This window comes from Cervus canadensis, chromosome 13, assembly GCF_019320065.1.
Source record: "Cervus canadensis isolate Bull #8, Minnesota chromosome 13, ASM1932006v1, whole genome shotgun sequence".
In the NCBI taxonomy this organism is placed as follows: domain Eukaryota; kingdom Metazoa; phylum Chordata; class Mammalia; order Artiodactyla; family Cervidae; genus Cervus; species Cervus canadensis.
Genome location: NC_057398.1, coordinates 51,501,158 through 51,645,336, shown reverse-complemented (window position 1 = coordinate 51,645,336; position 144,179 = coordinate 51,501,158). Strand labels below are relative to the sequence as shown.

General features: G+C 39.9%; 2 protein-coding genes and 2 pseudogenes across 4 annotated transcripts in view; 1 reads left to right on the top strand and 3 right to left on the bottom strand.

The window, feature by feature from the left end:
* DEGS1 (delta 4-desaturase, sphingolipid 1) overlaps positions 1 to 4,860 on the top strand; it is a 9,393-nt gene extending 4,533 nt beyond the window's left edge. The window contains exons 2-3 of the mRNA XM_043485701.1: positions 763 to 1,505; positions 4,364 to 4,860. Coding sequence (XP_043341636.1) covers positions 763 to 1,505; positions 4,364 to 4,510 — 890 coding nt within the window. The 3' untranslated portion in view covers positions 4,511 to 4,860. The remainder of the gene's footprint in view (positions 1 to 762; positions 1,506 to 4,363) is intronic.
* Positions 4,861 to 11,154: 6,294 nt separating this feature from the next.
* On the bottom strand, positions 11,155 to 11,880 carry LOC122452497 (annotated as a pseudogene).
* A 27,708-nt stretch (positions 11,881 to 39,588) lies between these two features.
* On the bottom strand, positions 39,589 to 131,692 carry NVL (nuclear VCP like). Of its 3 annotated transcripts, none has more exons than XM_043485286.1 (23): positions 131,540 to 131,692; positions 127,092 to 127,165; positions 124,511 to 124,563; positions 124,329 to 124,428; positions 120,911 to 120,965; positions 120,078 to 120,350; positions 117,054 to 117,186; positions 116,757 to 116,833; positions 116,096 to 116,230; positions 114,406 to 114,507; positions 111,958 to 112,075; positions 106,736 to 106,880; positions 102,238 to 102,502; positions 100,577 to 100,795; positions 97,896 to 98,000; positions 93,075 to 93,137; positions 89,916 to 90,035; positions 86,326 to 86,425; positions 70,796 to 70,902; positions 59,489 to 59,565; positions 56,511 to 56,599; positions 48,711 to 48,781; positions 39,589 to 39,903 (listed from the first exon to the last, which is right to left on the bottom strand). In XM_043485286.1, exons 1-23 carry the CDS (start codon positions 131,594 to 131,596, stop codon positions 39,859 to 39,861), a joined length of 2,583 nt encoding a protein of 860 aa, XP_043341221.1. In that variant the 5' UTR covers positions 131,597 to 131,692; the 3' UTR covers positions 39,589 to 39,858. The 3 variants fall into 3 exon arrangements, 2 of the variants coding, with proteins under 2 accessions (XP_043341221.1, XP_043341222.1); XM_043485287.1 differs by having other exon boundaries at positions 124,511 to 124,558; positions 131,540 to 131,605; XR_006272563.1 differs by lacking the exons at positions 39,589 to 39,903; positions 48,711 to 48,781; positions 56,511 to 56,599 and adding an exon at positions 84,805 to 84,958 and having other exon boundaries at positions 59,550 to 59,565.
* LOC122452009 lies at positions 76,891 to 78,425 on the bottom strand (annotated as a pseudogene).
* Positions 131,693 to 144,179: the final 12,487 nt, after the last annotated feature.

The window sequence follows — 144,179 nt, the reverse complement described above, 5'->3', positions numbered from 1 at the left end:
TGGCAAGTAGAAGTGACCTAGTCAGTATAAGGAAATCATAAAACCTAAGTCAGATACATCAGTTTATCAGACTATGATTGCCACTTTTGTAAATCTTACAAATTTAACATACAAAAATTTTTAAGAGTGAAAAGGGAACTAGATAACATTTATTCATGTTGTGACCATCTTTCTGTTAATGTAGGAGGGTCTAGATTTTGAGGTTCATTTTTTCCTACAAAAATTCTCAAATTTGTTGTGACATGATATTTAGTGACTTTACTGTTAGAATATACATCTTCCCGGGACTTCCCTGGCAGGATACGATAGTGGTTAAGATTTCACCTTCCACCCTGGAGGAGGGCATGGCAACCCACTCCAGTATCCTTGCCTGGGCCCTGGACAGAGGAGCCTGGCAGGCTACAGTCCAGAGTTGCAAAGAGTCAGAAACGACTTAGCACCCATGCATACTCTATTTAAAGAAAAAAAAAGACTTCCAATGCAGGGGGTGTTGGTTCCATCCCTAGTTAGAGAGCTAAGATGAAACAGAAGTGGTATTGTAACAAATTCAATAAAGACATTAAAAATGGTCCACATCAAAATATACCTATTATTAAAAAAGAATATACCCCTTCCCTGTAGTAGATGAATATTTGATAGTCTCAAAGAGAGCATATGATTTGGAAAAAATTAATTGATGTGTAAATTGATATTAGTTTACTTGCAGAACTGTTAATGCACTTTTCTCAGTCTGTGATTCTTTGTTTGTTTTTTTCCTTACAGCAAAGTATCCAGAGATAAAATCCTTAATGAAACCTGATTCCAACTTGATATGGATTGTAATTATGATGGTTCTCACTCAGTTTGTTGCATTTTACTTAGTAAAGGACTTAGACTGGAAATGGGTCCTGTTTTGGGCATATGCCTTTGGCAGCTGCATTAATCATTCAATGACTCTGGCTATTCATGAAGTTTCCCACAACAGTGCCTTTGGCCATTGCAAAGCTATGTGGAATCGTTGGTTTGGAATATTTGCCAATCTCCCTATTGGTGTCCCATATTCAATTTCCTTTAAGAGATATCACATGGATCATCATCGATACCTCGGAGGCGACGGCATTGATGTGGACATTCCAACCGACTTTGAAGGCTGGTTCTTCTGTACTACTTTCAGAAAGTTTATATGGGTCATCCTTCAGCCTCTCTTTTATGCTTTTCGACCTCTGTTCATCAACCCCAAACCAATCTCTTATCTGGAAATAATCAATACTGTGATTCAGATCACTTTTGACATCGTGATTTACTATGTTTTGGGAGTTAAATCTTTAGTCTACATGTTGGCAGCCTCCTTACTTGGCCTAGGTTTGCACCCGATTTCTGGACATTTTATTGCTGAACATTATATGTTCTTAAAGGGACATGAAACTTACTCATATTATGGGCCTCTGAATTTACTCACCTTCAATGTGGGTTACCATAATGAACACCACGACTTTCCCAACATTCCCGGAAAAAGCCTTCCCCTGGTGAGTAAAGGATTTTATACATGTTCTAATTTCTGATGGTTCTGTGATCACAATTAGTCTTGACTTGCTCATTTAAAATGAAATATAGTATATTTTGTCCATCTAGGCAGTTCATCAAAGAAAACAGCAAGAGTCTTAAAAGTCCTGAGTTGGGCAGCCTAATTTTACAGAGCTCATTGTCCTAGATCCCTAAGCCTTGTGGTGACACGTAAGGTTTAGAATGTTGGGGGGTCTGTAGAATCAACTGACATGTAAAGTAATTCAGAAATGGAAAATGAAATTCCCTCTGTCTAGGCAGCAAAAATTTACATAACCTTTATCATTGTTAAACTGAATACACTTAGCTAAAGTTTATGTTGGTTTATTGTGAAATACAGATACCCTGCATAATTGCTCTGCAAAATAAGTGAATGTCAGTTTCCAGGGGTGCAGACTTCCCACACGCAGGGACCATCCGTTTCCCGTCACAGTAGACTTTTATCTTACTGCTTGTGGAGTAAATGAAAGGCAGCATATTGACACTCATCCTGTCATCCTTCCCCAAAGGATAATCCTCTCCCAAACTTCAGTTATATTTCTGATGAATTCTCTTATTAGACTTTCCATCCTCAGAATAGATAGCTTTTACACTTCCATTACCAAAAAATGTTTCTGTAATTCTAAAAAGGGGAAGTTGTAGGAGATGTAGTTGTAGTTTTTCTTGATTTTTTATTTTTTTTAGCTGTGATATTAAGGAAACCATAACCAGATAATTTTATGCTAGCATATCTACTCACCCAAATTTTATAGATTTCCTCTTAAGTTTTTAACTGTTGACTGTTTACAAACTTGCATACAACATGACAACTAAACGTAACATTTGATTATTGATTGGATTACTAGTTGAGGAAAGAAAAATCTAGAAAGGACATTGAGTTAGTGGGGAAGTTTTGAACATGAACCACATAATAGATAATACTGTGTCAGTGTTAAGTTTCTTGGGTGTGGAATGGTATTATGGTTTTGTTGGGAAATGTCCTTGTTCTTGGGCTTCCCAGGTGGCTAAGTGGCAAAGAATCTGCCTTCTAGTGCAGGAGATGCAGGTTTGATCCCTGGGTTGGGAAGATCCCCTGGAGAAGGAAATGGCAACCCGTCCCAATATTCTTGCTGGGAAAATTCTGTGGACAGAGGAGCCTGGCAGGCACCAGTCCATGGGGTTGCAAAGACTCAGACACGACTGATCACATACCTTTTTCTTAAGAGATATGTGTTGAATATTTAGGGTGAAATATTCAGGGTAAGTTTGCACATAATATCTGCAACTTCTCTTTCAGCAAAGAGCAAAGTATGTGGTCTATATCATAGAGAGAGAGAGAAAAAGAAAGTAGCTGTGGCATAGTGTTAATTGGTGGACCTAAATGAAGAGCATATGGGTGTTGGTTTTATTGTTCTTTCAACTTTTCTGTCGGTTTTGTGTTTTTCAAAATAAAAGGGGAAATCACCACACAGCTGGCTGAAGACAGTTTGAACCTTGTGTGATGTGCCAGTGTGGCTATTTTGTGTCATTTTGGTTGGAGAGTGTGCCCACCTTTGCTCACCTCTTCCCTGCCTAGGAAAGTACATTTTTGTATTTTTAAGAGATTAGGGCTTCTCAGGTGGCTCAGTGGTAAAGAATCTGCCTGCAATGCAGGAGACACAGTTTCGATCCCTGGGTCAAGAAGATCCCCTGGAGAAGGAAATGTCAACCCACTCCAGTATTCTTGCCTGGGAAATCTCATGGACAGAGGAGCTTGGTGGGCTACAGTCCATGGGCTCGCAAAAAGAGTTGGACATGACATGGTTTAAGGAGAAAGCTGGTCACCTTTGAACAAAATAATTCACTTTTTCCAACATAAGCCACATATTTTGACTTGTAATTTTCTTGAGCAGTTCGTAAACTGAAAACTTATTTCAGCTCAAACATTACCTGCTCATGGTTCATCAGTGAGAATTTATTTCCCACTCCATTCCACGCATAGCTGAACTAACAGACATTCTCAAAGTTCTGTGGTCTTCCTTTCCTGCCTGTTCTGTGGTGTATACCAAGAAGTACCTTGTTCTGCAATAGTTGTGTTGCAGTAATTATGTTGCATGTAACAATCACATGGTTAGTTAATAGATATGCATAACAAGGTTTCTTTCAACCTCTCTATTGAAATGTAACTCATAGATACAATTCATACACTTAAAATGTACAATTTAGTGGTTTTTAGATTGTTCAGAGCCTTACAACCATCACTGCAATCACATTTTGTTGAAAACAGTGTTTTACTCCGCCCTAACTAGTCTCGCTTGCTGATCACACTGGCAGTAGTCATTTTTTAAAAAAAAGACATTCTCAACTTGAGGTGGCTGAATTGTACACTTGATAAGTGATTAATTTCTAACTGGCATGCCACAATAATTGATCAGTATTTGCAGGCAGGTTCCTTAATGGCAGTGTCAAGTGGTGCCTTTAAACCCTGCAATGCCAGTCATTCAGTATGACATTTAAAAAACATCAAGTTGATTGGATTGCAAGTATTTGTTGTTAAAAGATGGCAAGTGCCACATTTACAAGTAAGCTAGTAAACTACAAGTAAATTTACAAGTAAACTAATCCCTCAGAGCTTGTTGGAAAGAGTCAGTAATCCTAGAGGGTCAAGGATGGTTTATTCCCAAAATGTAAACTGCTTTCTGTTTAGAATTCCCAAAGCTGCTGCTGTTATTTATTTGAGAGGGAGGTAGGAGAAAGTCTCATGGCTTCTTTTTTGAGTGTGCGTGTCAGACATCCATCTGTTGTCTTTAATAGGACTCTGTTAACACCCATTATTCATCTTGCTGTATTTTTTCCCTTCTAGGTGAGGAAAATAGCTGCTGAGTACTATGACAGCCTCCCCCACTACAACTCCTGGATAAAAGTGCTGTATGATTTTGTGACGGATGACACAATAAGTCCCTATTCGAGAATGAAGAGGCATCGGAAAGGCAATGAGGTTCAGGAGTAAATGTCGTTAAGACCAAAGGAACTCCTCTCTGAAACTTGATCATAACTGAGAAAGTGGAATTTTTGCATTATTAAATTAAGACCAACTATGTTTAGAAGCTGCCCTCATACAAATTCAGAGTATGATCTTCATGGTGTCAAGAAGCTAATCTGGCTTTAAAGAGTCAGTCTGTCTGTGCAGTGTTCAGCTTTACTCATTATATTACCACTGTGGTGGATGTTTTCACTTAGGTCTGACACTTTGTAAGCATATCATAAAAAAAGCTTTTAAAAAGCTATTTCTAGTATGTTGTTTTCACTATAAGGATTTACTTTATTAAAATAGCTAATAAACTGAGCTATTAATCACAATAAATAGTGTTTATCACTTTTTTTTTTTAATCACTTTTTTTTTTTTTAATTGACTATCTTTACACTATAACTGGAGACTGGGGTGAGCTGACTGAGTCCAGCACAAGCTTACTCATAAGTAAGGATGTTATTGAATTCAATCATGTCCAACAACTCAACTTCCTTTTCTACGTGGACTCTCAGATTAGAAGTAGCTTTACTGATAGTTTTATGTCATTTCATTTCTGCCGAAACTGGTTGGGTCTGATGGTAAATGGCTGGTGTCAAGTAGCCAGTATTGGGGGTTGTTAGGCTGACATCTCTGGTGACCTGAAACATGTCACTCGGGTAAACTTATTGTAATACAGTGAACTATTTTAAAAGTAATCTTCAGTATCAAAGAAATCAAGTAGCCTACAATTTGTACACAACACCACCCCTCAGGTGTATTGAGGACGAGATACTATAAAATTCCTACTTGTGTAATTCTCAGCTGTATTACACTTTTGCCTACTGGTGCTGAAGAGCACAATATTCACCCTCAAAAGGATTGATTTTTCACAGACCTAATTTTGGGGGACAAAGTACACGTTTAGAGTCATAATAGAACCAACTTTGCAATTCAGATGGACACACCGAGTCCAGTAAAAGAATCTGGTAAAACCTGCCGATAGGTTTGATACTAAGTGGGCCCCATGTTCTCACTGAACCCTCCGCTCCCCTTGCCTGTAGAGCTCTGGCTGCAGCTGCCGCAGGTGGCCGCGCCAGGCTGGTGCTGAAAGCCCCTAGATCTCCTGCCGTGCCAGGCTGGTGCTGAAAGCCCCTAGATCTCCTGCCGCGCCAGGCTGGTGCTGAAAGCCCCTAGATCTCCTGCTGGGCCAGCCCTGTCGGTTCCATTTCCTGCTGGGTCTGTAGAGGGCGTGCCTCATTGTCCTTCCCCAAACCTCTTGGTTCTGCTTGCGCACCTCTTCTTGCTTGGTGGAGGTTTCAGCCTCCTAGCATCTCTGGGCCAGTCTGGCTCCCATCTGCCAACTATGGCCATTCCTTCTGTCACTGGCAGTCACTTTTCCAAAGAGAGATGGAGGAACCGGGGGTAGGGGGAGGGCATAGGAAGGCTGGGCTGCAGCCCCTTGAAGGCGCAAGGACAGGTCCTGAGACAAGGTTCTGTGGCTTCGCCCACATTCACCCTCCTGCCTAGATTCCCTTTCTGCCTTCCTGACCTGTGTAGCTTGTCCTTGAGGCTCACACCAGTATTTAGTAGCCTAACCCACCTTCCCATCAGGTCAGGTGCCACTTTTGGACTCTCCAACCAGCGCTTACCTCGTTTGCGCTTCAGGTCAGTTCAGTCACTCATTCGTGTCCAACTCTTTGTGACCCCAATGACTGCAGCACGCCGGGCCTCCCTGTCCGTCACCAACTCCTGGAGTTTACGCAAACTCATGTCCATTGAGTCAGTGATGCCATCCAGCCACCTTATCCTCTGTCATCCCCTTCTCTTGCCTTCAATCTTTCCCAGCATCAGGGTCTTTTCAAATGAGTCAGCTCTTCACATCAGGTGGCCGAAGTATTGGAGTTTCACCTTCAACATTAGTCCTTCCAAAGAACATTCAGGACTGATTTCCTTTAGGATGGAATGGTTGGATCTCCTTGCAGTCTAAGGGACTCTCAAGAGTCTTCTCCAACACCACAGTTCAAAAGCATCAATTCTTCAGTGCTCAGCTTTCTTTATAGTCCAACTCTCACATCCATACATGACTACTGGAAAAGCCATAGCCTTGACTAGATAGAACTTTGTTGGCAAAGTAATATCTCTGCTTTTTAATATGCTGTCTAGATTGGTCATAACTTTTCTTCCAGGGAGTAAGCGTCTTTTTATTTCATGGCTGCAGTCACCATCTGCAGTGATTTTGGAGCCCCCCAAAATAAAGTCAGCCACTGTTTCCACTGTTTCCCCATCTATTTGCCATGAAGTGATGGGACCGGGTGCCATGATCTTTGTTTTCTGAATGTTGTTCTTTAAGCCAACTTTTTCACTCTCCTCTTTCACTTTCATCAAGAGGCTCTTTAGTTCTTCTTCACTTTATGCCATAAGGGTGGTGTCATTTGCATATCTGAGGTTTTTTATATTTCTCCCTGCAATCTTAATTCCAGCTTGGGCTTCATCCAGTCCAGCATTTCGCATGATGTACTCTGCATATAAGTTAAATAGACAGGGTGACAATATACAGCCTTCATGTACTGCTTTCCCTTTTTGGAACCAGTCTGTTGTTCCATGTCCAGTTCTATCTATTGCTTCCTGACCTGCATATAGATTTCTCAAGAGTCAGGTCAGGTGCTCTGGTATTCCCATCTCTTGAAGAATTTTCCACAGTTTGTGTGATCCACACAGTCAAAGGCTTTGGCATAGTCAATAAAGCAGAAATAGATGTTTTTCTGGAACTCTCATGCTTTTTCGATGATCTAGCGGATGTTGGCAATTTGATCTCTGGTTCCTCTGCCTTTTCTAAAACCAGCTTGAACATCTGGAAATTCACGGTTCACATATTGTTGAAGCCTGGCTTGGAGAATTCTGAGCGTTACTTTGCTAGAGTGTGAGATGAGTGCAATTGTGCAGTACTTTGAGCATTCTTTGGCATTGCCTTTCTTAGGGATTGGAATGAAAACTGACTTTTTCTAGTCCTGTGGCCACTGCCGAGTTTTCCAAATTTGCTGGCATATTGGGTGCAGCACTTTCATAGCCTCATCTTTTAGGATTTGAAATAGCTCCACTGGAATTCCATCACCTCCACTAGCTTTGTTCCTAAGGCCCACTTGACTTCACATTCCAGGATGTCTGGCTCTAGGTGAGTGATCACACCATCGTGACTATCTGGGTCGTGAAGATCTTTTTTTGTACAGCTCTTCTGTGTATTCTTGCCACCTCTTAATATCTTTTGCTTCTGTTAGGTCCCTACCATATCTGTCCTTTATTGAGCCCATCTTTGCATGAAATGTTCCCTTGGTGTCTCTAATTCTCTTGAAAAGATCTCTAGTCTTTCCCATTCTATTGTTTTCCTCGATTTCTTTGCACTGATCACTGAGGAAGGCTTTCTTATCTCTCCTTGCTATTTGGAACTCTGCATTCAAATGGGTATGTCTTTCCTTTTCTCCTTTACTTTTTGCTTCTCTTCTTTTCACAGCTATGTGTAAGGCCTCCTCACACAGCTATTTTGCTTTTTTGCATTTCTTTTTCTTGGGGATGGTCTTGCTCCTTGTCTCCTGTACAGTGTCATGAACCTCTGTCCACAGTTCATCAGGCACTCTGTCTATCAGCTCTAATCCCTTGAATCTATTTCTCACTTCCACTGTATAATCGTTAGGGATTTGATTTAGGTCATAGCTGAATGGTCTAGTGGTTTTCCCTACTTTCTTCAATTTAAGTCTGAATTTGGCAATAAGAAGTTCATGATCTGAGCCATAGTCAGTTCCTGGTCTTGTTTTTGCTGACTGTATAGAGCTTCTCCATCTTTGGCTGCAAAAAATATAATCAATCTGATTTCAGGGTTGACCATCTGGTGATATCCATGTGTAGAGTCTTCCCTTGTGTTGTTGGAAGAGGGTGTTTGCTATGACAGACGGTAGGCACTGGATTGGCTGTGAGGAGACACCCCATGTCCAAGGCCAAAGGAGAAGCCCCAGCAAGATGGTAGGAGGGGTGAATTCATGTTTAGAATCAAACCCCATTCCCGCCAGAGATGCTCAGAGGGCTCAAACAAACCTTGTGCGCACCAGGACCCAGGGACCCCACAGGGACTGAGACAGAACTGTGTTTGAGCGTCTCCTGTGGAGGGACGGGTCGGCAGTGGTCTGCCACAGGGACACGGGCTCTGGGTGTGGGTGTGGCATAAGACCCCTTGGAGGAGGTCACCATTAACCCCACCATAGAGCTGCCAGAACTTACACAGGACTGGGAAATAGACTCTTGGAGGGCACAACAGAACCTTGTTCACCAGGACCCAGGAGAAAGGAATAGTGACCCCATAGGAGACTGTTGTGTACTTGCCTGTGGGTATCCTGGAGTCTCTGGCGAAGGCATGGGTTGGTGGTGGCCTGCTGCAGGGTTGGGGGCACGGACTGTAGCAGTACATGCATGGGATCTTTTGAGGGAGGTCACCATTCATTACCTCCACCATAGTTTGGCCCCAGGTAAATAGCAGGGCAGAGAAGGCAATGGCACCCCACTCCAGTACTCTCGCCTGGAAAATCCCATGGACGGAGGAGCCTGGTGGGCTGCAGTCCATGGGGTCGCCAAGAGTCGGACACGACTGAGCGACTTCACTTTCACTTTCATGCATTGGAGAAGGAAATGGCAACCCACTCCAGTGTTATGGCCTGGAGAATCCCAGGGACAGGGGAGCCTGGTGGGCTGCCGTCTATGGGGTCGCACAGAGTCAGAGAGGACTGAAGGGACTTAGCAGCAGCAGCAATAGCAGGGAGGGAAAACAGCTCCACCCATCAACAGAACATTGGATTAAAGATTTACTGAGCATGGCACACTCCATCAGAACAAGATCCAGTATCCCCTCAGTCAGTCTATCCATCAGGAAGCTTTCATAAGCCTCTTATCCTTCTCCATCAGAGGGCAGACAGACTGAAAACCACAATCACAAAAAACTAACCAATCTAATCACATGGATCACAGCCTTGTCTAACTCAGTGAAACTATAAACCATGCCGTGTAGGGCTCATAGTGGAGACAGACGGGTCATAGTGGAGAGTTCTGACAGAATGTGGTCCACTGGAAAAGGGAATGGCAAACCACTTCAGTATTCTTGCCCTTGAGAACCCCATGAACAGTAAATGAAAAGGCAAAAAGGATAGGACACTGAAAGATGAACTCCCCAGGTTGGTAGGTCCCAATATGCTATAGAACATCAGTGGAGAAATAACTCCAAAAAGAATGAAGAGACGAGCCAAAGCAAAACAACACCCAGTGTGGGATGTGACTGGTGATGGAAGCAAGGTCGATGCTATAAAGAGCAATATTGCATAGGAACCTGGAATGTTAGGTCCATGAATCAAGGCCAATTGGAAGTGATCAAACAGGAGATGGCAAGAATGGATGTCGACATTTTAGGAATCAGTGAACTAAAATGGACTGGAATGGGTGATGACCTTTATATCTACTACTGTGGGCAAGAATCCCTTAGAAGAAATGGAGCAGCCATCATAGTCAACAAAAGAGTCCAAAATCCAGTACTTGGATGCAGTCTCAAAACGACAGAATGATCTCTGTTCATTTCTAAGGCAAACCATTCAATATCACGGTAATCCAAGTCTATGCCCCAACCAGTAATGCTGAAGAAACTGAAGTTGAACAGTTCTATGAAGACCTACAAGGCCTTCTAGAACTAACACCCAAAAAGATGTCCTTTTCATCATAGGGAACTGGAATGCAAAAGTAGGAAGTCAAGAAACACCTGGAGTAACAGGCAAATTTGGCCTTGGAGTACAGAATGAAGCAGGGCAAAGGCTTAATAGAGTTCTGCCAAGACAACACACTGGTCATAGCAAACACCCCCTCCCAAGAGTTGTGCTTACCAAGCACTATTTAAATACACAGTTTGTTTTCCCCCTGAGGCTGCAACTTAAGGGTTGGGATGATCTTTTATTTCTGTGTTGCCCAAGCCTAGCAGGGTCAATGCTTGACTTGAAGTGCTTGATGAATGGAGACCAATAGAGGTTATTAAAACTTCAGAAGCTTTCATTGAAAACAGAAGCAAAGTAAAAGATGGAGGGCATTTGGATAACCTTTGAGAGTGGTATAGTGAACACAGTGGACATTTATTGAGAATTCTATTATTCACTAGCCCTGGACTAAGGTTTTTAATTAATTATCTTATTTCATTCTCAACATGGCTGTGACATAGGAAAGAAAAAAAGTTGAAGTGTTAGTCGTGTCCGACTCTTTGCAACCCCATGGACTATAGCCCACCAGGCTCCTCTGTTCATGAAATTCTCCAGGCAAGAATACTGGAGTGGGTTGGCATTCCCTTCTCCGGGAGATCTTCCCGACCAAGGGATTAAAACTGGTCTCCTACATTGCAGGCAGATTCTTTACCACCAGGAAAGCAGTTAGTTTTGTTAATATCTTCAGTTAATAGATGAGAAGACTGAGCCTCAGAGAGATTAAGTAACTGGCACAGGGTCACACTTAGAGACAGGATGTGAGATTGAGACAGTGACTGGAGAACCCAGACTCTACCGAGCTTCACGGGGCTTATCTAATGAGCCTAGTCCTGCAGCGGCAGCAGAAAGGAACACATGTTCCCATGTGTTATCCAATGCGTGTTCATTCCACTGCCTGGTGGACCCCCTTCCTGTGTGCCAGCAGTTTTGGCTATATTTCTGGGGGGGTTTTGACCTTTGACAATGAAAAATTCTTTTTTATTTTTCTAAGAGGTCAGCTTTTTATTGAACATTGCAAAATAGAAATATTACACCAGAGATTTAATCAAAAGACCAAACCTTATGTCATCTTCAGACCCCTCAGAGTCTTCTTTCTCTGCTCCCACCTTGCCCTCTGTAGGGGCAGAACCTCCTGTTGGGGCAGGGCCACCAGCTCCGTGTTGTAGATAAGAGTCTTGATGTTGACACTGGCCAGGGCCTTTGCAAACAAACCTGACCAGAAAGGCTTGACGTTCACACTGGCTGCTGTGATGAGGGCGCTGACCATACTCGACGTGAGCGGCACCTCATCCTTGCGCAGGGTGAGGGTCGGGTAGATGCAGGTGAGCTCAGAGACGGAGGCCATGGAGGCGCAAGTGCCAAGTGGACGACTGCCAGGTGCATTGAGCGCCAGAAACGAGGGCCTCACGCCAGAAACACTGCCTTAGCCTCCTTGGTGGGACTGAACATTTTCACAGAAGCTGAGCAAAGAAGCCATCTAAATTCTTATATGAAACACTGGTTTAAATCTTAAGTAAAAATGAACTTACTTATTCATTCTAGGGGCTTCCCTAGTGGCTCAGACTGTAAAGAATCCACCTGAAGTGCCGGAGACCTGGGTTTGATCCCTGGGTTGGAAAGATCCCCTGGAGGAGGGCATGGCAACCCACTCCAGTATTCTTGCCTGGAGAATCCCATAGACAGAGGAGCCTGGTGGGTCGCCAAGAGTCGGACACAACTGATTGACTAAGCACATTCATTCTACAGGTACTTGGCCAGGCACTACATTAGGCAGAGAGGACGCAAAGACAAAATATCCCAAGTTAAGGAGCTGATGCCCTACTGCTGGGATACGCAAATGAATCAGAATTCAGTAATAGAGCCATCTGCAGCAACAGGGATAGATCTAGAGACTATCATACTTAGGTAAGTCAGAGAAAGACCACCATCATATAATACCATTTGTATGTGAAAGCTAATAAAAAAATACAAATGAACTTTATTGCAAAAGAGAAACAAACTCACAGATCTCAAAATCAAACCTATGGTTACCAAAGGGGAAATGTAGGAGGAATAATAAATTAGATTGGGATTAATATATACACACTATTATGTATTTTAAAATAGGGGCTTCCTAGATGGAACAGTGGTAAAGAATCTGCCTGCCAAAGCAGGAGACACAGATTTGGGTTCAATCCCTGCGTCAGGAAGATTCCCTGGAGTAGGAAATGGCAACCCACTCCAGTATTCTCACTTGGAAAATTCTATGGACAGAGACGAGCCTGGTGGGCTACAGTCCATGGGCCCACAAAGAATCGGACATGACTGAGCACACACATGAACATATATACAATAGGTTACTAACAAGGACCTACTGTATAGCACAGGGAACTTTATTAAGTATTCTGTAATAATCTATATGGGAAAAGAATCTGAAAGACAATGATATATACATGATTGATTCACTTTGCTGTACACACCTGAAACTAACAAAATTGTAAATCAACTATACTCCAATAAAAGTTGAAAAAAAAAAGAATTCAGTAATAAGGAACTCAATGCCTTAACTAGGAGAGTCACGGGACTTCTGTGGTGGTGCTATGGCTAAGACTCTGTGCTCCCAATGCAGGGGGCATGAGTTCAATCCCTGGTTGGGGAACTAGATCCTGCACGCCACAACTAATGATCTCGAACACCACATGGAAGATGCGCTGCAATGAAGATGAGAGGTCCCCGTACCACAATGAAGACCGGGCACAGCCAAATACATAAATAAATAAAAATAAATATTAAAAAAAAATAGGACAGTCACGATGTGGCTGGAACTGAATGGTGGGCTCACCACAGTATCGTGGATCAGGTGTCTAAACTCTGCAGACCATCCCTGCAGGCTGTTGTTTTAATCCATATTGGTCTGGGGAGGCAGATACCACCCCATGAAAATTCCCATGAAGACAGACAGGTTCCAAGAGATTAGCCTGAGGCGAGCATTGTGAGCTGTCCAAGCCAGGGCTTTTGCTGCTTTTCCACTTGCCAGCTAACTTGGAAGATCTGTTTGGATAAGGGGAAAAAAAAGTGTGTTCTTAGGGAAACCTTCTAGAAGCCTTAGTCATTTGGAATGAAGCAAGGATAGTCTGATCCTTGTGCTGGGAAGGTCTTGAAAAAATTGTACCCGCAGAAACCCAAAAGCACAAAAACCCTGAGACCCTCTTTGTGTATCTGATTCTGAAACAGGATAAGGACAGGGGTAGCACCTGCAAGGGGAGGCTCAGAGTGGAGGAGAAGGAGCAGCTGAGGCCTAAAGACATCAGACAGAGATCCCCACTGGGCTGTGGGCGAGGTCTGCAGTGGGGATTAGCAGAAAGGGTGTGGTGACAACCCAGGGAGAGTAGGGAAAGGAGTAGGATTTGACAACAGAGGGACATGCAGGTACTTCTTGGTTGGAAAATGAAAGACATGTTACAGGAAGAAGAAGAATGCAGAGCGTCATCTGAAAATGAAGTTTTGTTTTTGTTAAATTTAATCCAGATTGGCAGATGACTCCTGAGGCCAATAACTGGACCCAGCAAGAAGGAAGCTTCCAGATGCGGACAAAGAATGTATCCCTGCCGCTCAGAAGGTGGCTGCTGTAACAGGCGTGTGTGAATTGGCACACACAGATCAAAAAGAGTAGGTAAGGATGTATTTGAGGGGGTTCTCTGTAACAGACCCCTTCTGTGATCCAGGGCACACACCTAGAATTTTCTTTGAAAAGCAGAACCTGAAGAAACCCAAGCAGCATTTGTAGAATTAAGAGCAGATCCCATGTTACTAGGCACACATACCTGTATTTGCAATCCTCAGCAAAGGCACAGAATAGCTGCATTGTGAAAAAGACCTGGAGGAATGGAGCTGCCCTCGATGTTGTGTTCTAAATCCTTGTAGGTCAGCAAGTTGCTAATCCAAGGAGGGCCATTAATATCCCTTCCCTGTGAGGTTGTTATCCAGGACTGCAGGAATAGACCCTCAGAACCAGAGTAACCCTTTATTAGTAAAAAAAAAAAAAAGGCAGTGGGGTGGGGTGGACATTCATTGGTTTGGTTGTGGTTTAAGTCTCAAATATCCCTCCCAATTAGTAGTTGAGATTTTTTTTTTTGGCACTTTGTGGGGGTTAGGTTGGGGTTCCAACCCCCCCCAAACAGCAGTCTGATCTAAGCCATAACCACACAGCTTTTTTTCATCACAATTTTGCAAGCAACTTTTATTTTTAAAATTTTTATTGGAGTATAGTTGACTTAATAAACACACATCAGGACAGTTGGTTTCCCCTCCAGGCTGGGCCTTAAATGTGTGAGAAAGGAGTTATTTTCTGTTGTTGCCTTGAGTGAAAGTACTTTCATGTCACCTTTCCATGTTTTTTTGGCTTAGTGTTGACAAAAAAAGTGCTGTGCCCATTTGTTTGGCACACCCCCCATCTGCTAAGTGCTCCCTGGCTGGTGTGGCTGCTTTCTCTTCACAGATGCATAAATAAGCCTGGTAGCTCACCCACAATGCCCCCACTTTGAAGACTTTTAGAGTTGAAAATAATTGCAGTTTCCAGTTCAAATTCTGCCATCCCTCAATTTCACGAAAGCAATCTTCTCATCTCCTGCTACCTTCTCAAAAACAGATAAGTAAAAGCAAGAGAATTCACCAAAAATCAAGTCTGAATGACAGCGTCATCAAATTTCTGAAGATTTCTTTCTTTCCTTTCTGAGGACCTGATTCCCTCTGGGGCCTGAGTCCGTGGGGCCATCAAACAAACTGGATCTTAAAGTAGTTTGACCACAGCTGTTTGTTTCCATCAGAAGGAGGGGCTTGACCAGGGGAAAAGGCAGATTCTGAAAATCTCCGTAGTCCTATGGGAACTGAGTTGGCATTTAGCTGACTGATCTAGAGTCCCTGATTCTCTTCCTCTGTATAGTCAAGAGATTTCTCCAAGTACATGTGGGATTCTGCCACCCCTGAGCTCACCGGCCAGGCTCCCTGGGAGGCAGTCGGAGCACCACCCCAGGTGCGCTCTGATGGTCTCACTCATCTGTTTGATGGCTTTGTTATTTCCTTTCTTAAAAGATCAGAGACAAGAGTAATCACGTATTAGGATAGTTCAGTTCAGTTGCTCAGTCGTGTCCGACTCTTTGTGACCCCATGAACTGCAGTACGCCAGGCTTCCCTGTCCATCACCAACTCCTGGAGCCTGCTCAAAATCATGTCCATTGAGTTGGTGATACCATCCAAACATCTCATCCTCTGTGGTCCCCTTCACCTCTTGCCTTTAATCTTTCCCAGCATCAGGGTCTTTTCCAATGAGTCTGTTCTTCACATCAGGTGGCCAAAGTATCAGAACTTCAGTTTCAGCATTAGTCCTTCCAATGAATATTCAGGACTGATTTCCTTTAGGGTGGACTGGTTGGATCTCCTTGCAGTCCAAGGGACTCTCAAGAGTCTTCTCCAACACCACAGTTCGAAAGCATCAATTCTTTAGCGCTCAGCTTTCCTTATGGTCCAACTCTCACATCCATACCTGACTACTGGAAAAATCATAGCTTTGACTAGACAGACTTTTGTCGGATTAGGATAGTCACTGTCTTATTTCCATTTAGCATCATTATCTCTTTTCAAATCACTTGATTACAGTCCCTAATCTTACTTGCATTTACAGGAGGAGGAAACTGAGAATTAAAGAAGTTAAGTAACTTGTTCAGGTTGGGTTGGCCAGCTTGATCTCCCACAATGCAGATGTTAATGAGCTTGCTCCACCCCAAGCCCTTGCCAGCACAGTTGGACACCTCCCTTCAGTTACTAACTTCTCTCTGAAGAATCTCTGTTCTGGTGAAGCAAAGGTATTGGGGTTTGGTGTCATCCAGTTTGGAATCCTGGAGTTTCTGAATGCTCCACCATAGAGGGCTAAAACCCACCCATGCCCCAATTCCCTCCCCACATTCCAGGGAGAAACAGCTAACAATATCACTAGCTGTCTCTGCTACCAACTCAGGCCCATGGTTGCCCTTCTAGGGGAAAAGTGACATTGCTCCACATGCATTTGGATCTGGCTGGCCTGTAAAAGTTTGCTGAGAAAACTAATTATGTAAGCAAGTGTGTAGGAAGAACTTTAATCCTCTTCACAGAATTATATAGTAAGAAGCCAAACTATTTCTAAGGATATAAGGGCCATAAGCATACATGCTCCCAGAGAATCCTAACTGGGGGGCTACAATACTGATGGGGCTCCTGCCACGTGCCAGGCACTGGAACAGTCTCTTTATGCACTATTAATCTTTATGTTGGTTGTTGCTGTTGTTCAGTTGCTCAGTTGTATCCAACTCTTTGTGATCCCATGGACTGCAGCACGCCAGGCTTCCCTGTCCTTCACCATCTTCCAGAGCTTGATCAAACTCATGTCCATTGAGTCGGTGATGCCATCCAACTATCTCATCTTCTGTTGTCCCCTTCTCCTCTTGCCCTCAATTTTTCCCGGCATCAGGGTCTTTTCCAGTGAGTCAGCTCTTCACATCAGGTGGTCAAAGTTTGGAGCTTCAGCTTCAGCCTCAGTCCTTCCAATGAATACTCAGGACTGATTTCCTTTAGGATGGACTGGTTTGATTTCGTTGCTGTTCAAAGGACTCCCAAGAGTCTTCTCCAATACCACAGTTCAAAAGCATCAATTCTATGGTGCTCAGTCTTCTTTATGGTCCAGCTATCACATCCACACATGACTACTGGAAAATCCATAGCTTTGACTAGATGAACCTTTGTTGGAAAAGTAATGTCTCTGCTTTTTAATATCCTGTCTAGGTTGGTCATAGCTTTTCTTCCAAGGAGTAGTGTCTTTTAATTTTATGGCTGCAGTCACCATCTGCAGTGATTCTGGAGCCCAAGAAAATAAAGTCTCTCACTGTTTCCATTGTTTCCCCATCTATTTGCCATGAAGTGATGGGATTGGATACCATGATCTTAGTTTTTGAATGCTGAGTTTTAAGCCTACTTTTTCACTCTCCCCTTTCACCTTCATCAAGAGGCTCTTTAATTCCACTTCACTTTGTGCCGTAAGGGTGGTGCTATCTGCATATCTGAGGTTACTGATGTTTTTCCTGGCAATCTTGATTCCAGTTTGTACTTCATTCAGCCCAGCATTTCACGTGATGTACTCTGCATAGAAATTAAACAAACAGAGTGACAATATACAGCCTTGACATACTCCTTTACCAATTTGGAACCAGTCTGTTGTTCCATGTCTGGTTCTAACTGTTGCTTCTTGACCTGCATACAGGTTTCTCAGGAGGCAGATAAGGTGATCTGGTATTCCTATCTCTTTAAGAATTTTCCACAGTTTGTTGTGATTCACACAGTCAAAGGCTTTGGCATAGTCAATAAAGCAGAAGTAGATGTTTGTCTGGAATTCTCTTGCTTTTTCTATGATCCAACAGATGTTGGCAATTTGATCTCTGGTTCCTCTGCTTTTCTAAATCCAGTTTGTACATCTGGAAGTTCTTGGTTCACATACTGTTGAAGCCTAGCTTGAAGGATTTTGAGCATTGCTTGCTAGCATGTGAAATGAGTGCAATTGTGCAGTAGTTTGAACATTCTTTGGCATTGCCTTTCTTTGGGACTGGAATGAATATTTTCCAGTTTTGTGGCCACTGCTGAGTTTTCCAAATTTGCTGGTATATTGAGTGCAGTACTTAAACAGCATCATCTTCTAGGATTTGAAATAGCTCAGCTGGAATTTCATCACCTCCACTAGCTTTAGTGATGTTTCCTAAGGCCCACTTGACTTTGCACACCAGGATGTCTGCCTCTCGGTGAGTGATCACACCATCGTGGTTATCTGGGTCATTAAGATCTCTTTTGTATAGTTCTTCTGTGTATTCTTGCCACTGCTTCTTAATATTTTCTGCTTTACGCTGGCATCAGTCTCATTTCTCAGTCAAGAAATGAGTGAATAGGAAAGAATAAGTAACTTGTCTAAAGCCACAGTCAGCCTGAATCCAGTGTCTAAATTGAAAGTCCATGACTTCTGGGACTTCCCTGGTGGTTCAGTGGTTAAGGCCCAGAAAGTGAGAATTTGATTCCTGATCAAGGAAGTTCTCACATGCCGATCAGTATGGCCAAAAAATGAGAATTAAAAATCAAAGTTCATGACTTTTGCATTTGGACTTTACAGTGAACATTACTGGTGAATTCAGAGCCCTGTCCTAATTAGTGTAACATGTGAAGTTTTTTTTTTTCAAGATAGTATCAATTTCGACACTCCCAGGAATTTAGGCAGCAGGCTCAGTGACAGAGTGGCATGAGGAAGGCTGGGAGTTGGGGAAGGCATAGCCTGTAAACTCCTCAAGCTATTTCCACATGTCCTAGGTCACAGGGTACTTAAGCAAAAGTCAGAACAGGAGCCTGTGGCCTGGAGTTCACACTTAACCACAGATTTTTAAGAGCTTTCTCAGCAGTTATGATTTTCTAAATAATCAGTCCTACAAAACCCAGTTTAGATGCTCCAGCAAAAGCAGGCAAAACCTGGGCCTGATTTGCCAACAAGAAAGGAAGGTGGACAGCTGGGGGCTGTGAGCTCCTCAAAATGGTGACTCCTTTTCCTGACAGGAGGACAACTATCAGCTACTTAATAAGCCTCGGCTTTAAACCCTAGTAGCCACGGCCCAGGACAGAGCACGGGCCTGTGAGGGGGAACCTGGAAAGGGATCTTGACTGGGTCACCAGTGTTCTGTGGTGTTTGAAGAAAAGTCACAGCAGTGAGGGAGAAAACAGGATCTTCAGCGCCTGTGTGCCTGAAGCCAGTTCACTAACTTCTCAGAGCTGGTTTCTTTATCTTTCGATCTACCTCTTGGGCTGCTGGGCTGGATTGTGGAGATCAAATATGTAAGTCACTGTCCCTAGGAATGATGACCACTGCCCCCGGGGACATCAAGGTGCTGGAACGGGTCACTCGGAAGAGTGTCAGAAACCAAAAGTGTTCTCAAAATTGTTCCAACCCAGAGCAATTGATGACCGCTGCCTAAACTATGGTCTCATGTTTGGACTTTTTCAGGAATTAAAAAAAAAACTATTTATTTTTATTTATTTGGCTGTGCTGGGTCTTAGTTGCAGCACATGGAATCTTTTAGTTGGGGCAGGTAGGATCTCGTTTTCTGACCAGGGATGGAACCTGGGCCTCCTGCATGGGGAGGGTGGAGTCTTAGCCACTCAATCTAGGGAAGTCCCTAGAATTTTTAGAAAAATATTTATTTTATTTGTTTACCTTTTGGTTGCACTGGGCCCTTGTTGCTATGGGCAGGCTTTCTCTAGTGGTGGCGAGCGGGGGCTCCTCACTAGCTGTGGTGTGCGGGCTTCTCACTGCCGTGGCTTCTCTTGTTGCGGAGCACAGGCTCTGGGGTGCGCTGGCTTCAGTACTCCCGGCACATGAGCTCAGTGGTCGTGGCTTCCAAGCTCCAGAGCACGGGCTCAGGAGTTGTGGCACACAGGCTTAGTTGCTCCATGGCATGTGGGATCTTCCCGGACCAGGGATTGAACTCGTGTCCCCCGGCACTGGCAGGTGGATTCCTATCCACTGTAGCATCAGGGAAGTCCTAGAATTTTTTTTTTTAATTGTGATAAAATACACATAAGAAAATTTACCCATATTAATCTTTTTTTTTTTGGTAGGTAAGAAGTGGATTTACTTAGAGAGACATGCACTCCACAGAGTGTGGGCCATCTCAGAAGGCGAGAGGCCACCAAATTAACCATCCTGAAAAATTATTAAGTACATTTCACATCACTGTGAGCCTCTTAATGAGGGTGAAAGAGGAGAGTGAAAAGGGTGGCTTAAAACTCAATATTAAAAAAACTAAGAGCATGGCATCCAGCCCCATTACTTCCTGGCAAATAGAAGGAGAAAAGGTGGAAGCTGTGACAGATTTCCTCTTCTTGGTCTCTAAAATCACTGCAGATGGTGACTGCAGCCATGAAATTAGAACGATTGCTTCTTGGAACAAAAGCTATGACAAACCTAAACAGGACTTTGCAGACAAAGGTCCGTGTAGTCAAGGCCATGGTCTTTTCAGTAGTCATGTACGGATGTGAAAGTTGGACCATAAAGAAGGCAGAGTGCCGAAAAACTGATGCTTTTGAACTGTGGTGTTGGAGACTCTTGAGAGTCCCTTGGACAGCAAGGAGATCAAATCAGTTAATCCTAAAGGAAATCAACCCTGAATATTCATTGGAAGGACTGATGCTGAAGCTGAAGCTCCAACATTTTGGCCACTTGATGCGAACAGCTAATTCATTGGATAAGACCCTGATGCTGGGAAAGATTGAAGGCACAAGGAGAAGAGGGTGACAGAGGATGAGATGGTTGGATGGCATCATGGATTCAATGGACATGAACTTGGGCAAACTCTTGAGACATGGTGAGGGACAGGGAGGCCTGGCAAGGTGCAGTCTATGAGGTCACAAAGAGTCAGAATGACTTGGAGACGGAACAAAAACAACATTTACATCACTGTACAACCAGTCTCCAGGACTGTTTCACCTTACAGAACCGAAAGTCTGTACCCACAGAACAAGTCTCCCTCCCCCAGCCGTTAGCATCTGTTGTTCTACTTTCTGCCTCTGTGAGTTTGACTTGAGTGGTTTTTTTTTTTCAGCAAAACCTTTCACTGTGCATGTCAATCCACATGACAAGCACTGCATGGCAAGCCTGTTTCACAGTAGAGTAACAAAGACAGGTATTCATTATAGGGGGAGCCACACCCGCCCCAGCCTCAGGTGGGGGCAGCTCTCCACACACTAACTCACTCCCCTTTTGCTGGAGAGACTCACCCCCAGGAAGGGGCATTCCAGCTCCAGGGCTGCGGTTGGGCAAGCACAGTTGTGTCTTCATCATTAGCCAGAACAGCACAGTTGAGGCTGTGTCCTGGTGATTCAGGTATCTCCACACTTAGTGTGGCTCATGGAGAGATGATCTGGTTTCTAATAACCTGATTTGAATAAATACTTGTGAATGGGCACATGAAATTGGGTTTTCAAAGCTCTGCTTCTGGTGAGTGTGTGCACTTGTGGACGTGCAGGTTGGATGGCGGGGGTAGGGAAGGAAGCAGGGCCTCTCCCCACAGGGCCCTCGCCCCACCACCCACACAACTCAAATACGTGCATACGCACACAGACACACACAGCCACATAGCAGGCTTCTTTCTGTTGCCCGGGAACCTGGGCCCATTCTCCTGGGGCCTCCATGGGCCGCCCCCCCATCTGAAACACCAGGCCACATTCCTGCACGGCCAATGTCCTTTCAACACCCAGGTCCCACCGCAGATGCCATCTCTCTTAAGAAGCCTCTCCTTACCAACTGCATGCTTTGTGTTTCACCAAAAACTGATCCAGAGACAAGAATCTGGTGCAAGCCACTTATCTGGAATGTGGTCCCAGGAGCACAATAAGGCAATGGAGAAATGAGTCAGAAAAGTCTCACCTTGGTGCTGTGGCTTCTGAGACTGGACGGATCACACCTGAGAACAGTCCCCTAGTGGTCATGGAGTGTCTGCCTTAGAGTAATCCACGAAGCCCTCAATGTTTTTCTGCATCTGCACTCACAATAAAAGATTTTTTTAAAAATCCCTCTGAGGGAGGAGGAGGCTGAGGGATACATTCACCAACCCCTTCCCTCTTTGCTTGATGGTTTCTCCTGGGGCCACTTCTAGGCTGCTGAGGGTGGGGACAGAGGAAGCCCTTGAGAAACCCAGGGAGGGCTTCTGCAAAAGAGGGACTGGGGCCTCCAGGGTGGGTGAAGAGGACAGGAGGGGCAGTGTTGGTCTGCCGCGTCTCCTCCACCCCAGGGATGGTGCACCCACCCCCGTCACACCATTCCTCACCTGCATCCCAGGGGGACAGCTGCTGCCACGCTGAAGAAGCTATGCCTCAGAGCCCCTCACTGGCACAAGGCCCTACAAGCCCTGGGAAGAGCCCTAGCCTTGTGTTGGGGTTGAATTTTGTCCCCCACAGAAGACATGCTGGAGGCTGCCTATTTCAGGATGGGATCTTATTAGATGTAGGGTCATTGGACGTGATTAGTTAAAATGAGGCGATGCTGGTGGGGGTGGGGTGGGTATGCACAATTAAAAAGGGAGTTTGGGCTTGCCTGTACACCCTACTATTTATAAAATAGATAGCCAACAAGGATCCACTGTGTAGTTCAGGGAAATCTGCTCAATATTCTTGTAATAACCTAAATGGGAAAAGAATTTGAAAAAGAATAGATACATGCATATATATAACAGAATCACTTTGCTGTACAGTTGAAACTAACACAACATTGTTAATTAACTATACTCCAATATAAAATTAGAAACAAAAAGGCAAAGTCATGCTCCTAATCCAACAAGACTTACAGGAAGATGTCAGCGTAGGAACACCACCATGGGAAGGTGGAGGATGGAGTGATGTGTCATCTACAAGTCAAGGATGAGCCAAGGAGGGCTGGAACAGACCTGCCCTCAGAGTCCTTGGAAGGAACCAACCCTACTTTGGATTTCTAGCCTCCAGAACTGGGAGAATTATTGTTGAAGCCTCCAGTTTGTGATACTTTGTTATGACAGCCCTGGAAAAATAATAGCTCATGTATTCTTTTTCTAAAAGATGGCCCTCAGATAAGCTTCAGGCTCCACAAAACCGGGATCTGGGGCTTCCCTGGTGGCCCAGTAGATAAGAATCTGCCTTGCAATACAAGGGACACCGGTTTGACCCCTGGTCCAGGAAGATCCCACATGCTGAGGAGCAACCAAGCCCGGGAGCCATAATGACTGAATCCAAGTGCCTTAACTCCTGAGGTCCAGACATCCTAGAACCCATGCTCTGCAACAAGAGAAGCCGCTGCATTGAGAAGCCCGTGGACCACAATGAAGAGTAGTCCCCCTCCCCACAACTGGACAAAGCCCTCGTTCAGCAATGGAGACCCACCACAGCCCATAAATAAATAAATCGTTTTTAAAAATCCAGAACAATCCACAAATGGGATCTGCCCCTGCCCATTCCCAACTTATTTCCTTCCAGGTACGTATTGCTAGCACAGGTGTCCCATCCAGACATGTGCCTGCTTCAGTCATGAACCATCACATGGGCTCTGGGAGAGAAAGGGCCGTATTTGTTTGCCACCACGTCCCCAACTCTCTAACAGAGCCTGTCAGGGCTCACTAAACCTACCTTGAATAGTAAGTATGTAAATTGACTGGTTAGACCTAGTCTCTCTTATTTTTAACTGGCTTTCAAGGACATTCGGGATCCATGGAGCTGTTACCGAACCAAATTCAGGTCCGCTCACCCAAAAAAGCTGATTTATGGACACCAGGCTGTGGTGAAGGAAAAGTGCAGTATTTATTGAAGGCGGCAAGCAAGGAGTCCAGGTGGTGAGCACTCAAAGGGACAGAGCTCCTCGAAGGCTTTCAGGGAAAGGTGTTTTTTTTTTTTTTTTTTTTTTTAAGGGAAAGGTTTTTTTAAAGAGGGAGAGGGAGGGGAGTTGTGGAGTGTGTGGTCAGTTTATGGACATTCTTCTGATTCTGGATGACTTTTTACAACTTTCTGTAATTTTTGACAGATTCCTTTAGCAACAGAAAGATGAATGAACAAAGCTATCCACAGGTGTATTAAATGGCTCTCCCATACCTAAGTTGGTCATTCTATCTAGGCTCCTCACAAGTAATCCTTTTTTGTGCCAACCCACACGCAGTACTTAACAGTACTTAAGTCCTCTCTCCTTTCCCGAGTCACCATTTTTTGCCCTGTGACTACACTCAGGGCATTATTTAAACCCTAGACCTTTGAACTTTCTATAATTGTGCTTTGTTTCCTTAAAGAAAGGGATTTTCTTTGTGGATAAGACTTGCCCAACTCTGCCTCTAGCTCTGGGCAATTTCCTTCATCTGCAAACTGAGGATAATAGACAAACGGAACTCCCAGGGCTACAGGGAGAAGTGAATGAGCTAAAACCTGGGAAGGCAGCCAGCTCACTGCCCCTCAGCCTCAAGGTAATGGCCCTTGAGACCACAGGAATCCAGGTATGACAGCTCTGCACACCTCCTTCCCTGCAGAGGTTAGGGGTCATTGATGCCACAGATGGAGCTCGAGAGAGCAGCAATGCAGTCATGCCCTACCCTGGAGAGTGAGGAGGACAGAGACAAGACCAGACCACCAACCTGGCCTGTTAGGAGGCTGGAAAGTATCTGAGGGGCCGCGCATCGAGCAGGAAGAGGCTGCCCAGGGGTCACTATGTTGTGTGTAGGTCTAATGAAGATGTAGGTAGAAAGTGAAGGCACAGTGGCCCAGTGGGGAGTAAATGCCTTTGACTGATGGAAGTTTAGGTTCCGAGGCCTCATGGGGAAGAATAAGGAGCTACTGATGAACGGCAGTAGTCCAGCACCCTTTCTCCCAAAGGCTACCTGCCTCTCTCTCACTTCCTGTTCCCACTCGTCTACATAAAACCACCACTGACACACAGACCCACAAACTGGGCTCTGCCCCTTCCCTCCTTTTTCTTAGCAGCACTTACCTCTCATTCTATTTGATGTGCGTGTGCATAAGCATACATGTACTTGGTACTCTACACATGAACATCACCAGATGATCAATACTGAAATCAGACTGATTATATTCTTTGCAGCCAAAGATGGAGAAGCTCTGTACAGTCAGCAAAATCAAGACCAGGAAATGACTGTGGCTCAGATCATGAACTCCTATTGTAAAATTCAGACTTAAATTGAAAAAGGAAGGAAAATCACTAGGCCATTCAGGTATGACCTAAATCAAATCCCTTATGATTATATAGTGAAAGTAACGAATAGATTCAAAGGATTAGATCTGATAGATAGAGTACCTGAAGAACTATGAACAGAAGTTCATAATACTATACAGAAGGTGGTGATCAAAACCATCCTCAAGGAAAAGAAATGCAAAAAGGCAAAATGGTTGCCTAAGGAGGCCATAAGCTACAAATAGCTGAGAAAAGAAAAGAAGTGAAAGGCAAAGGAGAAAAGGAAAGATATACCCATCTGAATGCAGAGTTCCAAAGAATAGCAAGGAGAGATAAGAAAGCCTTCCTAAGTGAACAAAGGAAAGAAATCGAGGAAAACAATAGAATGGGAAAGACTAGAGATCTCTTCAAGAAAATTAGATACAAAGGGAACATTTCATGCAAAGATGGGCATAATAAAGGACAAAAACAGTATGGACCTAACAGAAGCAGAAGATATTACGAAGAAGTGGCAAGAATACACAGAAGAACTAAATAAAAATGATGTTTATGACCCAGATAACTACGATGGTGGGATCACTCACCTAGAGCCGGACATCCTGGAGTGTGAAGTCAAGTGGGCTTAGGAAGCATCACTACGAGCAAAGCTAGTGGAGGTGATGGAATTCCAGTTGAGCTATTTCAAATCCTAAAAGATGATGCTGTGAAAGTGCTGCACTCGATATGCCAGCAAATTTGGAAAATTCAGCAGTGGTCACAGGATTGGAAAAGGTCAGTTTTCATTCCAATCTCAAAGAAAGGCAATGCCAAAGAATGTTCAAACTACCGCACAACTGCACTCATTTCACATGCTAGCAAAGTAATGCTCAAAATTCTTCAAGCCAGCCTTCAACAGTATGTGACCAAGAACTTCCAGATGTTCAAGCTGGATTTAGAAAAGGCAGAGGAACCAGAGATCAAATTGCCAGCATCCGTTGGTTGGATCATAGAAAAAGCAAGAGAATTCCAAAAAACATCTACTTCTCTTCACTGACTACGCTATAAAGCCTTTGACTGTGTGGGTGGATCACAACAAACTGTGGGAAATTCTTTTTTTTTTTCAAACTGTGGAAAATTCTTAAAGAGATGGAAATACCAGATCACTTAACCTGTCTCCTGAAAAACATATATCCAGGTCAAGAAGCAACAGTTAGAATTGAACAGAGAACAATGGACTGGTTCAAAATTGGGAAAGGAGTATGTCACGGCTGTATATTGTCACCCTGCTTATGTAACTTCTATGCAGAGTACATCATGCGAAATGCTGGGTTGGATGAAGCACAAGCCAGAATCAAGGTTGCTGGGAGAATACCAATAACCTCAGATATGCAGATGGCACCACCCTTATGGCACTAAGTGAAGAGGAGTTAAAGAGCCTCTTGATGAAGGTGAAAGGGGAGAGTGAAAAAGCTGGCTTAAAACTCAACATTCAAAAAACTAAGAGCATGGCATCCTGTCCCATCACTTCATGGCAAACAGATGGGGAAACAACAGAAACAGAGACAGATTTCATTTTTTTGGGGTCCAAAATCACTGTGGACGGTGACTGCAGCCATTAAATTAAAAGACGCTTGCTTCTTGGAAGATAAGCTATGACAGATAGCATATTAAAAAGCAGAGACATTATTTTACCAACAAAGGTCCACATAGTCAAAGCTATGGTTTTTCCAGTAGTCATCTATGGATGTGAGAGTTGGACTATAAAGAAGGCTGAGCACTGAAGAAGTGATGCTTTTGAACTGTGGTGTTGGAGAAGACTCTTGAGAGTCCCTTGGACTGCAAGGAGATCCAACCAGTCAATCCTAAAGGAAATCATTCCTGAATATTCATTGGAAGGACTGATGTTGAAGCTGAAACTCCAATACTTTGGCCACCTGATGTGAAGAGCTGGCTCATTGCAAAAGACCCTGATGCTGGGAAAGATTGAAGGCAAGAAGAGAAGGGGACAGCAGGGGATGAGATGGTTGGATGGCATCACTAACTCAATGAACATGAGTTTGAGCAAAATTCAGGAGATAGTGAAGGACAGGGAAGCTTGGGGTGCTGCAGTCCATGGGATCGCAAAGAGTTGGACACGACTGAGTGACTGAACAACATTTGGACTTATCAACTCTGCCTTTTTACCTCCCCACCACACCTCAGAGGAATGACTTGGGTTTTGCTCCAGGTTGAGCTGTACTGTCCCCAACTAGCACCAAACTGGCTCTCAGTCGTCAGTCAAGAAATATTTGTTGAACGAATTAATGAAATCTCTCCTCCCACTTACATGCCTGCCTTTCGGTTTCTGATTTCAAGTTACGAGTGGACTATGGACTGCAAACTACTATAGCTACTGTGCCCTGATGCCAGTGAAAATTCAATCATTAGACTCACCTTAAATGAACTTGAGTTTCATCTAGCAACAGGACCTGTTACGGGTTCCTAAATGCAAACAAATTTAGGATTCTTCAAGATTTGAGACCTCACGGAAATCCGAAAGTCTTCCCCCTTTTCCAGCTTTGTCACATGCCGAGGAGCGGGAAGGAGGGTTCCTAGTATGTGTCCCTCAGCCCCTTTGCTACTAATCACACGTGCTCCCTGCCCAGCACACCCTCTTGACCTCAAAAGCCTCTCCCGCTCTCTTGCACTGTATGAAAGGAATGTGTGAATTTCCACTGGGGCCAATTTTGTCACGTGTCAGTTCACCCCACAGCTAGCTGTGTGGATTTCGCTAAAGGTGAAGGGAAGAAACAGGAGGGGGAAACTGCGTCATCAAAGCCATCCCTGGGTTGGTAACTCTCCAGACTTCACCTTGAGAAGGAGGGCAGCGGGCACGTCTGGGTGGCACATGTTTGCTCACCAAGGCCGACTTGTTTGCTTGGTCAAGGTCAGCAGAAAGCCAAGGTTGGCAGAACCCACTTTAGCTTTCTCTTTTGTTTTCAACATGACTGAGGTTTGACCAGGTCATGTGTTGTTGTTTAGTCACTCAGTCGCGTCCGACTCTTTTGCAACTCTACGGACTATGGCCAGCCAGGCTCCTCTGTCCATGGGATTTTCCAAGCAATAATACTGGAGTGGGTTGCCATCTCCTTCTCCAGGGGATCTTCCTGACCCAGGGGAAGAACCTGTGTCTCCTGCATTGGTAGGCGAGTTCTTTACCACTGAACCACCAGGGAAGCATATAATATAGAAGCAATCAATAATATTATAATAATTTTGTATGGTGACAGATGCTGGCTAGACATTGTGGTGACTAATTCATAATGTATATAAATGTTAATGTACTCTATTCTATACCTGAAACTAATATTGTATGTCATCTATATTGCAAATAAAAAAAAAAAAATCACCTAGGGAGATCCAAGTTGCAGCTCCCCAAGCCCCATCCAGGGATTCTGATTCAATAGGACCGCAGTGAGGCCCAGGTTGAGTTTTTAAAAAAACATTTATTGAAGTAAAGTTGAGCAGAGACATTACTCTGTCAACAAAGGTCCGTCCAGTCCAGGTACAGTTTTTCCAGTGGTCATGTATGGATGTGAGAGTTGGACTATAAAGAAAGCTGAGCACAGAAGAATTGATGCTCTTTTTTTTTTTGAATTGATGCTTTTGAACTGTGGTGTTGGAGAAGACTCTGGAGAGTCCCTTGGACTGCAAGGAGATCCAATCAGTCCATCCTAAAGGAGATCAGTCCTGGGTGTTCACTGGAAGGACTGATGTTGAAGCTGTAACTCCAATACTTTGGTCACCTCATGCAAAGAGCTGACTCATTTGAAAAGACCCTGATGCTGGGAAAGATTAAGGGTAGGAGGAGAAAGCAAAGACAGAGGATGAGATGGTTGGATGGCATCACCGACTCAATGGACATGGCATCACCGACTCAATGGACATGGGTTTGGGTGGACTCTGGGAGTTGGTGATGGACCATGGACAAGGAGGCCTGGTGTGCTGCGGTTCATGGGGTCGGAAAGAGTCGGACACGACTGAGTGACTGAACTGAACTGATTTACAAAGTTGTGTTAATTTCTGTTGTATTACAAAGTGATTCAGTTATATATATTATTTTTCGTATTCTTTTCCATTATGGCTTGTTATAGGATACTGAATGTGGTTCCCTGTGCAATACAGTAGGACCTTGTTGTTTATCCACCCTATATATAATAGCTTGCATCTGCTAGTCCCAAACTTCCAATCCTTCCATCCCCTGCACCTTGGCAACCTATGTTCTCTATGTGTGTGAGCCTTTCTGTTTCGTAGATATGTCCATTTGTGTTGTATGTTAGATACCACATATAAGTGATAGCGCATAGTATTTGTCTTTCTCTTTCTGACTTGCTTCACTTAGTATGATAATTTCTAGGTCCATCTGTGTGACTGCAAGTGGCATTTCATCCTTTCTTATGGCTGAGTACTATTCCATTGTCTATATGTACCACATCTTCTTTGTCCATTCATCTGTCAGTGGACATTTAGGTTGCTTCCGTGTCTCAGCCATTGTATATAGGGTTGCTATGAACATTAGGGTGCATGTATCTTTTCAAATCACAGTTTTGTCTGGATATATGCCTAGGAGTGGGACTGCAAGATCATATGGCAACTCCATTGTTAGTTTCTTGAGGAACCTCCATCTGTCTGCCATAGTGGTTGTACCCAGTTATACTGCCAGCAAGAGTGAGAGGGGTCCCTTTTCTTCACATCCTCTCCAGCATTTATTATTTGTCGATTTTTTTCTGATGTAGACTATTTTTAAAGAGAATTGCATTGAATTTTTTTACCATATTGTTCCTGCTTTGTATTCTGTTTCTTTTTGGCCAAGATGCATGTGTGATCCTAACTCCCTGACCAGGGATTGAATCCTCCAATGGAAGGTGAAGTCTTAACCATTGGGCTGCCAGGGAACTCCCTGTAGGTTTTTTAATGATGGCCACTGTGTCTGGTGTGAAGTGTTACCTCATTGTAGTTTTGATTTGCATCTAATGATTAGCAATGAGCATCTCTTCATGTGCCTATTGGCCAGCTGTATGTCTTCTTTGGAGAAGTGTCTGTTTAGGTCTTCTGCCCATTTTTTGGTTGGATTGTTTGGGTTTTTGTTTTGTTTTGAATTGTATGAGCTGCTTGTATATTTTGGAAATTAAGTTCCTTATCCATGGCATCATTTGCAAATATTTTCTCCCACTCTGTAGGCTTTTGTTTTAATGGTTTTCTTTAATGCTGTTTCTTTGCAACAGCTTGTAAGTTTGATAGGTCCCATTTGTTTATTTTTGCTTTTATTTGTATTGACTTGGGAGACAGGCAGATAATGTCTTTTTTAAAAGCCACAGTTGACTTTTCTGTCATCCAGAATTGAGAAACACTGACAGAGGATTCAAAGGCCTCTTGTAGCATGACAATTCAACAGTCTTGAGAAAGAGGGTGTAAGTAAACCGGAAGTAATAATCTGCAAGATAAAACCCAAATAGTAATGCTGCTAGATGATCTGAGATCCCTGGAGATGTGGAGAAACAACCATTGTTCTCCAGAATTCAATGGAATTTGAAAAGCACAGTGCAAACAATGGTTTCTGATTATTCCTGAGGAGGGACTTGAGCACTGTTTCATGTCCCGAGAGTTAAACATTTGTCCATTTTCTTAAATCTTTTACTCCCAAGGCTGGAGAGTAAGATAGCTATTTCTCTGCCTACACCCTGTTGTTGTTCAGTCACCCAATCCTGTCCGACTCTTTGCGACCCCAGGGACTGCAGCATGTCAGACCTCCCTGTCCCTCTCCATCTCCCGAAGTTTGCCCACGTTCATGTACATTGCATCGGTGGTGCCATCCAAATATCCTGGAGTGTGAAGTCAAGTGAGCCTTAGGAAGCATCACTACAAACAAAGCTAGTGGAGGTGATGGAATTCCAGTTGAGCTAATCCAAATCTAAAAGATGATGCTGTTAAAGTGCTGCACCCAATATGCCAGCAAATTTGGAAAACTCAGCAGTGGCCACAGAATTGGAAAAGGTCAGTTTTCATTCCAGTGCCGAAGAAAGGCAATGCCAAACAATGTCCAAATTACCATACAATTGCACTCATTTCACACACTAGCAAGATTATGCTCAAAATCCTTCAAGCTAGGTTTCAGCAGTACGTGAACTGAGAAGTTCCAGGTGTTCAAGCTGGATTTAGAAAAGGCAGAGGAACCAGAGATCAAATTGCCAACATCTGTTGGATAATAGAAAAAGCAAGGGAATTCCAAAAAACATCTACTTCTGCTTCACTGACTATGATAAAGCCTTTGACTGTGTGAATCACAACAAACTGTGGAAAATTCTTAAAAAGATGGGAATACCAGACCACCTTATCTGCCTCCTGAGAAACCTGTATGCAGGACAAGAAGCAACAGTTAAAACAAGACATGGAACAACCGACTGGTTCAAAATTGGGAAAGCAGTACATCAAGGCAGTACTGTCACCCTGCTTATTTAACTTCTACGCAGAGTACATCATGTGAAATGCTGATGCCAGGCTGGATGAATCACAAGCTTAGAATCAAGATTACCATGAGAAATATCAACAACCTCAAATATGCAGATGATGCCACCTTAATGGCAGAAAGTGAAGAGGAACTAAAGAGCCTCTTGATGAAGATGAAAGAGGAAAGTGAAAAAGCTGGCATAAAACAACATTCAGAAAACTAAGATCATGGCATCCGGTCCCATCACATCAAGGCAAATAGATGGGGAAACAATGGAAACAGTGACAGACTTTATTTTCTTGGGCTTCAAAGTCACTGCAGATTTTGACTAGAGCCATGAAATTAAAAGACGTTTGCTCCGTGGAAGAAAAGCTATGACCAACCTAGACATTGTACTAAAAAGCAGAGCCATTACTTTACCAACAAAGGTCCATATAGTCACAGGTATGGTTTTTCCAGTAGTCATGTATGGATGTGAGAATTGGATCATAAGGATGGTTGAGCACCAAAGAACTGATGCATTTGAACTGTGGTGCTGGAGAAGACTCTTAAGAGTCACCTGGACTGCAAAGAGATCTACCCAGTCGATCCTAAAGGAAATCAGTCCTGAGTATTCATTGGAAGGACTAAGGCTGAAGCTGCAGCTCCAATACTTTGGTCACCTCACGCGAAGAGCCAACGCAATAGAAAAAACCCTGATGCTGGGAAAGACTGAGGGCAAGAGGAGAAGGGGGCAATAGAGGATGAGATGGTTGGATGGCATCACTGATGCAGTGAACATGAATATGAGCACACTCAGGGAGACAGTGAAGGACAAGGAAGAATGGCATGCTGCAGTTCATGGAGTCACAAAGAATCAGACATGACTTAGCAAATGAACAACAAATAATCACTTCAAAGCTTGTCTGCTACAATCTTATGACGTTTCGGAGTGCCAAGAATGTACAGAGGTTTCTGATATTAGTTGCTTGAGTTCAAATGAAAAAAAAAAAATGCTATTCACTATTTAACAAAGAATATTGTTATTACAACTCACACTAGTTAATGACACAGAAGTCCATTTTCTGCCCCTCCAAAGCCAGTAAGATGAATGAGAAGGCCAAAGTCTTTAAAGGTAAGACACTCTTGAGTTTGATTTTTCCAGTTATTAGCTGAGAACCAATATAAGTTGTTCAACCTCTCTGAGCCTATGCTAATTTGCTGCAGTTGTATTCAATTCCTTGTGACCCTATGGACTGTAGCCCACCAGGCTCCTCTGTCCATGGGATTCTCCAGGCAAGAATACTGGAGTGAGTTGATGTGGCCTTCTCCAGGGATCTTCCCAACCCAGGGATCAAATCCACGTCTCTTACGTCTCCTGCATTGGCAGGAGGGTTATCACTAGTGTCACCTGGGAAGCCCCTCTGAGCCTCAGTTTTCTCAAATATAAAATTAAGATACCATGTGTCTCAGTTTTAATGTGTCAGTAAGTAGTTTGTAAGTCCAACTTCCTCTTCTTTCCTCATCCCATGCCACTGGCAATAACAACAAAGCCTGTGATATTTTGTTTATCAAAGCATAACTGCTCCAAACCTCTGCCAGGCAAGGTGTAAAATTAAAATGGCACAGATTTCATTTTTAATAAATGAATCTAAGGTGGACTACAAACTGAGTTTGACAATAACGTGTCAGAGAATCTGTTGCTCCAACATCCAAGTTCTAAGTGAGTTGAGAATAATGAAGGAGGCAAATGAATAAAAGCAAAAACAGATATGAAGTAAATGTTCCAAAAAGTGTTGAATTAATTAATTTGCTTGTTGTTTAATTTCTGACTCTTGTGTGACCCCATGGACTGTAACCCACCAGATTCACCCATCCTAGGATTTCCCATGCAAAATTACTGGAGTGGGTTGCATTTCCTTCTCCAGGGGATCTTCTCAAGCCAGGGATCAAACCCACATCTCCTGCTTGGCAGGTGGATTCTTTACCACTGAGCCACCCAGGAAGCCCAGACTTTCTTATATATATACCACAAAACAGCAATTTTCCAGTTCCCAGAATTAAGCTATTTCTGCCATCTGGTATCTCCACTTTTAATGGCCTCAGTTACTGTGAAACTCATTTAGCTTTGTGTAATATTAGTTTTGACAAAGTTCAAGCTAGCAAAACTTCCTGGAGTCTGTAAAGAAGACCCATTGTCCATTTATCAGGCTCACTCAGTCAGCCAGAGTAGGAGAGCAGGTTTTCCTGTCTGTGTAAAGAAGGTAATTAGCATTTCGATTGTAACAAATATATATAATTGCTTCTTTAAAGCTTTCTGCTTTAGAGAGAGAATACTGATGTAGAGCAAGCTCTTAGAAATAGTTTCTTTAGAATGCCTTGAGCACACCTAGGGGTTCCTTAGCCATGGAGAAGTATTGCTAAAGGACTTCTGACAAGCAATAACTAAATGCCAGAGGAAGCCACACCTCCAAAACTTTGCTGATTTCTCTTCAGAGAGCCATGAGCCATGAAGTTCCAGTCCGGTAGATTCCTCAGGTGAAAACAACATAAAATCTCCACCATATAATCTCCCCACTGTTGACAGAGCTCTGGGCAACAGAGCAAAGTGATTCAATTGTGCTGTTAAAAAGCTACTTTGTTCTTATTATGTGTCAAGCGCTGTAATGCAAAAATAAATTAATGACTCTGCCACTGAGAATCTAGTGCTTAAAGCATAGAGTCTAGGTCAGAACAGTGAGCAGAAAGCAGAGTAAGGGATTGGGCAAGGCTTCTCAATAGGAGTGTTTCAAGCCTGGAAGAGGGGCCTGTGTTTAGGTGGAAGGATTTGCCAGGTAATGGGAACCTCGTGAGCCAAGGCTGAGATATGAAACAATACGCTGTTCTACTGGAATGGCAATGAATCCAGTCAGGGGGGAGGAGGTTGGATGGGTGTCAGAGGTATACTGACTGCAAAGGTCCATGCATAATTAGACTAATGAGTTTAGGCCACAGGAGGATGCTAAGCTGAAAAGTGATAATGAGTTAGTATCTTCTGACAGCAATCCTGGTTTTAGTAAGAGTTTGGAATAGGAGATTAATTAGGTCAAAGTAAACATATGAAAGGTGGTGACAGCTTGAACTAGGTCAGTGTCTGTGAGAAAAAACTTCTGTTAAATAATAAATGACTGATCACTGACCAGTAATACTCAAGATGACTTTCACCCTTCTGGCCTGGGTGATAAGGATTGTGGGAGACAGAGATGTTTCAATGCAGAGGTGGGGCACCAAAGAGAAGGAAGGAACTGATGAGTTTCTCCATCTTGAGACTTACTGCGGTCTTCGAAAATAGAACATCCTTGTCTGTGACGTAATGTGGACTGTTAACCTGCACACCTAAAAAAGAGTTCTTTGGAACAAACTTTGCCAAGTTCCTCCTGCTCTCCCACTTTTAGGGGCAAAGCTTACCTGGCAGTGCGACCAGACTGCATGGCCAACATGCCATCTAAGGAAACATTCCAGAAAGCGGCATTTGTCCAGACAACCTTGATGGCTACAGACATCCTTGAAACTCACATTTTCCCAGGTGGAGATAGAGACATTAGAGCTGGGGTAATTTAACCAACCAAATTCCACTCCCACTCACCTCTTTAACCTCACTTTCTTAGCTCTAACCAGCTGAAAGGACAGTATGAGCAACATGCCTGGTGTTTTAGGGGAAAAAGAAACATGTGGCTGGCTTTTCTTCAAGTATACTGGGCTCTATGTGGTTCCTTACCTTTAAATGACCTACATTTTTAATAGTGCTACTCCTATCCTTTTAAATTTTTGAAATGTTTATTATAAATAAAATCAGATGAAATAGTAAATTATGGATGAATCTTCATAAGCTCTTTTAAAAAAAACTTTTTAACTGAAGTGAACATACTAACAAAAAAGAGCTATGATAAGCATATGAAGCAATGAATCATCACTAAGAAAACACACGCAGGAAACTGTCATCAGATCCAGGAGGGTGTAGCCAGCAACCTAGAGGCCACACCACTTGGTGCTTCTTCCAGGCACTGCCCTCTAATATTAACTGTAAGCCTGACTTCTAATGGCATTGACCAGCTGTCTTTTTGAATTTTATATATTAATAAGTAGAACTGCCCAAGATGATTTCAGGACAGGGCTCTTCCACTCAGTATCTATGAGAATGATCCATGTTGTTGCGTATAGTTCATCATCACTGTGTAATATTCTAGTGCATAAAGATACCATGTTTACCTGCTCTACTACTGATGGACACTTAGGTTTCCATTTTTGGTCAATTATGAATTTTGCTATCTTGGTATATGCATTTCTGTTTTGGATATATGTGTTAGAGTGAAACTGTTGGTTATAGGTTATTCACTTGTTCCTTTATCTTTTTTCTATGACACAGTGAGGTTTTTATTACCCAATGAATCAACACTTACAGTTCTCCCACAGAGGGAGAGGCTGGGCACAGTGTCTAATTTTGACAGTCCTGTTGCCTAATAACATTTAATATTTATTAAATACTTCCTGTGATCCAGGCACTGGGCTGGATGCTAAGGAGACAAGCCTGACAGGATCCTTCCCCTCATGAAACTTAGCAGGACACCTAAAGTCAGCCAACTGTAACGCCTGCGTATTTAATTCAATTTGTTGTCCTTATTTTATAAAAAATAAGTTGAAAATTAAAAATGCTGATGCTAGAGACAAGCATTAGGTCTCATGGAGCTAAAGCAATGGAGTGGGATTCCATTTTACCCCAAATCTACCTGGCCTCTAGGCTTTGGAACTGAGTGGTGCAAAAAATATATCCAAATCCATTCAGTTGAGATAAACAATGACTGAAGATTGTGCCTAACACATAACGACGTACTTTCTAACTATTTCAGCTTTTGGAAGTAAGATCCTCTTGTAAACACAACTTTGATGGATGAACAGGAGAATGAGTTTCCCAGACATCAGTCCCTCTCACATCTTGAGGTTTCTACTGTCTGTCAGATCATTTATTCTCTTCCTGCATTTCCCTCTCAAGCCTTCAGGACTCAGCTGAGGCATCATTTTCTTGGGAGAATTTTCCCTGACCCCATGATGAGCCAGCTGCCTCTCCTCTGTGCTCCTCCTAACAGCATCTATTCTCATCCCTTCACAGCCATTTGCGCACTGTTTTGCAATTTCCTCCTTACTTGTCTCAACATGCTATTAACCAGGATATTAGTTTGGCTGCTCTAACAGAGACAAAAATTTAACTGGCTTAAGCAAGATAAAGGTCACACATAAATGTTCACGCTAAATGAGCCCTGAGTGGTGATAAAACTGCCCAACAAGTGCTTAGGAACCTTAGTTTCTTATGTCTTACGGTTCTGTCACCTCCTAGAATGTCCCCATTTATATGGTCAAAGCCAGTTCATCTTCATCATTCCAGCCTAGGGAAGGGAGAACTAGAATTAAATGGGCAAGCAGTGTTTTCTTTTTTAAACCAGGTGTGGTTTCTGAGGACATTTTCCAGAGTCTGCTTATGCACTAAGAGTTCAACGCAGATTGCCGCCAGTTAATGATAGGTTTGCAGTTCAAGCTGCTTCTTTTTAAGGATGTGACCAGAACTGAGGTCATCACCAGTGTTCATATTACACTACACAGAACACAGTCACTCTCCTGGCAGCAAGAACCCTTCCTACTAAAAGGAAGGAGGGAAGAATGGATATTATGGGACAATTGGCTATTTCCACTATACATACCAAATTAGGCAGTATGTTTCGAGTTTACCATTATGTTATCAGTGCACAGCATAAAGCATTTAATGAGATTGCGGAATCTTTCACAATGCTAGAACAGAGGATACAACTCCAGATGTTTTCTAACACAGGCCTGGAACTTCTTCTCAAGAGAAAGAAAAGCCGGACAGCTGTGGACCAGAATTCAGACTGTTCCATATACATGAATGTATATACAGCAGGTAACTGTGAAGAAGTTCTTCTTTTTAATAAAATGAAGATGCTATTCGACCCCTATTGTATGGGGAGTAAGAGTTGGGAAAATTAAAACAAACAACACTGTCTAGCACACAGATGGTGCTTAGAACATGTTATCTTTCCTTCCTTATGGACAATGTTGGCAATATTCTCTGTGACATTAGTTGGTTAACTTCCTGCCCAATAACTCCCTGCTGTCCAACCTACATCACAGCTGATTTGCAAAGCTGATGGACAAATGCAGCCTGACATGTGATGCAGTCAACACTTGGCATTTAGGATAAACTAGGAGATCCAACCAGTCCATCCTAAAGGAGATCAGTTCTGGGAGTTCATTGGAAGGACGGATGCTGAAGCTGGAACTCCAGTATTTTGGCTACCTGATGCGAAGAGCTGTTTTTTTGAAAAGACCCTGATGCTAGGAGGGATTGGGGGCAGGAGGAGAAGGGTACGACAGAGGATGAGATGACTGGATGGCATCACCAACTCGACGGACATGAGTTTGAATAAACTCTGGCAGTTGGTGATGGACAGGGAGGCCTGGTGTACTGTGATTCATGGGGTCACAAAGAGTCGGACACGACTGAGCGACTGAACTGAACTGAAACAACCAGAAAGTTTGGTACTTTAGACCTACTTGTCTAGAAATTGTCAAGAAAATTCAATTGTCAAGACAATCTTCACTATCTCTTATATTATATATACGACATACCAGACTGTGTTTCTCTCTTGATTTGGCTGATATCAAGCCCAATCAAATCTATTACTCAAATTACATAACTCTTTAAGACTTTCTGGCCTACACTTTTTAACTTTCATTCTTAATCATCTATGCTGAAGACATGATTCTGACTTGCTTTTTCCTTTGGTGTTCTTCCTCTGGGGTCCTACAGCACCCTCCTTTCCACGCCCCTCCCTTGGGTATTGTGATACTCTGGTTAGAGGTCAATATTTGGTTGTGAACTCTTCAAGAAAAAAGGACTGTGCTTTACTTACCTGACTGTGCTTTGATCTATTACTATTTTCTTCATTTTATCAGTCACATTTTTTAAAGTAGCATAAACACCTTTGTAGAGTCAGGTGGAATAGAAAATTTGGAAGGGGAAAAAGTAGGTAACCAAAGCCATCTACACAATCTCAGAAAACACCATGAGCAGCACTGTAAATCAGGAATGAAATAAAACATGACACAAACCCTTCTGATATTATCAGCTAGAGACTTGTCAAAAGTGCACAGAGGCAAATGTGAACAGGTTCCCAACTGACTTGAATCTGGGACAGTTTGAACATCATATGATTAAGAGTAAAAGACAACACACTGAAACCATAGCAACACCTGAGTTTGATGAGAGTACTTTACAGTGTAAGAAGCTCGGCAGGACCCTCTTAAGTGATCAAAGTGGACATCCCTGGTAATGGAGCAAACCGAGACTGCATCTACCTGAGAGGATGCAGTGAGAAGACTGTCACTTCATGATGCTTATTCCTGCCGAAGATGTACAAGCTGCATTTAATTACGGGGAAACAAACTCACATTGAAGGCATTTTACAAAGTAACTGGCCAATAACCTTCAAAAGTGTCAAAAGTTAAGATAGGAGTTGTTCTAGACTTCAAGGAAAAGAGCAGGATTTCTCTGGTGGTTCAGTGGTTAAGAATCTGCCTGCCAATGTGGGGGACACAGGTTTGATCCCTGGTTCGGGGAAGATCCCACATGCTGCGGGGCAACTAGAGCCTGTGCTCTGCAACAAGAGAAGTGGCTGCCATGGGAAGCCCGTGCACGACGACGAAGAGCAGCCCCTACTCGCCACAACTGGAGAAAGCCTGCGTGCGGCAATGGAGACCCAGTGCAGCCCCCCGCCCAAAAAAGAAAAGCAATGAGTTGCAATAGCTAATTCCAAACTAGATTCCTTTGTTATAAAGGATTTCATTGGGACAACTGGAGAAACCTGAGTGGAGCCTGAGGATTTGGTAGGGAAGTATCACAGCTGACACGGCTGATCTGATGTGGATGGCTGGTTATGTAGGGGACTATCCTGCTGTGCAGGAAATATAAAGTATTTACGGGTGATCACGCATCAGGCTGGGAAGCACCCTTAGATGGTTTTGCGGGGGAAGTTCTTTTTACTGTAATTGCAACTTTTCTGTAGTACAGTCAAGGTTGTTTCAAAATAAACATTTTATTTTAAAAAGGTTATCTGTTATTTTATTTTGACAATTAATTTTTTTCCCCTTAAACAGGAGGTAGGGTGTTTCCATATGAGGTTGTCCGGATGGGAAGAATCTTCAGCTTTGACTTGGCCTCATTAATTTGAGGATAAAACGCTTATGTGAGAGCACATGTATCAAGCTGAAAGTGGGCGCTCAGAGCACGTGGGCATCTCTGGCATCTTGAGGCACTGGACTCCTGGAAGGCTCGCTGCTGGAGAAGTCACCGGCTGAGGGACCACTGCAGATCCTTATACATTGCTCGATCCTGAGAGGAGAGGAGAGGACAGAATATGGAGCTAGACACTGAAATGAGCTGAACTGTGCTCCCCAAAACTCAGATGTTGAAGTCCTCACCTCCAGTACCTCAGAGTGTGACTGGATTTGGAAATAAGGGTCTAAGTGATTTAAGTTAAAATGAAGTCATTAGGGTGGGCTTTAGTACATCCAATATCATCTGGTATCCTCATAAGAAGAGGAGTAAGACACAGACATGCACAGAGGGAAGACTACGTAAAGACTAATGCACAGAAGACCATGTAAAGATTAATTAAAAAAAAATTCTATATATTTATTTCAGTGATTTTTTTCAAGTACCTCTCTCTTCTTTTTTTTTGTTTGCACTATGCAACTTGCAGGATCTTAAGTTTCCTGTCCAGGGATTGAACCTGGGCCCATGGCAGTGAAAACACCATTTTGTAACCCTTGGACCAACTCCTGGCAAGTAGCTCAAACAATGTCAACAGTGAATATAAAATAAGTATTAGTGAAATGCTGAATTAACTCTGAAGTAAGATAAGAGGGCCTTGGTATTTCAACTCACTGCTAAATAATAAAGGTGTAGTAAAGACATTCAATCTTAAGGGAGATCAACCCTGAATATCACTGGAAGGATTGATGCTGGAATTCCAGACAACTCGCTGGAAAAGTCCCTGATGCTGGGTAAGATTGAGGGCAGAAGGAGAAGAGGGCTTCAGAGGATGAGATGGCTAGACAGCATCACCAATGCAATGAACATGAACTTGGGCAAACTTTGGAAGATGGTGAGGGACAGGGAGGCCTGGCGTGCTACAGTCTACGGGGTCACAAAGAGTCGAACAGGACTGAACAACAACAACAAAGACATTTTAAGCATGCTGTGTTTACAGCCAGATTAAAGTGATTCCCTTTTTAATAGTAATGTTTTATTTTATAAAATATTTATTGTAGAAATATTAGAAAATACAAATCAGCAGAAAAAATTAAAAAGTAATCCTTAATTTCCAGAGAAAACTATCACTACGACTTTGGTCCTCAAGATCTTGTAAATTATTATTTTTTTAGTATTTAAGTTTTTAAATTAGGTAATACATTTACATGGTTCAAAATTCAAATACGATGAAAAGTCAATTTTCAAACTTCTGTCCTCCAGTCACCCAGTTTCTCTCCCCACAAGCAATCATTAGTTTCATTAGGGCCAGTTATGACGCCAAACAGGAAAGCTGTCTTTTTATCTTAATTGTTGTGCCTTAATTTTTTAAAAGATCTCACAAAGTAATAATAATCAGCTTGGTCATCTCTTTTATTTATTATTTATTCAAAATTCATACCATGCCTATCTCCAAAAGGGAAGTGATAGCTTATGATTCACTAGGGTAGTTTTTAGAAATTAAATATTTGAAAGTTTTAAGGTTTATGACCATCAAAAGTATTAAAGAGAATATACTGGAATCAATATACTGGAATCACTGGGACACACATGTAGCCTTCCCATGGATGTTCTTCAGAGGATTAAAAAAACTACACAGTGTGTGGAACTACTGGTTCAGACATGTTAGTAATAAAATCAGTCACACTGCCTCTGTCACACTGTGCTGATACTTTCTAAGCAAAAGTTACTTGCAAACTATTTTCTAACCTTGAAGGAATCTGAGTGATCAGGTTAATACGTATTCTATATACACATCTATGGTAGTGTTTACAACTCTTTAATTGCTCAAAATGGTTCCTAACCCACGTCTTATGCAATTTTATATCTTGTGAGTCTAGCACAAAGCTTGGCATGTGTATGGTAGGTACATGATATATATATATGTTTCTGGATGGATGAAAGGATGGGATCTTAGGCAACTCAATACACAGCTAGAGGCAAGAGCAACTCTACTTGGGAAGTTTTTCTCTCAATGTGACAGACTTGATCAAGCAAATAGATGAACCATATAATCCCGAGTGTGAAGAAGAGAATCAAAGTGTGCCAGCCAATGGGTGTGAAAAACACTAAACCAACGAGTTAATAAAACAGGAGTGTTTCTGTGGTGTGGTTTTAATAGGGGAGGAGGGAAAAAAATACCTAATTTATGTTTGAGTGAGGTTTCCTTCCTGACAGTTTAACAATGCCATAGTAGGCAGAGGGAAAGACTACATTTGAGATAATACATAGCTGGGAAAACAATTTCAAGGTCTCAACATTTACTGATGTTAACCCAGGTTCAGGTCTCTGGTGAGCAGTTATTACCAAAAAAACCAAATCAACAAAATAAGTTATGTTTTATAAGTCTGTGAAGTGACACATATTGGATAATGGTTTCATTCAGGGAAGAAAGTAAACAGCTGACTAAGAAGTAACTGGCAAAAAGAGTCCAATCGTCTAAGCTGGGGTATCTGTCATAATGAACTGCTAATCTATTCGGCCTTCTTAGGACCACACTAAGACATGGCCTCTCATGAGAAACTAGGACTGGGGCTGGGATCTTCAGATGGGAGCCTGAAAGACTGGCAGCAAAGAAGTAGGAATGAATGAGGAATACAGGCAGAGACTCAGAAGGAATGTTTGCAAACTGTGCTCACATCTCACCCTCAGCTGGTTTATGAGGATTTACTGGGTCAGGTGACAAGTTTCTGCATCTGGCCTCTAAACCAGACCCTACTAGCATGTTAGCCAATTGCTGGACACCAAATCCACTTCACATGCTGTTGTTTTCCCCTCAAACTAAAAACCGTGTGGCACCAGGGAGCCGACTGCTTCAAGGAAACAGAAGGCACCAGTTAGCAGGGCAGATTTACCTAGCATGAGAACAGGCTGAACATTTCTGAACTATACAGATCAGTTCTGTGGACCTTGGGACAGAATGTACACACCGTTCTCCTTTCATTTTTCTTTTTCCTTTTTTGACATCTCCCAATCATTTATTTAATGTTAACTTACTTCAAAGCAACTGCTATCTCCATAAGTATGTCTGAAAGGTTAAAATGTAAAATGTAATCAGGTGTTCCTTTTGTGTTTAACAAGCCTAGCAGATTCTCTTTCAGTATGAAAAAACTTAAGTCCGCCACTAAGTCAATAACTTGATGCCAGTGTCTTATCTATAGCTTTTTATCCTAGGGCCTGAAGTCATGATCTTTAGAAAACTATGCTACCCCTTACATTCCACCTGGCTAGAGTATCTAACTTTAGAGCTAGTCATAGTGATTAGTTTTGCCATGGGCTCTAACCTGAGCTGGACTAATCGCAGGTTCCCTGAAACTCTCCTGTTGGAGCTATCAGGAAATTCTCTTGCTATGGGGGTTAATAAACAAGTAGCCTGTATGTCTGGGCCTGCAGGCAGCCTTTTCCCATAAGAAACAAAGCAATGAAGTTTCTGGATCCAGCATGCCTGAAGCCAGTAATACTCTCAACTTCCTTATATGTGGAATGGATTCCTCACATACAGACTTGGGTTTTCGTCATTTACAACTAAAGGAACCCTAATATTAAAAGTAGAAAGAGCCAGCTTACAAATGAGCCGCTCAATCCTACATTCAGAAATGTATCAACAAACGCCATGCCTGTCTTATGGTTTGATTTTTCAAATGGATTTTGTTTGACTATCCAACTCCTGTAATTTCAACTGAATTCTCCTAAATCAGAAAGAAAAAGATGGTTTCCCAAAAATAGAGTAGTCATATGATCCAGCAATCCCACTGGCACCCTTCTGGAAGAATGAGATAACGCCCCTTGGCAGCAACATGCACAGGCTGAGATTATCATACTAGGTGAACTAAGTCAGACAAAGAGAAAAATAACACATGAAATTACTTATATGTAGAATCTAAAACATGACACCAACGAATCTATTTACAAAATAGACTCACAGACATAGAAAACAAACTTACAGCTACCAAAGGGAAAAGGGGTTGGGGAAGAGATAAATTAGTTCATGATTAGCAGATACAAACTACTATTTATAAAAGAGACAGGAAATTCCCCAGAGGTCCAATAGATAGGGCTCCATGCTTTCACTGCCAGGGGCCTGGGGTTCAATCCCTGGTTGGGGAACTAAGATCCTGCAAGCGTCACAGCTCGGCCAAAATAAATAAATAAACTAGATAAAGAAAATCCTACTGTATAGCACAGGGAACTACATTTAATATCTTAAATAATACTGAAAATAATATGAATAGTATATATATACACATATATAATATACTTAAATATATATCTGAGTCAGCTTTGCCGTATACCAGAAACTAACACAACATTGTAAACCAACTGTACTTCAACTAAAACAATTTAAGGAAGGAAGACGTTCTCTGGTACAGCTGTGGACTGTGAAGGAGAACCAGAAAGCAGAGACTTAATGCCCCCCCCCCCCCACCCAAACATAATATCCACTGGTTTCAAATTTACCAGCAGAGTTTTAGAAAAGGTAACAAAATTAGATTTTACTCCTTAATTATCACAGATGCAAGGATGAAAATGTGGCCCAATTTAAGGATAGGTCAAGCAAGCAATTTTCAAACTCTGCGTGACATTTTTATAGCCAACTCTAATACAATTACTTAATTGTAACTGCAAAATATGTAACACTTAAATGTAAAAACATTAAACATGGAAGCTTTTCAAAATTAAGAGCAGGCAAATACAAACAAGATGGTTTCATTTTTTTAGTCTAGAAAACTGAAGTAAATATTTAGAGGTAAAGAAGGTAAAAGAATGACAAATGAAGAGCCATCCCAGGTCAATATATAAAGACCAAATGAACCTCTATATACTAGTAGCAATTAGAGAACAATATTTTAAAAAACATTATAAAAAATAAAAAATTATAAATTACTTAGGAATAAATTTGATGAAAAATGTACATCTTGAAAAATTTACAACCTGAAAATGCAAAACATTACTAGGAGAGATCAAATGGCTCTAATAAGTGAATTTTTAAAAAATGAATAAATAATTATAAAAGAAATAAAATTATCTAAATAAATGAACAGATATACTAAGTTCACTGATTGAAAAACTCAGTATTTTTAATACCTCTGCTCTCCCAACTGATCTACAGATTCAATGCAAATCCATTCAAAATCCCAGAAAGTTTCTTTTGCAGAAATTGATAAACTGCAAATTTTATATGGGAAAGCAAAGAGACTAAAATAGATAAAACAATTTTTGGGGAAAAAAAGAAGAAATCTGAATGACTTACACTAGCTGACTTCAAGATTAACATATGTATTCTGTAATAATCAAGGGGACTTCCCCAGAAGTCCGGTGATTAAGAATCTAAATTTCCACTGCAGGGAGCACAGGTTTGATCCCTGGTTGGGGAGCTAAGATCCCACATGCTGTGGCCAGAAAATAAATAAAAATTAAAAATTGATGTAAAATAATCAAGAGAGTGGCAAAAAATGTACAGTGGCATAAAATGGATATAAAGATCAGTGAAACAGAAAAAAGAGTGAAGAAATACATTCATGCATAGATGATCAATTGGTTTTCAAAAAGAGGGCATGATAATTCAATGAAAGGAAAGTATTTTCAACCAACAGGACCACAGTAACTAGACAGCTGCATGGGAAAAAATATCATGGCTTTTCTATCTCATTTTAAATTAAAAAAATTAGTTTGTAATGGATCATAGTTCTAAATGTAAAAGATAAAACTATAAAACTACTAGAGAAAAGCAAAGGAGAAAAATTTTTCATAAACTTAGGATAATCAAGATTTCTTATGACAGAAAAACACAAATTATTTTTAAAAAATTGGATTTCATACAAATAAAAAACTTCTGTTCTTCAAAAGATGCTTTAAGAAAATTAAAAAAAAAATTAGGACAAAATATCCTCAATATGAACATCTGTATTCCTCAGCCATAAAAAAGAACAAAATAATGTCATTTGCAGCAACATGGATGAATCTAGAGATTATTATAGTAGGTAAAGTAGGTTAGAAAAAGAAAGACAAATATGATACTGCTTATATGTTGAATCTAGAAAAAAATGGTACAAATGAACTTCTATTTATAAAACAGAAACAGAGTCACAGATATCGAAAGCAAACTTATGGTTACCAAGGGGGAAAGAGGCAGGGATGGATAAACGTGGAGACTGGGACCGACATGACACATACTGCTATATACAAAGTAGATAACTAGTGAGGACCTATGGACATCACAGAGAGCTCTCTCAATGTTCTGTAATACCTATATGAGAAAAAAAAATCTAAAAAAAAAAAAGAGTGGAGATATATATACATAACTGATTTGTTGTATATATCTTGAAACACATTTTAAATTAACTATACTCCAAAATAAATCCTACAGATATTTCAGAAAAAAATGTGTATCTCATTAAAGGCTTCAAGCCAAGATAAACTAAGAATTTGCACAACTTAATAATAAGAAAACAACTCAATGTTTGTTTTTTTTTTTTTACAACTCAATGTTTTAAGAGCAAAAGGTGAGGACACAAAATAAGATATCCAAATGATCAATAAGCACATGAAAAAATGCTAAACATTTCAGTCATCAGGAAAACAAATTTAGACCACAACAGGATACTATTTCACATACAGTAGAATGGCTAAAATTAAAAGACTGAAAATACTCAAGTGTTGGTGAGAGTGTGGGCCAATTGGAATGCTCACAAAATGCAAAACAGTCACTTGGAAAAGAAGGTTGGCAGTTTCCTATAAAGTTAAACATACACTCGCCACAAGATCCAGCAATTCCTCTCCTAGTTATTTACTCAAGAGAAATAAAAACACATGTTCTCATTCTCTCTCTCTCTGACACACTATTATCTGAGGAAGCCCAAAACTGGAAAAAACCCAAGTGCCCACCAGCAGGGGAAAGGATACACAAACTGCAGTATATTCATATCATGGAAAACTACTCAGCGAGAGAATGGACCAAACTCGTGAAAAACAGCAATGTGGATGAATCTCCGCAACATTACATGAGCAGAAGAAGCCAGACAAATGCGTATATCAATATGATTCTATTTACATAAAGTTCCAAAACAGGTGAAGTTAGAGCATGATGACAGCAGTCAGATCAGGGCTTCGCTGGTACAGCCTTTGTAAAGGGACTGACCACTACAAAGGAACACAGCAACCTTCTCAAGTGATGAGAATGTTCTGTTATTGACTGAGGTACCAGTTAAGTTTGCCAAAGCTTACAGAACTGTAGGACTTCCCAGATGCTGCTGGTGGTAAAGAACCTGTCTGCCAGTGCAGGAGACATAAGAGATGTGGGTTCAATCCCCGGGTCGGGAAGATTCCCTGGAGGAGGGCACAGCAACACACTCCGCTATTCTTGCCTGGAGAAGCCCATGGACAGAGGAGCCTGGCGGGCTACAGTCCGTGGGGCTGTACAGAGTTGGATACGACTGAAGCGAGTTAACATCGCATGCGCGGAACTGTATTTGTGCATTACCAAGGTAAATACAATTTCAATTTTAAAAAAGTAAGGTTACAGGATGAGAGTGACAAATGTGGAGCTATGCCAGTGTGTCCTGATTCTTGGAAAGCCTCAAATCGAAACTCTGATTACAGGTAATAAACATAAGGAAGATTTGTTTTTTAATGACTAAATCTTGCGGGGGCGGGGGGGCACTTACATCACTACTTTCTTGTTGATCAGAATGAAAAGTGCCAGGAAGATTAATTGTAAAACTGTTTTATTTTAATTAATAAGACTATCTGACTCAAAGACAGGCAATGAAATAAAAACATTTCCTCTAGTGTACAAAATGCCTGAGACGTCAAAGTAGACTTTCATTTCTCCACATATGGTAAAAGACCCAGGCCAGGTTCAGCAGACTAGACTTCAGCTGAAAAAGAAGTAAGCTATATACCTAAAAGACACCATCACCAGCCCAAACTCCTTAACTGATTACTTTAGTTAAAAGTGGTAAGATGGTCAAATAAGAGTATTTACACCAGGACTAGAGGCACTGGAACACAGCAACCCATCTCATATAACTGTCTGAACTTGGACTTGAATGTTTTCAATCAATAATCTTAAGAAATACTGAGCCGGGGGTAATAAATGGATAATGAGCTAGAGGAATTTTAAGTATAGTCAATAAACAGAATCACATGGCTAAGGCAAATTAGACTTCTGGAAGTCCAGAAACAAAAGATATCCATCCAAGATAGGTGGTTCAGTCGCTAAGTCGTGTCCAGCTCTTGCGATCCCATGGACTATAGCCTGCCACGCTCCTCTGTCCATGGGATTCTCCAGGCAAGAATACTGGAGTGGGTTGCCATTTCCTTCTCCAGAGGATCTTCCTGACCCAGGAACAGAACTCGGGTCTCCTGCATTGCAGGCAGATGATTTACCAACTGAGCTATGAGGGAAGCCCTAAGATATCCGGTGTTCAATTCAGACATTTCTTTGGGTTGGATATTTCCCTGCAAACTCTTCTGTGCCACAGTAACCTCACTTCACTTAACAGCAAACATTTTAACTTACTACAGACAGAATACCTCAACACAGTAAGAAATAAATACAGTAAAATCCAGCATTTTTTGTAAGGACAAGTCTGAGTGATTTTTAACTCTTCTCTGACCTTACAGTGAAGGTATTTTTACCTTTCTGAAACTATGAGTAAGTGTAAAGGGTGATACAGGTCAAATAATACTTGAATGAGAATGATTAAAAATTCTGAGATTATGAAAACATACACGGGGTCATTTCCTCTCTGTGTTTAGTCTCTAGAAACATTCAAAGTTACAGTCTCTCAAGAACACTCTCTCAGAGGCAACCATTTTGCTTTTTGTCATGAATTCATACTACTCTCAATTCTAATTGCTATTCTACCTTTAAGAGCATTGCTTACCTCTTTTGATACAGATGATTTTACTTTCTTGAAAGCTTCTTCAAAGTGCTTCTGACTAACCTTCAGTTCACCTGTGGAGCAAATGCACGAACATACATAATATTTGGGTATAGTAAGCTAACTGTGATTTATAACTAAATTTCTCTTGAGAGGTTTACTAGCATTCAAGAGGAACACTGAGGCAATTAATGACACTGGCTCTATTCTTTTTCAGAGCAATGTTCAAACCAGATATATTCTGCTCATCAAAGTTACAGTTTTTCCTTTTCTTAATTTACATATACCTAACCATATTTAATTTTCCATACATGCTTAAGTCATGTCATATATTTTAAAAGCACAGTCTTTTTCCCCCCCAGCAATCAAAACAGTTTATTGTGGAACAAATTATATTACAAAGTACTTTGTCCATATTTAAATAAAATATGTCCATTATTTAAAATAAAAAAGAGATTCTTATCCTTAAAAAAGATAAATGGTTCATATGTTCTGTTACTTTGTGTTCCCCTTGGCTTTACTAAGATACTGTTAGTATATAATAAATGTAAGTTAACTTTAAGAAGTACAATGTGATATGATGATCTTTTGCAAAATGGTTACCACAATAAGGTTAGTTAACATCTCCAGCCCCTCATGATCACTTTTTTATTTATTTTTGTGGTGATAATTACTAAGATCTACTCTCTGAACCGCTTTCAAGTTCAGCTGACCCTTCAACAATGTGAAGGTTAGGAGTGGTGGCTGTCAGTCAAAAGTCTATGTTTAACTTTATAGTTGACTCTCTGAATCTGTGGTTCTTTTCCTGTAGATTCAACCAAGCATGGATCGTGTGGTGCTATACTACATATTTGCTGAAAAGAATCCACGTGTATCAGTGGATCTGCACAGTTCAAACCCAGGTTAACTGTATATAACACACTACTGATAATTAGTACACGGGATCCTCAGAATTTATTCATTGTATAGCAGGAAATCTGTACCCTCTGATCAATATCTCCCCATTTTTCCCACTCTCTGGCTCATCATATTTTAGTGTAGTAACACCCAAAGAGAACTATCACTCATTAACAGATAACCCCGTTATCTTTGTATTCTTTACTTAATGGCAATGTTCATGAAGAAGAGTCAGAATTGTTCTTTTTCAAGATAATTCAAATTAATTTAAGAATGAAAAATGGAATTCCATATTATTTAGTATGGAATACATACATACATAATACACCATAATACATAATATATATAGATCATATGACAACACTGGACTAGAAGGGTGCTTTAATTCCTTATAAGTATAGTTATGCCAACACATGGTAAGAGAAATCTAGTAACTAAACGTTAATTAAGTAAGGCTTCACTTACAATTATATGACAACTTATGTGATGACAATTTATACTTAAAATAGTACTAATATAGAAATTAAGAAAGTGTATTTACCTAAAAGTAAAATACAATGTGTAGCTGAACACGTCAAACCGAAGTTGAATGGCATTACTGATTTCAGGTTCAGTAAGATATCAATGCAAAGTCCCTGAAGGACAGGCAGCTGGAAATGCAAACTGCATCAAAGCAGGAATGTCAGAATCTGTTACACACATTTATAAAAAGACATCCCATCAATTATTAGGGGCAGTCAATACATATACAGAGGCCTGCTAACTTTTAGTGACAAACAAATCCAAAGATAATGATCACATTCAGCTCTCAGGCAGCATACTACCACATAAGGATTTTTTACATGACATCCTAATTTTGTGAATTATATCCCACCCACTTTCAAAACAAACTTAAAACAGCTTACATAAAAGAAGTTCATAGAACTGAATCTTCAAATTAAACAACCAAAAAACTCAGGGACTTCATGATTAAGATACGTGTGTTGATTTTCTGGGTCTGCTGAGGCTGCCTGCAGTGGCCCAGGCATCAACACTGGACAGAATCCAGTCTATGTAACTATGGAGGATACTGCAGCAGTGTCAGGAGTGACCAGAGCAGCCACTTGTACGGGCCCTCCTTCAACGGCGGGCTATCCACTGTGACAACCTCGGTTCTTGTGTGACGGCATCTTATCAGACATGGTCTCAGCATTCCTCGGGCTTCCCTGGTGGCTCAGACGGTAAACAGTCCATCTGAAATGTGGGAGACCTGGGCTCGATCCCTGAGCTGGGAAGATCCCCGGGAGGAGGGCATGGCAGCCCACTCCAGTATTCTTGCCTGGAGAATCCCCATGGAGAGAGGATCCCGGCGGGCTACAATCCACAGGGTCGCAAAGAGTCGGACACAACAGCAGCTCAGCAGCAGCAGCATTGCTCACCTACACTAACTCAGAAGCACTCTCAGGGCAATTCAGCCAGAACAAGTGCAGCAGCTTACTGACCTCCTGGAGAACAACCCATCAGTAAAGGGTGGGATTAGGCAAAGTGAGCTTTAGGCAAGGAGCAGATCTCAATGGATGAGCTGTTAACAAGATATTTGGAAAAACAAGATTTTGAATAAATGGTATGAGAAATTCAAGATGCGAAGACTCCGACAGAACTAGAGACTTCTCTGCTTAAGCATGGAGAAAATGTTAGGAGCTGAAGTAGACAGACTTCTGAAGTCTGACGTGCAGATCTGGAGATACTATAGACTTGATGGGATGAATCAATCTCCTTGGAGGGAGCCTCGGAAACAAGTTTGCCAAGTCTATTTTCCCACAATGAAGAAGTCCATGCCATTCAGAAGCCGTTTCTTTTTTTAAGATAGAGGCAATATTTACTTAAAGGGCAATTCAACCTTCCACAGAACTAAAGCAACCTTTAAGAGACATGTTACAAGTTCAAACAATTTGGAACTCATACTTTCAGTGTTTCAAAAGGAAACATTTTAGTTACTTGAATTGTTCACAATTTCTCATTTTAGATTGTGTCTATTGTACCTTGCAATCAAGTTTCTTCACATTGATAAAAACAACTGGCACCCATAAGATTATGATTTTTAATTTAGTTGCCAGTGAAGATTTCCTTCCATCAAATCTGTCAATATTGAACATTCTGGCTAAACATAGGTTTGTGGTTTTTAAAAGTCACTCCATTTCAAAGTCTGTCTTTCCTTATACAAAGGTAGAAGTTATTTCAACATACCTTGTATTTTTGCCCTGAGCACTAAGAGGAACACTCTGCTAACCTAGTTACCCATAAATGTTCACTCCAGAAAGGGCTTGGTTACCTAATTGAAGGAAGATATTTTAGTACACTCTTTTTTAGGTCATGCTAGTTGCCATTTTGTAAAATTTCTTTTCTCTCCTTTGCTTTTTTTCCTTATTTAGTTCAATCTTTCTAATGGTAGGAAATATAAAATAGCCCTAGATGGCTCCATGGGCCAGTGTGATCACTGCTTTTTGTTTTTCACTAGGAGATAAAAGGCAATGGCACCCCACTCCAGTACTCTTGCCTGGAAAATCCCATGGACGGAGGAGCCTGGTAGGCTTGCAGTCCATGGGGTCTCAAAGAGTCAGACATGACTGCGCGACTTCACTTTCACTTTTCACTTTTCTGCATTGGAGAAGGAAGCGGCAACCCACTCCAGTCTTCTTGCCTGGAGAATCCCAGGGATGGGGTCGCACAGAGTCGGACACGACTGAAGTGACTTGGCAGTAGCAGTAGCAGGAGATAAAAAGAATCCACCTGCCAATGCAGGGGATGCAAGGGATGCAGCTTCAATCTCTGGGTTGGAGAGAGCCCTTGGAGGAGGAAATGGCAACCCATGCCAGTATTCTTGACTGGAAAATTCCATGGACAGATCCCGCGATTGCAAAGAATCGGACACAACTGAGTGAGCACACAGCATACAATGCATTTATAAGCATTTTGGCATTCTGTAAAGTGGACTAGAAATATGATATTTCTTGATTTGAGAGAAGTAAACCTCATTTGCAGAAACTTGTGGCCACGATTCTGTAAAGTATAGTCAACAGTGTGTCTTTAACAAGTTTCTTGTAGTTACGAATAGGCAGTTAGCATAGTGTGATTATAACATTATGTAAGTAAGTAGCTTTCTAATGATCATAAGGTATCAAGGTGAAAAAACATGTAATTCAGCAATTGAAAACAGTGCAAAACTACAACTGTGTCTTCACTGATCAAAACAATTCATATACACTTTATTTTATTTTTTTTCTTTTCTGACAAATTTTTAATTTTTATGTTTCACAATTACATATCAGATTTGGCTATATATTTATGCTATTTTGATCAACTATGAACTAATAATTGTAGTAATCACTCTATATAGCATAATTTTTTAACTTGTAAAGCCTTATCACCAAAGGGAATTATTTAAAATAATGTGTCATATACAAGGTATATGTGTGCTCAGTCGCTCAGTTTTGTCCAACTTTTTGTGACCCCCCTGGACTGTAGCCTATCAGACTCCTCTGTCCACAGAACGTCCCAGGCAAGAATGGAGTGGGTTGCCATTTCCTTCTCCAGGGTCATATACACTTTAAATTGTCCAGTAAGCATTGTCCAAGCAAGAGTGATGGCTTGGTGAAGAATCTCTTTGCTGGGTAAGTGAGTGCTTAAGGACCTAGGTCAGTGTCTAGAAACTTATTTAAAGTTTATTATAGCAAATTGTAATGCTGGAAACAAAAAAAATAAACATTTGATCGAAGTGTTTGGAACATTAATTTTTTGATCCAGAACAGTCATTTACTAAAAAATTGTGAAAATTTACATTGTTGTATGCATTGTACTTTTTCTCCCCCCGCATTCTACTCTTATAAAGCATTTTGCATGCTGTACATTTAAAGTAAAATGACATTCTAATTTTAAAGACATAAAACTGTTTTTTAGATATATATGTATACACATAGCTTGTTCTTATGGTTTCAAATTCTTCAGCCTTATTTTTTAAAAAGTTTTTACACATTATAATTCACTTTATACTCTGTGGGTCTTCCTTCCTCCCCTTTCCCACCTGTCAACTTGTTATTCCATGTCAGTGTCATATGTGAAGTTACCAAATGGTATCCAATTACCTCCTAGTAAAATTACTCTGAAAATTTTCACATAGCTAGACAAGAATACTAACTTATTTAAAGAAATCTCAAAACTGATGTGCAGTGGCTACTCCCAATGACAGTTTTTTTGTTTTGTTTTTTTTAAAGGACTCCCTAAAAGAGGCCAATTCCTGATATACTTTTGATTTTGGTTGAGGTCATATCTACTCTTAGATAATAACTGGTGGCTTATGTTTCTATCCTTTCTTTCCAGTTCTTTCTTTCTGTTCTGCACTGATACTTTAAGTGAAATTTGACACAAAGAAGCACATCAATGGTCCTTCTTTTTACATTTTAAACTAGAGTCAAATTTTAATTCTGAAACCAGGGAATTCAGACCTCTTTCTTTAAAAACAAGAAAACACCTAGTTTTTCAGGTTTATTATTTTTTTTCCAACTTAATACTTCTTACTGAAAGTCTTGGTCTTATGCATAGCATTAAGATATTTAAGCACATAAATCTTAATATTTCTGAGGAAAATAGAATAGTAGTGGAATAACTACAAAAGTAATACAGTAGAATAACTGCAAAAGTAATGCTGTACAGAGAAGGGGTCAGTCAATGCCATGACTCCTATTTGTATTAAGCTGAAATATGGAAATCAGCAAAGGTGAAGTATACTTATTTTCAGCTCTGGCTGTATCAGGCCCCAAACTATGGAAGATGGAACATTTTTTAGACCATAGCGGAGGGGGATGATGGACGGAGACCTATTTTTAAGAGGACCATGTTGGTGATCAGTAGAATTCAACCTCAAAGAGGGAGATTCCTGAATGTATACTGAGGAAACTGTAAGATAGAATCACACTGGAAAATTGGCAAGTTTTTTCAAAAACAAAGTTATTATCTGTATACATCATCCTACACATCAAGTAACCCAGAACAACAAAATGGCATTAGACTTGAATTTAGCGTATATGATTTTAGTGTTACCTTAGTTAATTCATATTTTGGATAATGCTTTTTCCTAAGATTATACCACCTATGGGAAGTGGCTTAAGTTTTTTTTTTTTTTTTCACTTTTTTTTTTTGTGGCTTAAGTTTTAAATCTGATAAATTTTCAAGGCAGAATGCTGGAAACTATAGAAAACTGCACAGGCATTTGGAATTTATACCATTTTTTCTTAGATTGCATTAGTCAAGCTTTGGCATTTCTTTTAAATTTGAAGATCCCCAATATGCCAAACTCTCAGAAGTCAGTGGAGCAAAGAATTGAAGGAAAAATGGTGATTTAAAGACTGTCCCCTCTAAATCCCGCCTTCTTGTCTCTGAAATGGTACTTTGGAAGTCATTTAGACAGCAGATTGGTCTGGGAGCCTCTGTATATGCTTAAGTTTACTAGCATCCCTCAACTTGGTTTTATGGAAAAGAGAACATCTTTGTTTCTATTATACTGTATTTCACCTGTCTGATTTCTATGGCAGGTTAGATTTTCCTGGTCCCGTAGGGTACATTTTGCCTTAATAAATTGTTTGTGTGTAAGAGTGGTTCACTTCTTAGTCTAGAGCATTTCCCTCCCTTATAAATGTTTGTTAAACATAAAAAAAGGGGATGGGGAAGGAGAGGGTGGGACGAACGGCGAGAGTAACACAGAAACATATATACTACCATATGTAAAATAGGTAGCCAGTGGGAATTTGCTGGATGACTGAGGGAACTCAAACCAAGGCTTTGTGACAACCTGAAGGGGTGGGATGGGGTAGGAGGTAGGAAGAAGGTTCAAGGGGGAAGGGATATATGTATACTGATGGCTGATTCATGATGATGTATGCTAGAAATCAACACAGTATTATAAAGCAATTATTCTTCAATTAAAAATGAATAAATTTTTAAAAAGTAAAGCCTAAATAATTAAAAATAATAAAAAAAGAAGATATGTGTGTTGATAAATCTAGGCTAAGCATATGCTGCTGTAACCGTAAACAAAAGTTAGCTCCAAGATTCCTGGTAGCCAAAGAAAAAAGGGAAAAGAATAAATGAAATAAACACAAATAAAGAAACATCTTCTGGGAAATCTAATGAATAAAAGGAGATCAATAAAGGTTTGAACTTGAGATGAAAGTACAGGTTTGGAGGAAAAGGCAGGTCTTTCTGAAGAAAGTATTCGATAGTGCTAAGTATCTATATTCAAAGACAGCCACACACTGCAACTGATCAAACAATTCTCCCAGGAACCAGGCAGGGAAAGCAGAGGCTATTTCTCTACTTGGCAGTCAGACTGCAGGTCACAAATAAATCATTTTCATCTACACACACCCAAATGGTATTCTCAAATACACTGTCAAATGCGAAGAACAGTACAAAGCTGTTGTGATATCCCAAAAGAAAGTATAAGTATATGGAAAGTCATTTCAATTTTCATTTCTTATGTGTTTTCTAAGCTCTTCAGGTTAGGTTACATTTTAACAGTAGGTATCACCCTAACAAAAGAATGAGAAGGTTTTCCAGGACTGATAAACAGATCAAACTCATGATGAAAACAGTATATGTAGCTACTAGCCTTACTCTAAACATTCTCATATGATGATAAGCAAAGAAAGAGTACATTGTATAAGGCACCAAGTAACTGCTATTATTATAGCTGTCAGCTACAGAGGTTATATAATATTACAGAACAGCTGCTAAAGGTCTCATCGGAAAAATGTCAGTTTTAATATCACAGATGAGAGATGCTAGAAAATGGTCATTTTCCAGGTTAACAGTGGCATTAGGTACCCAGAGTGATAATTAACTAGGACTGAGAGATTTTGGAGAGAACTGTACCTTTTTCACTTCCACTCTTCTGTCTTGCCATTTCCTGCTTCAGGGCACAGATAGAAGCCTCCCGTACCAAAGCAGAGAGATCTGCACCTCTGAAATAAGAGAAGAGCTCTTAACTCATTTATTCTTAGACACTGTGCAAAAGCCCAGAAAAAAGTCTGAAAGCAATTTCCTTTTTTCTTTAAATGTATTTTTTTAAAGTCTTTTTATTGAATTTGTGATAATATTGCTTGTTTTATATTCTGGTTTTTTGGCCAAGAAGCAGGTGGGATCTTGGCTCCTTGATCAGGGATCGAATCTGTGCCCCCTGCATTGGAAGGCAGAGTCTGGACTGGATCACCAAGGAAGTCCTGTAATTTCCTTTTAAGTTACATATTAAACATTCAGGAAAGAAAGTGACCAACAAAGGTGGGATAAACCAATCATGGTCACTAGGAAAGAGCTTTTAGTTTTTACGCAAAATACTTCTAAGTTTTAGAAGAAAGGAAATTATGAAGGAAACATGCAGTGACTCAAATATTCTCATGCTAATCACTACAGATAGCAATGTTAATATAAAAAGTCTAAAACAGTCAGAAGAAAGCAACTTACACATTATTTACTGTAAAATTTTATTCACAAGGCTCATGCTAAAGTACAAACTGGCCCATTACAAGTATATACCATTAGTATATTACCTAAAGTCTAAACTAATCTTATATAAAAAGTCATTTATGACCCCTACTTCAAAAAAGGAAAATACAAAGGCTAAAGTGTTTGATGCACTTGATTCAAGGGCAAGCTGAATTGACACATCATAAATTACTTAAAATATGACAAGAACTAACAAGTCTTCATTTAATTGGTCTGTGTAATAATATGCTCAATCAGCATGGTTCTTGCATTCAATGAAAGATGTTGGGGTTGACTGGTGTTTCAATACATGACCTCTTTAACAGGATTCTTCGAGATTCTTTGAGAAAGAGTTTCAACTGGGAGATAAAAACCTCATCTTAAAAAAAAAATCCTCATCTCTACACAAACTTATTTAATATATAATACTGATAATCCACATACCTACTATTATTAAATTTAGTTTAAATTATTAACTGAACTCAATGTTACTGCTGGTTAGGTGTTAGGTTTGTAATATTATTTAACAATCACATACATGCTTAGGGTATTCATTTCTTTGTGAAAAGCGTGAAAGTGTTAGTCACTCAGTCGTGTCCAACTCTATGTGACACCATGAATTACAGCCCACCAGGCTCCTCTGTCCATAAAATTCTTCAGACAAGAATACCAGAGTGGGTTGCCATTCCCTTCTCCAGGGTATCTTTCCGACCCAGGGCTTGAACCCAGGTCTCTCGCATTCACGCAGATTCTTTACTGTCTGAGACATCAGGGAAACCCCACAAATTAAATCAACACTGGTGCAGAGACACCATTAACTAAAGTAACAAGTAGCTGAAGGCTGCAGTATTATTCAGTCCCTGTGATGACAGTGGTATTAAAACCTAAAACATATACCATTCAAGTTTAACCCTGACCCATTTAATAAATAACCTCCTATGTGGCATAATCCAAAAGATTGGCCCAGGGTCAGTTCTGCATCAAAACTGCCTGTTACCAACTGAAAATCTTTTCAGATTTTAGCACTCAAATACGTAAACTACTCACTTAAGTCCTATTTTCTTTAGCAGTAAGTTCATTAACTATAGACTGGCACGCATTTGATTCCCCATGAAGGGAAAAGGTACATTCTCCTTAAAGGTAATGCAGGGCTTTTACACAGGCCCTTCAACACCATGGCCTGGGACTGACCACTTCCCCTTCACTGAGACAGTCACTGCTTTCTTAAGTGAGACAAGAGTCCTGACCAGAGTGCAGCAAATCTCTCAGGAGCACTGGGGTTGCGGTAGCAGAACAAAGATCAAGACTCAGATCCCTAAGATGTTTACGTATGAAAAAACTGGAAATTAGACTTTGGATCCTGGCCACACTCCCTAAAAGTGAGTAGCATGGTTTCAAGTGTAATCATCTCATGAGACAGTATTGTGAAATTCTTCAACCAGAACTGGAAAGAACTGAGTGCTTGTATCAGTATCAGTAGCTATATTCTTTGGATATAAATTTACACTGTGAACAATAGACTCTAGAAGACCTCAAAGATTAAAACACCACCTTCCTTGACTGACTCAGCTTCAGAAAGCACATTTATTTGGCCTTGAGCTACAGGAATATCATGAACACCAAGTATATTGTGGACAATCAACAGGGCTTTAAAAATAAGCCAGAGGAGAACTTCCTGGTGGTCTATTGGTTAAAACTCCACGTTTCAACGGCAGGGAGTATGGGTTTGATCCCTGCTTGGAGAAGTAAGATCCCACATGTTTTGAGGTTCACCCTCTAAGTTAAAAAAAAAAAAAAATGGAGGGAGAGATGTGCCCTGTTAAATGTGAATTTCATTTCCTTCCCTGTGAGCCAAAATTGGGAAAGTTACTATAATGAAGTTTTATGATAACGAAGAAAACAACAAAAACTCATAACCACAACAAACTATGAAAGTAGAAATATATGACCTCCCATTTTCATATAGATTGTGTAGATATTAACAGGTATGCTATGAAAAATGCATTCTGAGGCTTGAAAAGCTTGTAGATTATTTTCTTTTAAATGCTGAAGCACCTAGATAATTTGGCAGCTGGTCATGAGATGTCTCCTGCAATGTTCTGGAAGGACAGAGAGACAAGCTGTGAAGGGCAGTGATGGTGGTCAGGGTGGCTGAACACCAGCGGTTGACATACGAGAGGACGCCCCTATTCCTGAGAACACCTCAGAGCCTCAAAATGGGTGGTATTGTCTCTAAGAAGGAGGAAGAGCCAGACCCTGGGTGCTTTACAGGACTCCTAATTTAATCCTCCTGCTATCACTCTCCCGCATTTTACACATGAGGAAACGGGGCCTCAGAGAGTTAAGTGATCTGAGACTGACATACTTACGTATAACAATCACAGCGAAGGTCACCAGCAATTGCTTCCAAGTTTACATCTGCATCCAGTGGGGGTTTTGTACCATTCTAAGTGGGAGAGAAACATCCACTTTAGCTGAGACTTTAAAGATCAGTATTTATCAGGTGGCCGGTTAACTCAGTTGCTTAAGACCGTGGTGCTAATAAAGATCAGTATTTCCCCACATAATAGGTTCTAAACAGACAGTAACGGCTGCTTGACTGAATGACCATAACTGACTCCCAGACTAGTGTTACAGATTTTTACAAATCTCAGTTTTGAGAAATGAGGTTAAGAAGCAGATCCCAAACTTGGGGAAGCCAAAGGCAAACAATTTATGCTGGTGAAGTGTGAAAAATGTGCAAGCACTACAGCCAAAAACAAAACACCAAGAACAAAACCCAACACCCTCAATCTTTTCAAAGGTGAAGAATCACATTTCCTTTGCATGATTAAATATGGCAAATACACAAGCAGTCATTAGTTTTGATGTATATATCTTAGCTTAGTTTTAGTGTGAGGTTGGCTCAGAAGGGAGAAATAACATTGCCTGTGGCCAGGAGAGAACAATAAGCAAACTGCTCTACAACAAAAGCCTAAAAAGTTTACGATGTTAGATAGTAGGCTTATATGTGCTTTATTATTCTGATTTATAACTTCTATCTGCACTGCATACTGGCTTTCCTTTTTGGCAAATATTACATGGACACAGTTTAAGAAGAAATATGTATACAGGAAAACAGCAAATAAACACGTGTCATTAAACCTCAAGTGTAAACATCAGCTCAGCAGGTGCTCCCAGCAGAGAGCGAGACAACCCGGCACCTTGAGCCATCACCTTCCTCTAGCAAATGCTCAGCAGGTGTCCCTGCAGCGGGGCATGTTTAAGAATTTCACAAACTGTACCTATGCTAGCTGCTATTATACGATAAAAGGCAAACGTCCATCTATCACAGATTCAAGAAACTCTGACCTGTGAAATAAACATGGGAAAATAAACTCTCTGGGTGACCTCAGCAGACAATTTTGGTGCTTTTTTTCCTTTCTCTCTCCGGTTGTATGTAAAACTAGACAGACTAAGTGACCCCTAAGGTTTTAGAAAAGGCAGAGGAACCAGAGATCAAATTGCCAATATCTGCTGGATCATTGAAAAAGCAAGAGAGTTCCAGAAAAACATCTATTTCTGCTTCATTGACTACACCAAAGCCATCGACTGTGTGGATCACAATAAACTGTGGAAAATTCTGAAAGAGATGGGAATACCAGACCACCTGACCTGCCTCTTTAGAAACCTGTATGCAGGTCAGGAAGCAACAGTTAGAACTGGACATGGAACAACAGACTGGTTCCAAATAGGAAAAGGAGTACGTCAAGGCTGTACATTGTCACCTTGCTTATTTAACTTATATGCAGAGTACATCATGAGAAACGCTGGGCTGGAAGAAGCACAAGCGGGAATCAAGATTGCCGGGAGAAATATCAATAACTTCAGATATGCAGATGACACCACCCTTACGGCAGAGAGTGAAGAGGATCTAAAAAGCCTCTTGATGAAAGTAAAAGAGGAGAGTGAAAAAGTTGGCTTAAAGCTTAACATTCAGAAAACTAACATCATGGCATCTGGTCCCATCACCTTATGGGAAATAGATGGGGAGACAGTGGAAATAGTGTCAGACTTTATTTCTTGGGGTTCCAACATCACTGCAGATGGTGACTGCAGCCATGAAATTAAAAGACACTTACTCCTTGGAAGGAAAGTTACGACCAATCTAGATAGCATATTAAAAAGCAGAGATATTACTTTGCGAACAAAGGTCCGTCTAGTCAAGGTTATGGTTTTTCCAGTGGTCATGTATGGATATGAGAGTTGGACTATGAAGAAAGCTGAGTGCCGAAAAATTGATGCTTTTGAACTGTGGTGTTGGAGAAGACTCTTGAGAGTCCCTTGGACTGCAAGGAGATCTAATCAGTCCATCCTAAAGGAGATCAGTCCTGGGTGTTCATTGGAAGGACTGATGCTGAAGCTGAAACTCCAGTACTTTGGCCACCTCATGTGAAGAGTTAACTCATTGGAAAAGACCCTGAGGCTGGGAGGGATTGAGGGCAGGAGGAGAAGGGGATGACAGAGGATGAGATGGCTGGATGGCATCACCGACTCGATGGGCATGAGTCTGAGTAAACTCCGGGAGTTGGTGATGGACAGGGAGGCCTGGCGTGCTGTGATTCATGGGGTCGCAAAGAGTCGGACACGACTGAGCGACTGAACTGAACTGAACTGAAGGTTCCTTTTAGTATCAATGCTTTCAATTTTGTCAGGGGGCAGAGGTGGGCAGGGATTCAAGGAGGCAGGATCTGGCTCCCAGATGAGGGATTGAGCCCAAGTCCATGGCAACACCAAGTTCTTAGCACTGGGCCACCAGGGAATTACCCCCCCCAAACCCAGGATCTTATTACCAGTTAAATAGAGATAATTTGGTGCTACATTTAAGAGAGGGAGGGGAAGTCTTGTTTAAATAGTGATGATGAACATGCAATAAAGATTTATCATGATGGAGAAAAATGTTTGGACTTTCCAAACTATGTCTACAGTGGGAAAGCCTGAGAACACTGCCTTGTTGAGTCCCAGTCCACCGTAGGAGGCAGCATGGGGTGGGACGAGAGGCTTCCTCATTAGGCATGAGCCCTTACGAGAGTCTTTAATGTTCCTGAGAAACCATCAACCTTACCCTGATTGTCACCTAGCATATGGACATTCCCTACACTGCTAGAGAATTTTACTTCAGACTATCTACTGTCCTGTTTTGATTAAAAACTCAATCATAAGAAATCAACTCATGGAGGAATACCTGAGGATAATTCTTTCATATTTCTCAAATTCTAAATTCTGTTCTTGGGTCAAGCTGGACTTTCACAGAGGCCCATGCATCTCAGGATGCATGTCTTTGACCTTTCATCAAGTTGTTTTTAATGAACCCGTTTTTAGTTATGTAAGGATAACCACCAGCTTCAGTACTGAAAAGCTTATATTGTGTTTATTGTATTATTATTGTGCTATTTGACACGGATATTATCAAAAACATCTATCACATCTGAGTGCTTTCTTTAGGAGAACCTAGAGGAGAAACTTTTCTTAACAACTACATACCAGGAGCAATTGCCAACTTCCTATATTCAAGGCACTCTTTTAAGTTAAATATTTTGAGAAAGCTCAATATATAAAGGAACACAATAAACAAATGCTTATCCAAAAGCAATATTTTAGAAGAATAATCAATTCTTAGAAATTTTCTAGTTCTTAGGAAATTTTTTTTAGAGAAACTAACTCCCAATATATTATCAATTGGAAAAAAGTAACAAATTGTCCTTTTTTCGGGGGTGTTTGTGGTGTGGTCAACCTAAGATACTTCCAAAAGTTTCACTAGCAACATTACTTTCCAATGAGTAGAAATGCAGGCTGAGGAATCTTGGGATCATTAAAATCTAATTATTCCTAACTGAAATGTGGAAATGTTTCCGACCTTCAGTAAGAAGTAAAATGAAAGGTCAATTCTATTTACTGTCAAGTGGGAGCAATTAGAAAACTTTTAAGTGCAATATTAGTAAGCTTATAAAATCAAATATGTAAATACTACAGAGGCTCATTTATTAAAATGATACTTATATGTGTATGAAAATATTTAGAACTTTTTATACTGGTCTTCTTCACTACTGATTTTATCACTTCTTCAAAGTGTGAAAGTGCTAGATGCTCAGTCGTGTCCGACTCCACAACTTCATGGACTCTACAGCCCACCAGGCTCCTCTCTCCATGGGATTTCCCAAGTACTCTTGAGTGGGTTGCCATTCCCTTCTCCTTGCAACCCAAGGGTCAAATCCAGGTCTCCTGCATTGCAGGCAAATTCTTTTACCATCTGAGCAATCAGTGAAGCCCCTCTTAATAGAGCTCTAATGGATGTCTCAATAATTTCATGACTAGGGAAAGATAGGTCAAAGGAACTGTTAGAGAAAAACAGTCTCATAAGAATCTGACTTTTGGGGGGGAGGAGCCAAGATGGCGGAGGAGTAGGACGGGGAGACCACTTTCTCTCCTACAAATTCATCAAAAGAATAACTGAACGCAGAGCAAACTTCGCAAAACAACTTCTGATCGCTAGCTGAGGTCATGAGGCGCCCAGAAAAGCAGCCCATTGTCTTCGAAAGGAGGTAGGACAAAATATAAAAGATAAAAAGTGAGACAAAAGAGCTAAGGACGGAGGTCCGTCCCGGGAAGGGAGTCTTAGGCGGCATTGCTTGGGGTAGGGTCCGGGCCTGAGTGCCCTGAGGCCAATCGGAGGGAGCTTCGGTGAGTTGCCAACTTGAACTGTGCGAGACCAAAAGAGAGAGAGTAAATTAACCGGCCCGAACACACTGCCGGCCGTTCGCAGATCAAAGAGACCGAGAAAATCCAGAGAAGAGCTCGCAGGCTGCGGACCGGCCCAGCCCCGCCGGAGGCAGGAGGCAGTGGGGAGGGGAAGGTCGCGGCGAGACACAGGGCGCAGGCACCCGACCGGCGCGGGCGGGGACTGGGGCTGGGGACGCGGAGGGCGGAAGGCGCACGCACCCGACTGGCGCCAGAGGAAACTGAAACTGGGTCCGTGGAAGGGAGTGGGCGCGCCACACCTGGGGAGAGTGCGCCCACCAAGCCCCTGGCTGCCTGGACCGCTCTGACGGGGAAGGCACAGAGAGCAGGCGCAGCTTTTCGCTCCGCGCTTTTGTGGAACACCCGAGGGCTGGAACCTCGCGCAGCGCGGGCCGCGCTCCATATAGAACAGCCGGGAGCCTGAGCAGCGCAGACGGAGAAAGCAGCGCCAGCCCGTCCCCGCGGCGCCAGCCGTCCCCACGGCGCCAGCCCCTCCCTGCAGCGCCAGCCCCTCCCTGCAGCGCCAGCCCCTTCCTGCCCCGCAGAGCGACGGAACTAGCTACCTGAATAAGAGTCCACTTCCGCCCGCCTGTGTCAGGGCGGAAATGAGGCTCTGAAGAGACCTGCAAACAGAAGCCAAATAAACAAAGGGAACCGCTTCAGAAGGGACTGGTGCAACAGATTAAAATCCCTCTAGGAAACATTGACTACACCGGAAGAGGCCTGTAGATATCGAGAAGCGTAAGCTGGAACAAGGAGCTATCTGAAACTGAGCCGAACCCACACTGACCGCAACAGCTCCAGAGAAACTCCTAGATATAATTTTACTTTTTTCTCTTTTTTTTTTTAATTTTTTTAATTTTTTTATCTTTTTCTTCTTTTTTCTTTCTTCTCTTTTATTTTCCTTTAAAATCCCCTATTACTCCCCATTACTCCTTAACTTTCATTTCCACAGACTTTTACGATTTTTTAATTAGGGGGAAAAAAATTTTTTTTTTTCTTTTTCTTTCTTTTTTTTTCTTTTTTTTCTTTCCTTTTTCTCTTCTATTTTCTATTTTTCTTTTTCTCTTATTTCTTTTAAAGTCCTCTAGTACTCCTCTACTACTCCTTAATTTTCATTTTCAATACACTATAACCTTACAAAAAAAAAAGAATCTGACTTTTGCATCCCCATGGACTGTACCCTGCCAGGTTCCTCTGTCCACGCGGTTCTCCAAGCATACTGCAGTGGGTTGCCATTTCCTTCTCCAGGGGATCTTCCCAACCCAGGGAATGAACTTGGGTCTCCTGCATTGTAGGTGACCTGAGCCACCAGGGAAGCTGACAAAGTAGTCAAATTCATAGAGACAGAAAGTAGGTGGTTGCCAAGGGGTGGGAGGAGGGTGGAATGGGGAGTTTAATGGGGACAGATTTTTAGGCTGCAAAATGGAGAGTTTTGGAGATGGACTCTTCAACTATACTTCAATACAATAAAAAAGAAAAAGAAACACATCTCTGTATCTTGTTGTCGAGAGATAGTTTACCAGTAAAATAGAAATAATGTTTATTTGAATATTTAAATATTTAGTCCACAGAGTTCAAAAAGCAGTTGCAAGGATTAAGCATATTCATATATGTAAAGTACCTAGAACAGAGTGTTTAATAAATATCACATCATTCTATCAGATATTTTTCTTAGCTCATGAAAATTTAACAGTTATACTTCTAGGTGAGATGTTTTATGTTTTAGTCATCTGGAGCACATTTTAAAAACACTGAGAATTTTGGGTCTTTCAGTGGGATTTTAAAGATTGCATATAATTTTATTTTTTTTATTTTTCCATTATTTTTATTAGGTGGAGGCTAATTACTTTACAATATTGTAGTGGTTTTTGCCAAACATTGACATGAATCAGCCATGGATTTACATGTGTTCCCCATCCTGAACCTCCTCCCATCTCCCTCCCCATCCCATCCCTCTGGGTCATCCCAGTGCACCAGCCCCAAGCGCTTGTCTCATGCATCCAACCTAGACTGGCAATCTGTTTCACACTTGATAATATACATGTTTTGATGCTGTTCTCTCAGATCATCCCACCCTCGCCTTCTCCCATAGAGTCCAAAAGTCTGTTCTGTACATCTGTGTCTCTTTTTCTGTCTTGCATATAGGGTTATTGTTACCATCTTTCTAAATTCCATATATATGCGTTAGTATACTGTATTGGTCTTTATCTTTCTGGCTTACTTCACTCTGTATAATGGGCTCCAGTTTCATCCATCTCATTAGAACTGATTCAAATGTATTCTTTTTAATGGCTGAGTAATAGTCCATCGTGTATATGTACCACAGCTTTCTTATCCATTTGTCTGCTGATGGGCATCTAGGTTGCTTCCATGTCCTGGCTATTATAAACAGTGCTGCGATGAACATTGGGGTGCATGTCTCTTTCAGATCTGGTTTCCTCGGTGTGTATGCCCAGGAGAGGGATTGCTGGGTCATATGGCAGTTCTATTTCCAGCCACAGTCATCAAGACAGTATGGTACTGGCACAAAGACAGAAATATAGATCAATGGAACAAAACAGAAAGCCCAGAGATAAATCCACGTACCTATGGACACCTTATCTTCAACAAAGGAGGCAAGAATATACAATGGAAAAAAGACAACCTCTTTAACAAGTGGTGCTGGGAAAACTGGTCAACCACTTGTAAAAGAATGAAACTAGAACACTCTCTAACACCATACACAAAAATAAACTCAAAATGGATTAAAGATCTAAATGTAAGACCAGAAACTATAAAACTCCTAGAGGAGAACATAGGCGAAACACTCTGACATAAATCACAGCAAGATGCTCTATGATCCACCTCCCAGAATATTAGAAATAAAAGCAAAAATAAACAAATGGGACCTAATGAAACTTAAAAGCTTTTGCACAATAAAGATTGCATATAATTATCTCCAAGCATGTGGCAGACATCAAATAACCTTTCTGGCTTTCTGAGATAAGGGTAAGTTTTAATGACATTTATAGGGAAGAAATGGAAATTTGTAGAAAAAAATCCCACTTGTCCAAGGGCTTTTAGTGATAAGCCTCTCATTACCACATGATTACCAGAATCACCAAATACAAAGTATAAAGAAGGAGTGTGTCGTTGCTCACTTTTCTCTTAAGAAACATAGGCTCCAAGAGATACTGAAAAGTTGCTCTGACCTGCAGATCTTTACACTTTTCAGACCAAGACTGAAGAATTTTATTCTAATCTCACAATAATATTTCGAGTATTAATTGGAAAAAATGGAAAGAGTATATATAAGACAATCTGGGGACATTAAGTAAAAAGCTAGCACACTTTGAAATACCATGGCTTACTAAGCATTAAAAATGCAAGCTTGCCTCATTGTGGCTGAGTCTTTAGAAAGACAACCTGTGGGGGGAGGTCCGCCTTGTGGACTCTGCCCTGAAGTGAGAGATGCTGCTTCCCTCCCTCTAGCCTGCTTCAGCTTTAGCCATCGACACAGATCTTTAAACATTCCAGGCCTCTGGAGGGGAAAAGTGAGGTAAGGATGTGAAATGCAGTGCAAGGAGCTCTCCTCAGAGGGCAACAAAATGTGCCCAGCTGCCCAGGCCTGAGCGAGTTCCTTCCTGTGGAGTGGGTCTGAGAACAAGACGCACTCATAACTGCTACAAAAACAAAGTCTAAGAAAAAATGGCCCACAGCCCTCCTTAGCCTTTAGCATGGACAGATGTTGAGAACCGACACTTTAACAGTCTAAACCACAAGTCCACAAAAGTTCCTTTTGAAGCTGTACAGATTTTTATCGGTCTTCTGCTTTTTCTTTTCTTTAACAGTCACAACTTTGTGCATGGAAGCTGCCCAAAAAGCCTTTCTAGCAAATTCTAGGCCTTTCCCTTTTAACCTCAACATTTATGTTTTTGTTTAGAAAAAAATTCCCTACACCCCTCCCCCTAATATACAGTTATATTTTCATGACATAAAAATCTGGAAATATAAAGCCACCAAGACAGAGAAAAGCAGGCCCTGACATCCAGCAAGTGGTCCATGGCATTGCTATGAGTTGGCTGGGCTCACAGCTAGGCAGTGGTGCTCTTCTGTTGAACATAAACACTTTTTTACAGAACATCAACATCAAACAAGCCCATTCTCGACCAGGATGGATCAACAGAAAAACAAGACTCCTGGATAAACATGGCTGCTGTTCGGTCACTAAGTTACGTCCAACTCTTTGTCCAACTCTAAGCCATGCCAGTAGGTTCAGTGTCTGGTAAAGGCTGCTTTCTGGTTCACAGACTTTCTTTTTGCTATAATGTCAAATGATGAAAGCAGGCAGGGAGCTTTCTGGGGCCTCACTGTGTTGTTATTCAGTCACTAAGTTGTGTCCAACTCTTCGCGATCCCATGGACTGCAGCACAGCAGGCTCGCTTGTCTTTCACTATCCCCTGGAGTTTGCTCAAATTCATGTCCACTGAGTCGGTGATGCCATCCAACCATCTCATCCTCTGCTTCCATCTTCTCCTTTTGCCTTCAATCTTTCCCAGAATCAGGGTCTATTCCAGTGAGTCGATTCTCTGTATCAAGTGGCCAAAGTACTGGAGCTTCAGATTCAGCATTAGTCCTTCCAATGAACATTCAGGGTTGATTTCCTTTAGGATTGACGGGTTTCATCTCTTTGGAGTCCACCGGACTCTCAAGAGTCTGCTTCAGCACACAGTTAGAAAGCATCAACTCTTCAGTGCTCAGTCTTCTTTGTGGTCAAACTCTCCCATCTATACATGATTCCTGGAAAATCATAGCTTTGACTACACAGACCTTTGTCAGCAAAGTGAGGTTTCTGCTTTTTAATACATTGTCTAGGTTTGTCATAGCTTTCCTTCAAGGAGCAAGTGTCTTTTAATTTCATAGCTGCAGTCACCATCTGCAGTGATTTTGAAGCCCAAGAAAATGAAATCTGTCACAGGTTCTACTTCTTCCCCTTCTATTTGCTGTGAAGTAATGGGTCCAGAAGTCATGATCTTAAATTTTGAATGCTGAGTTTCAAGTCGGCTTTTTTACTCTCTTCTTTCACCTTCATCAAGAAACTCTTTAGTTCCTCTTCAATTTCTGCCATTAGAGTGATATCATCTTCATTTCTGAGGTTGCTGATATTTCATCCAGTAATCGTGTTTCCAGCTTGTGCTTCATCCAGCCCAGCATTTCGCATGATGTACTCTGCATATAAGTTAAATAAGCCGGGTGACAATACACAGCCTTGTAGTACACCTTTCTCAATTCTGAACCAGTCTGTTGTTCCGTGTCCAGTTCTAAGTGCTGCTTCTTGATGCACATTCAGGTTTCTCAGGAGACAGGTAAGGTGGTCGGGTATTCCCATCTCTTTAAGAATTTTCTACAGTTTGTTGTGATCCACACAGTCAAAGGCTTTAGCACAGTCAATGAAGCAGAGTAGATGTTTTTCTGGAATTCCCTTGCTTTCTTTATGATCTAACGGATGTTGGCAATTTGATCTCTGGTTCCTTAGCCTTTTCTAAAACCAGCTCGTACATCTGGAAGTTTTCAGTTCACATACTGCTGAAGCTTAGCTTGAAGGATTTTGAGCATAACCGTATAAACTTGTGAAACAAGTGCAACTGTGTGTAGTTTGAACATTCTTTGGCATCGCCCTTCTTTGGGATTGGAATGAAAACTGACCTTTTCCAGTCCTGTGGCCACTGGTGAGTTTTCCAAAACTGCAGACATATTGAGTGTAGCGTTTTAACAGCATCGTCTTTCAGGATCTGAAATAGCTCAGCTGGAATTCCATTACCTCCACTAACTTTGTTCATAGTAATGCTTCCTCAGGCCCACCTGACTTTACACTTCAGGATGTCTGGCTCTAGGTGAGTGACCACACCATTGTGGTTATCTGGGTCATTAAGATTTTTTCAATATAGCTCTGTGTAATCTTGAGACTTTTACAAGAGAAATGCAAATCAAAACTATGAGGTATCACCTCACACCAGTCAGAATGGCCATCATCAAAGTCTACAAACAATCAACGCTGGAGAGGGTGTGAAGAAATGTGACCCTCGTGTACCACTGGTGGGAATGCAAACTGATATAGCCACTATGCAGAACAGTATGAGGCTTTTTAAAAAGCTAAAAATAAAGCTACCAAATGACCCAGCAACCTTATTACTGGGCATATGTCCAGAGAAAACCATAATTCAAAAAGACACAAGCACCCCATATTCATTGCAGCACTATTTACAAAAACTAGGACATGGAAATGACCTAAATATCCATCAACAGAGAAATGGATAAAGATGTGGACATATATACAATGGGATATTCCTCAGCCATAAGAAGGAACGAAACTGGGTCACCTGTAGAGAAATGGATGAACCTAAAAACTGCCATACACAGTGAAGTCAGAATGAGAAAAACAGATATCGTATATTAACGCATTTATGTGGAATCTAGAAAAATGGTAAAGGTGATCTTATTTGCAAAGCAAAAGTAGTAGAGAACAAGTGTATGGGTGCTAAGGAGGAAAGAAAGGCGGTGGGAGGAAACGGGAGACTGGGATTGACATGTGTGTATACACTGCTGGTACTACGTGTAAAATAGGCAACCAAGGAGAACCTATCATAGAGCACAGGGAACTCTAGTGCTCTGTGTTGACCGAAACGGGAAGGAAGTCCCCAAAAGAGGGAACAGATGTAAACAAATAGCTGATTCACTTTGCTGTAGAGCAGAAACAACACTGTAAAGCAACTACACTCCAATAAACATTAATTTAAAATATTATAAATAATAGTTCACTTTCTCCTTTGGGAGATACAGGTTGGACAAATATTTAAACCTATCTTTATTTAAACTCTCAGAAACATATACAAAAATATACCATTTCCTTTACTCACTTTTGTGATAGTTTTTAGGATGGCGAGACGATCTGCTGGGGGTGGTAAACCCACGAAGAGTGTTTTGTCCAGGCGGCCTGGGCGCAGGATTGCAGGATCAATGATATCTAGAGACAAAGGGAGGAAAAGTCTTAAACAAATAAAATAAAATCTTTTACAAAATATAATTAACATGAGAGACAGGAAGAGTACATTTTTTAAGAGAAAAAACTGATAAATTAGACTACTTTTAGAATTAAAAGACTCTCCTCGACCTTAAGAAAGTGAAGTCTACCCACCTCCTTCCTGCCCCAAACCTGTTTTCCTTCAGGATTCTCGATCTTATATGATGATCCCCACCTGTCCCCCAAATACCAGGCAGGTTTCTCCCTTCCCTCTCACTGGTGACACATTCTATCAATTTTATCAAGTCTGCTTCCTATTACCTCGAACCTCAGTCAAGACCAAATGTCATGTCCCCTTAACTGGTTATTGGTTCTTTTCTAAATTCCCCCTCCCTGGGACCCCTTACAATGCTGCCAGGGTTATCTTCCTAAAATACATATTCAATTCTCTCAAATCCTGCTCCACCCTGCATAATGAACCCTGCAGAATGAAGCCTAACACTTTCACCACCACCTGTCTGATAAGCCTAAGGGTCACCTGACTCTACAGGGCAAAGGTTCACAAACATTCTGGTCTTAGGAAACGATTGCACTTTAAAAATGGAGTGCACTTTACTGATGATTCCTTTTTAACCTCTCTCTCTCGTCCTTCCCTAAATCCCCTCACCCTAGGCAGCCACTGATCTGTTTTGTCACTATGGATTAGTTTGCATTTTCTTGAATTTTATGTAAGTGGAATCATACAGCATGTACTATCTGCTTTCTTTTACTCAACATAATTATTTCGAGATTCACCTAAGTTGTCATATGTATCAGTATTTAACTTTTTTATTGCTGAGCAGCATTCCATTGTGTGGCTATATCACATTTGTTTTTTAATTCTTCTGTTGACAAACATTTGGTTCATTTCCAGTTTTGGACTACTTACAAGTCTTTGTATGCGTTTTTCTCTTCAGTAAATACCTATGCAAAGCAGCATGGCAATAACACACTGCAGGTGTACATTTAACGTTTAAAAATCAACAAACTGCTTTCCAAACAAGCTGTACCATCTTACATTGCCAACAGCAATATATTCATATGCTCTGTGTGCTCGTCAATTCTTAGTACAGTTAATCTTTTGTTGTTGTTGTATTATGATTTAATCTAATTGTATAAAAACTTGAAATTACAACTCCTCTACATTTCTAAGAGGAAGGTTATGTGTGCCTCCATATTCAATTCCGTAGTTATCTGTGAGTCATAAAGTGCATTTTACATCATGATGGATCAATGTAGAATTCCCATGGAATGTCTCAAATTACATAAAATGGAAGCAAATTTTAAAGATTTGTGGGAAGTTTTCGTACTAATGATAAAAGTTTTTCTCTTTTTTAGGGAAACTTCAAATTATAATGTATCTTGTAACTGCATTTTAAAATGTTGGTCACTGAATATAATGAACTTTGAAATGGTTTCTACTTCTAAAAGTGTACCATCACTTAGGTAAGACAACCAAAGTCTTCCTTCAGTGCAAAACCCTCAATTGTGTTTCTTTACAAAATAAGATTTGTGTAACCAACTGCCTTCTATGGGACAAGAACTATGTTAATAGTAGGATCAACTATTACACAATTATATTAACATTTTATTTTTAAAAACACTTTACAAGAAAATATGTAAGTATGGCTTCCAATACAAATGTTATACCAAGACTTGATACCAAGCTCAGATTACTTTAGTTCTTTAAGGAAAAAACAGGCTTTCAGGTTAAAACAACAATTTGTAACCAAAACTTTAATCCCAAGAATTCTCAAAAAAAAAAAAAAAAAGAATTCTCACAAAATATATTACAAACGACAGTATGGAAAAAATTCTTGCACAGCATCTCAAAGTTCAGCTCCACAATATATCCTTACACTGGAGGTCACAGTTATCTTGAATAGTCTCAAATTTCCAAATAAAGAATGTTATAAAGAGCTATGTATTCATATACATAACTCAGTGAAACTATGAACCAAGTTGTCTTAATTCAGTGAAACTATGAATCATGCCGTGTAGGGCCACCCACAGACAGATAGGTCATGGTGGAAAATTCTGACAAAATGTGGTCCCCTGGAGGAGGCAATGGCAAACCACTCCAGTATTCTTGCCTTTAGAACCCCATGAACAGTATGAAAAGGCAAAAAGACATGACACTGAAAGATGAACTCCCCAGATCAGTAGGTGCCCAATATGCTACTCAAGAAGAATGGAGAAGTAACACCAGAAAGAATGAAGAGACGGAGCCAAAGCAAAAACACCACCCAACTATGATGTGACTGGTGATGGAAGTAAAGTCTGATGCTGTCAAGAACAACACTGCATAGGAGCCTGGAATGTTAGGTTAGGTCCATGAATCAAGATAAATTGATTTAAACAGGAGATGGAAAGAGTGCACATTGACATTTTAGGAATCAGGGAACTAAAATGGATGGGAATGTGCGAATTTAACTCAGATGACCATTGTATCTACTACTGTGGGCAAGAATCCCTTAGAAGAAATGCAGCAGCCATCAGAGTCAACAAGAGTCCAAAATGCAGTACTTGGGTGAAATCTCAAAAATGACAGAATGATCTCTGTTCGTTTCCAAGGCAAACCATTCAATATCACAGTAATCCAAGTTTATGCCCCAACCACTAACGCTGAAGAAGCTGTAGGTTCCATGAAGACCTACAAGATCTTCTAGAACTAACACCCAAAAAAGATGTCCTTTTCATTATAGGGGACTGGAATGCAAAAGTAGGAAGTCATGAGATACCTGGAGTAACAGGCAAATTTGGCCTTGGAGTACAGAATTAAGCATGGCAAAGGCTAACAGAGTTTTGCCAAGAGAATGCATTGGTCATAGCAAACACCCTCTTCCAACAACACAAGGGAAGACTCTACAAATGGACATCACCAGATGGTTAATACTGTAATCAGACTGACTGTACTCTTTGCAGCCAAAGACGGAGAAGCTCTATACAGGCAGCAAAAACAAGACCAGGAGCTGATGGTGGCTCAGATCATGAACTCCTTATTGCCAAATTCAGACTTAAATTGTAGAAAGTACGGAAAACCACTAGACCATTCAGGTATGACTTAAATCAAATCCCTTACGATTATACAGTGGAAGTGACAAACAGATTCAAGGGATTAGATCTGATAGACACAGTGCCTGAAGAAATATGAATGGAGGTTCATGACACTGTACAGGGGGAAGTGATCAAGACCATCCCCAAGAAAAGAGAGACACAAAAAGACAAAATGGTTGTCTGCAGAGGCCTTATAAGTAGCTGAGAAAAGAAGAGAAGTGAAAGGCAAAGGAGAAAAGGAAGATAAACCCATCTGAAAGTACAGTTTCAAAAAATAGCAAGGAGAGATAAGAAAGCCTTCCTCAGTGATCAATGCAAAGACATGGAGGAAAACAATAGAATGGGAAGGACTAGAGATCTCTTCAAGAAAATAAGTGATACCAAGAGAATATTTCATGCAAAGATGGGCTCAATAAAGGACAGAGATGGTATGGACCTAAAAGAAGCAGAAGAGATTAACAAGAGGTGGCAAGAATACACAGAAGAACTATACAAAAAAGATCATGATATAGATAATCACAATCATGTGATCACTCACCTAGAGCAAGACATCCTGGAATGTGAAGTCAAGTGGGCCTTAAGAAGCATTGCTGTGAACAAAACTAGTGGAGTGATGGAATTCCAATTGAGCTATTTCAAATCCTAAACGATGATGCTGTGCAAGTGCTGAACTCAATCTGTCAACAAATTTGGAAAACTCAGCAGTGGCCACAGGACTGGAAAAGGTCAGTTTTCATTCCAATCCCAAAGAAAGGCAATGCCAAAGAATGTTCAAACTATCGCACAATTATACTCATCTCACACACTAGCAAAGTAATGCTCAAAATTCTCCAAGCCAGGCTTTGACAGTATGTGAACCGTGAACTTCCAGATGTTCAAGCTGGATTTAGAAAAGACAGAGAAACCAGAGATCAAATTGCCAACATCAGCTGGATCATTGAAAAAGCAAGAGAGTTCTAGAAAAACATCTACTTCTGCTTTACTGACTATGCCAAAGCCGTTGACTATGTGGATCACAACAAACTGTGGAAAATTCTTAGAGATGGTTATATGTATGCCTCCTGAGAAATCTGTATGCAGGTCAAGAAGCAACAGTTAGAACTGGACATGGAACAATAGACTGGTTCCAAATCGGGAAAGGAGTATGTCAGGGCTGCATATTGTCACCCTGCTTCTTTAACTTATATTCAGGGTATATCATGCGAAATGCCGGGCTGGATGATGCACAAACTGGAATCAACATTGTCGGGAGAAATATCAATAACCTCAGATACACAGATGACACTACCCTTATGGCAGAAAGCGAAGAAGAACTAAAGAGTCTCTTGATGAAAGTGAAAGAGGAGAGGAAATAAGCTGGCTTAAAACTCAACATTCAAAAAACAGATCATGACATTTGGTCCCACCTCAAAGCAAATAGATGGGGAAACAATGGAACCAGTGACAGACTTTATTTATTTACTCCAAAATCACTGCAGATGGTGACTGCAGCCATGAAATCAAAAGACACTTACTCCTTGGAAATAAAACTATGACCAACCTAGATAGCATATTAAAAAGCAGAGACATTACTTTGCTGACAAAGGTCCATCTAGTCAAAGCTGTGGTTTTTCCAGTAGTCATGTATGGATGTGAGAGCCGAACTATAAAGAAAGTTGAGCGCTGAGTAATTGATGTTTTTGAACTGTGGTGTTGGACCAGAAGACTCTTCAGAGTCCCTGGACTGCTAGGAAATCAAACCAGTCAATCCTAAAGGAAATCAGTACTGAATATTCATTGGAGGGACTAATGCTGAAGCTGAAACTCTCATATTTTGGCCACCTGATGCAAAGAATTGACTCACTGGAAAGACCCCAATGCTGGGAAAGACTGAAAGTGGGAGGAGAAGTGGACGACAGAGGATTAGATGGTTGGATGACATCACCTACTCAATGGACATGAGTTTGAGCAAGCTCCGGAAGTTGGTGATGGAAAGGGAAGCCTGGAGTCCTGCAGTCCGTGAGCTTGCAAAGAGTCACTGAGCAACTGAACTGATTCATATACAGCAATCACATGAAAGCATTAGTTGCTCAGTCATGTCCAACTCTTTGCAAGCATTAGTTGCTCAGTCATGTCCAACTCTTTTGCAACCCCATGGACTGTAACTTACCAGGTTCCTCCGTCCATGCCATTTTCCAGGCAAGAGTACTGGAGTGGGTTGCCATTTCCTTCTCCAGGGGATCTTCCTGACCCAGGAATTAAACCCAGGTCTCCCATATTGCAGGCAAATGCTTTACCCTCTGAGCCACCAGGGAAGCCCACCACCAGGGAATCTCATACAGAACTTCTGACCCAAAGCAAAGGCAAACTAACTTTCTTGAAATTTCTAGGATTCAACACCAACTGGAAAACCTCTTGTCCAGTGCAAACACCAATGGAACTCTCAAACCTCTAACCGAGTTTAAGGGCGCAGCTTTAATTTTCACCTGCTGGTGTGTGTTCACAGCAGCTCTTAAAGACTGCTTGCTTAACTACAGCTGCATACCATATCCCAGCTATACAAAAAGTCTTCAGTCTCTGCCGGTTTTGTTTCCATAAACATCACACTTTAGCTGGACAGGAGTTAGAGTTTCATCATCAGTCTATGCAAGACTAAAATTCAAAGCAAATTAAACTGTGCTTCAGGGGACACTGTAAAGTATTCTTGATACTACATACCTCAACTGATCCATTTCCAAACCACAAAGAATTACACTCTTATGTGTCACTGTTCCAAGAAACAAACAAATGTGAACAACTAAAACATCTTAAGAATGCACCGAGCTTATGAAGTCTCAAACAAAACCTGAATTTTCTGTACATACTCCTGTCAAAGAAGTTATTTTCTGTATACTGCTCCTCCTGCAAACCGGTCTTCTATTTCCTTTCATTTGACCTACACTGGCTACCAGACCTAGAGAAAGACCAGGATGGTTTGTGATTTCCCTCCTAGGACAGCGATCCCTCTCTTCTACCTCTATCAAGAGACCTGCTCTGACTGGGGGAGAGCTTCTCCATCTTGGAGATAGGCAGCAAGGTGCAGGACTCCTCCTTTAATAACCACTTCAAGGGTGATGACCTTTTGAGATGGAGGTGGACCACAATTCTGATTTTTTTTCACCATTTGACATCTTACTAGGCAGCCACATAGTGTTCTCCCATCTAGCCCTGCATCTCGGGGATCTTCAAATTCAACAAAAGCAAAGCTGGGAGGGTTTCTAGGAACCCACATTCTTTGGAGTGGTCCAAAATAGCCCTAAAGTTCATTCCAACTCAGTCGTCATTATAGTTTCCAAGATTACCTACATAACTTTACAGTCTAATGGACAGGAATCACAATGCATTTTTAGATCTTGGGTTAGAAATGCCAAGGCTCAAATCCGTACACCTTCAGCTGCATCTTCCTGGTCCCCTCCTACTTGGCACCCACATATGCTCTCGCAGACTCGGCGTCCATGAAATGCCCAATAATTAGTCTCTTTCATTTCAGTCATTCTAAGGTTCGCAGTGATATCTCATTGCAGCTTTAATCTGCATTTCCTTAATGACTAATGACATTGAGCACCTTTTCATCTGTTTGTCACCTGTATACTTTCTATGGTGAGGTGTCTGTACAAATCTTTTGCCTATTTTTAATATCTTTTGTTACTGTTGAGTTTTGAGTTATGTTGTTCAGTTCATGAAATATCCTTTATCACATAATATACTTTGCAAATATTTTCTCTCAGTCTGTGGTCTTTTTATTCTCTTAGTGGCATCCTTTGAAGAGCAGTTCAATTAAACCACTTGCTCGAAAGACTGCACTTTTGGTATCACATCTATGAAATCTTTGCTTGATCCAAGGTAGAAAAAATTTTACCCTATGTTTTCTTCTAGCAGTTTTGTAGCTTTGGATTTTCATTGGTCTTTGATCATTTGAGTTCATTTTTACATGTCATAAAAGATATGGATTAAAGTTCACTCTTCTTGCATATGGACATCCAATTGTTCCATCACTACTGAAAAGGTCATCCTTTTCCCACCAGTGCCTTTGTGCTTTATATAAAAATAAAAAAAACAATTATCCCAATATTTGTAGAAATATTATTTTGATTCTATAATCCAATGATCTATATGTCTGTCTATGTCAACACCATGCTGTGAAAAACATCTTTTATTTTAAATATAAAAATGCAGACCTTTCTTTAAAATTTTTTTATTTATTTAGTTTTATTTATCTGGCTGCGCCAGGTCTTAGTTATGGCATGTAAATTCTTAGTTGAGGCATGTGGGTTCTAGTTCCTTGACCAGGGACTGAACCTGAACCTCACACACTGGGAGCACAGGCTTAACCTCTGGACCACCAGGGAAGTCCCACAAATGTAGATCTTAAAGCCAGGTCATCATGTCTCAAAATAAAGCTTGATATAAATAATCCCTATTGTATTTAGAAAGGATTCTTAGTTTAGGACTTTAATAATAATTTAAAACTCTCTTATTGACAAACATCATATTTAGTATTTTATAGTTTATTATTTTAAGAAATTATTTACTTATTTTATTTATAGTAAAAAACATCCTGAGTACTTTATATCTCATAAAGTGTGTGTGGCGGGGGTGGGGGGTGGGGTGGGAGGGGAGGTTTAGATGATTTAAACAATGCTCCATCAAAAGCTCTTAAAAAATTTCATGTATTACATCATTTCTCAAAGAAAAGCTGGTTCATACTCAACAATTCTGTTTCACGAATAGGTATCTTAATGATGACTGAGATTCGGATCTTTCCCCGTCACTTCCTGCCTCGGTTAAGGCCAACTGATCCTTCCAGTTTTTCAGGCCTAAAATTTGGGAGTCATACTGGATTCCATTCTTCCACATCTATGTTCAAGCCATTAGCAAATCCTGTCAACTCTATGATACAACATATTCAGATTCTTTCTACCCCCAGGTATTACCTGATTCAAACTATCATCTTTTACTTGGATTATTTTTATAGCTTCCTAAATGGTTCCTTACCTAATTGTGTCAAAACTTTAAGTAGAAGACTCAAGATAACAATTCTTACCTTCTTCAGTTTCTAACAGAACAATTCTTATCTTTGCAATGAAGAAGTCATCAACAATTCTAAAGATTTAAGGACAAAATCCATTGGCTTACAAATGAGACAGATGCATAAGAGGAGAAACTCTTCCTCAGCTGTTGATCAAAAAGCAACTGCTATTCTATTAAGTACTCAAAAAAAGCTAAAATTTAAGAGCTAACTGTAGCAACTTTCAACTTACAGAAAATACTTTGTTACCAATGGACCTTCAATTTTCAACAATGTTGCCAAGACAATTCTATGGGGAAAAGATTAGTCTTTGCAACAAAGGATCCTGAGACACATGAATAGCCTGCAAAAGGATGAACACCTTTCTCACAACAAAAAATTAACTCAAAACGGATCAAAGACTTAAATGTGAGCACTAAAAGTATAAACCTCTTACGAGAAAACATAGAGTTAATCATCTCTTGTGACCTTAGGATAGGCAATGATTGCTTAGGTATGATAGCAAAACAAACTGATATAAAATAAAATAGAAACCTACTTACTTCTCTCCAAGTGCTCTCCATTTCAGCAAGTAGCAAACCTTTTACCTAGGTTTTAGGTAAAAAGTTCTAACAGTAACCTTTGTTTATTCGCTTTCTCACATTCACATCTAATTACAGTACTTTCTATTGGTTTTACCTTCAAAATATATCCCAAAGTGGGGTCAGCTCCACTTCTTAATTCTCCCACCAAGCTCATATCAATTCTCCCGTGGACCATGGATGTTCTAACTCAGATGATCCTCTATGTTAAGAACTCCTTTGGGACTACAGTGAAATTTATGGACTCCTTGTCAAAAACGTGCTTTAATGCATAAGGCAAAATACAAAGGATTACAAAGAAATCAATGGTATTAAAAGCTATCAAACTGTCAGGAAAACAAAATTTTGAATAACAATACATGCACTTCCTTATTAATATCTTAAACAGCAAGTCTGATAAAACTAATTGTGGAGTAGTATGGGTATAAACAGTATTGTGTGATATCTGCAAAGACTGTAAGGTGACAGAGAAATAGCTACAAGTTCACAGTTCCAGGTATACTCTGTCTTGTCGACAATGTTCATAATTCAGGGAAATGCTAAAATTCAGTTAGAGGTTGGTGAAATTAAAAATTTTTCACATTTAGGCTCATGTCTACATGTGTGTGCATGCGTGCTAAGTCACGCAGTCATGTCTGACTCTTTGTGACCCTATGGACTGTGGCTAGCCAGGCTCCTCTGTCCATGGGATTCTCCAAGTAAGAATACTGGAGTGGGCTGCCATGCCCTCCTCCAAGAGATCTTTCCACCCAGGGACTGAACCTGTGTCTCCTGGCAGGTGGGTTCTTTATACTAGCACCACCTGGGAAGCCCCATGTAGGTTCCTAGATGCCTTAAATTCTAACTACAGATCCCCAAGGTTAAGAATACCATTTTTAGTTAATTTCTGTGAAAGGTTTAAGATCTATGTCTAGTTTCGTTTTGTTTTTTTTTGCATGTGAGTGTACAGTTGTTACAGCACCATTTGTTGAAAAGACTATCCTTTCTGTTAGGATACTGTCTTTGTTCCTTTGTCAAAGATCAGTTGCATATATTTGCATGGGTCTATTTCTGGCTTCTGTTCTGTTCCATTGATTTATCTTATCCTTTTGTCAGTACTGCACTGTCTTGATTATCACAGCTTTATAATAAATCTTGAAGCTGGGTAGTGCCAGTCCTCCAATTTTATTCTCTTCTTTATTTATTTAAATTTTTATTTACTTTTTATATCTTGGCTCCGCTGGGTCTTTGTTGCTGAACACAGGCTTTCAGGTGTGGTAAGCAGGGGCTACTTTAACTGGGGAGCACAGGCTTCTCAGCCGCCACGACCTCTCCTGTTTCAGAGCACAGGCTCCACAGCATGCGGGCTTCAGTGGGCATGGTTCACAGGCTTCAGGGCCAGAGACACGTGGGATCTTCCTGGGCCAGGGACTGCCCTGCCCTGGCAAGTGAATTCTTAACCAGTGGACCACCAGGGAAGTCCCTATTCTCTCCTTTAATACTGTGCTCTTGTGGTTCCAAATAAACTTTAGCCTTTCCATATAAACTTTAGAATATACTTGTGCTTCCACATAAACTTTAGAAGATAAACTTTTGCCCTTCGACATCAACTTTAGAAACAAATGTTCTTAAAAAAAACTTGCTAGGATTGCTCTGAATCTACAGACCAAACTGGGAAGACTGACATCTTGACAACGCTGAGTTAGTCTCTGTTTTTCTTTCTTTCTTTTTGGTGCTGATGTAAATGGTATTGTATTTTCAATTTCAAACTCCAATTGTTCATTGCTAGCACTGACCAACTTATTTTTGAAAAAGGTGTAAAAGTGACTCAGTGGAGGAAGAAGTCTTTTCAACGAATGATGGTGGAACAACTGGATGCCACAGGGGAAAAAAAACGCTTTGACCTAAACTTTGTGCCTCACATAAGTTACCCAACAATAGATCACAGGTTTAAGTGTGAAACATAACCATAACACTTTGAAAGGAAACACTGGAGACAATCTTTGCGACATAGTTTTGAAAAACAGATTTTAGACATGGTCCTCAGAAAGTAATGTATAAAAGGAAATAAGATGATGAAAAGACAAGCTACAGATCGCGACAAAGATGCAAAAAAACCGAATCTCTCTTAGAGTTATTGACAGAAATCACAGTCACTCCAGAAGAGTCTGACAACCTCTTTAAAAAAATGAACATATATTTATCATATGACCCAGCAACCATGCTCCTGGGCATCTATTTCAAAGAAACAAATTGTGTCCACACAAGAACCTATATTCAGGTGTTCAGGGCAGCTTTATATGAAGCACTCAAAAACTGGAAACGAACATAATGCCCCCAAGAAGAGAACAGTTAAACAAACTAGGATCTACCTCCACATCACAGAATATTAGTACTGAAAAGGAACAGCCTACTGATACACACAAGAATTTCAATCAGTCTCATACTTTGCCATCTGATGTGAAGAGTTGACTCATTGGGAAAGAATGCTAATGCTGGGAAAGATTGAAGGCAGGAAGAAAAGAGGGACACAGAAGATGAGATGGTTGGATGGCATCACTGACTCAATGGACATGAGTTTGAGCAAAGCTCTGGGAGATGGTGAAGGACAGGGAAGCAGGAAGGAAGGTGAAGGCAGGGAAGCCTGGTATGCTGAAGTCCACTGGGCTGCAAAGTCAGACACGACTTAGCAACTAAACAACAAGGGCATTAGAATAGGTGAATAAAGCCAACCTAAAGGTCACATTTTGTATGATTACTTTCATATAAAATTCTTAAAGTGATACAGTTATAGAGATGGAGAATAGACTAGCAGTTGCCCTGAGTTAGAGATGGTGGGAGAGAGGTGGTTGTTTCCATAAAGGAACAGCAGGAAGGAGGTCTGGGTGGTGATGGAACAGTTCTTGTGTTGACTTCAATGGGATTACATGAATCCACACATGCGCTAAAATAGCACAGAAATAGACAAAATTACACAAATGTCTTTTCCTGGTTTTGATTTTGTACCATAGTTATGTAAAATGTAAAACAACTGGGTAAATGAAACTTCTGTGCATTATTTTTTATGATTTCCTGTGAGTTTATAAATGTTTCAAAATACAAAGTTATTAATAAAAAAAGTCACGTGTTTTATAAAAAAAAAAAACTAGATCACATCATTCCCCATTCAAAAAACCTTCACGGCAGAATAACTAAACCCACATTCCGTACTGTGGCCTAAAAGGCCCCTTGCTCCTCCCCATTACTGACCCCCCCGGCACCCCTAGGTCTTTTCACTTGAGACACACTGGCCGTGCTGGTTCTCTAATCTTGTTCTCACCTCAGGGTCTTTACACTTACTGTTTTCTACCTGGAATGCCTTCTCTCAGACTACTGTATGGCTCAATTCTTCACATTATTTGGGTTCCTGCTCATGTCACTTCTTCTAAAGAAGCCTTCCTGGACCATGATATCTAAGTTAGCATTCCTTTCCCCAAAATAGACATTCTGCATCCTCTTACCCTGTTTTATTGGACCGCCTATTACTTATTCCCTGTTCAGCCCCAAATCAGAACACATGCAGGCAAATAAATTTTCTGAATTGTTAACCTTTGAAATCCCAAAGCTCAATAGGACCAGGCATACAATAAAAATTCTGTAAAAATGAGTGAACAATAAATCTTCTGAAATTAAAGAAAACTATACTGATATGACTGATCAACACCAAACCGTAAGGCTGAATGTATAACTTGCACCATAATACAAAGAATACGATGAAAGAAAAATTTACATAACAAGGATTAAAGATAACTACATGTTTTTACATTCCGACTTCTCTCCCTTTGAATCTGGCTCTTCCTGTCACTGTCCTGACCAAGAGAATTTGTCTAATCTGGGCCTCAACTTCAAGAGGAATGGCAACTTCTGCCTTTATCTCTTGGCATCCAGTTGTCATCTAAGAAGGGTGAGTACTCAGAGAGCCATGCTAACAGAAGTCAAGCCACATGGCGAGGCCTTGGAAGATGAGCACTGCAGAGGGAGAGGGGAGGCATAATGCCAAGGAGCACCAAGACACAGACATGAGAGGAGAAGTCACCTCGGAAGGGGTTCTCTGGCCCAGCCATGCCTGCTGGTGGCATGTGGACCACAGATGAACCACCTGGACAAGCCCTCCTTGAATTCCTCACCTACAAAATGACCAACAATGAAAAAAAAAAAAAAAAATGACCAACAATGCAAAAATGGTGATTTTAAGACACTAAGTATTGTAGCAGTTTGTCACGCACCAATAGCTGACCAGAACAGCAGGCAAGAGGGGATTTCTTAAAGCTAACCAGGAAACAAGTTATAAACAACCAAACAGAATGTCACAGGGTAGAATACAATGGAACAGAACTGCCAAATAAGCATCAAGACAAGCAAGGAGACCCAAAAAATGTTTTTAAATTTATGTGGCTCCTCAATGTAATGGGGAGGAAGTGATGGGTGAGTGAGGTACAGTCGAGAGGAAGACAATACTCAAGGACGCTGGAAAGAACAAAACACAGGGGCCACACGATGATTCAACCTCCATTCACTGGCTAAGCTCAACAGACGACTACACTTAGCTGTCCGGTTTTACAACTAAGGAGAATCTGGAGAAGGAGTTCAAAGATGAATAAAGAGATCAGAGGAGGCGGAAAAAACATAAGGAAAGACAGCGTACCTGAAGCCTTTTGAAGGAAAGGATTTAAGTAAAACTTAAATAATGCTGAAGGATCCACTATTTTCTAATCTTCAGAGATTAAACTAAAAGATAAGATGTTTACAATAAACACGAATGAAACATGTTGAGTGCAGTTAAAGACAGAATAGGTTATTATGGCAGACCAAACACTGTCTTCTTGAAATCTGCTGGAAAAGTTCTGCAGCTGCTTGGGAAAGGTAGGATGTGATGCTATCCAAATTTGAGACCTTCAAGGTTTCTTCTAGGATGACTCTGATTTTATAACCCAATGACTGTTCCTACTGCCAATACCTAAAGTGCCTATGACAATCATAATAATTACTTAACAGCTACTTGCCACACACTACATTACCAACATCACTTAAGCTTTGTGCCAATACTGCCTATTAGGTATTATCATCTTCATTTTATAGATGAATAGTACTGGTTAGCAAGATGAAGTAATATATGCCCAGGATTAATGTGGTACAGCAAAGAATAAGTATAGTGGTCGTTACCTCTGGCTCTTGGCTAGAGTTTTCTGTGCAACAGCAGTGTCTTTGTTATGCGAAACAGATGACTCAAGGTTGGCCCCAATATAACTTCAGGATGGGGCTGGTTATCAGCATGACTAACCATCTGATTAGAAGGTTGGAACTTGTAGCCAGACATCTGGGGAGGTAGGGCACGGCTGGAGACTGAGTTCAATCACATGGCTGATGAGTCAATCAATAAAAACTCTGGGCAACAAACCTGAGGGAGATTCCTGGTCAATGAAAACATTGATGGGCCAGGAGGGAGATGTGTCCTGACTCCATGGAGAAGGGGCCTGGAAACCGTACCACCTCTGAGATCTAGCCCCAAGTGTACCCTTTATAATAAACTAGAACTGTAAGTATAGTGCTTTTCTTCATCTTGTTAGTCCGTCTAGCAAATTATTGAACGTGAGGGCAGTTATGGGTATCCCCAAGTCTATGAAGCAAGTTGGTCAGAAGTGCAGGTGTCCTGGAGACGCCACGTGTAGCTGGCATCTGAAGTAGGGCAGTTGTCAGGATGACTCACCCTTAACTTGCAGGTTCTGGCACTAAGCAGTTAGTGTCAGAACTGAATTATAACCTACTCAGTTGGTACAGACTAGTTAGGGTTGAAAGAGAAGAGTTGGTAAGATGTGAAGTGTTACAGCCAGGATTCACATCCAGTTCTGCCGAACTCAAAGAAAATATTTCTAATTCAAAGATAAGAGTCTAAATCAAAGGTGTTAAACCAAAACACCTTTCGATTTTTCATTTTCAAATGAAATGGTATACAATTCATCAAGATTTTAGTATCTGTACTAACTTATGAGAAATGAAAATTGTATCAGCTTGAAAACTGAAAAATCCATTTAAGCAATTAAAGTCCCATGTCACTGCTGGCAGATATAGTTAGAAACATCAATGCAGGGCAGCTATGACAGAGTGGCTTATATGGATGGCGAAGTGTTAAACAATATGAAAACAATTTAGAACCCAAAGTATAAGCAACCTTCAATATTTCTGAAGTTTTGAGCCTTTTTCTAAGCCCTTCCCAGATTATTTAAGCTTTTTAACATTAAAAAATGAGTTAAGTGCAGGTATATGGACAAGCTTCTAGGATAAAACCTTAAACACCCACCTTCAACCTTTAGATACAGTGAAAAAGAGTCTGGTTCCTGTGTCCTATAAGCTTGAGAGGAACCACAGGATATAAATCCTGATAATACTTCACGGTCAAAGTGTATGTTACAAGTGTTCTCTGCCAATAAGACAACTTTCTGTGCACCAACACAGAGAAAAATTTTTGCAGAGTCCAGGCAATAACACTACACACACACACACACACACACCCGCATTTTTAAAAAATTATAGCTGACTTAAACGCTTTCTAAAGTTTTAGTCCAACTTATGAACCAAAAAGGGATTTCCCAAACTTATCTTTCTTTACTAGGATGTATGTAAATTATACTGCTTGTAAATGCTGGAAGGTTTTAGACTTAGCTGTTTTATAGTCTTCTTTCTCACCTGGTCTGTTAGTGGCTGCCATAATAAAAACTTGCTGACGTGTTTCCAGACCATCCATCTCTGTAAGCAGCTGATTCACCACTCGGACACTTGCCCCTGTCTAAAAACAAATAAATATAGCTCCATCAGCTCCTAATAAAAAGAACACATTGCTATTTTTTTCCATACAAAATATTATAATTGCTAACTTGAATGAAAGCTTCTGTCAAAAGATGTAACAAAAGTCATTTCCAAAGAAGTCGCGGTATCTAATCACTGTGCATCATGTTCTTGTCAGTGTGCTTCCCTCACAATCGTGCTACTCTCCACAATTCAGATGCGGAGACCGAGGCTTAGAAAGGCTACTTGTCCATGGTCTCAAAGCTAGATAAGGACAGAAACGAAATTCAGTCTCAGGCTCAGCTGGTCCCAAAGTCTTACACCTCTGAGTCAGTTGAAAAATCAATAGCTGAGAATTCAAAATCCTGTGATAAACCATAATGGAAAAGAATATGAAAAGAAATGTACATGTGTATAACTGAATCAATTTGCTTTAATACAATTTTATATTGTATATAATATTTTCTCATCTCTTATATTTAATATAATATTAAATATACTAATTTCATTAAATAGTAATATAAACAATAACATATTGGTGTATTAAACATCAATATTACTATAATTAATACCATCAATTAGCTTTAATACAAATTAATACAACACTGTAAATCAATTATATGTCAATAAAATAAAATTTAAAAAAAGATCTAACAACTACAGTGAACTTCCCTTTGGGCAAATCTAGACTCAGCTCTTTTTTTTAAGGTATTTTAAAGATTTTTTTGATGTGGATCATCTTTAAAGTCTTTATTGAATTTATTACAATATTGTTTCTGTTTTAGGTTTTGGTTTCTTGGCTGCAAGGCATGTGGGATCTTAGATCCCTGACCAAGGATCAAGCATGCAACCCTTGTATTGGTAGGTGAAGTTTTAACCACTGGGCTGCCAAATCAGCCAGATCAGACTCCCCTAGACACTGGATATCCAGAGCTATCAGCTGGGACACTGAGGCCTTTTTTCTTGTCTGTGAAGCATGTAATACAAAGCCCAGGGCAACATCCAAGAGAAAGGTGCAAGAAGTTGGTGAAGAGAGGGTTATTAATCCATTAAACACACAGAGCTTTAAAATTCACAATGGAAGAGATGAGAAAAGCAGTGCTGTGCTTCTTTTTGTCATTGATTGCCTTTTTTCAACATAAATTTTGTGTACAGAGGCAGTAATGAGTTTAACACACTGATTTCTCCAGAAAAAAATTTTGGTGTACCTTATTGTCACTCCTTGGAGACATAGCATTAACAATTAGGACATTAACAGAATCATAATCCAGACTCAAGAAAAAAAAAAAGGAAAAAAACACAACACTGTTCTACTTAAGCAAAGTAAAAACCTCAGAATTGATTTTACTATATTAAAATGTAAAATTTTGTATAATAAAAAAAGATAAGTGATAAAACTGGGGAAAATAGTACCAATACACATAACTAGTCAATAGACTAATCTCCATCATATACAAACAGCTCTTATAAATTAACGACAAATAAAGGGGAAGACATGTTGTATGTGTTGCCAAAGCAAGCACAGAAAAACAAACAGGGTCAATAGCAAAAGGGGCCGAGACATGAATACTAAAATTTAACACCCTGTTTTGACAATAAAACTGAGAAAAATAAAAAGGGAGGTATTATCCATTATTGACAAAGATATAGGAAATAGTTGTTATACACACTGTTGTTGGTAGATGTATGTAACGGGCAGTTTTTGTGAAAAGAGATTTAGTATTAACTTTCAAAATATATATATACATCTTCTACCCAGAAATTCTACTTCCAGAACTCTCATATGTTCCCACACGGGCACAAAAGTATGTGATAAGAGTCAATACAGACGTATCTGTAAGAAGAACAACCGGAAACAGTGTAAATGTCCTAAACTGAGGAATGACTGAGTTCCATCTTCTCTATCCAGACTGTGGAATAGTTATGTAATAGCTAAAAATACGTTAAGAACATGGGGAAAGTGTCAAGATAGAATGACCACATTTATATTAAAAAAGAAGTTGAAATCATACATGTTTTTAACATTATAGAAAAAGTTCCAGACTACAAATGCAAAACACTCAGCTGTCAGCAGAAGTAACCTCCAAGAATAATAGGGAGGAGAATAGGAAGAAAGATTTGACTCTCTTTATACTTCATTTGAATTTTTCACAATATGTATTCATGAGTAACTTCCATGATTAAAAAAAAAAAAAAAGGATACATTTAATTTCAAAATATTTTCAGAATCCCCTTCAGGTGAAAATGTTAAAGAAACACATTCTGAATACAAAAATGTGAGGTACCAGTGAGACATAAGAGAGAGAACCTAGAAGTTAGAAATGTAGTTCATACGGAGGCAGATTTCTTTGAGAGCAGGGAGTTGACTGGATGTACACCTCAGTTAACTCCTCCTAATTTAAATTACCAGTTGATAACAGAGAGACACAAATCAATGAATAGGCTGTCAATGAACAAGGGATTTAATTCATAACGAAAGAGAAGGGAGTAAAAAGTAAAATTCAGAGCATGGCATGCCTCCACCAGCTGGACATAATGTGTAGGGTTTTGCCCTGGGATCCACATTAGGCTTTGGAGTGTGACAGCTGGCAAAAGAACCCTGGAAGGATCTCTGCCCTGGCCACTCACATCACTATCAGAGATGACTGTAATAAAAGATTTTCTGCAATACTGCTGACTATTAGGTGAGGAAACAAAACTGCTATGATATCAAGCACACTTATCCTAGTCGAGTTTTGTTTCTGCAACTTTTGAATGCTTTTGGGAATTTTAAGCAAAATGAGGCACCTAATGAATGTTTCACAATCTAAGAACACACACAGAATAACTATTTGAAGATAAATCACTAGAGAAATACAATCACTTCCTTAATCATCTTGTAATAAACATACTTATGACACAGTTTTTGCTATTCTCTTCAAAAGGTTATGTATTTTTTTATATTATGCTTCACTACTCTTCCAACTCTTTTATAACAGTATTCCTGAGAACTATTTCTGGGCACTCATTGTACTGAAATTTCTAACAGTGATTCACAGTAGTAATGCAAGTGTTATTTAATGCAGATCAATTTATATCTTCCCCAGATAGAAATGGTGCTGAATCTTAAACATGTGCTTCTACTTGGATCACATGATGTCTTAAATTACATTTTCTACCGTTTTAGGAACCCTGAAAAGAATCATCAGATTACAAGGTAAGCTTTCCAGAACTAACATAATTTCCATTCCAAACAACACACTTTTGTCAAATAGGTATGAGAAACCAAAATAATACACAGGAAAACAAAATGAATACAGAGACTAATAAAAATAAAACTGTTATCCTCAGGCTGTTTTCAAATTACTAGTTTTCTTCACTTAAATAGTCTCAGTGCTCTCAAGGAATGACTTTATAAAACAACTATTTGAACTCTACATAACTTTACAAGAAGTTAAAAAAGGTTTATGGTGCTTCAAAAAACTCTGTAACCACTAAACTATGATACCTACCTCTCGGGCTGATCTTCGAGGGCATAACGCATCCACTTCATCAAAGAATATCACACAGGGTGCTGAGTTCTTGGCTCGCTGAAAAACCTGTCGCACAGCACGCTCACTCTCACCAACATACTGACCATACGCAGAATGGAAATAAAATGTAGAAACAGTTCAACTTTGGAGTTTGGGCCAAATTACAATAGTACTAGTTTTAAATGACATGTATATATCAGAGTTCAAAAAGCATTAGGTCAAACCACAGGCAACATTTAACCATTCTGACCTATAAAAATAGTCAGTTTTATGTGGTTCAACTTCATAAAATTAGCTCTTATTTAAACTTATTATAAATTTCCTCATTTATAAAATGAAAACTAAATAGAATATAAGGTCTCTTCTGCTGCTGCTGATGCTAAGTCACCTCAGTCGTGTTCGACTCTGTGCGACCCCACAGATGGCAGCCCACCAGGCTCCCCCATCCCTGGGATTCTCCAGGCAAGAACACTGGAGTGGGTTGCCATTTCCTTCTCCAATGCAGGAAAGTGAAAAGTGAAAGTGAAGTCACTCAGTGTGACCGACTCTTTGCGACCCCATGGACTGCAGCCTACCAGGCTCCTCCGTCCATGGGATTTTCCAGGCAAGAGTACTGGAGTGGGGTGCCATTACCTTCTCCAAGGTCTCTTCTAGGTCAAGAAAAATTCCACAATTCTATGGCATTTTAGAACTGATCAAAGCTTTATGCATATAAAATACCCAGCAGATATTTTCATTAATTCAACAGTATTTTAAATGCAAAAAGGACAACTTACTGTTCTATTGCTGTTTCTATATAGCAGATATTTTCATTAATTCAAGAGTATTTTAAATGCAAAGAGGACAACTTATTGTCCTATTGTTGTTTCTATACATTGCTAAAGGAAGAACTCATGATGATAATATAGCATCAGAAGAGGCATATTAAGCCACCTAGATATCTACCAGGTTTCATAAATGCATACTGTATGGTAAAATCAAAATACAAAGCAATTCACAGGCAGCTATAACATTAGAACTAACTAAAATTAAAAGTTATATGTAAAATAGTTTCACTTTTAGCTAGGCACAAAAAATTATTTGTGTAAAATTTCAACCTAGCTAAGAAAAGCTTTTTTTCTAATACTGCTAAATAAGACAGAATCTGAAAACATCTTTACAATGCCAATTATATACCATAAAGTATCTTTTATACTACTGTATGACTATACGGCGATATGAAAGTAATTAAGGCACAGAAGACATCAGAGATGACAGCAATTAAAGTACTTCTATTTTCTATTTGAGTAGATCTTCTTTTCTTCAGATCTGTCCTATACCTTTCATCGTACTTTTCCTTATTCCGCTTCTCTCACATGAGCTGCTTTTCCAACCTACCTCAACACAGTTCTTGCAGTCTAAAAGATCACTGATCTTTCTTCCCATTACTCTCTCATCTCTTATAGCACCTCCTACTGTTATAATTTTTGAGCTATTCTACAACACCTTCACCATGTTACAATGTAAGTCCTTGGAAAGCAGAAGCCGTGACCATTTCAAATCTTTCTCTGACCCTAACATCCTGCACAGTATACAAATACAGCAGACCAATTTAGTTTCCTGAAAAAATCTAAATTAACAAAAATTAAATTTGGAATGCCGAACCAAAACATTCAGTAGATATTTGTAAATTATTATCATTTTAAACTAATTGATTTTGGCTGCACTGGGTCTTCGTTGCTGCACACTGATATGTATATAATGCTCAACTTAAAACATCTATCAAGAAAAAAAATGAGTTTTTATTTTTTAAAAATTTCTAATTGGAGGATAATAATTGCTTTATAATACTATGTTGGTTTCTGCCATACATCAACATGAATCAGCCATAGATATACATACATATTTCCCCTCTTGAACCTTCTTCCTATCTCTCAATCCAAGCCATCCCTCTAGGTGGTAATAGAGTTAAGTTTTTAAAACTGTGGTTATAGTCATTCAATAGACTACTACACATAAAACTAATAACTAGAGGCAAATATATCAAGAAAGAGAAATATTATAATGTTTAACAAAAATAACAAAATCAAGTTATAAAAGAACACATACCATTTATAAAAAGTGGCTTTGTTTTTATCATATATAAAAGGAGTTCCAAACATATAATGAAAGTAGACATAATAATGTAATGAATCCCAAATACCTCCATCACCCAGCTTCATAATTATCAACACAATTCATGATCAGTTTTGTTTCATTTAAACCCTGTCCACTTTCTTTCTACTTGTTATTTTGATGAAAAGCCCAGACATCATAACTTTATTTATAAATATTTTACTACCTCTAAAAACTAGTGGTTTTAACATTAACCTACATGACTACCACACTTAAAAGTTATTTTCTTAATTTAGGGATAAATATATAATATATATAGTAAGTGTAAAAAGTGCACTGAATGAATTGAAAAAGCCTTTTTAAACAAATGATACCATTTAAATTTCTTCTTTCTTTGAATATTATGGAATGGCATTTTTACTTTTCATAGGCATAAACAGGAAATAAGAAATTCAAAGTCTCAAAATTGAGATACAAACTGCTTAAATGCAGAAAGAAGTTATTATATAGTAAATACTTCAGTGATTTCTTTCCCTTTAAGTATTTTTATTTATTAATCCTTAACTCATCTGAGCTACACAATAAGAGAACAAGAAAAGCAGATTAGGCGTCTGATGACACAAACTCAGATGTCAGCTCCACTAACCCCAAGCTATTGGGCACTGGCCGAGTTATACAACTCCTCAAAACTTAAGTTTCCTCATCTGTGAATCAGGGCAACAATAATATGTACCTCACAGGGTTGTTGAAGAATAACACTTGTAAAGTGCTTGACAAATTTGGAGTTAACACTTTAAAATGTTGACTATTTTGATTATATCCATTCTGCTGGTGAAAAAATTTAGGCTCATATGTTAACAGACTTAATTAAGAAAGCATTTATACATAGTAAACAGTACAGCAAAGCAAAGCTGAATCTCTTCACTCCTAATGCAGTGATTTTACCAAAATACCACAACTATTTCAACAATCTGAGGACCCTGTAATCTGAATGACCATTACTTTTCCTAATCAAAAATAATAGCTAATGCCACAGCAACTTACCATGTTTAGTAATTCAGGGCCCTTCACAGATATAAAATTTAACCCAGACTCATTTGCAACAGCCTAGTAAGAGAAAAAAGACACAAATAAGATAAGTATACAATAAAATATTAATAATGTGTGATAATACAAGGAATTTTTGCAGTTTATCTCTATTTCCCCCTTTTCATAGCTGCCTCTTTCTCATTAGAAGGAGAATAGACAAATGGGAATAAAAAGAAACTCAATACTTTTCACAAATTACTCAGACAAAAAATTAGATGGAAATCACCGGAAACATTCATGTAAATCTTTTCTTTGCATAAATGTGGTATATGTAAGCATATTTGAAGCCTGAGCTTAGAATCCTAGTAAAATCAGAATCTCAATGGGCACAAATGCCCAATGAAAGCAATCAACATTCATTCATTTATAATCCAAAATCCAAAAGCATCAATATCAGTCTTTATGGTACTTTAGGCAGTTCAGTTGCTCAGTCGTGTCCTACTCTTTGTGACTCCAAGGACGGCAGCATGCCAGGCCTCCCTGTCCATCACTAACTCCCAGAGTTTACTCAAACTCATGTCCATTGAGTCAGTGATGCCATCCAACCATCCTTTGTTGCCCCCTTCTTCTCCCTCCTTCCATCTTTCCCAGCATCAGGGTCTTTTCCAATGACTCAGTTCTTTGCAACAGGTGGCCAAAGTATTGGAGTTACAGCTTCAGAATCAGTCCCTCTAATGAATATTCAGGACTGACTTCCTTTAGGATGGACTGGTTGGATTTCCTTGCAGTTCATGGGACGCACAAGAGTCTTCTCCAACACAACAATTCAAAAGCATCAATTCTTCGGCGCTCAGCTTTCTTTACAGTCTAACTCTCACATCCATACATGACAACTGGAAAAACCATAGCTTTGACTAGATGGACCTTTGTTGGCCAAGTAATGTCTCTGCTTTTTAATATGCTATCTAGGTTGGTCATAACTTTTCTTTCAAGGAGCAAGCGTCTTTTAATTTCATGACTGCACTCACCATCTGCAGTGATTTTGGAACCCAAGAATATAAAATCTCTCACTGTTTCCATTGTTTCCCCATCTATTTGCCATGAAGTGATGGGACCAGATGCCATGATCTTCGTCTTCTGAATGCTGACTTTTTTTTTTTTTGAATGCTGACTTTTAAGCCAACTTTTTCACCTTCCTCTTTCATTTTCATCAAGAGGCTCTTTAGTTCTTCACTTTCTGCCATAAGGGTGGTGTTATTTGCATATCTGAGGTTTTTGATATTTTTCCGAGCAAACTTGATTCCAGCTTGTGCTTCATCCAGCCCAGCATTTCTCATGAGCTCTGCATATACGTTAAATAAGCAGGGTGACAATATACAGCCTTGACGTACTCCTTTCCCAATTTGGAATCAGTTAGTTGTTCCATGTCCAGGTCTATCTGTTGCTTCTCGACCTGAATACAGATTTCGCAGGAAGCAGGTCAGGTGGTCTATATTCCAATCTCTTGGAGAATTTTCCATAGTTTGCCAAAGGCTTTGACATAGTCAATAAAGCAGATGTTTTTCTGGAACTCTCTTGCTTTTTCGATGATCCACCAGATGTTGGCAATATAATCTCTGGTTCCTCTGTCTTTTCTAAATCCAGCTTGAACATCTGGAAGTTCATGGTTCACGTACTATTGAAGCCTGGCTTGGAGAATTTTGAGCATTACTTTGCTAGCGTGCGAGATGAGTACAATTGTGTGGTAGGCAGTTTGAGCATTCTTCAGCATTGCCTTTCTTATGGACTGGAATAAAAACTGACCTTTTCCAGTCCTGTGGCCACTGCTGAGTTTTCCAAATTGGTGGCATATTGAGTGCAGCACTTTCACAGCATCATCTTTTAGGATTTGAAATAGCTCCACTGGGATTCCATCACCTCCACTAGCTTTGTTCATAGTGATGCTTCCTTCCTAAGGTCCACTGGACTTTGCATTCCAGGATCTCTTGCTCTAGGTGAGTGATCACACCATTGTGATTATCTGGATCAAGATCTTTTTTGTATAGTTCTTCTGTGTATTCTTGCCACCTCTTCTTAATCTCTTCTGCTTCTGTTAGGTCCATACCTTTTCTGTCAGGTCCATACCTTTTCTGTCCTTTATGGTACTTACAGATTATTTTTTAATAAAGATTAAGCCGTATGGTTTAAAGCCAAAGATAGCAACACAGGAGAAATATATGATGATACATTTAGAAGAATCCAAAAAATATACTGCGAATGCAGAGATGAAATCTAAATAAAATCACTCAAAACTTCAAAATGATCAGGGAATAAAGTTCCTTCCTATGTATAAAACTTGGTATCTGAGCTCAAGATTTGTGTTCAACACACTCCTCAGCATCTCCACTTGGATCTTTCAAAAACTTTTTCCATTTGCATCTTATAGGAATTTCAAGTCTGTCATATCCAAAGCAGGACTCTTGAATCTCCCCTAACTCTCCAAACCGCACACCCCAAATTCTTTTCCTCCTCATCCCAGAAAATACATTTTCTAAGCCAAAGCCACAGTGTCTCCCCTTAATCTCTTGTTAGATCAGTGAACCCATTTGGAAGTTCTACTGGCTCTAATGCTAAAATGTAGGTGAGTCTGTCACTTCCTATTTGTCCACTATACCATCACCCTCATCCACATCATGTCCTATTGTCTGAACATGCAAAAAACCCAGATCAAACCAAACTCCAAAAACCCTAAATAGCTTCCTTTCCCTCTTGCCTTCTTCCAGTCCATTTCCCACTTAACTGTCAAGGAATTCTGAAAAATGTAAATAAGAGGGGAGGGATAAATCGGGAGATTTTGACTGACATACACATAGTATCATATATAACATGGGTAACCAATAAGAACCTGAGGTGCAAATATAACCAATTCAAAACCAAACAAACATGACAAGGCACCCAAGCCAGGGAACTGCATCAACCCAGTGAATCCACATGTTAGCTTGCAGGACCTTCCTTCTGGCTACAGTTTTCTAAAACTGTTGTGAAAAAAATGCAGACCAACCACCCCCGCCTTTGTTCTCATCTGCCTCCTTTGCTCCCAAACTCCTTTACAGCAATGCTGTATAAGAGTACTAGAAGCATTAAGCAAGAAAATTTAATGATATAAGTAAAAATAAGTTTAAAAAATTCTACATGTACACACACACACACATGAGCAACTGGCACTGTGGATATCTGGTATTCACTGAGGAGCCAGAAATTATTTGGCTGCTGTGAAACTTACTAAAAATGCCATTAACTTTATTTTTTGATTCTATAATTTTATTTTTAATCAATTAATTTGTTTTTGCCATCAATTTTAATTTGTTTACAAGTAATCCAAATGTTTTTAAAAGGTGGTAAGTGTTAAGTAAATTATAGATGGAATATTATACAGACACTAAAAACCATGACTAATGTAAGTTAAAAATAACAAAAATGGCTCTAGTAATTCCCGTGATTCCAAATTCTAGTAATTCTAGTGATTCCAAAGGGAAGGTAGGAATCACAAAAGACCGAGAAAGCTGCCCAGATGATTATTGGGGGAGTTGGGGGAAGCCACAAAACTTAAAAAGTGTCAAAAATATGATTAACAAAATAAGAAGGCCCCAAACGCTGATAAAATACAAATATAACAGATCTTACTATATGAAGAGTGACTATAAGAAAATCATATGCATGTCAGTAGGAAAACAAAGGATATGAACAAACAATTCATCAAGAAAAAAGCCAATAAAACACATTATTTTTAAACGCTCACTAGTAATTTTTAAAACATAACTTAAAACCTGGAAGATAAGCATGTTTACCTATTAGACTGTCAAATATTAAAAACAGTGTCAATGGCTATTGCTAATTCAGGGTGCTGGGGAAATAGATACTCATACTCTACTTAAGGGGAGAAACTACCACAAACCACTTAGAAGACACTTTGGTAATAGATCAAATGTACCTGGGTAACAAATTATTTTGATAGAGTGGTAATGGATCAAAACCTTTAAACGCATGCATTCTTTTCATTAAAAAAAATTCAGGAATGCACTCTATTAAAATTACCCATCAAAGTACAAAAATGTCAGCACGGGACTGTTTCATGCAGTGTTGTTTAAACAGGGGATCATTTCATGAATTATAGAGCATCTTTATGGCAGAATACTATGCAGGTATTAAAAACACTAATATTTATCCATATATATTGACACAGGAAGATATTCAAGAAGTATTGCTAAGTGAGAAATCCATGTTTAAAAATCTCATAGTTGTACATATGTTTAAAAGTTACGTATGTTATCTTGACATGTAAGTGGAGAATAACATCTGGAAGGACCAACAACAAAATGAAATTATTAGCAGGCAAGAGAGAGGGGATTATAAGAAATGCTTTCCCCTTTTGCTTATCTATTTTTTCTATTAATACTGTAAAAAAAGAAGCTTTCAAAATAACAACTGCAATAAGGAATGCAGAAAAAATACTTCACTTATAAATAACTATAACAAGGCAGGAAACAAACTTAGCGACAAACTACAACTATGTGATAATGCACATTAAAATGAATATAATAGACAGAATATAAAATTTCTCTTAAAATCAATGGGGTTTTGATGTATTAAAAATTTTCTTTTCCAAATTTTCAATGATATATCTTTTGTAATTCAAATAAAAGTGGAAACTCTCATGAAGAAAATTTGCTAGTCTTTCCAAAATGAACTTCTAACAGAACTTATGCAAAAATATCCCACTGTAACATTTAAAGTTGAATTCATATTACCCTAACTGATAGTAAGAAACAAAATACATGCCACTGATTTATTCCATACCTTTGCGAGCAGAGTTTTCCCACAGCCAGGAGGACCAGCCAGGAGGACCCCAGCTGGAGTCACCAAGCCAAGAGCTTTGAACTGATCTGGGTTACGTACTGGTGCCTGGAAAACACAATCCCGACACTGACCTGTTACAAATGTCCACTTTATACTGCATATTCAAATTATCTCTAAACGCCTATTTTCAACACTGACTGTGAGGCCTGAAGATAAGAACAGAGCTTAGCACAGAGTGTTTCCCTCTGTCCCCAGCAGGAGGTAAAGGGCAATCAATTTAAAATCCTTGCTCTTGAAAAATTTATACTTAAATGTAAGTTCTGGGAACATTTTAGATACAATATGTCAACATTTTAAACTGGGAAAATTTTAGAAAATGTCTCTAGATTTCTGGGCTATAAAAATTTTAGGCACTGCCCCCTTGAAGAAATCAGAAGCAGCAGTACTTCACGTAGTCAACATCAGGAGATACCTGTTCACTACCATCTCCATGTATTTTCTTTTAATATTTACACACCTCTAAGGGAACATTTCATGCAAAGATGGGCTCAATAAAGGATAGAAATGGTACGGACCTAACAGAAGCAGAAGAGATTAAGAAGAGGTAGCAAGAATACACAGAAGAACTATACAAAAAAGATCTCCACAACCCAGATAATGAAGATGGTGTGATCACTCACCTAGAGCAAGACATCCTGGAATGCAACGTCAAGTGGGCCTTAAGAAGCATCACTACGAACAAAGCTAGTAGAGGTGATAGAATTCCAGTGAAGCTATTTCAAATCCTAAAAGATGATGCTGTGAAAGTGCTGCACACAATATGCCACCAATTTGGAAAACTCAGCAGTGGCCACAGGACTGGAAAAGGTCAGTTTTCATTCCAATCCCTAAGAAAAGCAATGCCAAAGGAATGCTCAAACTACCACACAATTGCACTCATCTCATATGCTAGCAAAGTAATGCTCAAAATTCTCCAAGCCAGGCTTCAATAGTACGTGAACCATGAACTTCCAGATGGTCAAACTGGATTTAGAAAAGGCAGAGGACCCAGAGATCATATTCTCAACATCTGGTGGATCATCGAAAAAGCAAGAGAGTTCCAGAAAAACATCTGCTTTATTGACTATGCCAAAGCCTTTGACTGTGTGGATCACAACAAACTGTGGAAAATTCTGAAAGAGACGGGAATACCGGACCACCTGACCTGCCTCCTGAGAAATCTGTATGCAGGTCAAGAAACAACAGTTAGACCTGGACATGGAACAACAGACTGGTTTCAAATTAGGAAAGGAGTACGTCAAGGCTATATATTGTCACCCTGCTTATGTAACTTATATGCAGAGTACATAATGAGAAACACTGGGCTGGATGAAGTACAAGCTGGAATCAAGTTTGCTGGGAGAAATATCAACAACCTCAGATATGCAAATGATACCACCCTTATGGCAGAAAGTGAAGAAGAATTAAAGAGCCTCTTAATGAAAGTGAAAGAGGAGAGTGAAAAAGTTGGCATAAAACTCAACATTTAGAAAACAAAGATTATGGCATCTGGCCCCATCACTTCATGGCAAATAGATGGGGAAACAATGGAAACAGTGACAGACTTTATTTTTTCGGGCTCCAAAATCACTGCAGATGGTGAGTGCAGCCATGAAATTAAAAGATGCTTGCTCCTTCAAAGAAAAGTTATGACCCACCTAGATAGCATGTTAAAAAGCAGAGACATTACTTGGCCAATAAAGGTCCGTCTAGTCAAAGCTATGGTTTTTCCATATGTATGGATGTGAGAGTTGGACTATAAAGAAAGCTGAGCACCGAAAAATTTATGCTTTTGCCCTGTGGTGTTGTAGAAGACTCTTGAGCGTCCCGTGGACTGCACAGAGATCCAACCAGTCCATCCTAAAGGAAATCTGTCCTGAATATTCATTGGAAGGACTGATGCTGAAGCTGAAACTCCAATACTCTGGCTACCTGATGTGAAGAACTGAGTCATTGGAAAAGACCCTGATGCTGGGAAAGACTGAAGGCAAAAGGAGAAGGGGACATTAGAGGATGAGATGGTTGGAGGGCATCACCGACTCAATGGACATGAGTTTGAGCAACCTGGGAGTTGGTGATGGACAGGGAACCCTGGCGTGCTGCAGTCCATGGTGTCGCAAAGAGTTGGGACCCAACTGAGCGACTGAACTGAACTGAAATGGATTGGAAATCATTAATGAACCATGAAGGAGCGTGAGAGTGGAAAAGAATAAATGAAAATTAACCGAAAATTTCAGGGGCACTAAAACTGTTTTGATCCCAATGAGTGTGATTGAGCTCAGAAAGTATTTCTCAAATAATTTATTCTTGATTGAATTCTAAATCTTTTTCTCTTTAAACCTCATTGCCATAGAATTCAAACACAACCAAAAGAGTAAATATAAAACAAATCTCAGAAGAATGAAAAGCCATCATTGGGGTGTTACAATAATAATATTGTATTACTATACAATAATAATTATTATATTATTGTATTATCATACAGTAATATTATTAATATATCATTATATAATAATAATATTACAAGAGAACCTATCACAGAAAGTGTATCATCATGCCAATTTAGACATATATCCCACTACACATGCATGGCTGTTTAGGCATCACACAGATCAACAACAGTTAGTGGCAGAAACACCTACCAATATCGCCATGGTGAGCTCTTCTCTAATGTCTTCTAGGGCACCAATATCTGCCCATGTCACATTAGGGACAGTGGCAAAGCCCTCCCTTTTGGCAGAGGGTTGGACAGAGGACAGAGCAACCATGAAATCATTCAACTCAATGCACAGTCCTTTAAGCTGTTCCTCTGAGAGGGGATCCTGGTTCCTTAGCAACCCCAGCAGCCTTTGCAATTCTTCCTTAAAAGAAACAAATGAGGGAAAAACTGAAAAACGACAAAGCTTGTTGAAAAAGTTACTGTTTACACTTTTAAATATTCTTAGTGCAACATTTCTGTAAGGTATATAAACCTCTATACATTTTAATAATTTTCTTCATTGATACAGGTCATTTCTTTTGCTCTGATTTAGCCAAGAAAAGATATATCGACTATTAACAAAGATAAGAAGAATAATTTTTATATACTATACTAGGGCATGAGCAATTGGTAAATATTCATTTCAACCAGTATGTATTTCCAATTTTCACTTTTTACATATTCAAGAAACAGGTGAATTTTGATAAAATTAAAGTTACTCTGGTGGCAGTATGATTTTATAATACGGTTCTTTGATGATTTATCAACTAAGTAGAAAGCAGGCGATTTTCCTTGTACTAATGAAACTTGAACTTCAAAGAGAGATTTCTTGCTCTTTGAGGAATATGAAAAGAACAGGTATAAAAAGTAACCTAATAATTCAATTAATAAAATCATAATTTACATGCACTATTACAAAAGGAATAAGTCTATTATTATTCTTAACAGATATCCTTTTGGTTCCAAATGAGTAAGGAAGAAACAAATGATTTGAAAACCAAAGACCTGGATCTAAGCCCCTGCTCTGGAAAGTAGAGGCCACGTGGCCTCAGGCAAGTCACCATCTCTTACACTTCATTTCTTTGACTATAAAATGGAGCCAGGAATGGTATTTATTTGACAAAGTTATATGGATCAAATTATATAAAATCCCCCTGTTCAAGCTATAAAATGCTATATAAATGTTATACTGAGTTTTCATGACTCAGAAGACTCAAAATTTTAACAGATCTTAGATGATAAACATCCCTCTCAAATTCCCAGCACTGTCCCCGAGCTGAAGATAGGGCCAAGGATATGGTTATGTCAGCAGACTATTTTAGCCTGCCTAACAAAAGATGACCTGGAATTATAACCAAATGTCAATGTTATCACAAAATTTGACAAATTTTCTGGAAAGAATTAGAAAGTAAACACCAGAAGAGTCAGGCAGTCTCTGCCGTACAGACACCTATGAGAATCCTGCTGTTGCGTAAGAAAACAGAAAAAGACTCTACATCAATAAATGAGTATGGTTATGCTCCAATAGAATTTTAATTTATAAAAACAGGAGGCAAGTAGGTGGCCACAGCGTGCCACAGTGTGGCAACCCCTGCTCTAGATTTCACAATCATTATTAGAAAGGGAATTTATTTGGAATCAACTGAAAAAAGTAAAACAACTTGTACTTCTGAAATTTTACATATACTGGGTATAACAGTTATTTTAAAGACAGTGCCAGTGAAACAGAAAATCACAAACTTTAACCACACTGACACCTGCTTGCTTTTAAGGTTAACACAAATTAGAAACATTCAAACGACAGTTTAAGGTCATTTAAGGTACCTGTATAGAAAGCAGCTGGGTTTCAGAAGTGGGTTCAGTTCCAGTCCTTTCCTCCTGGTCTCCGTCAGAGGGTGACGCTGCAGTCTCAGGACGTCTCCCACGCCGCTCCCGCAGCTCCATCAAGACCCTGTTGACTGCACACACGGCCGCCTCTCGGCAGAGCGCCATCAGGTCAGCGCCAACGAAGCCCGGCGTGAGGTGTGCTAAGTGACGAAAATGAAAGGTTTCGGGAAGTCTCAGTTTCCTGCACAAAGTTTGAAGTATTCTGTGGAAAAGACAAGGAAAAGAAATTCAGATTCCTAATCTACTAGTAAAAATAAGCCACCAAATATATTTATGGGGACGCCCCTGGTGGTTCAGAGGTTAAAATCTGCCTTGCAATGCAAGGGACATGGATTTGATCCCTGGTCAGGGAACTAACATCGCACATACCACGGAGCAACCAAGTCCCCACGCCGTGACTACTGGGCCCCCCGCCACAACTAGAGTCCATCCACCAAAACAATAAAGATGTCGTGTGACGCAATGAAGATACTGAGTGCTACAACTAAGACTCGACACAGCCAAATGGTAAAGCTATATACACTTAACGGAAGTCCTTCTTCTATGTCAATGGTATTATAGTGGACACAATTTAAGATCAAACAGTTCATTTACCAGACATAATATAAGATCAAACAGTTCACTTATTCAACAAATCCTAACTCTCTAATATATATCCCACCTTATTCTATTAGGGATTAAGGTATAAATATCTGTTGTATTAGAAAATAGGATTAAAAAACAGGTTTTTAAAAAATATTCTGCCTTTAAGAGTTTGACAGTATTACAGAAGAAATAAGATAAATGATTTATAAGAATATAAGGTAAATTCTTTTAGAGTAAATTAAATGGACATCTGCCAGAAATAAAAAAGCCTCTAAACTCAAACCATTAGCTTTATTCATCACAAAAAGTTATGTTGATACAAACTTTAATACCCAATCCTATATTAGGACAGTTATTTCTCCAACTTCATCTTTATTTACTGCTGATCCCCTGTATTCCATGTGTGAGAAACTCTGCTCAGCTCAACTGGCAACATGGTATGTGGCAATGAAATGTGGACTTCTGGATAATTATTATCACTAAGGGAATACTTAAAATAATTTCTTGCAACAATGAATAAAAGTTAAAAATAATAAAGATATTCTGCACAAAAGGTCTGATACCAGACCACTTCAGTTTGAACGTCAGCTCTGCCACTCTGTGTTACTTCATTTCTGTGCTTTAGTTTTCTCATCTGTTAAATATATAATAGCACTTAATCATAGGGATGTTAAGCGAATATATGCAAAGGTGCCAGAACACTGGCTGATGCATAGTAAGTTCCCAATAAATGTTCATTATTATTATTTAGATATTGTGATATTATATATTAACCTGGACAAAATAATATGTTATGAAATTTCCAAATTTGTAAGAGAAACTAAGAGTTTAAAATGTCAAGCTACCAGACAGTAAGTTACAGAAACATCCTTTGGGATCATGTAAGTGAACAAAACAGAAGCAGATGAACATTACTGACAAATGAAAATTGTCACTTAGATACTGTAAATAGTAGGAGTGAAGAAAAAGTTCCATTATAGAACTACTTCCTGGGGTTCCCTGGTGGCTCGGTGGTAAAGACTCTGATTGCCAATGCAGGAGACACGGGTTGGATTCCTGATCTGGGAAGATTCCACATGCCGTGCAGCAACTAAGCCCATGTGCCACAAATACTGAGCCTGTGCTCTAGAGCCCGGAGCTGCATTACTCAGCACATGTGCTGCAACTACTGAAGCCCACAACCTAGAGCCCCTGCTCCACAACAAAAAAATCCACAGCAATGAGAGGTCTGCATACCACAAGTAGAGAAAAGCCTGAGCAGCAACGAAGACCAGCACAGCCAAAAATAAATTAAAAAAAATAAATAAATAAAAAGAACTACTTCCTCAAAATACAGATCTGATTTGCTACTACGCATAAGAATACTAAGAAATTTAGAATGTTAAAGAAAAAATAGCTAACATAAAATAAATATCATCATTTTCTCAGTAATAGTCTACTCCTAAAAAAATGTAGTTTTGGTCATCATACTATGCAAACTCCTCAGATGGTAAAGAATCCACCTGCAGGAGACCAGGGTTCAATCCCTGGGTTGGGAAGATCCCCCGGAGAAGGGAATGGCAATCCACTCCAGGGTTCTTGCCTGGAGAATCCCCACTGACAGAGGAGCCTCGGGGGCTATAGTCCACGGGTCACAAAGAGTTGGACACCACTGAGCGACTAACACTAACATGGAAACTTCAAAGGAGGAGAAAACTACCATTAAGAGATTTCCAGTTTTAAGACAACTGAGTAAAGAAGCTGGAGCGGGGGAAAAAAAAAAAAGAAGCTGGAGCGGATGGCCTGGACTCAGAAACTGAGGTCTACACTGTCTACAGCAGATCAGCCAGCCCTGAAAGAAAAGTCCTGTAGCATCAGTTCCCCTATTCTGTATTGATTGATGGGTCACTCAGGTCAGCCCAGATTCAAGAGGAGGAGTCACGGACCCACCTCCCACTAAGAGGTGGGCCGAGAATTTACAAACACATGCTTTAAAACTGTCACAATAATGAACCCCCATGTTTTTATCACTCAGTTTCAATAATTATCAACATTTTCAGTCTTATTTATCCCCACTTTCCCCCCACCCAGAGTGTTTTAATGCATATCCCAGGCATTATGTCATGTCAACTATAAATATGTCCATATCTAATGAATAAAGACTTTTTAAAGGAGATTAAAGGGACATACCAACTACACAGCAGTTTTTAAAAAATGAAAGATTAAAAGAAAATTGGACATTTGGGGGAAACTGGGAAAATCAGAATAGATTGTACTAAGTAATATTATTATCAGTGTTAAGTTTCTTTACTGTGAAAAACGGTATAGTTACACAGAAGGATTTACAGCTAAAGTATCATGATTTCTTCAACCATCCTTCATATGGGCTGGCAAAAAATAAAGATATATACACATATGCACACATATACACACATGATGTTTCTACATAAAGAGTGAAATTAAACATAGCAAAATGTTAACAAGTAGTAAATTCAGCTAAAGGACATAAAGATAGTCATTGTATTTATTGCATTATTCTTTCAGCTTTTCTGTAGGCTTGAATATTTTCAAAATATGACTACCTAGGAAAGCCCTTTAAGGACTTTGTTGATGATGGAATAGTGGATCAATGAACAATGGATTTTATCTAGTAGGGATGGTGGGCTTTACTGTGTCTATGTCTCTATCATTAAGTTTGGCACTTAACCAAAAAAGGATGTGATAAAGGATACAGGTCTTATTTCTCTTTCTGTACTGTAAACATCCTAAAAGCAAGGATTTAGAATTCTTTATATTCCTTACATTACCTATCCTAGTAGTATACATATACTATATGCTTAATACACGTTTCCTAAATAAATACAAACAACTTAACTGGAGTAGCTGAGTAACCATTTAAAGATTATACTAATGTATGTGAGAACACAATGAGCACACCTATAGACGACGCTGAATACAGCAGCTGGAGAAGCAACTGCCAGTCAATCAAAAGCTGAAGCCACAGTAAGTACTAGCAAGAAGGGAAGGATGACCTCTTCTTCCTAATGCTTTCTCCTGCCCATCGTGTCTTCTGATCAGTTTTATGTTCAGCATTCATAAAGTCTCCTGTTCATCTCTACCCTTCTTCCCTGTCCCCATGCCTATCCTTTCACCATATACTACTTTCCCTAAAGGCCACTGATGATCATATACAGCAATTTATTGTATTGTATTGTAACAATACAGCAATTGTTATTAACTTAAGCTGAAAGTCACTATAAATATGGTATCAGAACAGTTCTTGACTAGATTTCCTTTACTCCACTGCCTGAACAGTGCCTCCCCAGATATTTTTGTTATTAAGATGCTGCTGGTGGACACCTCTTTGTTCTTTGGATATTCAAACCCAATTACTAGGAAAGGGTGGTCTTACAGCAAACAGACAGCTTTCAACTCTCTAGCTGCCACTTAATATCTGCCAAGGAACTTATGACTTTAGGCAGATTAGTGCAACAGGTTAAAATATGGTACTCAGACTTAACCTACATGTGGACCAGTGAGCACTAGTCCACAGCTATAATCACTCTCCTTAGGCTGACTGTCACATAAAAAACACAAGACACTGTTAATAAGACAGATAAATGAATGTGGATACATAAATCCATTATCACTACTGAAAAAGCAGCCTGAAATAACTGCCATATTAGTGAGTAAATTGTTTTCTTAAGCATTAATTTAATGTGGGCTTTTTCCTTTCCAAATCAATTTCACTGGCACGTAAAGAAAGAGACAAGAGAGAAAGAAGGCTGAATGGTATTTTTCACCCCTCATTTTCAAAGCATGCAGTTCAGATGACATCGTGGCACACAAACTTCATTCTCTAAGAGTATACCTTTCTCTGGATGCTTCATCCGGGATACCTAGGCATATTTCTCGGTCGAACCTTCCTGCACGTCTCAAAGCAGGGTCTAAGGAGTCTGGTCGGTTGGTAGCTCCAATGACTAGGACCCGAGCTGTAGCAGCCACGTTATTCAGCTCTAATAAGAACCAGACAGAGCATGAGTGGTAAACAAGACACTTGACATTAAGGATAATAATGTTATCCAAGTTATTAAGTGGTTAGACAGAAAGTATTACACAATGACAATTAAATATTATATATATGAATATAAAACTAACATTTATTAAATGTCTAATATGTGAAAGATATGAGGAAAATACAAACTTTGTCCTCAAGCAGCTCAATCTATTTGAAGCACAGTAAGTATAAACAAAGCACCGCAGTAATGCAATGGAAGATACTATGAACTCAGACTGAGGAATCAGGGAGAACTTAGGGAGCAGGTAACATTCCAGAAAGGCTTAAAGGGTGAATACGCTATTTTTAAGCAGATATAGACAAATGAAATTCTACATGGCAGAAAGAGAATGACTGAAAGCACAGGGGTACAAACAGGTGTGCCATGTTTAGACGGGGTGAGTGGTCCACCACCAGGAAGTCTGGGCAAGACACAGTAGTATGTGTCTCGAACACACTCATGACACTGAGATGGGGAATACAATACAGTCTCCAGTTGCTCTGGCTTAATCTAGATACAGATTTTTATTAATGAACAGAACACAGGGCCTAAAGTGTGTCTTCCACAAGTATTATTTCTCACAACTGAACCAGAGTGGACTAACGGAGAGACTGAGGTTTACGTACCAACCCTGCGCCCCACCCCCTGCTCCCCCACCACGCAGGTAATGGCTAATGAAGTCCTCTAACAGCCAAGTCATGGGAAGTTTATAGGACATTCTTTTGCCAACAGAAGCCACGAAAGCTTTTTCTGTTAAGATTTGTGTTTTGGAAAGATAACTCTAACAATTTTGAATGGAGTAAAGAGGAATAAATGCAAGAGTTTGCTGTGATTTGAATACAATAATCAAGTAAAAGATGAGTGAAAGCAGGCACATAGGAAATAAAAAAAGAAAACCCCAATTTAAGGTCCAAGTTGTAGATGAAATCAAAAGCACTACACAAATGAGTCAATGTGAAGGGGAAGGAAAAGGAAGAGACAAAGACAACTCAGTTTAGAAGCTGTTAGCTTAAATGTGGAATACAGAAGAGGGGTCAGACAGCAGAAAGGGCCACAGGGGAAGTCAGTGGACCCAGTGAGCATGAGGGGATGTGGGATAGTTACCTGCAAGTAGCTAGCAGGCAGCGGTGAACATGGGTTGGAAGTTTATCAGAAATGAAGGTTAGAGATGTAATCTGAAAATTTTCCAAAGATGAGCTGACCAGGAGATAGCTGGAAGTAGGTAGAGGGCAAGAAGAAAAGAAGATCAAGTGTAAAACCTTATGGAATATCTTTCTTTAAAGGATGGGGAAAAGGAGGCAAGTGAGAGAAAGTGGTAGAGAGCTATCAGAGAACACGAGAGGGACAGAGAGCGTTATCAAGTCAAGTGTGCTGACAACTACAAGGACAAGGTAATCACAGCATCAAATGCTCCCAAACCCACTGCTAACACTCCCCGGGTGCCTGTCCCGGGCCAGGCAATACTCTAGGCAGTGCCTCCCACCAGTTAACAACTGGAAGAGGTGGGTTCAGAGGCATGAGGGCTAAAAGCACACCCAGGATGCGGCCAATGGTAACCGTCAGCCACCTTTCTGGGATTAGTTTCAGTGAATGGCAGAGGCAGAGAGACAACTACACGGGTGGGGTTACAGAACAGAACCAAATTAGAAACATTTAGTTGGTAGTAATCACTCTTTGGATAAAGAAAATACGCATAAGGTATATCTTTAAGTGAGACAGGAAAGCTCTTTAATACTTTTTGAAAACTGAAGAAAAGGAGTCAGCTAAAAAAAGAGACTCATACTACAAAAGGAGATCTGTGAACAAGCAGAACTATTATATTTTATAGGTAACAAGGTGACACCCCGTAATTGAGGTAGCACCATGAGTTACAAACTTGCAGTCACAGAAAGATGTTCTTGCACTGAACCCTCTCTGCACTAATGCTGGTACAGAGCCAAAGCTGTTCCCCCGCTGACTCAGGGGTGCTTCCATTCTCAGAGCTGCAAACAATGACCAAGGGTGGCAGACAGCTTCCTTCTAGATCATGTTGCTCAGATAATACAGTCTTGGTGATGAGTTCTGAACACAGCAAGGGTTAGTAACAAAACTCAAAAAGAACAATCATGGAAATCTGTTAAATCTTCAGAAATGAAAAAAATCCTTCCCCAGGAAATCAATACTTAGCAACATAAAGGTTGCTTCAAAAGCTTCTAGAAAGATAAAAATCAGACCTCAGCTAGGATTGGCCACCCACTATAAGACAAACGTCATTCCTTTTCTCCCTCTTCTAGAGGATTTGATCATTTTAAACTAAAGTTATATTAGCCAAAAGAATGAATTTCTGATTATTAAAAAAAATGAAGCTTCAGTTCTTTTTACACAGAGTTAATTAAAAAAACTGGTTAACATGTTTCTTGGGTAACAGCTCTCACAAATAAAGCATTCGTGGGTACGTCATTAATTGTATATGTGTACATAAATATCTAGAATCTAGTCGATACTTCGCCAATGACTTAGTCTGCATCTGGCCCTCATCTCTCTGTGTATCAGTTTTCTCATAAACAAATGATATTTTTAATATCCTTCACAGGTCTTAGTAATTAGAATTATGTCAGAGTTTTGTTATTAAAATTAGGTGAAATTAGAATTTTTTTAAAGTGGTCTCAATTATCTTGAAACATATTATTTACTTAAGAGTTTTAACTTACTATAATTTCAGATTTATAAACTCTGAATAAGGTTTTTACAAAATTTTCAAACTGTAGGAAGAAAAATGACTACATGTCACAGGTTATTTGGGGAGACAGAAAGAAACAAGCCCCCCAAAACCGAGTTCCTCTGCAGAATTTATGATTGACATCTCTATCCAAAACTTTATCTCCCGTCTTGTCCCAGTCTTGTTCCCCCTCAGCACTGAGAAGTGGCAAAGGAAAGGCAGGACTGAGACCAAGCAAGATTCTGCAGGGCTCTCCTGGGTATAAGCCCCTCCAGGTCCTCTGCTTCTTGTCTGGTCCTCCCAGAGTTCTAAAAAGTGAACTCAAGCAGCTAATAATTAGCACAAGGGAGTCACAGGAAGGGATATATAGGTAACAATCCACAGGGATCTTTGAGTTGTTCGATAGAAACTAAGACCCTGCACCCAGTGGAGCACAGTGACTACACGCCGACCACAAGCACAGAGACCCCAGACTGGCTGATGATTAAGATTCCCGAAACATCACCATGCCACCAACCAATCAGAAAAATGTCCCAAGAGCTGATCTCATGCACCCTGAAACCCTCACCTCTAATGCTGCCTTTAAAAACCCTAGCCAAATAGCATCAGGGATTGGGGTCTTTCAAGCATTCACTACCTATTCTTCTTGGCTGGCGCCCTCCAATAAACACTGTACTTTCTTTCATCACAACCCAGTGTCATTAAATTGGCTTTGTTGGGCGTCATGCAACTGGATCCAAGTTCAGTTCAGCAATAGGTTGACTATGTGAATTGAATTGTTTACTGTTTCCCCTATTCTGGTTTAAAAAAGAAAACCTTAAAACACACACAGACACACACCAAAAACTTCAACGAGATTTCAGTAATGTTCTAGTAATAAGTAGTCTGCTTAATCCCTATACTTAGTCATTTTTTTCACATTTTAATATCTCTGAAATTAGAATGCTTATACTATCAATGTGATAAGCATTATGTCATATTCTGATTGGTGTTATGTCTTTTTCCTTCTCAGATGTACATAAAATGATGGTGTATCTTATGATAACAAATTAGCTTCAATAAAATATGGTAATTCATTGGGGTCTGACAGAAAACAAAATTCTGTAAAGCAATTATCCTTCAATTAAAAAATAAATTTAAAAAAATGGTCAGAACATAGGCCTTAAGACATTGCAAGAAAATTTTACATAAGAATAAAACAGCAGAATAAACAACCTATAACCTACCATCACAAGAAATGCAAATTACACACTATTTCAAATTTTCTTATGTACACAAAACATATGCTATTTTCCAGCAGGTAAGATTTAGTTCCAGAAGTTCTACTTGTGCTGATTTCTTTCTTCCAAATTTGTATCCAACAACCATTAAACAAAACTGGAAAACAAGTTACAGATAGGAAGGAATTGCAGTATATTTAACAAAGGATTTGTTTCTATATTAAAATATAGTATTCACTAAAATTTTTAAAAATTCAATCAATGGGAAAAAGATGAAAAAAGGGATTTTGGAAAGAATATGAAAAGCCAAAAAATATGGAAAGATGATCTACATCAATACTAATCAGGGAAATGCAAGTAACAACAAACATACCACTTTTCATCCCTCAGATTGTCATAAACTAAAACAATTCAGTGTTGTGAAAAATCTGGAGGAACGGTGACTCTTGCATAGTACTGGTTGGAAGGCAATTTGCCATTTCTTATAACAATTTTAAATGTATAATCTTTAACCATTACCTCATCTTAGAAAAATTTGTGCACCAAAAAGGCCCATTTAAAGATATCCCTTACAGTTCACTGTAAAGAAAAATCAAACAACTTGAATATCCATCAAAATGGAAATACTTAAGTACAATATAACGAATTTATCCTAAAGAATACCAAGCAGCAATTAAAAACAGGTAGATATAAATGGATTAAAATGGCAACATTTGGGCAGAAGGTGGGAGGGAGGGGACATATGTACACCTATGGTTAATTCATGATGACAGAAATCAAACCAATATTGTAAACCAATCAATTAAAAATAAATAATTATTTCAAAAAATGGCAACATTTCCAAGATACTATTAAGATACAAAGAGTATAGAATAGTGTGTATGGTGCAGAGTATTAGAAAAAGCAACACAAGATTTTAGTGTATTTATATATGTGTGTAAATGCGTTAAAACCGTAAGATATATTCCAAAAATTAATGATATAATTTTTTATGAAATGAAAAAGATTTCTGTTTTGTACTCTAAGTTTTCTGCTACTTATATATTTCATATCTTCACATCTTACAGTATTTAAAAAATACCATTATCTCAACGTGAATTCACTGTTTCAAACTCACCGTCCATGCAGGTTAGGAGCTGGGCTACAATTCTTCGCTCCATATCTTTTGAAGCAATTTCTCTTTTGGGGGTAATAGCATCAATTTCATCAATAAAGAGGATACATGGTGCATTTGACTAGAAATAAGAATATCACACAAAAAAAATAAAAAATGTAAATGTATAGATATCATATTAAAAAGCAGAGACATTACTGTGCCAACAAAGGTCCATCTAGTCAAGGCTATGGTTTTTCCAGTGGTCATGTATGGATGTGAGAGTTGGACTGTGAAGAAAGCTGAGTGCCTAAGAATTAATGCATTTAACTGTGGTGTTGGAAGACTCTTGAGAGTCCTTGGACTGCAAGGAGATCTAACCAGTCCATCCTGAAGGAGATCAGTCCTGGGTGTTCATTGGAAGGACTGATGCTGAAGCTGAAACTCCAATACTTTGGCCACCTCATGCGAAGAGTTGACTCATTGGAAAAGACCCTGATGCTGGGAGGGATTGGGGGCAGGAGGAGAAGGGGATGACAGAGGATGAGATGGTTGAATGGCATCACCGACTCGATGGACATGAGTTTGAGTAAACTCCAGGAGTTGGTGATGGACAGGGAGGCCTGGCGTGCTGCGGTTCACGGGTCGCAAAGAGTCGGACACGACTGAGTGACTGAACTGAACTGACTGACTGATTCCCTATACTGGTGTGGTTAAGTATATATGTTTTTTCAATCTTAAAGTTCACAGACCATTCACCAAAAGAACTACCCTAAAGAAAGCAGTTTACACATATCTTATTGTACTGACTTTCACCAGGAAATGGGGAGACTGGAAAAGAGGGGTGCTAGACCACATGATTATTAAGTATTGGCTGTTACGCATCATACCAGCATAGCACTGGTTCAGAGAGAGCTAGATAAACACAAAACTAATAACTAATTTTGCCCTTTGTCTCTTTTATCCTCATTCATCATTTGTCTTCACCATGAACACAAATGTAGTTACCTGTCTTTCTGCTGTATGCCAATTAACAAACAAATCAAGCTCATTTTGGATTTTGGGAAACAGGTAACACCTTAAAGAATGTAGCTTTGCTCTGCATAGTACCCTTCCCACCCTCCACTGCATCTTCCACATGTGTCCACAGCTTTTCTAATGCCAGTCTATGTTTAGCTCACAGGACACATCCTGACCAGACCCACCTGTGAATGACTACAGGAAGGAAGAAATGAACAAATTCCCTCTGGAGTCTGACTGGAACCAGGACTTTACCCCCTCTCCTTTTTGAAATAAAAGAAACCTATATTCTAACCCAGGGAGGATGGTTTAGGGGACACTAGTCTATCTTCTCGGTCTGCTGCCTTTCCAAATAAAGTCACTATTCCTTGCCCCAACTACTTGTTAACAATTTATTGACCTGCCACAGCAAGCAATACAGAGCTTGGACTAGGTAACAAATTTTGCTACTTTCTTACTATTTAAAAAAACATTTTCAAAAAAAAAAAACAACATTTTCAAGTACTGGTAAAATATACTCTGTCTTCTCAGCTTTGCATTTCAGATGCACTGGCCATGTTCACCAGTCCCAATGTATTTGGGATGCATATGATGACAACGTAAAATTAAACTTATCAGTATTTTTTACTTCTTAACCACAGTGATGACTAGTGATTGCTCAAATGAGCATGATGTCATAGTCAGTATTTACTGTAGTGTGTTAGACACTACATTAAAAATTTACATGAACCCTTTAATAGAATCAACAACCCCATGAGATTTGATCAGTATTATTTGCTAGGAAGGAAACTCAGGGTTAGAGTAGTTAAATCTCTTGCCCAAGATTACACAATTAGTATGCGGTGGCCTAAGGATTTGAACCTCTGTTTCTAACTTGAAAGTACATTTAACCATAACACTTTACTGAAGATAAAACTTCAAAGGAATACAAATGTCATCTTCCTCAGAAGTTCTTAAGCAGCCAAATTTTAATGAGCTATAATCAGAATAAAATCCAATCTGTAATCTCTCTGGTAATAGAATCATCTTTTCACAGCTTCAGTTTTGCAAATAGAGAAGAGTCTATGCTGGCAGTTCTATAGTTGCTTTTATAATAACCCTTAAATGTTAAAAATGCTCACACTGCTTACAGGTTGTCTGGGCAAACCTAGGTTGAGGAAAGTAAAAGTAAAAAAAATATCACGAGGATAATCTATTTTCAGCATATTGCTATTGGGTATGACAGTCAGAACTTCTCACCAATTATGGTATTTTCAGATTAAACAGATTATTTTACCCAACAATCAATTAATCTACTTTAAACATTAAGCCATCATGAGGAACAAATTATCATGTTTAGAAAAGAATGGCCAGTGAATATGTTAATAAATACCAACCTTAAACAAAACAAGAACTTCCATATAGCCTTATATGATCTGACAACCTGACATTAAGAGTCATTAGCTGACTCACCACAGCTTGTTCAAATAGTTCTCTTAGCTTCTGTTCGGATTCTCCAGACACTCCGGATACAATCTCCGTAGCAGCTACTTTCAGAATTGGAAGATCAAGTTCCTAGGCACAAATATATTATAAAACGACTAAATTTTCAAAGTTTCACTTACCTACTTTTTCTTTACTTAGTCCCTCTCTCAAAATTACATTTTTTGAATGACCAATTTTCTGAGGAACGTCGTATCTTTTTGTACTGTTCCAATGAAAAATATTACTTAAAAATCTGAAATTTTATCCAAACACATTGACTGGATACCTTCTGTTTATGTTTACTTTACAGATATCATAAAACTGTTATTACCTCTTCTGAATAAAGGGTCTTGAATCTTAAGAAATATATTTGCCCTTACTTAGAGCTGAGCCAACACAAATTCATGTTATTTATCCGCTGGGTATGAAACAGCAGGGATTGTGACACGGTCACTTCCCACACACCCACTGGCGCGTCTCCCACTGAAGAAACCCAGAGAAACAGCCAGTGACAAGTCAGAGGCAGACTCTTAAAGGAAGAGAAACTACCACTGTCCCACCAATATAACTGGCAACCCTACTATTCTTCTGACTATCTTGAAATTTCACTTCTTCAATGATATTCTCTTTAACCCTAGTTCTTAATGTGGGTAAAAGCAACAAACCAACAACACACCACACAGCATTCTGCACTTCCGTCTCCCACTCAGTGTCATCGTAACCATGAAGCAACATTTATTTGTGTGAAAGACAGTTTAATGTGTCTCACATATTATCGAAAAACCCCTTATAGATAAAAACTGAGTTTCTTGTACTTATCACTATATCTCAATGTATGGCATGCACTAGTTACACAAAAGATTTATTTAACAAATGAATAAATGAGGCAAATCAATTTCTCCAATTAAAAACAATTTTCTTTCAAAGCACACTATTAATGACTGACATAGTGTGTTACTCTTCAAACTAAACTTACTTGGACACTTTGCATTTTACAGTTTCTCAGAAACCTGATGGGGCTAAAATTAAAATTGCTAAGTTTTTATTTTGCCAACTGAGTATCTATTATCACCATTTTATTTTGTTTTAGTTCTACCACTTTATTGCTACCAACCCATCTCCCTCCACCCTCGTGCATGCATGCTCAGTCATGTAATCCCATGGACTTCAGCCTGCCAGGCTCCTCTGTCCTTGGATTTTCCAGGCAAGAATACTGGAGTGGGTTGCCATTTCCTTCTCCAGGTATTATCACCATTTTAGAAAGGACATTTTTACACAAGAAGGGATAAAAACATGACTCTGGACGGAAATTCTGAATAAATTTGGTTCTATGTAAAATATGATCCTCCAGTTTTATTTTATTGCTCTTGAAAACCACTAGCTTAAAGGGAAAGAACACCGACTAAAAACAAGAACTAAAACAATGGTAAGAACTAGAACTAAAACAAGAACTATGGTTAAAAAAATGGGCTCTTTATATTATTTGGCTTCCCACCCAATCCATGCCATATAATTGGATACATTAAAAAAAAAAATACCATCTCACAAACAGCAGCATGAAAAGAAGGAAGAAGGGATCAGTCCTCCTGAGAATACGCCAAGTCTGGTTCAAGTTGACCAATGAGAAAAAATAAAAACGACCAAAGAACAAAAGCAAACAAACGTCAGTAAACCTCACCCCAGCAATCGCATGTGCAAGTAACGTCTTCCCACAGCCTGGTGGTCCATGAAGGAGAACTCCACGTGGGGGTATGACACCCAGGTGGTGGTACACCTCTGGGTGACGCATGTGTATAAGCATCTTGCAGACCTCCTGTAGGAATGAATAGGAATGATGTCCTTCACAGCCCCAAAGAGAATGAATCAATGTGGAATAAAAGGACCTGTTCTTTGGAGCAGCAACATGCAGTAGACAGGCTTTAGACTTACAGCTGAGTTTGAATCCAGTTTTGGTAACTGTCGGGAGGCATTAGCAATAAGCCCTCTCTAAGCTTCCATTTCCAAAGGGTAATAACACATACTTTGCAGAAAGAATGAATAGTAACTAGCATAGTAACTGAAACAGAGTAAACACAAAAAAACACCAACCATTACAACTGCTAAAGTGCTACTCCTGATAAAGTATCCTATGCACACTGTAACTGAAACGGTGAAAAAACTGAAGATATATTTCTTGCATCCCTTGTGACCCTGAAGGGGACAAGTCAGGCTTGCCCTTCTCACCTTCCTGGCTTCCTTTTCTATACTCAGTTCCTATCAGATACAAAGAGGAAGGCCTCATTTGAATACCTGATTGGCAATACACCCATCTGAGGTAGAAATTCTGAATCTGAACTAACTTTTAATGTTGTATCATTGCCGCCAACGTCTTCGAACTTCACACTGGAGATCTGTAATTCTAGCCCCTTGGCTTTAGCTGGTAAACAAAAAAGGAGGAGGTGAAAAGATTAGTGATTCAGTAGTGACTCAGAACTATACTGAATAATCTTTACATAAACAAAGGTCCATTACATACTGAAATATTTTCTAGTAAATGTCTCTACACATAGGAGGTTCCCCAGGCCAAAGAGCCTGGAATCACGATGTCTCGCTCAGAGTGAATACAGCCACCGCCACCCACAAGACTTCCATCTCACCTTTCTTCTGCAGGATAGCTTCTATTTCCCCATCTACTTCCTGGAGATCTTCTTTCTTCTTTTTGCCTCCTTTGCTGTTTAGCTTGCCTTTCCTTTTTTTGTTACTCTCCAGAAGTGAAGAATCTTTTGAATTCTGGAAAAAAAAATTAAATGTGTCATGTCTGAAATTAGGCCATTTAAAAAAAGGCGGGGGGCGGGGGGGGAGGTTACTAAAAAAATAAATAAATAAAAATACATTCCTAAGCCCTGGTACTTTCACCCGTTAGCTATTCCCAACATTTTAGCTTAAGGGTGACCTCTGCTGGGGATGTCCTTCTCCATAACCTTAATGCTCAGTTTACTTCCTAACACCTGAAATACCTCCTTTCCAGATTCTTCTAGTTAGAATTAACCTCTTCTTCACACTCTCAGAACACTTAATTTGCAACTGTGGTACAGCCTATACAATCTGCTTATAAATGAGTGGCTCACCTGTCTATGTTATTTCTTCCTCACTGAGTTGTGTGCTTCTGGAGTTAAGATAATAGCACTCATCTTTTATTTCTCACTGAGCCTTTTACGTAGTTGGTATTCATCTGATGTCTGATCAATCACTAAATTAAATATGACTAGAAAGCTGCTCTGACAGCCACATAATTCAACATAAAAGTCAAGCTTTGTCCTTGACCGTGCCAACAATAATAATGTTCTTTAAAGACAAAGTAAATAGATTTGGAAAAGGCCTATTAATAATTCAAAAGCAGAGGGGAGAGGCTTGCCAAATCAAAGAGGTTGGTGCTTGAAAACCACTTAGAATGGCATCACCCAAGAGAAACATACCACCACCCACATATGGGAGTTTAAATATTCTAGCTGTCATTGTTTAGTTGCTAAGACTCTTTTGTGACCCCATGGGCTGTAGCCCACCAGGCTCCTCTGTCCATGGGGTTTCCTAGGCAAGAATACTGGAGTGGGTTGTCATTTCCTACTCCAGGGGACCTTCCCGACCAAGGGATTGAACCCGCGTCTCCTGCATTGGCAGACATATTCTTAACCACTGCACCAACACGGAAGCCCAAATATTCTAGTAGCCACATTTAAAAACGGGAAAAAAAAGAAGTGAAAGTATTTTGTAAGAAAATAATAATCTATTTTATTTAACCAAATATATTCAAAACAGTATCAACATATTGTCAGTTTAAGAATTATTAATAAAATGTTTTACATTGTTTTTACAATAAGTTGTCAAAGTCCAGTGGATACTTTATATCTACTGCACATCTTAATTCAGACAAAAAATTTTCACAGGAAATACTTGATGTGTTTATATTTTATAAAATCTACAGCTGAAAAAGTATATTCACATACCCAAGTTATTTAAAATATACGTAGACGTTTTCTAATAACTAAACTGATAGTTTTTACATTTAAATTAAAAATTCAGTTCCTCATTAGCACTAGCCACATTTCAGTGGCTCAACAGGCACAGGTAGCTAACATTTCCCACACCAGACAGCGAGATCCGGAGCACAAGCAGCCACTCTACTTGGAGAGAGATTACATTAAACCCCCTCTCTGCCAGGCATTAAAAGAATCAGGTAAGAATGATGTCTGATGTGCACATTTTGCAATAGTCCATCAAGCTTTACTTTTCTTTATATATGGTATATTCCAATTTAAAAAGATTTAAAAAAAAGGGACTTCCCTGGTCATCCAGTGGCTGAGACTCCTTGCTCCCAACACAGGAGGCTTGGGTTTGATCCCTGATTAGGAAACTAGATCCCACATGCTACAACTAAGAGTTTGCATGCTGTAACTAAGACCCAGAGCAGCTAAATAAATTTTTTTTAAGTTAATAAAAAAATTTTAAGTGTCTATTTATTTTATTCATTTTTCACAGTATATCTATTTATGTTGGATCCCTCAAAGCATCATCCGAAACTAAAAATAAACCACAGATAGTTTAGCAGCTACCCTCCCTTCTGTCTACAATCATCAATTTTCTGTGATACACACCAGAGGTAGTTACTCCTTAACTTTCACTAATAAAAAACAACTCAGTAAGTTTATCAGGCACTAATTCACAAACTAACAACTTCACATATTTTAGCCAGGGACACATTATTAAACAAAGTCCCTCCTCTCTTGGAGTTGCCATTCTTATACGACGACCCAAAAACAATTATACAGAGTCATTTTAAATACTTAAAATATAGTGATTTTTTTTTTTTTTAAGTACTTGAAAAAAGTAGGGTTAGGAAACAGAATATCCAACAATGTGCTATTTTACATGTCCGGGAAGGCCTCTCTGGGAAGATCACAAGTGAAACAAGATGTGAAGAAATGATGGAGGGACTTCCCTGGTGGTCCAGTGGTGAAGACTCTGAACTCCCAACAGAAGGGGCACAGTGTGATTGATCCCTGGTGGGGGAACTAAGATCTCACATGCTGCACAGTGCAGCCAAGAATAAGAATAGATTTAAAAATTAAAAGAAGAAATGAGAGAGTAAGCCACAGGAATCTCGGGAAAGATGCTCCAAACAGAAAGTACAAGTGTGACTGTCCCAAATGAGAGAAGGGTCGGCATATTCTAGAAACAGCAAGAAGCCCAGTTGTAGCTGAGCCCAAACTGGGACGTGGGAGAGGAGGCGAGCAGGAGGTAAGATTAAAGAGACAGCAGGGAGCCAAGTCAGGCGGGGCTGCCAACTGCAAGATCTCTGACTGAAGACTGAATGAAGCCACTGGAGGGTTTTTAATAAAAGAATGACAATCATCAGACTTAACTTGTAAAAAGAAATCTCTGTGTGTAGAATAAACTAGGGGATCAAACACAGAAGCAGCTGAAGGTTATTTCAAAAGTTAAAGGAAGAAAGAGTAGAAGCCTGGACAAGGATGAAAATGATGACCATAGTGGGAAGTGAGCAAATTCTATCTCAAGTTCCTAAGCCTTTTACAATACACAAGAATCTACTTGGTATTACATTCAGTGAAAAGGGTGTAATGTATTCCAACTACACGAGGCTAAAATCCCACCATAAAAAATACCTCTATCTCAGAGATCAGCTTCTTATCATTACACTTCTCATCTGATAGATCCGCGAAAAAACTGTCCTTCTTTCCACCTGGGGTTTTGTCAATAAACCATCCTCCTTCAGAACCTCCGGCAGGGGTCTTTGAAGGAACGGAGCCTGTTCTGGAAGTTATCCGTGGTGATGAAGTAATGGTTTCTTTTTGTTCCATCTCAGGAGTACTTGAAATAGAATCGGGATTTCCTTTCCGATACAAGGAGAGCAGGGAACTGTTCATATGATTTGCTGACTGGCAGAAACATTAGCATAAATCACTCAATAGGCACTTATGAAAGTTTGATTACCTGTATTAAGAAGTTTTCTGTATTTTCTTCTCAATATCTTTTCCCAAAACAATTACAGTCAGAACATGAAGGTGCTCACAATACAATACTTGACAAACATTTACTATTCAAAAAGATGTACCCCCTTCATTCCAAGTTAATGTACAAATTTATACTTGGAAAGTAAAACCAAATAAGAAAGGTTGTTTCTAAAACACAAAAGTATAAAAATGAGCTGGTAGGCAATTACTATCCTATCAGTTCAACTAGATCAAATATAACCATATCATCATCACTTTTCTGGCCATTCTCTTCCCTTCTTTTCCCCTGTGTTACAGGCTATACACACAAATACTGGAACGATGGCCAACCCATGAGTTCAATGCTCCACACAGAAATATTCAATTATTTACTGATGAAGAGCTTCAAAATCTCTTACTCTATTCCGTACTGATCTTTTCTGAGGAGGATTCAAAATGATTTTCTAAAAATCAAAGGTCATTGGTTCATTAAATATCTGGCTTACCTGTGGGTCTGGGTAATCTTCCATACTTGAATCATCAGAATAGCTTTCAGCATACCTCAGTAAAAAGAAGAAAAAAAATGTAAATGATTTTCTCCCACATCCTAAAAAAAATACTACCCAAAACAAGAAAATATAGTGAGGCGCAATACTATGGTGGTAAAGAATTCAGGCTTTGGAATCAGAGAAATGTGGATTCAAAATACAGCTTTAAAAAAAAAAAATCCATCTTCACAAGATACTAGCTTTGTAACCTGAGCTTCCTTATCTATAAAATGGAGATTATAAATGATGTCTATCTCACTGGCTTATCGGATTTCCAGATGGCACAGTGGTAAAGAATCTGCCTGCCAATGCAGAAGATACAAGAGACACAGGTTTGATCCCTGGATTGGGAAGATCCCCTGGAGGAGGGCATGGCAACCCACTCCAGTATTCTTGCCTGGGAAATCCCATGGACAGAGGAGCCTACCAAGTTACAGTCCATAGGGTTGCAAAGAGTCAGACACGACTGAGCACGTACACACTGGCTTATCAGATGATTAAATAAAAGCTTTAAAAAAATTGTTTTGCCCTACAATTCATGCTCCACAAAATTAATTATAAAGAGTTAAATGAAATAACACACATAGAAGAAAAAAGTATAGGTAATTATTCTATACACTCTTGTGATGAGGTCTAAGTATATTAGCATAAATCATAAAAGAACAGATTGAAAGATATGACTAAGTAAAGATGTATAATTTTTCTAATTAAAAGACACTATAAACAAAAGTAAAATGTAAATGGGAAACTGTGACAAGCATTTGTAATACATTTAAAAAGAGATACTATTTTACACAAAGAGCTCTGACAATAAGGAAAACTCAAATAGATCTCAAATGAAAAACAAAATTCATAAATAAGCAATTCACAAAGAAAACACAAAATTAGTTATCAAAATATTACAAGTGAAAATAACACAATCAACTTTTTGCCTATAAAACTGGCAAAGATTAAATAATAGTATATATAACTAGAACTGCAAGCATGTTGAGAAATGCACTCTTTATACAAAACTGTTGGGAATACAAACCAAGGCAACTTTTTTCGATGGCAACTCCGTAGGTACCAGAAATCTCAAAAATATAAATCTTTTTGATCCTAGAAATACCACTTTAGGACTTCAACATTAAAAAAGAAATCTGTACAAAGATACATACACTAAAGGATTATTTATTACATATACAATAGTGCAAAAATGGAAACAACTCTATGTCCACAAATGTGGAACTAATTATAAGAACTATGGTAAAGCCAAATGAAAAAGGAGCAGCTATAAAGAATGAAAAGGAGTTATCATCCATAGATCCTACAGTTAATAAAAGGAAAACAAAAGAGTATCTGGAAAACTTTTATGTCAATAAACGCCACAAATTTTCAATGCCAAAATAAGTGAAATGAACAAATCTTTTTTAAAGTACAATTTACCAGTGCTGATTTAAGGGAAAAAAAGGGGGGGATGAGACCTATGTCTACCAAAATTAAATGTTACCAAACTCCTATCCACAAAAAGACTCCAGGCCCAGTTTAATTCTGGATGAATTCTAAGAAACGTTCCAGAACAAAATAACAGTAACATTATACAAACTTTTTCATAAACTAGAGACCAAAAAAAACACATACTTTCCAACTAATATTATAAGGCCAGTATAATAAAAGTCTGAAGAGGTTAGATAAGTATTCTGTTGGAACTCATACCAAAACCTGACAAAGAGCAAAAAAAAGAAAGAAAAAATTTGGATCAATGTGAATACAGATGTAAACATCTATAGAAAAAGATTAGTAAACAGAATTTCAAAATATATAAAAAAGATAATGTATTAGGACTAAGTAGGGTTTGTGGCAGGAATGCAAGAATGGTTTACCACTCAAAAATCAATAAAATTCACCAGATTCAGAGAATAAAGGGAGAAAGCCAATAATAAAACCCTTAAATATCCACATAAAAAGCATTTGACGAATGTTATGTCTATTCACGATGAAAACTTTCAGCAAACTAGGAATGTTAGGAAACTTTCTCAACCTGATAAAGAACACCTTTAAAAAAACCCACAGCTAACATACATTTTGTTGCTTAGTCACAAAGTCGTGTCCAACTCTTTGCGACTCCATGGACAGTAGCCCACAAGGCTCCTCTGTCCTTGGGATTCCCCAGGCAAGAATACTGGAGTGGGTTGCCATTTCCTTTACAGGCTATCTGAAGTTAAAGCCTGATCATACCAAATGTTGGTAATGTGTAGAACTCTCACATACTGCTGATGCAAAGGTAAAATGATACAAACATTCTGGAAAAGAGTCTGGCAGTCTCTTATAAAGTTAAATATGCAGTTACCATATGACTCAGCTATTCCGGTTCCAGTATTCAGAAATGAAAACACTCCCCACAAAAATGCCAGTACATAACCGATCATAGTAGCTTTATTTGTAAAAATAAAAAAATGAAAACAACCCAACTGTCGGTTATTATGTAAGCAGATTTTAAAAAATAGTGGTATATACATACATACATACACAGCAATAAAAAGCAACGGAATTTTGATACACACAACACTGATAAATCTCAAACTCATTATGCTGAATGAAAGAATCTACATTTTTAAAGTATTAATGCATACTCTGTAATTCCACTTATACAAATTCTAGAAAATATAAACATATAGCGACAGAAAGCAAATCAAAGGCTACCTCAGAATAGGAATGGAAGGAAAAATAAACTGCAAATGGGTGCAAGAAAATTTGTGAAGTTGATGGATACACTTAGTATCTTGCTTAGGATAATGGTTTAATGAGTATATACATATGTCAAAACTCAATACACTGTACACTTTAAAAATGTACCACTAATTGTACGTCAATTATACTGCAATATAGTCACAGAAGAGTCAACAATATTACTTCTTAAACAAAAAACTAATTGACACCTTTTTATATACCTGGCATTGTATTAGGACAGAGAAAAACAAAGCTAACTAGAAAGTTCTGTAAGTAACACAAATAATCTCATACGCCACATGACAGAAACGCTATACTAAGTATCGTTAAGGAAAAGCTGAGAAAGGAGTCCAAAAAGGCTTGGAAGGCAAGAAAATAAGCTTTTGAAGGCTGACTCTTGAAGGCTGAGTGAAAGTTCAGGAAGGGGAAATGAACACTCCAGCTACAGAAAACCACCCACACAAAGGCACAAAGAAAGAATCTAACCTCTCTGAGGAAGAGGGAGTACTCAGCATGTCTGAAATAAGTCTGGAGAGATTTGGTAAGTATTCTGCAGGAACTTATTGGCAATGAAGAGCCAAGTTATCCTACTTGGAAGTTTTACAGGTAGGAATGTAACATGATTGGGTTAATGTTTTAGAAAAACCCTCCACTCCATAATCCTTACTCATTATCCTCTTCACCGTGTCTTGCTCTTTTGGCCAGATGTTCATCTTCTAAGTCTGCTAGATCCTTATGTTCTTTCTCACTGCTAATTATGCTAAAAACTGAAACAAAAAGAAAAATGCCATGAGCTAAAACAATTCTATGACTTCATTAATAATTCAGCTCTAACACTAAAAGACTCACCTTTTTCCACCTGAATCCTAAAGGCATTTCTTTTCCTTCGACCATAGTCTATACTGAAAAACATAACAAGAAGTTTAGTACCATGGTCTCCACCAATATTTTCCCATTAAGCTCAATCTAAATTGAGAACATAACCTTACATGTATATATGATTATGTCACTATACTTACATTAACCATAAACTTATTTTCAAACAAATTCTATGTTTATATTTTTACTACTCTAATTTTCCTTGACTAGAAATAGGGTTATAGCCGCAGCAAAGTTGCCAGCTTGTACTGAAGAAGACAGAGGAGGGATGAAATGAAGGAAGGCTACTGGACTTCTTGGATCCCACAAGACAAGCCAAAAGAAAAATGCAGCTGTGAACATGCGTTACCCTTCAAAAAAAGGCAAGGCAGCTCCAAGGGAAGCTCCGAAGTTGGCAGGGCTGCCACTGACACAACGCGCCCAGGGGACTCAGGCCCAGGCAGAGGCACTGTCTCTTGTTTGGTTCCAAGTAGCAGGGCAGTCATTCTAGTGAGTCCAGAGGACAGCGAGCTGAGTCAAAAACAATTACTCTTAAAGTCGAGTGACTCTGCCTTGCCAGGTTTTGGACTTGCTTGAGACCATGACCCCGTTCTTCTTCCCAATTTCTCCTTTTGGAAAGAGAACGTTTATCCTATGCCTGTCCCATCATATTTAGGAAACAGGTTAAGTTGTTGTCTGACTTCACAAGTTCACAGCTGGACAGGAATTTTACCTCAGGAGGAACTATACCTCCAGTCACACCCATGCATACATATTAGTTACTCAGTCATGTCCGACTCTTTGCGACATGTCCGACTCCATGGACTGTAACCCACCAGGTTCCTCTGTCCATGGAATTCTCCAGGTAGGAATACTGGAGTGAGTCACCACCTCCTTCTCCAAGTCACACCCGTACTTGAGTTAAATGATATTCAGAGGAGATTTTGGATTCAGAGTTGATGCTGAAATTGGTTAAGAACTTCTGGGACTGTGGGGATGGACAGAGTGTATTTGCAAACAATGAAGGCATGAATTTTGGGGGGCAAAAGGGCAGTGTTAGAAGCTGAACTGTGTCCCCCTAAAATTCATAATGTTTAAGTCCTAATCCTCAGGATCTCAGTATGTACCTGTTTTTGGAGATATGGTTTTTAAAGATGCAACTGAAGGGAGGGAGGTAGGAGGGGGGTTCAGGATGGGAGGGACACAGGCATACCTGTGGTGGATTCATGCTGATGTATGGCAAAAAACCATTACAATATTGTAAACTAATTATCCTCCGATTAAAAGAAATTAATTTAAATAAACAGACACATTAAAAAAAAAAAAGATGTAACTGAAGGGACTTCCCTGGAGGTCCAGTGGTTAAGACTCTGCACTGCCAATGCAGGGGGCATAGGTTCTATCCCTGGTCAGGGAATAAGATCCCACATGGCACGCAGTATGGCCAAAAGATAAAAGAGGTAACTAAGGTAAAATGAAGTCATATGGGTGGGCCCTAATCCAATATGATCAGTGTCTTCTTAAGAATAAGAGATTAGGATACAGAAGGAAGACCAAGTAGAGACACAGGGAGAAGACAGCCATCTGCAGGTCAGGAAGAGACCTCAAAAATAAACCAATCCTAAAATAAATAAATAAATAAATAAACAAACCAATCCTGACAACTCCTAGATTGTGAACCTATAGCCTCCACAACATTAAGGAATACAATTTCTGTTGTTTAAGCCACCTAGTCTATCATGCTTTTTGATGGCAGCCTTAGCAAACTAATATACAGACAAAGGGAGAGAAGAAAACAGAGACACAAACATACAAAGCAGGCATAGTTAATGAGGCAAGGTATCAGAAGACCTGGAATTGAGGCACAAAAGAAGGATTTAATCTTTAGTGCAAAGACAACATGAGTGACACATCTTTAGATAGTCAGGAAGCTGAAGGAGATCACGCCTGATGGTTTTCATTTCTTAGTGAAGAAAAGAAGTAGTACTACTGACCCTCGTGAGTAAGATGCTGAAATCTAAGAAGTAGCCATTTTCATTAATAACAAGGGCAGCTCCTTGCATATAACTAGTGCTTGATAAATGCTTGTATAAATGAACTGAGTTCTAAACCTGTGGATTGCTGAACTAAAGCCAGCGGCTATAAATATCAACTGGAAATTTAGGCAGGATGGAAATTTAAAAAATGGTTGGAAAGGGGCTTCCATGGTGGCTCAGGGGTAAAGAATCCCCTGCCAATGCAGGTGACATGGGTTTGAATCCTGGCCCAGGAAGATCCCACATGCTGCAGGACAACTAAGCCCATGCGCCTCAACTACTGAGCCTGTGCTCTAGAGCCCAGGAGCAACAACTACTGAGCCCAAATGCGCTAGAGCACATGCTCTGCAACAAGAGAAGCCCCCGCAATGAGAAGCCCAAGTACCATAACTAGAGAGTAGTTCCCGACGGCCACTAAAGGAAAGCCCTCACAGCAGGAAGACCCAGCACAGTCATATAAATAAATACACAAATAAATCTTAAAAAACAAAATGGCAGGAAAGAAAAGCAAAAATCTGGAAACTACATTTCTTTACCTGTACATTCTTTGTAAATCAGATGCTAAGACACCAGTGTCCACATATTTGCCGCATCTGTTACTGGTGAGGTACTAAAACAGAAAACATGATAAACATTAACACCATAATTCAAACTCAGTGATTATAATCAACAACTAAGAGATCGAGCTATTCGAACATGTTATACTTTAATGTAAACTCTTCATTAATAAAGTATGCTAGAAACATAGATAAAAATCACCAGATAATTGCCAAGTCATAACCAAAGAATTTAATTAACACTATTAATCACTATGGCAATGCAATAACAATAACCAGAATGGCTATAAGGCAGTAGGTGAGAGCTTATTATATCCTAGATTCCCAAACATACCACAACAAAGCACTGAACTCATAAGAGCACTAAGGGATATTTTAAATTTGAAGGAACGCAAAAATATTTGATCTGTCCATCTGCAGGAACTACACGTAACCCTCAAACAACATGGGTTTGAACTGCACCGGTCCACTTACAGCAGATTTTTTCAATAAATACATTTTACAATACTACGTGATCCAGGGCTGGTTGAATATGTCAATATAGAACCACAAATATAAAAAGCCAACTATAGCTATACACAGATTTTCAAATGAATGGGGTTGGGGGGGAGAAGGGGATGTTGGCATCCCAACCCTCATATTGTTTCAAGGGTCAACTGTACTAGCCTGAGACAATTCATGGTTTCAATATTTTTTTTTTTTTCATGGTTTCAATATTAAAGCACCTTCTGATGATGTCATATCTTTGCAAAACTGGGTTTCCAGCATTTGCTATAATAAAAATCAAGGTGGAACAGGAAATGAATAGCAGTGTCAATCTGATCGCAAAGTGTAAGAAGTTGTGCCGTGCCCAAAAGGCACACAAATTTCACCAGTGAATAACTGTGGTTATTTAAGAATGAAAATATTGGGTCAGCCAAGGTAAAAAACCTGAATGGACTCTTTGGCCAACACAATACAAACGTATTGGGGCCTGGGCTTCCGTGGTGGCTCAGCTGGTAAAGAATCCACCTGCAATGCGGGAGACTTGGGTTCGATCCCTGGGTTGAGAAGATCCCCTGGAGAAGGAAAGGGCTACCCACTCCAGTATTCTGGCCTGGACAATTCCAAGGACTGTATAGCCCACAGGGTCATAAAGAGTCGGAAACGACTGAGCAACTTTCACTGACTGACTTTGGGACCTAGAAACAATATGAAAAAAACTACTTTACTAAGGGCCTGCTAAACCTGCTCTAGGGGCCTTTTACACATTCTCTCTTTTAGTGCTCACAATGCTATGAGGCAGATGTTACTCTCCCCCTATTTATTTTTCAAAAATTATTTATTTATTGGCTGTGCTGGGTCTTCGTTGCTGCATGGGCTTCCCATTGCAGTAGCTTCTCTTGCTGCAGAACAGGGGCTCCAGGATGCGCAAGCTTCAGTATTTGCGGCTCCGGGCTCCAGAGCACAGCCTCAGTAGTTGTGCTACACCGGCTTAGTTACTCCGGGGCATGTAGGATCTTCCTGGATCAGGGATGGAACCATGTCTTCTGTATTGGCAGGCAGATTCTTGACCACTGAGTAACAAGGAAAGTCCTCCCCACTGATCTGAAGCTTTAAAAGCTTATTTACTTGCTTACCAGCCCATAAGTTACAGGGCCAGATTTTAAACCTAGAATGTTTGGTGATCAACTCCCAAGTTTCAATATTTGCTAATTATCTAGTCTAGGTTCCCCACTTCATACAGCAATTTCTTTTTTTTTTTTTTTAGCAATTTCTTCTCAAGGAACCCTAACACATGAGAACTGCTGCTGCATAAATGCCCCCAATGGCAAGAGACTAGGTGTCCAAAGCTGCAGTTTCAGTTAATTGTCCCCTTTTCTGGACTCCTATAGCATGCTGTCATTTACCACAGTCAATCCTGAATTGCACATATACATCTCAAACCCACTGCAAATCAAAAAGCAACAGGACTAAAACCACTTTAATCAGCTAAGTTTTAGAGTAATCTGCTATATAGCAATAGATTAATGTGCTAGCTAAAAGGAGGCAAGTGTATTACTTGAAAGATGTCTAAAACATATCACTAAATGAAACAAACAAGCAGAAGAGATGCGGATGAGCCTGTGAGTGTGATTTTAAAAAATATATACATCTGTAAGTGCATATATGCATACAAAATTTTAAAACAGGTACAAGAGAAATTCTCCATGATTACTCATGCAGAAGTGGAGTGGAGATGAAGAGAATTCTTTCTTCTCATTTTATACCCTCCAGTTCCATTTATATTAAACCGTAAGCGCCTATTACTCTTATTTTTTTAGTTACTATTTATTTGACTGTGCTAGGTCTTAGTTGTGGCACACAGCATCCCTGGTCTTCGTTGCAGCATGTGGGATCCAGTTCCCTGACCAGGGCTCAAACCCAGGTTCCCTGCACTGGGAGCATGGAGTCTCAACCACCAGACCAGCAGGGAAGTCCCCCTATTACTTTTGTAACGAACGAAAGTAAAACCAAGAGAGGAAAACTGCTAATGTCAAACGCTGCAGAGCAGACAAGTATGGCAAAGACTGAGAAGAGGCCACTGGAGTTAGTCATTAGGAGTCACTGCTCGGAGATATGAATAAACTGCAGCAGCAAACTGCGAACATTCAGAGAAAGAGCAGTTAAGTGAGTAAACTGCAAAAACAAATGTCCTGTGCCCAGGAAGTCTGAGAAGGTCCATGTGGATAGGACCGTGCAATCAAGGGAGATTACAAAAGGGGAAAAAAGCAATGGACAAAAAGGTAGATGGGGCCAAAATACATAGGGCTATTTAGGATGGATTTTACTCTGGATGTCTGAAAGTCCACAGAAGGGTTCTGAGTAGGACCCCGGCCCACTCCCATTTTCACTTTAAAATGAACTCCCTGGCTGCTCTGTGTAGAACAGACTGAATAAAACCAGAAACAGTGAGATCAGTTAGGAGGTATTTCAACAGTCTAACGAGAGTGTGGTTTGGACTAGGATGTTAGAAAGAAAGTGAAAGCCTCTCAGTCCTGTCCGACTCTTTGCGATCCCATGGACTGTAGTCCACGGAATTCTCCAGGCCAGAATACTGAAGTGGGTAGCCTTTCCCTTCTCCAGGGGATCTTCCCAGCCCAGGGACTGAACCCAGGTCTCCCACATTGCAGGCGGATTCTTTACCAGCTGAGCAACAAGGGAAACCAGAGAATACTGGAGTGGGTAGCCTATTCCTTCTGCAGCGGATCACCCCGACCCCGGAATCGAACCGGGCCTCCTGCATTGCAGTTGGATTCTTTACCAACTGAGTTATCTGGGAAGCCCAAGTGATTAGGTTTGAAGTATATTTTGAAGGTAAAGCCAAATAAGTCACTGATTAATTGGTTACACGAAGCAAGAGTCAGAATGATTTTTAAGGTTTTGGGCCTTAACAAATGGATGGATGGTGCAATGTCATTTACTGAAATAAAACAACACAAAGAAAGGAACAGTTTGGAGAAGAAGATCAATACTCTAAGCTGAAATCCTGTAAGATACTCATGAGGAGATGTTGAGTAGGCAGCTGGATATATCAATCTGGAATTCAAGATAAAATCAGCGCTGGATTATAATATAAATTTTGAAATCATGAATGGATGTATAATATTTAAAGGTACTAGACTGGATGAGATCACCTAGAAGTGTGCATAGATAGAAGATAAAGAGAAGGTAAGAGCACGGGTGCTCAAGGCACTTCCAACATATAAAGTGACAGGAAGAAACAGATTCAAAAAACAGACATAGGAGCTGGAAGGGTAAAAGAAAAACAAGGTGAGAATATAGCTCTTAAAGTCTCTCTCCCTCCTTCTAACTGAGTGCTTAGTAATCTAAATGTCCAAGGCATTTACCACACAATGCATTCCACTGACGATTATGAATACGAAAAAAAAAAAAAAAAAAACGGCAGGTAAAGTGCCCGTTATAAAGTAAGATTCAGAGTACTTGTCTTTACTGGTGTCCGAACCTGACTCCAAGTTTCCTAAGAAAGGAACTTAACGTATTCTTTATGACCCCGAAAGCAATTCGTCCCTACAAGGTTTCGAGGAATATTTCCTTCCCAACTTCACAAGACAGGAAGTTTTAAATTCAAACGCCATCTCCACTCTCTTTACGGATCTGCACAGAGATCAGGCAGATCCGAGCAGACCCTCATCAAGCTGCAGCCTCTCATGGTCTCGGGCTGCGCCTTGCAACTCGGCCGCACAGTGAGGAGGAAGGGGCTTGAACCACCCGCGAAGAAGTGGAGTCGTCAACAGCCCCACGCTCGAATCCAGACTGGCGCTGGCGGCAAGTCAGTCCGAACTGGAAGCCTCCCCCCTTCTCCCAGCTGCGCCGAGAAAGGGCCTCTGGGGCTCCTGAGCAGCGAAGGCGGACCACTCTGAGGGCTGGCCGTGCGGGATACACACCTGGATGACGCGCTGCTTCAGTTTATTATCCACGAACCTCGCGGGCCTGGGCTTCATCGCAGCTGCCTCGGCTGTTGCTGCACGGGCTCCACGTGAAGCGGGGGCCTCCCCTAGGCTGCCCACGGCGATTGCCCGGCCAGCTGCCCACGGAAATGCTCCCCAACCACCCTAGCCCACGCCGTTCCCTTCAAGACTTTTGTAGCGCGAGTAAAGGGGAAAGAATCACAGAGAACACGAAGAAGATTTGAGAGCAGAGGGGAGTTTTTCAGAGTCTTATTTTACAGGCTTGTCCAAGAGGCCCTGGAAGACAAGGACCCATTTGAACACTCTCAACTTTATTGTTCCTGACTCTGCGGACACGCGCAGGGGCGGGAGCTGGGAGGTTCCTGCGGGGGCGTGGCCATCCACATCTGTAACAGGTTTCTGGCCTTTCTAGGCGCACCGTTTGCTAACTTAGTTAATCTTGACCTGGAATCTTAACAAAACCGAAACTAGATGCAGCCACCCCCCTGCTTGTTTTCCCACCCAGTGACCCACGTTACTGAGTCCCGACAAAGGGGCTTGCTGTCCAAAAAAAAAAATTAGCTTAACCAGAAAACTAAACCATCTGTTACATTTGGGAATCGCTTGGTCTTATGATATTTTCGGCAGACAATTCCTTGAGCACATCCACTGGCAGACTCTATCTTGGGCTAGAAACCCCGGAATTTTCTTAACTGTATGTATTTGCCCCCAAAGAAGTTTATCTTGCACCTAAGAAGATACAAATAATCAATTTTCAAAAAAATTTACTGTCTTTAGTTTCTGCCTCTTTGCTAGTTTCAGTTGTGTTTTCAGTATTCTTATTTGAGGTCTTACTTGGCTTATGAGACTTTTAAATGCAGCCTATATGTCAGCAAATTTGGAAAACTCAGCAGTGGCCACAGGACTGGAAAAGGTCAGTTTTCATTCCAATCCCAAAGAAAGGAAAAGCCAAAGAATGCTCAAACTACCACACAATTTCACTCATCTCACACACTAGTAAAGTAATGGTCAAAATTCTCCAAGCCAGGCTTCAGCAAAACATGAACTGTGAACTTCCAGATGTTCAAGCTGGTTTTAGAATAGGCAGAGGAACCAGATATCAAATTGCCAACATCTGCTGGATCATCGAAAAAGCAAGAGAGTTCCAGAAAAACACCTATTTCTGCTCTATTGACTATGCCAAAGCCTTTGACTGTGTGGATCACAATAAACTGGAAAATTCTGAAAGAGATGGGAATACCAGACCACCTTACCTGCCTCTTGAGAAACCTATATGCAGGTCAGGAAGCAACAGTTAGAACTGCACATGGACCAACAGACTGGTTCCAAATAGGAAAAGGAGTACATCAAGGCTGTATATTGTCACCCTGCTTATTTAACTTACATGCAGAGTACATCATGAGAAACGCTGGGCTGGATGAAGCACAAACTGGAGTCAAGATTGCCAGGAGAAATATCAATAACCTCAGATATGCTGATGACACCACCCTTATGGCAGAAAGTGAAGAACTAAAGAACCTCTTGATGAAAGTGAAAGAGGAGAGTGAAAAAGTTGACTTAAAGCTCAACATTCAGAAAACTAAGATCATGGCATCTGGTCCCATCACTTCATGGCAAATAGATGGGAAAACAATGGAAACTGTGGCTGACTGTTTTCTTGGACTCCAAAATCACTGCAGATGGTGATTGCAGCCGTGAAATTAAAAGACGCTTACTCCTTGGAAGGAAAGTTATGACCAACCTAGACAGCATATTAAAAAGCAGAGACATTACTTTGCCAACAAAGGTCCGTCTAGTGAAGGCTATGGTTTTTCCAGTGGTCATGTATGGATGTGAGAGTTGGACTGTGAAGAAACTGAGGGGTACTCTTTTGCCCCCTTCTGATGCCTATGTCAGAAGCTTTCTCTATCTCCTTTATACTTTAATAAAACTTTATTACACAAAAGCTCTGAGCGCTCCAGCCTCGTCTCTGGCCCCGGATTGAATTCATCTCCTCCATAGGCCAAGAATCCCGCGTCTCATCGTTCAGTAACAACCTTTCATCTTGGGGGCTCGTCCGGGATCCTTCAGGACAAGATGGGAGCTAACAATTCCAGCCTCACTCCTTTGAACTGTATCCTGAAAAACTGGGATAGATTTGATCCCCAGGGCTTAAAGAAGACACACCTGGTCTTACTATGTGATACTGCATGGCCACGGTACCCACTGGAGGATGGCGAACGGTGGCCAGTTGGAGGATACTGAGGCAACTTACTCCGTGCTTACTGAAGCCCCTGGCCCACTTTCTTCCCGATCCGCTTCCGTAATGGGACTGTCTGGAGGAGCCAAAAGATGGGCCCGATAATCTATGTGAGCCTACTTCTGCTGACTCCAGAAATCCTGAGTCTGCCGTTTGATCCTCAAGACAATGCCTTCCTGTCCTGGGCTCACTCCTATGCTGCATTCCACAATCGGTCTAACTGCTGGGTCTGCGGAGCACTCCCCTCTTCATCAGTGGAAGGCGTTCCATGGTGGACATCTCCACTTCAAGGAAAGGACTTTCTCCAAGTCTGCAAGTAACTTCAACAATCGCATGTGATACCTCTTCTTAAACTGATGACATCTAACAACCTTAAGATGGACTGATGTAACTATGGACATAATGTGACTTTTCATTTTGATTTTAACTTGGTTTAATGACTATTTTGCCTTGCGTCTGTAACTGTATAATGGGGTTTTCTAACAGTCTAAAAGCTTTTAATTTACAAATAGTTGTCCAAGCTCCTATGAGTGCCACAGCCTCCTCCAACTATTACTTAGAGCCCCTGGATCAGACATCCTCACTATGAGGATTAGGAGAATATGTTGCCTCACCAATTTAGGGACAACGCCCCTTGTCAGCTCGGAAGCAGTTATGGAATGAGAACGACGCCCCTTTTCCCTAGGCAACATAATTCTCCTAAAACAAAAGGGGGGAATGAGAGAGTCATTTCCTAGGCAGGTTGATAAGAAGTCTAAGGGTCCCCAAGGAGAGAGAGGTCTGGGATATTCAAGGAGGAAGAAAGGACAAACTTTTACTTTTTTTCCTCTACATTCCTTAGGATTATATAACAATAATGTATCCTGCCTGAGGACAGTCTTTGGATTAAACCCTCTGGCTAATTCTGTTATCTTAAAACATAAATTATGGGAGTAGGTCTGGTCTTTACAAGGATGTATCCTGCCTGAGGACAATCTTTGGATTAAACCTTCTGGCCAACTCTGTTATCTTAAAATGTAAATTATGGGAGTGGGTCTGGTGAGGTCTTTGCAGCCTCCAGACATTCTTTGGATTCATTGGAGAGTATATAACTCCATTGCTAACACTAGCAAAGGGGGTACTCTTTTGCCCCCTTCTGATGCCTATGTCAGAAGCTTTCTCTATCTCCTTTATACTTTAATAAAACTTTATTACACAAAAAAAAAAAAAGAAAACTGAGCACCGAAGAATTGATGCTTTTGAACTGTAGTGTTGGAGAAGACTCTTGAGAGTCCCTTGGACTTCAAGGAGATTCAACCAGTCCATCCTAAAGGAGATCAGTCCTGGGTGTTCATTGGAAGGACTGATGTTGAAGCTGAAACTCCAATACTTTGGCCACCTGATGCGAAGAGCTGACATTTGAAAAGACCCTGATGCTGGGAAAGGTTGAGGGCAGGAGGAGAAGGGGACGACAGAGGATGAAATGGTTGGATGGCATCACCGACTCAATGGACATGAGTTTGGGTAGGCTCTGGGAGTTGGTGATGGACAGGGAGGCCTGGCATGCTGTAGTTATGGGGTTGCAAAGAGTTGGACACGACTGAGGGACTGAACTGAACTGAACTGAAGTAGTGCATTGAGGTGTGGAGAGGAGATGGAATTAAGAAAAGGTGGTGAAATGTTGACAGTGTGGATAAACAATGTTGCCTGCCATTTTAGTAAACAAAGAATGTTGTGGCCATAATGCCATCAGCCACTATCCTGCCCCTAATGGTGCACCCTGAGAGGACTACTGGAGCAGGTTGCAATTTTCTACTCAAGGAGATCCTCCTCTTGACCCAGGGATTGAACCCATGTCTTTTGTGTCTCCTGCATTGACAGGCGGATTCTTACCACTAGGGCCACGTGGGAAGCCCACGAAGTATTAGTCACTCAGTCGAGTCAGACTCTTTGAGACCCCATGAACTGGGGAAATGGCAACCCACTCCAGTATTCTTGCCTGGGAAATCCCATGGACAGAGGGGCCTGTTGGGCTACAGTCTATGGGAGTCACAAAGAGTCGGACTCAACTGAGGGACTGAGCACCAGATGTACTACATAGAATAAAACGGGCCCAGCAGCATTACAACCTATGCCAAGCAGCACAGCTTATTAGACTACAATTTGTTTGAGAGTACTATCCTATAGTCAGCTTCATGGGTGTGTGACCTGTGTGGTTGCAAAGAGCTTTGTGCTCAGAAAGGGCTCAATACTGGGATAATGCTCCACAATTGCTGTCCTGAAATTCTTAATACTGTTTGAACAAGTGGCCCCTTATTTTAATTTTGTACAGGGCCCTGAAAATTATGTAACTTATTTGGACCTTAAGTACTCTAGAATGCAAACTTACTAAAGGCAAGAAGTATTTTTCACCCATTTATTGCATCAGGTGCAGTAGGCAATAATTCAAAGTAAGTTAATACTCGGCATCAATAATGGTATGCTAGAACATTTTCTATTGGAATTATTTCCAGTAATTATTGCCCTGAAGATAATTTTACATCAATTCCATTGTTCAGATTTTACAGTACCATACAACTAAACCAAAAAGATTACTGAATAGTAACCTGAGCACATGTACATCTCAAGAACTTCCTACAGTAAGTGAATTGTCCTCCATTCTTTGATGGCGCAATCCCACCTAGTGGTAATGGCATATTTTACTTTCTATTTTTCACAGCTTTGCCCTCCCAGACCTTGTACCTCACTAAAAAATAGCCCCTTGTCTAATTTTGCTTCTTAATTGAGGTGATATGTGTCCTGATTTACTCAAGACCGTCCCAATTTTTGCCTCTTGATCCAGCACAATTATTATTACTATTTTGTCCAGGCGTTGCAGCATTTGGGATCATCCCTGACCAGGGATTGAACCCGTGCCCCCTGCAGTGGGAGCATGGAGTCTTAAACACTGGACCACCAGGGAAGTCTCAGCACAAGTTACTTTAATTTTTGGCCACGCTATGTGGCATGTGGGATTTTAGTTCCCCAACCAAGGATCAAACTTGCACCCCCTGCATTGGAAGATGACATCTTAACCACTGGATTGCCAGGGAAGCCCTCAGCACAATTACTAAGAGTATCCTTTCGTGGAAATGAGTGAAAGTCACCCAAATGAGAACAGGCAAAGACTATTCAGAGCTTGCAATAATAGCAAGGGAGTTGACCACCGTCCCTTGTATTTTGGCAGAGACTCAAAGGCGGGTAAAGGACTGGGGAAGCTTCATAACTGAAAGAAGGGAAGGTTTCAGATATGTGCTGACTGAAGGCTGTCGGCACAGAGAAGCTGTAGAAGGGCTAACTAAAAAGCAGGCCTCTCTGTGACTAGTTGTGTGTGCTCAGCACCTCGGTCATGTTCAATTCTTTGTGACCCCATAGACTGTAGCCCACCATAGTACTAGAAGGGTTGCCATTTCCTACTCCTAGGGATCTTCCTGACCCAGAAATCTAATCTGCATCTCTTGTGTCTTCTGCATTGGCAGGCAGATTCTTTACACTGTGCCACCTGGGAAGCCCATGTGACTAGTTCAGGGAGTATACTTGGTTTTTTCTGGTGAGTCCTGTCAGTGGAGTCCTGGACATTCGGGACATTCGGGACATTCGGGCTTCTGGGATTGTTTGCTAGAGATATTGTTCTGACTTCCTATAAGTCTGACTTGTAGATAGCTGATTGGTTTCCTGGGCTGGTTGCTGCAGCTTATAAATCAGAGCGTTGTTTTTCTGTTTTGTTTTACAGGGTCTGGCCATTGTTCATTTGTATACTCAGTTTCCCACCTTTATCTCTCAAGGGTTCCAGTTTAGACAATGAATTATATGGTCATCAATGTATAATAGGAACATGGAGAAAAATTGTGAGAGTGTGCATAGCTGAGATTCCTTACCAAGGTTCAAAAGGGAGGTGGCCTGCTTGCTGTGAGCTTGAGACTGAGTCTGTATCCATGTTTTCTGAGATGAGGAAAAGAGTCTTCAATTTGGTTTATTTTGTGAAGGTCAATAATTCCGATTTCTAATCAAGTTTGTCCTCCTTTGAGATGAATGCCTTATTCACATTCCCTAATCCTAATGGAATAAAAGTAAATTTTTAAGCTGGCATTTTTTTCATTATATCTACACATGTTTGTTGTCTACTATATGGCAGTTGCTATGCTAAAGTCAGAGGATACAGTGATGATCACAGATATGGTCTTGGAACTTATATTCTAGTGAGAGGGTCAAGCAGTGGGCTGGCAAAATAATAAACACGTGGGACTTCCCTGGTGGGCCAGTGGTTAAGAATCCACCTTGCAATGCAGGAGACATGGGTTTGAACCCTGATTGGAGAACTAAGATCCCACATGCCATGCAGGCTGCAACTAAGACCTGATGCAGCCAAAATAAATAAACAAACATATAATTACAATAATGACAGATTTCAAAAGTTGAGTCTAAGATTTATGTGAAAGAACAAATGGCCAAGAAGAGCAAAAGATTGTCGAGTGAGAATTTAATATCATTACTCCTTTGAAAAAAAACTTTACTGATGTATCTATAATAAAATGTATTCATCTTAAGTGTATAATTCAATACTTTTTTGAGGTAAAAGTAACATAAAATTCACCATTTTAATTATAATACAGATAATATTTTGTGACTCTTAGTATATTTGCAGTGTTGGGCCAGGGTCATGAATACATAGTTCAAGAATATTTTCTTTTCAGTTCCAAAAGAAAGCCCATTCCCCTTAAGCAATCACTACCAATTCCTCCCTTTCCTCAGCCCCTGGAAAACATTCTAGGCTACTTTTCGACTCTATGAAAGTGAAAGTGTTAGTCATTCAATCATTTCACACTCTTTGCAACCTCATGGACTATAGCCTGCCAGGCTCCTCCATCCATGGGATTCTCCTGGCAAGAATACTGGAGTGGCTAGCCCTTCCCTTCTGCAGGGGATCTTCCCAACCCAAGGATCGAACCCATGTCTCCTGCATTGCAGATGGATTCTCTACTGTCTGTCTCTTTGGATTTGCCTATTATGGACATTTCATATGCATGAAATCATATAACATGTGATTTTTTGTGTCTGGCTTCTTTCACTGAGCCTAGTTTGTTTTCAAGATTTATCCAGGTTGTAGCATGTACTGGCATTTCATTCCTTTTTGTGGTTGTGTAATATTCCATTCTATAGATGTGTCAAGTTTTACTTATCAATTCATAGTTGTTCGACATTAGGATTATTTTATCTTTTTAGCTTATAAGAATAATGCTGCTTTGAGCACTTGTATACAAATTGTTCTCTGAATACCTGGTTTCAGTTTTCTTGAGTATACAGCTAAGACTGGGATTGCTAGGTCATGTAGGAATTCAATATTTATCTTTTTGAAGAACAACCAAACTGTTGTCCATAGCAGCCGCAGTATTTTACCTTCCCACCAGCAGTGTATGAAGGTTCCAGTTTCTACATATCCTCTCCAAGACTTATTTTCTGTCATTTTGTTTTTTAATTACAGTTATCCTAGTAGATGTGAAATGATAGCCCATTGTTTTTGATTTGCATTTCCCTAAAGTTTATTTCTTGATGGTTGCCCTGGGATGTACAATTAAACACCTTAATTTATAACAATCTATTTTGAATTAATATATTTCAATAGCATATGAAAAGTTTGCTACTATGTATACACACACACACACACACACACACATATAGCAAAGTAATACTCAAAATTCTCCAAGCCAGGCTTCAACAGTATGTGAGCCAAGAACTTCCAGGTGTTCAAGCTGGATTTAGAAAAGGCAGAGGAACCAGAGATCAAATTGCCAACATCTGTAGGATCATAGAAAAAGCAACAGAGTTCCAGAAAAACATCTACTTCTGCTTTATTTACGCCAAAGCTTTTGACTGTGTGAATCACAATAAACTGGAAAATTCTTCCAGAGATGGGAATACCAGACCATCTGACCTGCTTTCCTTGTGGCTCAGCTGGTAAAGAATATACCTGCAATGCAGGAGACCTGGGTTTGATCCCTGGGTTGGGAAAAGCCCCTGGAGAAGGGAAAGGCTACTCATTCCAGTATTCCGACCTGGAGAATTCCATGGACTGTATAATATATGGGGTTGCAAAGAGTCGGACACGTCTGAGCAACTTTCACTGACTTATTTGCCTGCCTCCTGAGAAACTGGTATGCAGTTCAAGAAGCAAAAGTTAGAACCGGACGTGGAACAACAGACTGGTTCCAAATTGGGAAAGGAGTAGGTCAAGCCTGTATATTATATATATATATATATATATATATATATATATATATTATCACTCTGCTTTTTTAGCTTCTATGCATAGTACATCATGTGAAATGCCAGGCTGGATGAAGCACAAGCTGGAATCAAGATTGCCGGGATAAATATAGTAATCTCAGATATGCAGATGACACCACCCTTATGGTAGAAAGTGAAGAGGAACTAAAGAACCTCTTGATGGAAGTGAAAGAGGAGAGTGAAAAAGCTGGCATATTGACATACACACACACACACACACACACACACACACACATACATATATATATATAGCTTTGTCACTCTCATTACATATTTATACACTGTGTGCCCATCAGTAGATTTGTAATTATAGTTTTAAGTAATTGTATTTTAAATCATATAGGAAAGAAAGAATTACAAACCAAAATTAAATTAACATTGACTTTTATATTTACTTATGTTGTTACTTTTACCAGAATTCTTTATTTCCTCACATGGTTTCAAATTAGTGTCCCTCATTTCAGCCTAAAGGACTGATCCTCTTTATTTTTTTAGTAGTGAGTCTACTAGCACAGAAATCTCTGGTTTTGTTTACCTGAGAATGTTTTCATTTCTCCTTCATTTAAAAACATTTTAGAGGGGAAAGCATGGGAAAGGGATAATTAGGGAGTTTGGGATGGACATGGACACACTGCTATATTTAAAATGGGTAACCAACAAGGACCTACTGTATAGCATATGGGACTCTGATCAATGCTCTGTGGCAGGTTGGATGGGGAGGGGAGTTTGGGGGAGAATGGATCCATGTACATGTATGACTGAGTCCCTTCACTGTTCATCTGAAAATATCACAACATTGTTAATCAGCTATACCCCAACACAAAATAAAAAGTTAAAAAAACATTTAATAATATGTAAACAAATTTTCAAAAATATGTAACAGTTCACCATCTTAACTATTTCTAAGTGTATATTTCAGTAATGTCAACCAAATTAACATTGTTGAACAACAGATCTCTACAACTTTTTCTTCTTGCAGAACTGAAACTCTGTATGCATTGACTAAAAAGTCCACATTTCCACCTCAACTCAGTCCCTGGAAACCACCATTCTACTCTTTGTTTCTGTGAGTTTGACTACTAGGGTATCTCATATAAATGGAATCATTCAGTATATGTCTTTTTGTGGCTTATTTCAATGTAGCATAATATCCTAAAGGTTTATCCACATCATAGCATGTGACATGAATATTATCCATGAAAGGCTGAATAATATTCTGTTGCATTTATATACCACATTTTCTTTATCCATTGATCTGTCAAGGAACATTTGGGTTGTTTCGACCTCTTTGCTATTGTCAATAATACTGCAATAAACATGGGTGTGCAAATCTCTCTTCAAGATTTTGTTTTCAATTCTTTGTGTATATACCCAGAAATGAGATTGCTGGATCATATGGTAATTCTATTCTGAAGTTTTTGAGACACTTCCATCCTATTTTTTTATAGTGGTTGAACAATTTTACATTCTCATTATCAGTACACAAGGGTTCCAGTTTCTCCATATCCTCATATATTGACCATATAAATATGTGTCTTTTTATGAATGTTCTATTTTGTTCCACTTACCTGTGTGTGTGTGTGTGTGTGTGTGTGTGTGTACTTAGTAGCTCAGTCGTGACTGACTCTGCAACCCCGTGGAGTGTAGGCCGCCAGGCCCCTTGGTCCATGGACTCTTTCAGGCAAGAATACTGAAGTGGATTGCCATTTCCTCTTCCAGGGAATCATCGCAACCCAAGGATCGAACCCAAGTCTCCTGCATTGGCAGGTGGATTCTTTACTACTGTGCCACCTGTGCTGTCTCAACTCTCATTAATATCACAATGTCTTGATGGCTGTAGATTTAGTGTATCTTGAAATCAGCTGACGTGAATCCTTTAACTTTGTTTCTGTTTTTCAAAATCATCTTGAAAGGATTGTACTTCTAAGTATTATATTTCCTTTGCCTTTTTACATAAGTTTTAGAATAAGCTGGATACTTCTATAAAAGAAATCCTGCTATTGTTTTGATCAGAATTGCATTGAAACCATAGATCAGTTTTGGAGGAATTGACATTTTAAGCATTTTGAATGTTCTGAACCATCCACATTGTTTCTGTCCCTGTTCATTTAAGTGTTTGATTTATTTCATGAGTGTTTTGTAGTTATTGAAAAAAGATCCTGAAGATAACTTATTAGCTTTATCCTTAATATCTCACACATTTTTGGTGATAGTGTAAGTGGTACTGTTTTAAAATTTTCATTTCTAATTGTTAATTGATAGTATGTGCTTAATTGTGTCGAACTCTTTCCAGTCCCATGGACTGTAGCCTGCTAGACTCCTCTGTCCATGGAGTTTTCCAGGCAAGAATAATGGAGTGGTTGCCACTTCGAACTCCAGGGGATATTCTTGACCCAGGGATCTAATCTACGTCTCTTTTGTCTTCTGCATTGGCAGCCGGGTTCTTTACCACTAGCGCCACCTGAGAAGCCCCAGTAGTATGTGAAAATGCAATTGGTTCTTGTGTACTGACTTTGTTAATAAGACAATTGACATAGACAAAATCAATACCCTCCTTTTTAGCCCGTAAGTATTTTTTCTTCCCTTCTTGTACTGACTAGTCATAGCAGAGAACGGAAAGGAGGTACAACACTGAAAACAAAATTAAGCGAAAGTATTTGACTATGAAACCACAGTTCCATTTCCCCATTTGTCTCTCAGAGCACTGGCAGCCTGGCTTGTACTCCTGTAGGTAAGAACCTGGGCTTTTTTCTGGAGTAACTGAAGGGCCCTATGGAAAAGACCCATATTTGAGGAGGTGAGGGTCAACTACTGATCAACTAGGTCACCACTGATCAACACACAATGAAACCATTAATCAACCAGTCCTGCTCATCCACACTGAGCTTCCAACTACCTTCTTTTTTCTTTGTTTTGCTTTTTGGCCATTCTGTGTGGCTTGTGGGATCTTAGTTCCCTGACCAGGGATCGAATCTGGGCCATTGGCAGTGAAAATGCAGAGTTCCAACCATTGAAGAACCAGGGAATTTCTCCAACCACCTTTTATTAGTATTTTTTTTTAATTTAACACAGGAAAAGACTGTCAAGAATCAAAGTTTGCTTGCACTGTGAATTACAGATCAAAACAAAGTAATGGTGGAAAAAATAGAGGAAACAAAGGCAAAGCACAGAGCAAAGTATTTCATCAAAACTTATACCCTTGTAAAAATGGGAAGGGGCTTCCCTAGTGGTTCAGCGGTAAAGAATCTGCCTGGAATGCAGGAGCTACAGGTGACACAGGTTCAATCCCTGGGTCGGGAAGATCCTCTGGAGGAGGGCATGGCAACCCACTCCAGTATTCTTGCCTGGAGAATTCCATAGACAGAGGAGCCTGGTGGGCTACAGTCCATGGGGTTGCAAAGAGTCAGACATGATTGAAGCCACTTGGCATGCACGCAGAAAGGGGAAGATACTGTATCACTGAAATAAGAAGAGGGTGCTATAAAACAGAACAATCGGAGGACAAAAAGAATCTCCTAAGTAAAAATATAATATTATAGACTTCATTAGAATGTTTATAAGGTAAAGTGGAGAAATCCTTATAGAAAATGAAACAAAAAATATGCAGGGATGAAAAGAGGAGAGGAAATATTCCTCAATCTAGGAGGTCCCAGTGTATAATTAAAAGTTTTATGAACCTACAAGGGAGAAAGCAGAAATAGAAAATAATAATCAAAGAAGCAACCCTTAAAATGATCAGAACTGGAAGGCATGGGTATTTGTATTCAATGAGCCTACTGAATGCCTTGCACAATGAAGAAGACATGTTATCATGACATTTCAGAATGTCGAGGCTAAGAGAAGATCCTACATCTTTCAGGGAGAACAGACAAGATGCATCCAGGGTGTCAAAAATTTTAGAATGGCACAAAATTTTCCATGTGTGCAGTAATACAAAGCTGTCAAAATTATTCTGGAAAATAATTTCAACCTATAATTCTGTACTAATTCAAAGTATCACTCAAGGTAGCAGTAAAAAGCTAGTCTTACTAGCTATATTTAGTAAAAAACTAGATATACTAAGTTTCCATGTAG

What these genes read in the sequence shown, in the direction of transcription:
- NVL (XM_043485286.1), bottom strand. Translation starts at nt 131,596, where the DNA reads ATGAAGCCCAGGCCCGCGAGGTTCGTGGATAATAAACTGAAGCAGCGC. An exon ending in AACTATTTGAACAAGCTGTG is followed by an intron (nt 112,076 to 114,405) that starts GTGAGTCAGCTA and finishes TCTTATTTCTAG; the next exon opens with TCAAATGCACCATGTATCCT. An exon ending in CTCGAAGATCAGCCCGAGAG is followed by an intron (nt 86,426 to 89,915) that starts GTAGGTATCATA and finishes ATTTGTTTTTAG; the next exon opens with ACAGGGGCAAGTGTCCGAGT.